The 132,528-nt window shown below is 47.0% G+C and overlaps 4 protein-coding genes and 2 non-coding genes across 6 annotated transcripts in view; 3 read left to right on the forward strand and 3 right to left on the reverse strand.

Annotated features, from left to right (window-relative positions):
• The window catches only part of ZBTB8B (zinc finger and BTB domain containing 8B), a 14,061-nt gene extending 9,849 nt beyond the window's left edge, over positions 1 to 4,212 (reverse strand). Inside the window, exon 1 of the mRNA XM_049774793.1 lies at positions 3,184 to 4,212. Coding sequence (XP_049630750.1) covers positions 3,184 to 4,171 — 988 coding nt within the window. The 5' untranslated portion in view covers positions 4,172 to 4,212. The remainder of the gene's footprint in view (positions 1 to 3,183) is intronic.
• A 17,615-nt stretch (positions 4,213 to 21,827) lies between these two features.
• On the forward strand, positions 21,828 to 21,934 carry LOC126012888 (U6 spliceosomal RNA). Its single transcript, XR_007497234.1, has one exon. It is a non-coding gene; the product is annotated as a U6 spliceosomal RNA (small nuclear RNA).
• Positions 21,935 to 54,806: 32,872 nt separating this feature from the next.
• Positions 54,807 to 98,750, forward strand: BSDC1 (BSD domain containing 1). Its single transcript, XM_049775538.1, has 11 exons — positions 54,807 to 54,817; positions 55,088 to 55,181; positions 60,561 to 60,677; positions 70,399 to 70,566; positions 73,182 to 73,236; positions 74,817 to 74,932; positions 75,331 to 75,399; positions 75,572 to 75,650; positions 76,770 to 77,252; positions 94,024 to 94,127; positions 96,023 to 98,750. The coding sequence occupies exons 1-11, from the start codon at positions 54,807 to 54,809 to the stop codon at positions 96,053 to 96,055; spliced, it is 1,329 nt and encodes a 442-aa protein (XP_049631495.1). The 3' UTR covers positions 96,056 to 98,750.
• Positions 88,301 to 88,407, reverse strand: LOC126012847 (U6 spliceosomal RNA). The gene has a single exon (XR_007497201.1). It is a non-coding gene; the product is annotated as a U6 spliceosomal RNA (small nuclear RNA).
• Positions 98,049 to 100,143, reverse strand: TSSK3 (testis specific serine kinase 3). Its single transcript, XM_049775201.1, has 2 exons — positions 99,999 to 100,143; positions 98,049 to 98,710 (listed from the first exon to the last, which is right to left on the reverse strand). Exons 1-2 carry the CDS (start codon positions 100,141 to 100,143, stop codon positions 98,049 to 98,051), a joined length of 807 nt encoding a protein of 268 aa, XP_049631158.1.
• A 483-nt stretch (positions 100,144 to 100,626) lies between these two features.
• Positions 100,627 to 101,397, forward strand: FAM229A (family with sequence similarity 229 member A). Its single transcript, XM_049775108.1, has 3 exons — positions 100,627 to 100,816; positions 100,902 to 101,054; positions 101,158 to 101,397. Exons 1-3 carry the CDS (start codon positions 100,650 to 100,652, stop codon positions 101,258 to 101,260), a joined length of 423 nt encoding a protein of 140 aa, XP_049631065.1. The 5' UTR covers positions 100,627 to 100,649; the 3' UTR covers positions 101,261 to 101,397.
• The last annotated feature ends 31,131 nt before the right edge of the window (positions 101,398 to 132,528 follow it).

The following is a 132,528-nucleotide window of genomic DNA, read 5'->3' on the forward strand; positions in this document are numbered from 1 at the left end:
CGAAAAATGAGTGGACAGAGGTCACAACCATAAATAGTCATAGCATCTGAAGCCAAAGAAGAAAGAATTTTTTTTTGGGGGGTGGGGGGGTGTTGGGTCACACCTGGTGGCGCTCAGAGTTTACTCCTGCTCTGTGTTCAGAAATCACTCCTGGCAGGCTCGGGCACTATATGGGATGCTGGGAAATCAAACCGTGTTCTTCCTGAGCTGACCACATGGAAGGCAAACTAGATGTGGTCTAGCAACATCCGAGAATCTTTCAATCAACTAAACTCAAGACAGTGGTTTTAGAATGTAAAGAGACAGAAACCCAACCTCAACAGGCTGAGAAAAATGTAGAAGTGAAAGCACAGGGTGGAAGTGAACACAGCCATGCCCTAGAGTACTATCATTCCAGTCCAAGTTCTTAAAGTCCTAGTTTTAGTCAGACATTCAGAGCATTCTTACAAAAAAAAAAAAAAAAAGGAAGAGAGGGAGGGAGGGATTGAGGGTTTGAGAGGACAGAGAAAAGAAGGAACAGAGGAAGGAAGAAAGGATGGAAAGGAGGAAAAAGGGGAAGGAGGAAAGAGGTCTCTAGAGCCCACCAGGAGTGAATTCTGAAGGCAGAGGCAAAAATCAGCCCTGAGCACAGCCAGGTGTGGACCAAAACCCCAAAATCAAACAAATAAATAAAAAAAAAACCAAGTTAACCAAATTAGCTGATATTCCAGAATCACCACTAAATTATCTTACAACACAAATACCAGAGAAATAGTACAAGGGTCAAGGTGCTTTTATATTCTATGTGTCCAGGCAACTCCTAGGGTCCCCTTAGCCAGTACTCAGGGGTCATTCATGAGCAAAAATCAAGGAATAGTCCTACTAAATAATAAAAATAAATTGAATTTTATTTTATTTTGGGTTTTTGGCCACACCCAGTGATGCTCAGAAATCACTCCTGGCTTGGGGGACTATATGGGACGCCAGGGGATCAAACTGCGGTCCATCCTAGGCTAGAGCCAGCAAGGCAGATGCCTTACCACTCCATGCCACTGCTCTGGCCCTTAAATTGCATTTTTAAATAAAAATAAATACAAAATACCTAACAAAACACATAAGAAATTTACTCATGTGAGGCTACATGCTGATTATAAGTAGATAGTGCCATCAAACAAGACATGTTAAAATGGCCAATATTGGGGCTAGAGCCATTTGCCTTGCATATAGGCAACCAGGATTAGATGCCGGGCATCCCATCTGGTTCCCCAAGCACTGTCAGGAGGAATTCCTGAGTGCAGAGCCAAGAGTAACCCCTGAGCGCCACAAGGTGTGACCCAACATTCCCCCACCCCTAAAAAAACAAACATGGGGTGCCGAAGAGATAGCATGGAGGTAAGGTGTTTGCCTTTCATGCAGGAGGTCATCGGTTCGAATCCCGGCATCCCATATGGTCCCCCATGCCTGCCAGGAGCAATTTTTGAGCCTGGAGCCAGGAATAACCCCTGAGCACTGCTGGGTGTGACCCAAAAACCACACACACACACACAAAAAAAAAACATGGCCAATATGCTCAACACAAAGAAGTATATATATATTTTGGGCCACACCCGGCAATGCTCAGGGGTTACTCCTGGCTGTCTGCTCAGAAATAGCTCCTGGCAGGCATGGGGGACCATATGGGACACCGGGATTTGAACCAACCACCTTTGGTCCTGGATCAGCTGCTTGCAAGGCAAATGCCGTTGTGCTATCTCTCCGGGCCCGAAGTATATATTTCTTACCATCTAGAATGCATTACCATATGTGAGAAAAAGGTCTAAAATTTTCCTATTTTTACCCATAAAGCTGAGACAAATATAAGGTGGGAATGATTATCTACTGAATAAACAGGCTCAAAGAGAAATTTGGGGGTGGGGGGTTGGGTCACACCTGGCATTGCTCAGAGGTTACTCCTAGCTCTATGCTCAGAAATCGCTCCTGGCAGGTTCAGGGGACCATATGGGATGCCGGGATTCGAACGACCGTCCTTCTGTATGTAAGGCAAATGCCCTACCTCCATGCTATCTCTCTGTCCCCACAAAGAAATTTATTTTTGCCAATGATTATATTTAGGGAAATATGATAAAGAGATATTAAATATTTTAACCAGGGGTCAGAGAAATAGTACAGCAGATAAGGTGCTTGCCTTAAAAGGGCTAACCCAGGTTCGATTCTCAACACCACATAAGATCCCCCAATATTGCCAGGAGTGACCCCTGAGTACAGAGTCAGGAATAAAACCTGAGCACAGCAAGATGTGATCCAAAAACAAAGACAAAAACAAAAATCTAAATTAAACCAGAGGTTTCTTTCCATGTCTAGAAACTGCCCTCAGTTTATTTATATGGACTTTACCTTGCTAGCTGAAACTAGAATATTTCTTTTTTTTTTTTTTTTTTTGGTTTTTGGGCCACACCCAGTGTTGCTCAGGGGTTACTCCTGACTGTCTGCTCAGAAATAGCTCCTGGCAGGCACAGGGGACCATATGGGACACCGGGATTCGAACCAACCACCTTTGGTCCTGGATTGGCTGCTTCCAAGGCAAACGCCGCTGTGCTATCTCTACGGGCCCGAAACTAGAATATTTCTATTTATTTATTTATTTATTTTCCCTCCCTCCCTCTTAGAATATTTGATAAACTATTGATTTGGGAATGTTGTTACCATTACTTTATATGGAAAAATTTCTAGCATTTACAGACCACCAAGGTGACCTTTGAAATAATGGCATTCTACTTCGAAATAGGGAAATCTGGACTACAGTGGTCAAGAGAAAATTCAAACGGGGATGGAGCAGTAGTACAGTGGGTAGGCACTTGCCTTCAATGTGGCAACCCCTATTCAATCCCCACCATCCCTTGAGCACCACCAGGAATGATCGCTGAGTGCACAGCTAGGAGTAACCCTTGAGCAATGCTGGGCATGGCCCCAAAACCATTTTTTTTTTAAAGGAAAATAAAATTCAAATAAGGCTGAGCAAGGGAGCAGCGTTCCAGCACCAGTGGTAAGAGTGGTGGTGATGGACAAAGCGAGAGGGCGATAACGCTATCGGGGATGACGGTGGCTGAGATGAGGGCAGCGACAAGGACAATGAAGAGGAGACGCAGGTCCACAGACCCGTGTGCCCAGTGACCGGCAGTGACAACGCGTGCTGATGGAGCTCACCTGAGTCCTCTCCATACCAGTCAGTCTGGACTTCCATCATGGAACTCATGGCCATGCCTGCCCCCTCCGGTCTTCCCTCCAGACTCCGGGCAAAGTGATGCTCTGCGTCCTCTTTGCTCTGGACAGCGCTGTTGCGCAGGAGGGCTTCGAGGAATTGCTTCATGTGGTAGTTACTGTAAGCCAGGTCCACGGCTGGGCCACTGGGCAAGCCCTCCTCCACGTGTGCCAGGCTCAGCGGGGCCGCGTACTGTGGCAGGGGCTCGCCCACCTCCACCTCCACTTCGTCGGCGTCCAGCTCCACCTTGGGCTCCACTGGTTTGGAAAGGGCCGACAGGTCAGGGTCCGAGGAGGAACAGCCACCGCCCAGGTGGTCTTTCACCACCAGGGCCAGCGGGTGGCAGTCTCTGCAGTCCCCACAAGAGGGCTCTCGGGGACAGTGTGAACTCTCCCCCTCGGCCGAGGAGGACACCAGGCTCTTGGCATCGCAGGCGGCCCCTTCCCGGCCTGAGCTGGGGCTCCCGCCGTCCACCTGGTGAGCAGCTGCCGCCGCCGCTGCTGCCGCCGCTGCTGCTGCCACGGCCGCTGCCACCGCGGCCTCCTTCTCCATCTTTCGGCAGATATCCAGCGACGATCGGATGTAGGTCTTGCAGAAGTTCACCACGTCGTTCATCTGCAGGTAGCTGGCGGCCGACATCACTTCGATCACGTTCTCGCCACACAGGTCCAGCTTCCCGGAGTAGAGGAAGTCGAGGATGGTGGAGAAGGCCTCGGAGGTGACGATGTCCAGCGAGGCGGTGCTGTGCCGCCCGCTGTCCTGGATGTAGTGGATGAGCAGGGCTCGGAAGTAGCCGCTGTTGGCGAAGAGAATGTTCCTGTGGGCCTTGAAGATGCGCCCTTCCACGATGATGCTGCAGTCGCAGAAGAAGTCCCTCTTGCGCTGTTCGTTCAGCTCTCCCAGGAGCTTGGTGCAGTAGGATTGCATCTCCATCTCTCCGACAGCCACGGGGGCGCTGCGGGAGGCGCCTGGATCTTAGCCAAGAGAAGTTTTACAAGTTAGTCCATGAATTCCCGACCACGCAACTGATTTTTCTCTTAATTATCTCGCAAGCCGGTTCTGGAGTGGCAGTCTAGAGGAGAGAGGGCAGGGCACTAGCCTTGCACAAGGCCGACCCATAGATGTTCCCCGGGGCCAACCAGGAGTGCTCCCTGAGTGCCGAGCCAGGAGAAAGCACTGAGCAGCAACAGGCGTGGCCTAAAAACAAACCAAAAACATCATTTCACAAACATTTGTTTTTCCATCTTTATCTTCATGGTGCAGACTACTATGCAACAAAAACTAGGGGCAGGAGTGATAGAACAGCGGTAAAGGTATTTGCCTTGCATGTTGCCGACCTGAGACTGACCCAGGTTCAATTCCCGGCATCCCACATGGTTCCCAAACCTGAGGATCGATTTCTGAGCACAGAGCCAGGAGTAACCCTTGGTGCCTCGGGGTGTGCCCCCCTCAAAAAAGCAAAAAACTAGAGGGTTGTTTAAGTAGGTTAATTTAGAAATACAATAAATTGGGCCCAGAGAGATAGCACAATGGTGTTTGCCTTGCAAGCAGCCTATCCAGGACCAAAGGTGGTTGGTTCGAATCCCTGTGTCCCATATGGTTCCCCGTGCCTGCCAGGAGCTATTTCTGAGCAGACAGCCAGGAGTAACCCCTGAGCAAAGGGAAAAAAAAAAAAAAAAGAAATAGAATAAATTGCATACATGCAATGAAGTACCTGTGGGAGTGTACTTACTATTTTACATGGCTCTCTAAGAAATGTGTATAAAACCCTATGATTGGGGCCGGAAAGATAGCATAGAGGTAAGGTGTTTGCCTTATATGCAGAAAGATGGTAGTTCGAATCCCATCATCCCATATGGTCCCCCAAGCCTGCCAGAAGTGATTTCTGAGTGTAGAGCCAGGAGTAACCCCTGAGTGCTGCCGGGTGTGACCCAAAAACAAAACAAACAAAAAACCCTCTGATCTTGATATTGATATTATACTCACAATTTGTCCTAATATTACACTTACAACATTTTATGTGAATATGTACTTAGTAATATTGTACTTTTTCCTGGTAAGAAAGAAGGAAGACAGGAAAGGCCTAGAGCTAGGACAAAAAACAAGGTCTGTATCATTTTGGTTTAGTGAACACACTCAGAGTTCTACTGGTGGGACTGGGAGGAATATGGGGCCAGAGATCAAACCTGGATGGATCAAACAGTGCCTTACCAACTATACTATCATCTCCATCTTCAGTTTCCATCAAAACTAGGTCTGACCTCCTTATGTGCCAGAGGCCTCTTGGCCCGGCCTAGGGTAGGGGGGCCCGGACCTGGGTCACCCAACCCCCCTTTCCTCTTTCCTCCGGATCTCCAGGTGGGTTCCTGGGAGGACCTGATGGGGCACCCTGGGTTTTCCCCACTTCCAGGCCGGCTCCAGGAGATTGGCCTAGGGTGGGGCGTGAACTCCTGTCCTTCAGGCCTGGGAGGGCCTTCCTCCCTTCCTGAAGCAGGATTTTCAGCCGGCATGGGCTGGCCTTTGGCAGACCTCCATATGTGCCAGAGGCCTCTTGGCCCGGCCTAGGGTAGGGGGGCCCCGGACTGGGTCACCCGACCCCCCTCTTCCTCTTTCCTCCGGATCTCCAAGTGGGTTCCAGGGAGGACCTGATGGGGCACCCTGGGTTTTCCCCACTTCCAGGCCGGCTCCAGAGATTGACTTAGGGGATGGAGTTTGATCTGGGGGGTGGCAGATATCTGCTCAGCTATACTCAGGCTGTCACTGGCAATTTCATACCAGTCTACATGTTGCAAACCGCCCGTGCGAACATATAATCCTCCCAACCATCAGTACCCCAGATTTACCCTTAACTTCAGTAACACACAGTTCTAATCTCAGACCAAAGACAGTGGATCTAACAATCCCAGAACTATTTAGAAGGACATAAATTGAACACATATATCTTTTGAATATTTTATGTGTATTTTCTTTAACAGCTATAACTCTATTTATTCTTCTACCATGATGTTTCTATTCACTTTTCATCTTGTCTTTTCTTTGTAAGCTGTTCAGTTGGTGGAACTGTCCCTCAGTTTAATGCCTATGATTGAACTATGTCATGGAAATTGCTGGTCTTGTTCCTATTGCCTCCAGATGCGCTGATAATGCTACATGGCATTGATCCTTGCATAGACACATTAAAATGGGAAAACACTATACATACAGATAAGTTCTTATCTAATAGAGGTAGGAACACACAAATCTCAATACAATGTACCTTACATCCTGAACATTGATATAATGATATGGCAAAGGCCTCAGAAGAATGGGCATCCTCCATTCACGCCGGAACCAGGCAAGCTATCTACGAAACATCCAAGGTCTTTTATAGCAACAGCTGGAAGCAATCCTCTACCAGGAAAGACACTACCAAGGGTCTGACATCGACCTCCTAAAAAGAGACTTCCGTTTACACTGAGAAGACTTGACAACAACAATGACCTGCTCTACAGGACATGGTTCTCTCTACTGCCCCTTAAGTGTGAGGTGAAACGAGAGTATGCTCTGCACCATCCAGACTGCAATATGGGATATGCAGACTCCAGGATCTTTAATACAGAAGCATGATACCAACAACAGAGACTATGTGAGGAATGGAGGTGTATTGCCACTACAGACGATGATTTGGATTGGACAAACTAGTTTGCCTGGAGCCTAGAGTCGGTCCTGTGCCAGGAAACTTCAGGGGTAGGGTCTCCTTGTATTTAGGCCATAATTTTTCTTTTTTTTTTTTTTTTTGGTTTTTGGGCCACACCCGGCAGTGCTCAGGGGTTACTCCTGGCTGTCTGCTCAGAAATAGCTCCTGGCAGGCACAGGGGACCATATGGGACACCAGGATTCGAACCAACCACCTTTGGTCCTGGATCGGCTGCTTGCAAGGCAAACGCCGCTGTGCTATCTCTCCGGGCCCTAGGCCATAATTTTTCTTTCCATGTCCCTTATATTTTGGTGGGCCTATGCAAACAAATGCCACTCTAACACCGTTTTTTACTATGTTCCCTTGACTCCAATCCTTAAGAAAAACAACCCACTAAAACTTTTGAGGTTAACTTAAACTAGTAAGCATGTGCATGGAACTAGATAAATGTACTTTGCCCTCAATGTTTAAGGAGTTACATAAGTCTAATGTCTTTAAATTATATTGTGTGCTGCTAAGAAATAGTATGTACTACAACTGGGGATTTGAGGGACAAAGTAATTGTATTTTACATGGGTTCAGTTTTGTTTTTCTTAATGTTCTTTGGCTGAAAGTTCAAGGCTGGGATATCATCGATGGAACTACCGAGAATTCTGTTTATGGGTGATTGTGCTTCCACTGTAACTTTACCCTGTCCTCTTTCTTTGCATCTTTGTTGTCATAATTAAAATTAAAAAAAATTTAAAAAAAATAAATGAAAAGAAAAAAAAAAAAACTAGGTCTGAGGGCTGTAGAGATGGAATAGTGGGTAAGGAATTTTCCTTGCATGTGGCCGACCCAGGTTCAATCTCCAGTATCCCATATGTTTCCCCTACCTCATCTGAAATTATTCCTGAGAGCAGAGCCAGAAGTAACCCTAACATCTAGAAATCCAAGTGTGACCAAAAAAACATAAAACAAATTATATGTTAACCTCCAGAGTCCACACTTTTTCTTGTTGTTTTGACCACACCGGACAGTGCTCAAGGGACCATAAGGAGGATAAATCCTAGGTAGGTAGCATGCAAAATAAATGCCTTATTTGCCGTACTACCTCTCCTGCTCTTATGCACACTATACTGCTTCCTTTAAGCCTCAAATACAGATAACACACAAACTTAAGAATTGCATTTTGGGGGCTGGAGAGACAGCACAACAGTTTGGCATTTGCCTTGCAAGTGGCCAACCCAGGACCAACAGTGGTTCAAATCCCGGCATCCCATGTGGTCCCCCGTGCCTGCCAGGAGCGATTTCTGAGCACAGAGCCAGGAGTAACCTCTGTGCACTGCCGGGTGTGACCCAAAAACCAAAAAAAAAAAAAAAAAAAAAAAGAATTGCATTTTGGTCTCCAGTATTCTAAACAGAATTGAAAAGTCAACAAGTATATTCTCAGCTCATACTTATTACCATCACATTTTCACATTTGATAGATTCTTGGACTAATCTGAGCACATTCCTCATTTTATGGTATATGTTTAGGAGTGTGAGTTCTTTGTGGTGCACATGCTCCTTGATCATTAAAAAAAATTATCTTTGCTGTCTCATAACCATTTTGAGTCAGATTTATGTCATATGGTAGCTGTTGTTATTTTGGTTTTTGGGCCACACCTGGTGGCGTCCAGGGGTCACTCTGCTCTCAGAAGTCGCTCCTGGAAGGCTCAGGGGACCATAGAAGGCCAGGGATCAAACCCAGGTTTGTCCCCAGTCGGACATGTATGAGGCAAATGCCTTACCACTGTGCTATCACTCTGGCCCCCAGACCTATATCTTTTAATATAGAATGGCCACCCTGGCCTTTTTGTGGGATTTGTTTGCTTGAAGACTCATCATCTTACAACCTTTAAATTTGAGTCTCTGTTTGCTCTGACTGTTCAAATGTGTTTCTTGTAGGCAGCAGAATGTTGGGTCCCATTTTCTAAATCATCCTGTCACTGTCTTTTAATTGGTTTCCTTTTTGTTTTTGCTGGGACTACTCTCCCACCATTTATCCCCAGTGCTCCAGGTGTATAAAATGTGTATAAAACAAAGAGACCATGGGCCGGAGAAATAGCACAGCAGTAGGGCATTTGCCTTGCAAGCAGCTGATCTAGGACAGATGATAGTTTGAATCCCAGCATCCCATATGGTCCCCTGAGTCTGCCAGGAGCGATTTCTGAGCACAAAACCAGGAGTAACCCGAGCGCCGCCAGGTGTGACCCAAAAACAAAAACAAAATAATAACAGACCAAAATAATTATTCCCCACCCTTTGACCATAGTGGTTGGCTCAGAGTTGACCATGTGACTTATTCAAATCAATGAAAAGCAATGCAATATTTACTAAGAGTTACAAAAAAAAAAGAGTAGTCAGCTGTGTGGGCATGTGCATGTGGGCTGCTGCTGCCAGCCCTCAGGAGACTTGGCCTAGTAAAGACGGCCCAGTTTGGGCAGAGCAACAGAAAAGATGCATAGGAGCTCTAGCTCACCTCTTTCGAAATGACAATTAAAATTTTACTTAGCTGAGTTGGTAGGGGGTTAAGGGTTGCTGTTTATTGTTATTGTTAGCTGTAGGGGTCACAACTGGCTGGTGGTCTGGAATACAGGGGCCACTTGAGCATGCCCAACAATGCTAAGCTATGCATTGCCAGGGGTCAAACTCAGGGCATTCCACATGCAAAGCATATGGTCTACCACTTGAGTCACATTCCTAGCCTTTGAATAAAGTTTTCTATTACATGATATTCCCAACTTATTGGCTTCATTACCCTTAATTCTTTCCTTCCTATGCTTATATTTATGTTTATGTCCTAGCTTAGTCAGTGCACAGCCTTTAGAAGGCAGGATTCAGGTCTTCTGTTTTCTGGCCACAACCAATAGTGCTCAGGGGTTACTCCTGGCTCTGAGCTCAAGATGTATTCCAGGTGGTGCACCATGTGCAATGCAAGCACCCCACCTTCTATACTATCATTCTAACCTGTTTCAGGTCTTATTTCTCATGCTAGACCCCCAGCACCTGACAAAGTGCTTCTGAAAAGTAGGCTTGGTGATTACTTGCTGATTCTCTTCTTTTTAGTTTGGGCCACATCAGGTAGTGCTCAGGGCTTACTTGTGACTCTGTGCTCAAAGATAACTCCTGGCAGGGCTTTGGGGGACCATATGGTGTACAGGGGATCGAACCCAGGATGGCCACATGCAAGGCAAATGCACTACTTGCTGTACTATAACCCCAACACTTTTTTTTTTTTTGGTTTTTGGGCCACACCCTGTGACGCTCAGGGGTTACTCCTGGCTATGCGCTCAGAAGTTGCTCCTGGCTTCTTGGGGGACCATATGGGGTGCCGGGGGATCGAACCGCGGTCCGTCCTAGGCTAGCGCAGGCAAGGCAGGCACCTTACCTCCAGCGCCACCGCCCGGCCCCATTTTTGTTTTTTTTTTGGCCACACCCGGCGGTGCTCAGGGGTTACTCCTGGCTATCTGCTCAGAAATAGCTCCTGGCAGGCACGGGGACCATATGGGACACCGGGATTCGAACCAACCACCTTTGGTCCTGGATCGGCTGCTTGCAAGGCAAATTCCGCTGTGCTATCTCTCCGGGCCCAACCCCAACACTTTTTTTTGGTTTTGTTTTGTTTTGTTTTGGGGCTGCGGCACTCAGGGGTTACTTCTGGCAAACTCAGAGGACCATATGGGATGCTAGGGATTAAACCCAGGTCAGCGGAATGCAAGGCAAATGCCATACCCATTGTACTACTGCTCTGGCCTCCCAACGCCTTTCTTAAGTGCTAAGTAGGACAAAAATCAAAAAATTTTAATCTTTTTTTTTTTTTGGTTTTAGGGTCACACCTGGCAGGGCTCAGGGGTTACTCTTGGCTCTGTGCTCAGAAATCGCCCCTGGCAGGCACGAGGGACCATACAGGATGCCGGGATTCGAACCACCATCCTGCATGGAAGGTAAACACCTTAACTCCATGCTCTCTCCGGCCCCGTAAAAATCAAATTTAAGGGGCCGGAGAAATAGCACAGCGGTTGGGTGTTTGCCTTGCACGAGGCCAATTCAGTACAAATGGTGATTTGGGGCCTGGAGAGATAGCACAGCGGCGTTTGCCTTGCAAGCAGCCGATCCAGGACCAAAGGCTCAAATTGGTTCAAATCCCGGTGTCCCATATGGTTCCCCGTGCCTGCCAGGAGCTATTTCTGAGCAGACAGCCAGGAGTAAGCCCTGAGTACCGCCGGGTGTGGCCCAAAAACCAAAAAAAAAAAACAAAACAAAACAAAACAAAAAAACAAATGGTGATTTGAATCCCATCAACCCATATGGTCCCCTGAGCATGCCAGGAGCGATTTCTGAGTGAAAAGCCAGAAGTAACCCCTGAAAGTCACCAAGTGCAACCCAAAAACAAAACAAGAACAAAAAACAACAAAACAAAACAAAACAAATCAAATTTAAAATCCTTCTACTAGGGCTTCATTAAGGCACTAGCCTATGCAGCTGTGGCTGAGATAATGGTTTGAATCCCAGCACAACGTGGTCCAGAGCACAAAACCCAGCATGTGGCAATAGCACTGATGGGTGTGGCCCATAAAACAAACACAGTTTCCATCTGCTATCAAGGAAAACTGACACTAAATTAAATTCCTAAATTTTCTCCTCCATCTTTATTTTGAGGGGGGGGCCACACTCAGTGGTATTCAGGGTTACTCCTAGCTGTGCACTCAGTAATTACTCCTGGTGGGCTCGGAGGACCTTATGGGATGCTGGGGATCAAACCTGGGCTGACTGCCTGCAAGGCAAAAGCCAAATGTGCTGAGGCGGGTGAGGTGGCGCTAGAGGTAAGGTGTCTGCCTTGCAAGCACTAGCCAAGGAAAGACCACGGTTCGATCCCCCAGCATCCCATATGGTCCCCCCCAAGCCAGGCGTAATTTCTGAGCACTTAGCCAGGAGTAACCCCTGAGCATCAAACAGGTGTGACCCCCAAAACAAAAACAACACACACACACACACACACACACACAAAACCAACAAAAGCTAAATGTGCTACTGCTCTGGTCTTGAAGAGAGCTCTCTTGAGGAGAGTGAATTCTCAACATTTTTTTTGTTTTTGGGTCACACTCGGCAGCACTCAGAGGTTACTCCTGGCTCTGTGACAGAAATCACTCCTGGCAGGCTCGGGGGACCATATGAGAAAAAGAACCACTGTCTGTCCTGGGTTGGCCACGTGCAAGACAAAAGCCCTACCACTGTGCTATCTCTCGGCCCCAAGAAAGTCACTAACCTTCCCTCCTTCGTTAATTCCTTTTTTCCTTTCCTTTCTCTCTTTTCTTATTTCTCTTTCTTCTTTCTTTCTATTTCTTTCTCTTCTTTCTCTCCTTCCTTCCTTCCTTCCTTCCTTCCTTTCTTCATTTCCTTCCTTCCTTAACTCCTTCCTCCCTCCCTTCCTTCCTTCCTTATCCAGAAATGCCAGAAATGCTCCGGACATACTCCTAGCTCTGTGATCAATGATCACTCCTGGCTGTGCTTAGAACTGAACCAAAGTCAGATGCACCCAACAGAAATGTCTTACCCACTGTACTAGTGCTCCAACCCCAATCCAATTCTCCATTTTTTGCTTGTTTTTGCTTTTGAGCCAATTTGACTGTACTCAGGCCTTACTCCTATCCTAGAGGGTTCAGGGGACCATCCAAGAAGCCAGGATCAAATTCAGGTCAGCTATATACAAGGCAAGCGCCTGTCCCATTGTACATCTCAGGCCCCCTCCTGGCTCTACACTCAGGAATTACTCCTGGTAGGGCTCAGGGGTCTATAAGAGGTGCTGATGATCAAACCCAAGGTAAATGCCCTAATCACTGCTCCAGCCCCAGGGCAACTCACTTTCAAGTTTTTTCAGTTTATTTGCTCATAGAAACTCCTGGAAACTCTTCTCCATTTATCTCTCTAATATCCAAGCACAGCCAGAAATGATCCCTCAGCACTACCATATATGGCTCTAAAAAATAATAATAAAGGAGAAAGAGAAGGAGAGAGAGAGAAGGAGAGAGAGAGAAGGAGAGAGAGAGAGAGAGAGAGAGAGAGAGAGAGAGAGAGAGAGAGAGAACAGTAGGGCTAGAAAGATAGCCAGAAGGGTTAAGATGTTTGCCTTGCATGTCAGCTGCCAACCTTGGTTCCCTGAGCACTGCAAGAAGATCTCTAAGTATAAACAAATGTGACCCAACCACCAAAAAGAGGGGGGAATTAATAGTTTTTAAATAGTAAAAACTGGGAATAGAGAAACAGAGAATAGCACAAATGTTAAGGTACTTGCCTTGCATATGGCTCTCCCTAGTTGAATTTCTGTCACTGCATATAGTCCCCTGAATACCACCAGGAGTAAACTTGGAGCACAGAGCCAAGAATAGTTCCTGAGTACCACTGGGTGTGACCTAAAAAAAAAAAAAACAGAAACAAAAAACAACCTAAGGGTCAGAGAAAACTCAATTAGGCTGAGTATAGGTTTTGTATGAGGAAGGCCTGGGTTGAGTCCCAAAACTGCACAATTCCCGAGGCATCACTGCAACGAAGACTGCATCAAACCCTGCTTAGCATAAAAACAAACAAAAAATAGACATAGAAATTTTTTTTAAATATCAGCCTATGGGGCCGGAGTGGTGGTGCAAGCAGTAAGGCGTCTGTCTACCTTGCCCCCGCTAGCCTAGGACTGACCGTGGTTCAATCCCCCAGCCTCCCATATGGTCCCCCAAGCCAGAAGCAACAAATTATAGCCCAGAATCAAAGCCATTGAGGTGATTATTATCTTTTTACATTTATTTTAAGCTCAAGAAAATTATATTATAATTTCAAGAATTTTTACTTTATTCCAGTCACACCCCGCAGCGCTCAGGGGTTACTCCTGGCTCTGCATTCCGAAATTGCTCCTGGTTGGCTTGGGGAACCATATGAGATGTCATCTTGGTTCAGCTGTGTTCAAAACAAATGCCCTACCACTGTGCTACCACTCCGGCCCCACTCTTGACTGCAGAGCCAGGAGTAATCCCTGAGCACCACCAGGTGAGTCTCAAACACCCCCCCCCCAACAACAACATAACACCATTATGCTGGAAAGTAATGGGTGGGGAGATAGTTCAAGGCTAAGTACAAGATCCAGTTCAATCCACAGTACTACAAGGTCACTAGAGCAACCCAGGGAGCAGACCAAACCCTCATTCTCAGTACTGGGCCAGGAATAGATTTCTAGACATAGTGCACTGAGTGTGGCCCCAAAACCAAAAAGAGAAGAAACTGAGGGGACAGAGAAACAGACGAGCAGCATCCCATCCTCCCTCACACACTTGCAGTGAACCACCAGCCTGGTGAGCTGAGAATCACTGGTGGGGCATCTTGACTTTCTGAGCACCACTTGGGATCCAATATCCCTACTCCCCAAAAAAAGTTCTAAACAAGCCTTGACATCAGATCCTACCATGGACTCTGACAATCAGAAAGTTATTTAAGAGAAGATAGGAAAAAGATGCTATGTTCAGATACCACATGAATTCTTTCTCAGAACTAAAGGAAATCTATCATATCTGTAAAATCTTATTCTTCTGTGCAAATGTCCACTGTGGATAAACTAGTAATTTAGAGCACCCTTATAAAGATTTAGCAATATATATCAAAACTGCAAATGTTGGGGCCAGAGCAATAACACAGCAGGTAGGATGCTTGCCTTGCACATGGCCAACTGGATTCAATCCCCGGCATCCGATATGGTCCCTTGGGTTCAATCCCAGACATCCCATATGGTCCCAGAGCACTGCCAGGAGTAATTCTTGAGCACAGAGCCAGGAGTAACCCCTGAGCACCACTGGCTGTGGCCCAAAAGTAAAAAGTAAAACAAAAAAGAAACCCAACCGAAAATGCAAAGCATAAGAAAACAGAGATTTAGGTGCCTGCCTAGCATGTTGACTCTGTTTTGAATCCCCAGCTCTACAGCCTGGAGTAATCCCTGTGTACAGAACAAGGAATAAGCCCTGATCAATATGAGGAGTGACCCTATCCCACCCAAAAGCAAGAACCGGAAAATGGACAGGTTTGGCACCCAGTAGTTCTCTCTGACCATTTTTTGTCTTTTTTTGGGTCACATCCAGTGGTGCTCAGGTGTTACTCCTGGCTCTGTGCTCAGAAATTAATCCTGGCAGGCCTGGGGACCATATGGGAAGCAGGGATCAAACCTGGGTTGGCTGCATGCCAGGCAAATGCCCTACCCACTGTGCTATTGCTTTGATTCCCTGACTATTTTTTGTTTGTTTTGTTTCTGGGTCATACCTAGCAGTTCTCTCATTTTCTCTAGCTTTTTTTTCCCATATTCTCCTTAGAATTAGACCCCTCCCTCAATAAAAATAAAACTTCTTTCTTTCGGGCCCGGAGAGATAGCACAGCGGCGTTTGCCTTGCAAGCAGCCAATCCAGGACCTAAGGTGGTTGGTTCAAATCCCAGTGTCCCATATGGTCCCCCGTGCCTGCCAGGAGCTATTTCTAAGCAGACAGCTAGGAGTAACCCCTGAGCACCGCCGGGTGTGGCCCCCCCCCAAAAAAAAAAACTTCTTTCTTTCTTCTCTCTTCTCTTCTCCTCTCCTCCCCTCCCCTCCCCTCCCCTCCCTCTCTCTCTATCTCTCTCTCTCTCTTCCCCCCCTTCTTCTTCCCTCCCTCCCTCCAAAGCAGACACTATAGAAGTAAGAGGAATATGATGGGACTGTTTGTTTCTTTTCCTTTACAATCTTTCTTAGTTTTTTTTTTTTTTTTTGGTTTTTGGTTTTTGGGCCACACCCAGCGGCGCTCATGTGTTACTACTGGCTCTCTGCTCAGAAATCACTCCTGACTGACACAGGGGACCATATGGGATTCAGGGACTTGAACCAACGATGGTCCTGGGTCAGCAGCTTGCAAGACAAACGTCCTACCACTATGCTATCTCTCTGGGCCCCTACAACCTTTCTTAATGCTGGAATTTACTATGACTACATACATTTTTGTTTGTTTGTTTGTTTTTGAGCCACACCTGGTGACACTCAGGGGTTACTCCTGGCTATGCGCTCAGAAATCGCACCTGGCTCAGGAGGTCATATGGGATGCTGGGTATTGAACCCAGGTCCGTCCTGGGTCAGCCGCCTGCAAGGCTCCAGCCCCTATATACTTTTCTTTTTTAACAGAGTGTATGTGTGGGGAGAAGTGAGGGTAAGGAGTTGGCAAACCAGAACAGCAATATGGCTTGGCTTAGCCCTCGAGCACTTAACCTCTCATGTATGAGTCTCCAGGTTCTTTAGCCCCTAAAGAAGCCCCTGGGAAGCATCTATAGGGTCTCCTCCCAGGGTAGTTCCACCTCTCACAGGCAGAGGCTCCTCTTTCTCTCTGCAAATGTCCAATATTCTTGGGGCTGGAGAGATGGTATAATGGGCAGAGAAATTGCTTTGTGTGTGGCCAAGTCAGGTTTGATCCCTGGTCCCATTCCCAGTGCTACACCAAGCATGCTTTTGGGCCACACCCAGAAATGCTCAGGGATTACTCCTGGCTATACATTCAGGAATTATTCTTGGTGGTGTTAGGGAGTCCTCTGGAATGTCAGGGATAGAACCCGGGTCACCTATATGCAAGTTAAGTACCCTAACAGCTGTACTATTGCTCCAGTCCTGACAATGTAGAAATTCTTATTCACAATAATCCCACCTGTCTTCGGTGTTTTGCATACCTGGGATATATTGAGCATCATCACTGCTCCCAGAAAAGAAACTCTAAGGGTTTAAGAGCTCATCTGTAGTCTGATGAGGACCTTCTCAACCTCCCTGCTGCTCCAATGAATGTTTCAAAAACTATTGGCTACATATTCTGCTTGGCACAAGAAGAATGCCAAGGATTGGAAAAGGAACCATGTCTAGCTCCCATCCTCCAGGAGAGGGCAGATGTCAATTCTGCCACCTGCTATCAACTCCACATTAGGGTTGGGGATGTGTCAGGAATTCTAGTCAGATCACAGGCTGCTTTGTACAAGGTGGGGAGGGCACAGGGCAAAGGAGCTCTGAATCCTTACCACACCATTGATTTTTATATTTTATTTTTTTTGCTACAAGTCGCCATTCTCACCAAACAGGCAGTAAGGAAATGCTGGTCCTGGATTCTTTTCTTTCTCTTTCTCTCTTTCTCTTTCTCTCTTTCTCTCTTTCTCTCTTTCTCTCTTTCTCTCTTTCTCTCTTTCTTTCTCTCTCTCTCTCTCTCTCTCTCTCTCTCTCTCTCTCTCTCTCTCTCTCTCTCCTCTCTCTTCTCTCTCACTCTCTCTCTCTCTTCCTCTTCTCCTCCCTCACTTTCTTCTCATTGTTTGGACCACACCAGTGGTGCTCGGGGCTTACTCCTGCTCTGTGCTCAGGGATCGCTCCTGGCTGGGCCTCTGGAGACCTGCACTCTCTCTCAAACCTCCATGTACAGTACTTTTCCAAATGCTAACTAATTTTAACCTAACAATAAGCTTAGGGTGTGGATACTATCACTGCATTCTCTTTGGTACAGGAGGCTGTAAATATTTGCTGTAAATAAGGGGCCCAGGCTGTGGCTTGCAAGGGTGGGTTACACATGTGCCTTGTATGTGGAGGGCCCTTCTTCCAGAGGTACACCGAGGAGCGAATCCCAGCTTCACTGAATGAGAATAGGGGTGTAGCACAATCCTGGTTCCACAACATCATATCCACCAAAAACATACCCAGAACATGGCAGGAACACACCTCTGGACCAGTAGGCTCCAGAGCTAGCACAGTGATGCCTATCTGATGCGCAAACCTCGCAGGATGGAGTGTGAAGTGTAGAGGGTCCCAATGCACCCACATCAGAAGTGGAGGGGAAGAAAAGGGGGGAAGAGGGGTGTCCCATCAAACAGAAGGAATTTGCAGCCCTGCTTCTGATCACCTGCTTAAAGTGCTGCCAAGCTCGGGGAATCCTCCCACCCAAGCCGACGGCCCCGCAGGGACCAAGGGCCGGACAGGATCCCCACTCCCAGGCGGTGACAGCAGGCCTGGGCCCTCGCTGGCCTCCCGCGGACAGAGTGACCGCGTCGCTGCGGCGGGCGCTGTTCCAAGTCGGCCGAATCCAAGCGCTCCCGCCCCGTCCCGGGGGCCAGCGCCCCGACACGCCGCAGGACGACTCGGGGGGCTCCCGAGGCTGTGGAATGGGACATCGGAAGCCGCGCCAGCCCTCCCCACGCCCAAGGGGACCCGGGGGGTGGCTCTTCGAGCGCAAAGGGGGTGCCGGGGGGGGTTCTCTGGGCCCGGCGGTCCAAGGGAGGCCGCCGAGTCGGGACTTCTCTGACCGCGGCCTCCCATCCCAGGCTGACCTCTTGGGGTGCTTAAAATCTCCCCCACACCCCCAGGTGGATGAAAACGGCCGCGCGAACCCGCTTTGGGGCTCTCACCTTTCAGCTGGTTCCCGTCGCGCCGCCGCCGAGCTACGCACACCGACACGCCCCCTTTCATTCACCTGTCGGCCCTCCGATGACTGGCGGGGAGGCAGACCAATAGGATGGACTCAGACTCGGGAAGGCGGGGCTTTGGGCCAGCCAGTTAGCCAATGGGAGCGCCCGCTGCGAGAGTGCGCGCTGAAGACGGCGAGTCTCGCGGAGTGATGGGAATTGTAGTCTTGGCGTTCGCTCTTCGGGCCAAAGAGCTAGCAGACAGTACTACATGTCCCAAGATGCCTGAGGGAGGTGAAGACTAGGGTGTGTGCTGGCTGGAATTCGGTTGGGGCTTCAGAGTCTCTTTTGAAGTAGTAGTCTTTTCCTTTAGAAAAATAGTAGTCTCTCTTTTGGGGAGAGAGCTAAAGCACATCTGCACAGAGTAAACTTAAACCAGTGCAGCACTCTCCTTAAAAAAATAAAAATAAGGGCCCGGAGAGATAGCACAGCGGCGTTTGCCTTGCAAGCAGCCGATCCAGGACCAAAAGGTGGTTGGTTCAAATCCCGGTGTCCCATATGGTCCCCCGTGCCTGCCAGGAGCTATTTCTGAGCAGACAGCCAGGAGTAACCCCTGAGCAACGCTGGGTGTGACCCAAAAACTAAAAAAATAAAAATAAAAATAGGCTGGTCCGATGGCAGTGGTTTATCAGAACTTATTAACGTTAGTATCACAAAAGTTGATACATAACCCACTCACTGCTCAATTTGACTGTCTTAAAAAAAAAAAGAAAAGAAAAGAAAAGAAAAAATAAATTAAAACGGGCCCGGAGAGATAGCACAGCGGTGTTTGCCTTGCAAGCAGCTGATCCAGGACCAAAGGTGGTTGGTTCGAATTCCGGTGTCCCATATGGTCCCCCGTGCCCGCCAGGAGTTATTTCTGAGCAGACAGCCAGGAGTAACCCCTGAGCATCGCCGGGTGTGACCCAAAAACCAAAAAATAAATAAATAAATAAATAAATAAATAAATAAATAAATAAAAGAAATTAAAACAAAATAAAATAAAATTTAGATAGATGATTGTTAGATAGTGAAAAGTTAAAATGAATAAACGTCTGAGCTGTTTTTCTAAATAAAAAATTAAAATGAATGAAACCTAGTATGAGTTAATGGTGAACGGAGTTGTTTTCCTTTCTTTTTTTTTTTTCCCTCCGGCCACACCCGGCAGTGCTCAGGGGTTACTCCTGGCTGTCTGCTCAGAAATAGCTCCTAGCAGGCACGGGGGACCATATGGGACACCGGGATTCGGGATTCGAACCAACCACCTTTGGTCCTGGATCGGCTGCTTGCAAGGCAAACACCGCAGTGCTATCTCTCCGGGCCCCATTCTTCTAAGGCTTTACTTACGTTGTCTTTTTTTGACGAGCTAGGGCCCAGATGTAGTCTTTAACTTCCAGCGTTTTACAGCCCCTGCCCGGGCAATTCCCTTTATCTCGGTGGGAGCCCCTGGTCGGGTATGTTTTACAGCCCCTGAGCGGGCAATTCCCTTTATCAAAAAGTCGCAGGTATATTTAAATAATGCATTTCCCTTATCTTACAGCCCTTGATGTGGTCTGTATTTCCCCGCCCTTTACTGCCTGTTTCTCTTCAAAGCTTGTCTTGATCTTTAACAATTACTGACTAAGAGTGATTTTGCTTTTGCCTGAAAAGTATATAAACAGATTGGACAAAGGCTCAGGGTCTTTTGTTTCTGTCCTGTTATAGACACGCTTTAGACCCTGATCGGCCAGAAATAAAGAACTTGCTAGATCATTTGCCGGGGCGTCAGTCTCTTCATTTGTCTGCATTAGGCAGTTAGATTAGGACGTCCGGACCGATAGATGATTGATAGATAGATAGATAGATAGATAGATAGATAGATAGATAGATAGATAGATAGATAGATAGATAGATAGATAGATAGATGATAATGTTTCGCTTAGACATAAGGACTGCCAATAACAGGCTTAAGCTGCAGAGGACAAGGACTAGGCCCAGAAAAACAGCAGTTCCAGAAACTTTATGGACACATATCAGGATGGTCATAAACTAAGGAATGCAGGAAACAATCTAATGGCTTCCAGGGACTGGCAACAGGGAATCTGTGGGCACCCAAATGGAATGCAGGTGATAAATATATCTAGTGGGAAGCCTGAATTCCTACCCTACCCCTAGGCCAACATTTTGTTTACATCCTGCTTGCAACCACCGTAAAAGTCCTTATTAGGTCTGACCAATCACTTAGCACTCTATAAGCAATGATGTAATGTGTAGCCAATCCCAACAACAGTCATCTAGCCCATCTAAAATTCTCTAAACTGGGTATAAAAGTAGGAATGTAAGTTGGGTTGTGGTCGCCACCTGCAGAGAGGTGCAGGCCCAGCATGCTGGTATCCAAGAAACTTCTTTGCCTTTTTGCATTACTGACTGATCTCAAATCCAGAGCAAACAACTTCAGCAACAGTAATTAATTTCTCCTGGTTCCAGAAGTGTACAGAGAGTTTGTTTCTTCTGAGAATGGCTGGAAACCATCATTTTCATGTTCACATGGCATCTCCCGTTTAAATCTCTGTGCCCAACATTCCCTGAGCATGATTTTTTTTTTTTTTTTTTTTTTTTTTTTGCTTATGAGCCACATCGAGCAGCACACAGGAGTTACTCCTGGCTCTGTGCTCAGAAATCACTCCTGGCAGGCTCGAGGGACTATATGGGATGCCAAAAATCAAACCCAGGTCCTGTCCCAGATCAGCTGTTTTTAAGGTAAGTGCTCTACCATTGTGCTATCACTCTGGTCCCCCTGAGCATGATTTCTAATCACATTTACAATGACCTATATTTAAATAAAGGACTATTCTAAGGTGCAGGGGGTTAAGCCTTCAACACAGGAATAGGAAGGCCCACAACTCAATCCATAACTTGGGGGGATGAACATTAAATAACCAAACAACTCAAAAGTGTCCCCAGATTGATCAGCTATTAGGAACCCACAGTGCATACTCAATGAGGATGCAAGTTCAGTTCCTGATACTGTCTATATTTACCAAACATAGTCCTACAACTCTGCTGTGTGCAAGCATATGTAACTAAATCAGTGTGAGCCATCAGGAGTACAATGTCTCTAAGTATCACAATGATCCCCAGCCTACCACCACAATCATAATGTTTTTTTTGGGGGGGGGGGTTTGGGCCACACCCGGTGGTGCTCAGGGGTTACTCCTGGCTGTCTGCTCAGAAATAGCTCCTGGCAGGCACGGGGGACCATATGGGACACCGGGATTCAAACCAACCACCTTTGGTCCTGGATCGGCTGCTTGCAAGGCAAACGCCGCTGTGCTATCTCTCCGGGCCCAATCATAATGTTTTCAAGCATCACAACTAAGAGTACAATACTCTATATAAGTATATAAGTATATAAGTAAACCTCTATATAAGTACAACTTAAAAATGTGCATTATTGTGCTCACTTTGGCAGCACATATACTAAAATTGGAATGATACAGAGAAGATTAGCATGGCCCCTGCGCAAGGATGACATGCAAATTCGTGAAGCATTTCTTATTTTTTGAAAAAAAAAAAAAAGTGCATTATTGGAGGCCGGAGAGATAGCACAGCAGTAGGGCGGTTGTCTTGCACGCACAGCCCATCCAGGACGGACAGTGGTTCAAATCCCGGCATCTCATATGGTCCCCCTTGCCTGCCAGGAGCGATTTCTTTTTTTTTTTGGGGGGGTGTCACACCCGGCAGCGCTCAGTGGTTACTCCTGGCTCTACGCTAAGAAATCACTCCTGTCAGGCTCAGGGGACCATATGGGATGCCAGGGTTTGAATCACCATCCTTCTGCATGCAAGGCAAATGCCTACCTCCATGCTATCTCTCCGGCCCACCAGGAGCGATTTCTGAGTGCATAGCCAGGAGTAACCCCTGTGCACCACCGGGTGTGACTCAAAAACAAAAAAAAAAATGTGCTTTACTGGGGTGGTGCAGGAGCACTTGCCTTGCCTTGGCTCACCCAGGTTTGATATCTAACGTTCGATATGGTTCTCCAAGCCCTCCCTGAGCTCAGATCCAGGAGTAAACCTTGAGCAAGGCTGGGTATAATTTCCCCCCAAATGTACACCATACCCTAGTTTTTTTTTGTTTGATCTGGGGCCACATCCAGAGATCTTCATGGCTCACTCCTGTCTCTGCATTCAGGAATCACTCTTAGTGATACTAGAGGGTGAGGAGGTGGACAAAGGCTCTACTTGTTGATTCAGCCCACCATAGCCTAGTTTGTGAAGGGAAGGGGAGGGGAGGGGAGGGAAGGGGAGGGGAGGGAAGGGGCCGGAGAGATAGCATGGAGATAAGGCATTTGCCTTGCATGCAGAAGGACGGTGGTTCGAATCCCAGCATCCCATATGGTCTCCCGAGCCTGCCAGGAGTGATTTCTGAGTGTAGAGCCAGGAGTAACCCCTGAGCGCTGCCGGGTGTGACCCAAAAATAAATAAATAAATAAAAGGAAAAAAGTAAACAAAGGGAGGGAAGTGTTGTGTATTTTTTGTAATATTGTTTTTGCCTGTCATCCCACCTGGATCTTCCAGGTGGGGGCGATTAAGGAAAGAATAAAATAGCTTATTGGGGAGGCGTAAGGGGCTTTTTGCCAGAGCTGATGGCTTGTTCGGTTTGCTTTTTGGAGCTGGCTGCAACTGACAAAAAAAACTATTTTTGCTGAACCTTTGGTCCTCTAATCTTTTGCCTTTGTTGATTATTTACTCCAGATATTATTACCAAGGTCTCCCCCAAAAGGGGATGGAAGAATGGAATTTAATTTATCTTTCTGGGAGTTATTTTTGGACTCACAGACCATCAGCAAGGGGTTCGACCTCCCCTCACATTTTTTATTTGTATTTTTAAAGCATCTTTGAGCTTAGCTACAAATTCTACATAAGGCTCCTGGGGACCTTGGATGATTCTTAAAAAGGTTCCCTCACCAGTACTGTTAGTATCAGTTCTTTCCCATGCAGATAATGCAATGTAATTATTTTTGAGATTTCCTTTGGTAAAGCCACTTGTGTCTGTACATCTGAATATTGATTTTCTCCCATTAATAATTCATACAAGAGATTAACCCCTGCCACTCGTTTTTTTTGTTGTTGTTGTTCCATCCGGACCATATAGTTTGGATTTCACACCCTCTGCATAGAACATTTCCCATTCGGTTCGCTGTTTAGATGGCAGGCATATGTTAGCAAGTTTTTTAAAGTCATACAGAGTCCAAATTGATTTTTGACACCAAATTCTTAGTGACAATATGGAGAGGTTGCCCCAAAATCTTTACATGCTTTTTTTATAATTATCTTTTTTATAATTATCTTTATTTAAACACCGTGATTACAAACATGATTATAGTTGTATGATTACAGTCATGTAAAGAAAACCCCCCTTCACCAGTGCAACATTCCCACCAGCAATTTCCCAGATCTCCCTCCTCCCCACCCCCCTACACCTGTACTTGAGACAGGCTTTCTACTTCCCTCATTTATTCACATTGTTATGATAGTTTTCAGTGTAGTCATCTCTCCAACTGCACTCATCACTCTATGTGATGAGTTTCATGTCATGAGCTGCACCTACCAGCCCTCATCTCTCTTGTCTCTGAGATACTGTTAAAAATGTCTTTCATTTTTCTTAAAACCCATAGATGAGTGAAACCATTCTGCATCTTTCTCCCTCTGACTTACTTCACTCAGCATAATAGATTCCATGTACATCCATGTATAGGAAAATTTCATGACTTCATCTCTCCTGATGGCTGCATAGTATTCTATTGTGTATATGTACCACAGTTTCTTTAGCCACTCATCTGTTAAAGGGCATCTTGATTTCCAGAGTCTGGCTATTGTAAACAGCGCTGCAATAAATATAGGTGTAAGGAAGGGATTTTTGTATTGTATTTTTGTGTTCCTCAGGTATATTCCTAGGAGTGGTATAGCTGGATTGTATGGAAGCTCAATGTCCAGTTTGTGAAGAAATCTCCATATCACTTTCCATAAAGGTTGTACTAGACGGCATTCCCACCAGCAGTGAAAAAGTGTTCCTTTCTCTCCACATTCCCGCCAGCACTGCTTGTTTTCCTTTTTTGTGATGTGTGCCAATCTCAGTGGCATGAGGTGGTACCTCATAGTAGTTTTGATTTGCATCTCCCTGACCATTACTGATGTTGAGCATCTTTTCATGTGCCTTTTGGCCATTTGCCTTTCCTCTTTTTCAAAGTGTCTGTTCATTTGTTCTCCCCATTTTTTGATGGGGTTTGATGTTTTTTTTCTTGTATAGTTCTGTCAGTACCTTGTAAATTTTGGATATTAGTCCTTTATTTGATGAGTATTGGATGAATAATTTCTCCCACTCAGTGGGTGGCCTTTGTATTCTTGGCACTATCTCCTTTGAGATGCAGAAGCTTCTCAGCTTAATATAGTCCCATCTGTTTATCTCTGCTTCCACTTGTTTGTAGAGTGCTGTCTCCTCCTTAAAGATGCCTTTAGTCTCAATGTCCTGGAGTGTTTCACCTACATGTTGTTCTATATACCTTATAGTTTCAGATCTGATATCAAGGTCTTTAATCCATTTGGATTTTACCTTTGTACATAGTGTTAGCTGGGGGTCTGAGTTCACTTTTTTGTAAGTGGCTAACCAGTTGTGCCAACACCACTTGTTGAATAGGCTTTCCTTGCTCCATTTCGGATTTCTTGCTCCTTTATCAAAAACTAGGTGGTTATATGTCTGAGGAACATTCTCTGAGTACTCAAGCCTATTCCACTGATCTGAGGGTCTGACTTTATTCCAATACCATGCTGTTTTTATAACTATTGCTTTGTAATACAGCTTAAAATTGAGGAAAGTAATGTCTCCCATATTCCTTTTCCCAAAGAGTGCTTTAGCTATTCGAGGTTGTTCATTGTTCCAAATGAGTTTCAGAAGTGTTTGATCCACTTCTTTGAAGAATGTCATGGGTATCTTTAGAGGAATCGCGTTAAATCTGTACAATGCTTTTGGAAGTATTGCCATTTTAATGATGTTGATCCTGCCAATCCATGAGCAGGGTATTTACATGCTTTTTTAAACCATTCCACACCCTCCATTTCGAGAGGTTGATAAGTTGAAACATATACTGACTGCAATGGAGTTGAGGCCAGATTAGCAGAAGTACCCTGCACAGGGCTCTGATGCCTGAGGTGTGGAGTACTAGAATATGGTTCATTGTCTGAGTTGGCACTAACATGTGAGTCCATACTGTGAACAGAATCAGGACTCCCTTGTGAACTTAGCACTGGAGGCTGGTCATCAGTGTCAAGATTTTGATTTGGATTGTGAGTATCTAAATTACGTGTCCAGGTTGATTTTTTTACCGGCAAAAATGCCTATACTCTTGATGCCAGAGTTAAATTTATCAGCCTGTATCTTAGTCTGAATTTTCGTAGGATAAATTTTTTTATTATCCATACTGGTCATCACTTTACAATTTCCACATTGTCTATTTCCTAACCACCAGCCAATGCCTATGCATATGATAGTCACATTAGCCAACACAGAAATTCCACAAACTATGACTAATGGAGACCACTCAAGCGATGCAAATATTGGAGTAGAAATTTTCGATTGAATTGTAAACAGCAACCATCCAACGACAATGATATTTACAAGTGTCAAACCAAGTGGTTTATATCCAAACAGAATAATGCACTTGAGTAATGCTGAACCGATGTATTTAATAACAGATGGCATAGTGAGCGTGAGTATCCATAATAACCAGCCAAGGACCTCCAGAGGCAATTTCCAATAAAACATGTCACTTACAGTTCCAGAGGGTCCAGATTCACCTGTTCTGGGCGCCAAATGTGAGGGGAGGTCGAACCCCTTGCTGATGATCTGCGAGTCCAAAAATAACTCCCAGAAAGATAAATTAAATCCCATTCTTCCATCCCTCCTTTTGGGGGAGACCTTGGTAATAATATCCAGAGTATTTAATTAACAAAGGCAAAAGATTAGGGGACCAAAAGTTCAGCAAAAAGAGTTTTTTGTGGGGCCGGAGAGATAGCATGGAGGTAAGGCGTTTGCCTTTCATGCAGAAGGTCATCAGTTCAAATCCCAGCGTCCCATATGGTCCCCTGTGCCTGCCAGGAGCAATTTCTGAGCCTGGAGCCAGGAATAACCCCTGAGCACTGCCGGGTGTGACCCAAACCACCCCCCAAAAAAAGTTTTTTGTCAGTTGCAGCCAGCTCCAAAAAGCAAACCGAACAAGCCATCAGCTCCGGCAAAAAGCCTCTTACACCTCCCAACAATCTATTTTATTCTTTCCTTAATCGCCCCCACCTGGAAGATCCAGGTGGGACGACAGGCAAAAACAATATTACAAAAAATACACAACAGGGAAGGAGAGGAAACTTAGGTAATAGGATATGTTTGGCAAAGAATTAAAACAAAGGGTTGATGCAATCTAGACTGATTTATTGGGCCCAAGAGATAGCACAGCAGTTAGGGCCTTTGCCTTCCACACAGCCAAAGTGCATTCAGTCCCTGACATCCTATATGGTCCTGAGCACTGTCAGAACTGATTTCTGAGTGTAGAGCTAGGAATAACTCCTGAGCATTACTGGATTTTGCCTAAAAATGAAAAATAAGGGCCCGGAGAGATAGTACAGCGGCGTTTGCCTTGCAAGCAGCCGATCCAGGACCAAAGGTGGTTGGTTCGAATCCCGGTATCCCATATGGTCCCCCGTACCTGCCAGGAGCTATTTCTGAGCAGACAGCCAGGAGGAACCCCTGAGCAGCGCCGGGTGTGGCCCAAAAACCAAAAAAAAAAAGAAAAAGAAAAAGAAAAGTAATTTATTGGTTGTTAGGTTGGGTGAGGTGATGACAAAGAAAGAACCCTGCTGAAACATGAGGATTTCAGGAGATACAATACAAAGGCTCTATAACAGACTGATGCATGTTTCAGAAACAGAAGAAGAGCCACAGCAGTTAGGAGGTGGATGACAGATAGACCAGTATCATACAGGGCCTCATGCTCAGAAAATCCAGTGATTGAGTTAAATGTTCTGCTGTTGTTTTCTTGTCATTCTCTCTTTCTCCCACACCGTCTTCCCTTCTCTCTCATTTCCCCTCTCTCTCTTCTCCATCTTTCCCCCTCTCCTCTCTTTCTCTCTCTCTCTCTCTCTCTCACACACACACACACACACACACACGCGCGCGCGCGCGCGCACGTGTGTGTGTGTGTGTGTGTGTGTGTGCTGGAGATTGAACCTAGAATCTGATCCATCTCATAATTTCTTTGTTCAGTTTTCTTTTCTGGGGTCACACATGCCAGAGCTCGGGGATTACTCCTGGCTCTGCACTCTGGGATCACTCCTGGTGGGTTCATCATTCCTGGTGGGTTCAGAGGACCATTTGGGATGCTGGGGGTTGAACCCAAGTTAAGCGTTTTACAAAGCAAATGCCCTACCACCTGTACTATTGCTCAGATCCCAACTCACTAATAATTCTTAATAATTTTTCAACAGTCTTCATTTTTTAAATTTTGAGATCACACCAACAGCTCAGGCCTTAATCCTTTCTCACTCCTGGGGGGACTTTTCTTTTCTTTTTTTTTTTTTTGGTTTTTGGGTCACTCCCAGCAGAGCTCAGGGGTCACAACCAGCAGAGCCCAGGGGTCTGTCTCTACACTCAGAAATCGCTCCTGTCAAGCTCGGAGGACCATATGGGATGTCAAGATTCGAACCACGTCCTTCTGCATGAAAGGCAAACGCCCTACCTCCATGCTACCTCTCCGGCCCCTCCTGGGAAAACTTGGGGGATTATATGTGATGCCAGAAATCAAACCCAGATCAGCTGCATGTAAGGCAAGCACCTTTTTTTTATCTCTCAGGTCTTGATTTTTATTTTGTATCAGATTCTCTATGATTCCAGGCATTTTTAGGGAAGTTTGATTTTTTTTTGGGGGGTGGGTCACACCCAGCAGCGCTCAGGGGTTATTTTTATTTTGTATCAGATTCTCTATGATTCCAGGCATTTTTAGGGAAGTTTGATTTTTTTTGGGGGGGTGGGTCACACCCAGCAGCGCTCAGGGGTTATTCCTGGCTCTGTGCTCAGAAATTGCCCCTGGCAGGCACGGGGACCTTATGGGATGCCGGGATTCGAACCACTGTCCTTCTGCATGAAAGGCAAACGCCTGGGGCCGGGCGGTGGCGCTGGAGGTAAGGTGCCTGCCTTGCCTGCGCTAGCCTAGGACGGACCGCGGTTCGATCCCCCGGCGTCCCATATGGTCCCCCAAGAAGCCAGGAGCAACTTCTGAGCGCATAGCCAGGAGTAACCCCTGAGCGTCACAGGGTGTGGCCCAAACACAAAAAAAAAAAAAAAAAAAAAATTAAAAAAAAAAAAGAAAGGCAAACGCCTTACCTCCATGCTATCTCTCGGGCCCCTAATTTTTTTTTTCCAAGTGTAATGAGATAGCTTTTATGGCAGTTGAAAGAAGACAGTTGGAGAGAATCAGTTGGCAATTGGAAGAAATATGGCAGTTGGGCTTGGACACGCCCCTGGACTAGTCCCTTGAGCACGCCCCCTTGTCGTGCTGGTAAGAAGGGAGGCCCAGAATAGTGACAGAGCAGTGCCTGCTGCTGGGGTACGGTGGGGGTTGGGGTTCCAGAGATAAAGCATTTGAGAAATGCTGCCTGCTTTACATCTATTAGCCTCTTTTTTTGTTTGTTTGTTTTGTTTTGGTTTTTGTTTTTGGGTCACACCCGGCAGTGCTCAGGGGTTACTCCTGGCTCTATGCTCAGAAATCGCCCCTGGCAGGCACGGGGGACCATATGGGATGCCGAAATTCGAACCGAACCGCCGTCCTTCTACATGAAAGGCAAACGCCTTACCTCCATGCTCTCTCTCCGGCCTCGATTCTCTTTTATATCTTCTTTGAACCCGGGCTTACCCTATGGCTGGTGAATTTCCATCTAACTCTCCCTCTCCCTGGAACCCCTGGGCAGTAGCGGCGTAGCAGCAGGTCTCAGACATCAAGAGGAATAAAACGTATAAGTAGTTTTCTTTTGGGGCCAGAGAGATAGCATGGAAGTAAGGCGTTTGCCTTTCATACAGAAGGTCATCGGTTCGAATCCTGGCATCCCATATGGTCCCCCGAGCCTTCCAGGAGTAATCCCTGAACGTTGCCGGGTGTGACCCAAAAACCAAAAAAAAAAAAAAGTAGTTTTTCTTTTTTGGTTTTTTTGGGCTACACCCGTTTGATGCTCAGGGGTTACTCCTGGCTATGCGCTCAGAAATAGCCCTTGGCTTGGGGGAACCATATGGGACGCCAGGGGATCGAACCACGGTCCTTCCTTGGCTAGCGCTTGCAAGGCAGACACCTTACCTCTAGCGCCACTTCACTGGCCCTCTTCTGTTTCTTTCTTTCTTTCTTTCTTTCTTTCTTCTTTCTTTCTTTCTTTCTTTCTTTCTTCTCTCCTTTTTTTCTTTCTTCTTTCTTTCTTTCTTTCTTTCTTTCTTTCTTTCTTCCTTCCTTCCTTCCTTCCTTCCTTCCTTCCTTCCTTCCTTCCTTCCTTCCTTCCTTCCTTCCTTCCTTCCTTCCTTTCTTTCTTTCTTTTGGGGGGTTGGGTCACACCCAGTAGCGCTCAGGGGTTCTCCTAACTCTGCGCTCAGAAATCGCTCCTGGCTGGGGGGACCATATGGGATTCTGGGGATTGAATCCACATTATCCTGGGTCAGCCACGTGCAAGGCAAATGCCCTACTGCTGTGCTACCACTCAGACCCTTCTTTTCTCTTTTTATTTTTTGTTTGTTTTGGGTCACACCCGGCATTGCTCAGGGGTTACTCCTGGCTCTGTGCTCAGAAGTTGCTCCTGGCAGGCTGGGGATTGGGGGGAAACCCATATGGGATGCCGGGATTCGAACCAATGTATGTCCTGGAGAGGCTGCATGCAATGCTAACGCCCTATGGCTGTGCTATCTCTGACTTCTTTCTTTTTCTCTTTTATTTTCTTTCTTACTTTCTTCTTCTTTCTCTCTCTTTTCTTTTTTTTTTTTTTTTGGTTTTTGGTTTTTGGGCCACACCCGGTAACGCTCAGGGGTTACTCCTGGCTATGTGCTCAGAAGTTGCTCCTGGTTTGGGGGACCATATGGGACACCGGGGGATCGAACCGTGGTCCATCCAAGGCTAGCGCAGGCAAGGCAGGCACCTTACCTTTAGCGCCACCGCCCGGCCCCTTTCTCTCCTTTTTATCCTTCCTTCTTCCTTTCTTTCTCTTTTCTTTCTGGTTTTTGGGCCACACCTGGTGGTGCTTAGGGGTTCTCTGGCAAGCTCAGAGGACTATATGGGATGCCAGGAATCAAACCTGGGTCTGTTCCGGGTTGGCCTCATACAAGTCAAATACCCTACAGCTGTGCTGTCACTTTGACCCCCGAAACTTGAGGATCTTAAGTAGGAAAAAGAGATGGTATGATAGTGGTGATTCCAGTGAAAGATGCCAATTGTTGAAGTTATGGTAGAAGTAGTATGGGGCCGGTTGGTGGCGCAAGAGGTAAGGTGCCTGCCTTGCCTGCGCTAGCCTTGGACGAACCGCGGTTCGATCCCCCAGTGTCCCATATGGTCCCCCAAGCCAGGAGCGACTTCTGAGCGCATAGCCAGGAGTAACCCCTGAGCGTTACCGGGTGTGGCCCAAAAACCAAAAACCAAAAACCAAAAAAAAAAAAAAAAAAAAAAGAAGTGGTAGAAGTGGAGGTAATTGGTTTAGAATAGATTTTAGAGCATGCCAAAGACAAAACAGTTCACCTTAAAGATAGTTATACACGGGCCCGGAGAGATAGCACAGCGGCATTTGCCTTGCAAGCAGCCGATCCAGACCAAAGGTGGTTGGTTCGAATCCCGGTGTCCCATATGGTCCCCCGTGCCTGCCAGGAGCTATTTCTGAGCAGACAGCCAGGAGTAACTCCTGAGCAACGCCGGGTGTGGCCCAAAAACAAAAACAAAAAAATAAGATAGTTATACTGTTTTAAAAACTGCCACCACAACCAGATATGCTGGAGGCTACTCTGAATTTATTGCTCAAGTCTCCTGGTAATGCTCACATAAGCATACTCAGGGTTGCTTCCCACAACGGTCAAGTAAAAGTATGTGCCCTGCCCTTATGATGTTGGAAAGACAGTAGAGGACTTAACACACATGCCTGGTATGCTGCCAACCCTGCTTTTCTTATGTTTGTTTTTGGGCCACACCTGTTTGCGCTCAGGTGTTACTCCTGGTTCTGCACTCAGAAATTACTCCTGGCAGGCTCAGGGAACCCTCTGGGATGCCAGGGATGGAACCCAAGTTGGTCCTGAGTCAGTCGCATGCAAGGCAAACACCCTACCTGCTATGCTATTGATCCAGCCCCCCAACCCTGGTTTGATTGCTGGCACCACGTATATTTCCCAAGTATGTACCTACAGGAATAACCCCAGAGAACAAAGTCAGTAGTAAACCCTGAGTGGTGCTAAGTATAGCCCAATTCCCCTCCCACATACACACCCACAAAATGTACTTTAAAAGACAAAATACCAATCAGACAACACTGAACTTCCATCAAGGAAAAGCAGATTACTTGTCTCTTGCAAACCAGATACCTGGAGAGGTCAGGAGTAACTGCACCTTGATCCAGTACAGCTCTGCTTGCTACCAGTCCCTGGCCAGCTCAGGCCACAGCAGTGTTTTAGTTTCATGGCAGCGAAGTATTCATCAGAAGGGAAGAGCACCAGTCCTCTCTGGGCTTGACCTTTCCTATTTTCTAACCTGGAAATCATGCCACTGGACCCTTAATTTTCTAACAGTACATGGAACTCACCATGTGCAACTAATCCCATCTTTCTTTTTTTTCTTTTCTCTCCTCCTCCTCCTCCTCCTCCTTTTCCTCCTCCTCCTTCTCCTTCTCCTCCTCCTTCTCCTCCTCTTCCTCTATCTCCTCTTTCTCCTCCTCCTCCCTCCTCCTCTTTCTCCTCCTCCTCCCTCCTCCTCTTTCTCCTCCTCCTCCCTCCTCCTCTTTCTCCTCCTCCTCCCTCCTCCTCTTTCTCCTCCTCCTCCCTCCTCCTCTTTCTCCTCCTCCTCCTCCCTCCTTCTCCTCCTTCCTCCCTCCTCCTCTTCCTCCCTCCTCTTCCTCCCTCCTCCACTTCCTCCCTCCTCCACTTCCTCCCTCCTCCTCTTCCTCCCTCCTCCACTTCCTCCCTCCTCCTCTTCCTCCCTCCTCCTCCTCCTCCTCCTCCTCCTCCTCCTCCTCCTCCTCCTCCTCCTCCTCCTCCTCCTCTTCTTCTTCTTCTTCTTCTTCTTCTTCTTCTTCTTCTTCTTCTTCTTCTTCTTCTTCTTTCTTCTTTCTTCTTTCTTCTTTCTTCTTTTGGTTTTTGGGTCCCACCTGGCTGTGCTCTTAGCTCTGCACTCAGAAATTGCTCCTGGCAGGCTAGGGAAATTATAAGAGATAATGCCGGGATTCGAACCACCATCCAACCTGGATCGGCCGCGTGCTTGGCAAATGCCCTACTGCTGTGTTATTTTTCCGGCCCGCATCCTTTCTTTATTCTGCCTTTTTCTTTTCTTTTCTTTTTTTTTTTTTTTTTTTTTGTGGTTTTTGGGTCACACCCGGCAGTGCTCAGGGGTTATTCCTGGCTCCATGCTCAGAAATCGCTCCTGGCAGGCACCGGGGACCATCTGGGATGCCGGGATTCGAACTGATGACCTCCTGCATGAAAGGCAAACGCCTTACCTCCATGCTATCTCTCCGGCCCCTTCTTTTTTTTTTTTTTTTGAGGGGGGGGTCACACCCAGCAGCGCTCAGGGGTTACTCCTGACTCTACAATCAGAAATCGCTCCTGGCAGGCTCAGGGACCATATGGGATCCGGGATTAGAACCACTGTCCTTCTGCGTCTAAGGCAAACACCCTACCGCTGTGCTATCTCTCCAGCCCCCTCTGCTTTTCTCTGGAAAAAAAAAATTGAGGGGCCGGAAAGGTGGTGCTTAGAGGTAAGGCATCTGTCTTGCTAGCACTAGCCTAGGATGAACCGAGGTTGGATCCCCAGACGTCCTATATGGTCCCCCCAAGCCAGGGCGATTTCTGAGCACATAGCCATGAGTAACCCTTGAGTGTCAAACAGGTTTGATCCCCCCAACTCCCCCAAAAAACAACAAAAAATTAATTGAATTACCATGAATTACAGAGTTACAAAATTATTAGTGATTGAGTTTCAGATATACAATCTCTTAATATATATTATATATAATTCCTTCGCTGGTATAATTCCTTTTTGAATTTTTTTTTTTATTTAGGGCCATACATGGAGACACTCAAGGGTTACTCCTGGCTCTTCGCTCAGAAATTATTCCTGGCAGGCTCAGGGGACCATATGGGATGCTGGGAATCAAAACCATGTCGATCACATGCAAGGGAAATGCTCTCCCCGCTGTGCTATCACTCCAGCCCCTTCATGCTTCTTGTATCTATCCAAATATTTTAAGAATAGAAACATTTATTTTTTTGGTTTTTGGGTCACACCCGGCAGCGTTCAGGGGCTACTCCTGGCTCTATGCTCAGAAATGGCCCCTGGCAGGCATGGGGACCATATGAAATGCCGGAATTTGAACCACTGTCCTATTGCATGCAAGGCAAATGCCTTACCGCTGTGTTATCTCTCTGGCCCCAATAGATCCAAATCTAAGTTATAACATTTTATGGCTGGAGCACATGCTCTGTGCCAGAAAATTTGATTATGCTTCAGACTATTAACATAAAGGTACTTTTTAGGATAGCCTGAATATGTAATATCCTATGATCTAGGCTTTGGGGATATTCTTATGATCCCTACATTTTATTTGGTAGGTTCTGGTCCTCTTTTTTTTTATTCTCATTGCCAGTTTAGTATTTAAATAATGCCCTGAACTTGGATCTAGAGTGATAGCACAGCTGGTAGGGTGTTTGTCTTGCTTGTGGCTGGCCTGGACTCAATTCCCAGCATCCCATATGGTCCCATGAGCCTGCCAGGAATAATTTTTGAGCGCGGAGCCAGAAGTAACCCTTGAACACTGCCAGGTGTGGCCCCAAAACCCCAAAATTATAAAAGCTCTAAATGTAGTAAACCACTTATCATAATCATGGGTGTAGGGTTTAAGTCATTGTTAGGCTTTCAGACTGCCAAGGGCTGTGTGGTAATGAGTCCTTGACAGGCAAAATAATGGGTCCTTGGAGACAGACCTTGGTAAGACCAAGACAAACAGTATGACCTTGTATACTCATATATGACGACTACCTGTAGGTTTGCAGGAAGGAAGGCCCTTGGTATTCTACCAGTTTTGTTCCCCTCCTGAGTACTGAGTTGAGGGGCACCAGACATAGACATAGGTGGAGTGGGGAAGGAGTAGGGGCAGAGGAGCAGCTTTTGAGGGAACAGAAGCCAGACAGCCAGGACTGTCATTTCCAGAACGACTGCTACTTAGACAAGCAGGCTGGCGAGGGCTAAGAAATGGTGGCCAGCTAAGAAGGATAGGGTGCTAGGAGCCAGGAGAGAGGAGAGAGGGGAGAGAGGGAGGAGGGAGGGGGACGGATGGAGGGAAGGAGGAAGGGAGGGAGAGAGAGAGAGAGAGACAGAGAGACAGAGAGAGACAGAGACAGAGATAGAGACAGAGATGGTGAGGGGCTAAAGAGTTAGTGCAAGGATGAAGGTGTTAGCCCCTTGCCACGAGGACGACAATCCAGGTTCCATCTCCAGAACAACATATGATCCCCCAAATCCCTGCAAAAATGATTCCAGAGCACGAAGTAAGGAATAAATCCTGAACACAGCTGGAAATGATGCATGGCCTCCGGGGCGGGAGGGGGGAGGGAATACTGCTACTGAGAAAAGCTGCTGCAGGTCCCAGACCCCAAAGGGACCAGGGTGGAGTACAGAGAAACCTGAGAGGCCGGCGAGGACAGAGGAGTGGCTGCTGCCCCAACGGGGGCAAGAACCCTAAGACTCTGGAGAGAGGCCGGGGAGGCCTGGCACAGCCAGAAGGGGAGTAGCCGGCCCGGCGCAGGCGCAGGCGCAGCCTTCGGGCCCGTTAGCTCCGCCCCCTCCCTAGCATCTTTCCCTGCCCGCTGCTTTGGCTCCCGGGTACGGACGCTTGAATGAACCAGCTGCTCCTCCACCCTCACCCCTGCCCCAGACAGCGGGTTAGCACGGCTGCCTACCCGTCTCAGAAATCGAACAGGACACATCTGTAATATCTGGCAGGCGCTCCTGGATGTATTCCTGCCGGAATGACAACAGCCTTCCCATAACACATGCAGGACATGCACAGGGCAAAGGGCCATCCGTGTACTTTAGCCAGGATGCCAAGCCAGGAGCGGCAGACTCTCTCTCCCCTGTTTGAACCGACTTTCCCAGTAATGAATGAATGTGCTTTGCATGAAAACAGAGAGAGAGAAATGAGGCCTCTTTTCCTACCTGTGAGTTTTTCTCAGACAGTGAATGTCTAGCTAGGAATTGTCAGTTGACTTAAAATAGTGTTTTTCTACCGTGGGTGGTCCAGCCACTCTGGTGGTTTTTGTTTGTTTTTAAATTTAAAGAGGGACCAGAGCAATAGCACAGCGGGGAGAGCATTTTTCCTTGCACGCTGCAAACCGGATTCAGGTTCCATCTCTGGCATCCCATATGGTTCCCCAGCACTGCCAGGAATAACGCCTGAGCACAGAGCTAGGAGTAACCCTGAGCACCACAGGGTTGGCCTAAAAATATAAATAATAAAAAAAAATAACAAAAAAATATATAAATAATAATAAAAAGAGAGGGGCCGGAGTGGTGGCGCTAGCGGTAAGGTGTTTGCCTTACCGGCAACATAAAGGTTGCATTTTTGGACTGGATAGATAGGACAGGAATAAAGTAAGTCTATGTACAGCTGCCCTCAATTTGATCCCCAGCACTGCATATGGCCTCCAGAACACATTAGAAGTAGTCTCTAAGAACCGCTAAGTTTAGCCCTACTTCCCCTATTTTTACGTTCAGTTTTTGGGTCCCATTCGGGGGTGGTCAGGGGATACTTCTGGCTCTGCATTCAGGAATCACCCCTGGTGGGCTGGGGGATCATATGGGATTCTGGGGTTTGAATCCCAATGGCTGCTTGCCAGGGAATCATCCTATCTGCAGTATTATTACTCTGGCCCCCATCCTTATTTATTTATTTGTTTGTTTGTTTGTTTGGTTGGTTGGTTGGTTTTTGGATCACACCCGGCAGCGCTCAGGGGTTACTCCTGGCTCTACGCTCAGAAATTGCCCCTGGCAGGCACAGGGGACCATATGGAATGCTGGGCTTCGAAGCACCGTCCTTCTGCATGAAAGGCAAATGTCCTACCTCCGTGCTATCTCTCCAGCCCCTAGATGATGGATTTTTAAAAGATGTTCAACTTGGGACCGGAGAGATAGCACAGAGGTAGGGCGTTTGTCTTTCATGCAGAAGTACGGTGCTTCGAAGCCCGGCATCCCATATGGTCCCCTGTGCCTGCCAGAGATGACTTCTGAGCATAGAGCCAGGAGTAACCCTTGAGCGCTGCCGGTGTGACCCAAAAACCAAAAAAAAAAAAGATGTTCAACTTCCCAATGAGATGTGATATGGATTGTGGATGAAGTAACACAGATTTTGGACACAATGAAGTTGTTGAACAAGTAGTCACAGCAGTATAGACTTTCCTCAGATTAGATGAAGAGTGACAACTATGGAGATGGTTCCAGTGGTTGAATACATGCCTGACATGTGTAAGGAAGATTCTCAGTTGGATCTGGACATCTCATGTCTAGCACCCAGCATGGTCTTTCCAACCCCCAAAACTCTATGGTTATTTACAATTATTTACAGGCAGAAAGTCCAGGTACATCCTGTTAAAAATAATTCATAGTTAAAGATATTCTGTTAGGGAATACTGTTAACTTGTTTACCAAGAGCATGGATTATTTGTATTTTATACTAGAATTGACCAGGGACATTTATTTTTCTCCAGATCCCAGGAGAGAGAGGTAATGGGTTTCAGGCTTGAGGTTGACTCTTTCCTTCCCACTAGGGCATTTCCTTAATCCATAAAGGAAATTTACAACACATATAGTCTGGATATTAAAATCTTTCATGATAGGGGCTGTAGCGATAGCGTGGGTAGGGTATTTGCCTTGCACACAGCCAACTGAGGTTCAATCCTCAACATTCCATATGGTCCTCAGAGCCCACCAAGAGTGATTCCTGAGTGCAAAGTCAGGAGTAATGCCTGAGTACTGCCAGCTGTGGCCTAAAAACAAACCATCCAAAAATAAAAAACTTTCCATGATAGGGGAAGAGTGACAGCATAGCAGGTAGGTGTGTGGCCTAACCCTCCTCCAAAAAAAGAAAAAAAACTTTTCATAATAAATTAAACAAAAACAAAACAACAAAGCTAAAGCACTCATACCAGAGGACCAGACCACTGTGCAAAATATCTTTGCAAAATATCTTCAGATATTTTGCATAGCCACAGAGCCTGCCACAGTGCAAAAATATCTGAAGCATTCTTTAGGAGGTCAAGATTAAAACCAGACATAAAATATGGATTGGGGGGAGGGCTGGAGAAATAGCACAGTGGTAGGGCATTTGGCTTGCATGTGGCCAACCCAGGATGGACCTGAATTTGATTCCCAGCATCCCATATGGTCCCCTGAGGCTGCCAGGAGCGATTTCTAAGCGCAGAGCCAGGAGTAACCCCTGGGCACAGTTGGGTGTGATCCCCCCCAAAAAAAAAACAAACAAAAGGATTGAGGAGGCCATTCTAGAGAATGGATCCAGGAGTGTGGCCCAGGATAGAGTGTAGGCCTTGGGTGCATGGGGCTATGAACCTGTTTTCTCTTTATACCTTGCATTGTCAACATGACCCATCACACTGCTGTTATGATCCCAATACCACTACAATGTGTTATGAGTACAGCCACCACATGTTTGACATCCAAATATACCCCAAAACACTGCAATATTGATTAGGACAACAACAAAGGGAAAGAGGAAAGTATTCACTAGAGAATAAGGCTATTCCCACATTGCAAAGCCAAGTCAGAGTTGCCCTTATGCTAAATAACTATGTATATTTTAGAACAAATAAACACAAACTTTACTTTCACAGAAAAGCAACTTATTTGGTCACAATTCCCCCAACAAGAAAAGAAATAAGGATCTAGAATTTAGAGATGCAGAGCAGATGGCATATCAGAGGGTGGCTTTGCCCCTGGCATCAGAGGCAGTGGTTGGGAGGAAGTAGGGTACACTTTTCTCAGACTTCAAGCTGTTGGGGCTCCAATTTATGGCCCTGATAAATAGGACAGCCCAAAACAGAAGTGCTGCTTCTGTTCTTGTGTTCTGTTAGGACTTTTTCAGCTAGTCCTGATTTGACCCCACATCTACACCTTTGGACCCTCCAACTATTCAATTCCCAAAAGATGAATAGTCTGTGGCACTCTAACAGTCCTGTGTTGAATACCAACTCATTGTTTCAGGGATTCCTCACTGGTAGCCCCTGAAACACAGATAGTAGCAATGGCTGGGCACAGTCTACATGAAGAATATCCTGAAAAGATACTGTTGATAGAAGTGTTTGCTCTGGACTTGAGATCCTTCCCACAAAGACCAGAAGAGATGAGTTAGCAATGCAAAAAAGTATAGGAGTTTCTTGGATACCAGCATGCTGGGGCCATGTACACTTCTTGTAGGTGGCAACCACAACCCAATTTACATTCATACTTTTATACCCAGTTTAGAGAATTGTAGAATAGGCTAGGTGATCATTGTGGGGATTGGCTACACATTACATCATTGCTTATAGAGTGCTAGGTGATTGGTCTGAACTAATAAGGACTTTTATGGTGGTTGCAAGTAGGATGTAAACAAAATGTTGGCCTAGGGGTAGGAATTCAGGCTCCCACTAGATAGATTTATCACCTGCATTTCATTTGGGTGCCCAAAGATTCCCTGGTGCCAGTCCCTGGGAGCAAGTAGATTGTTTCCTGCATTCCTTAGTTTATGACCATCCTGGTATGTGTCCATAAAGTTTCTGGAACTGGCTGTTTTTCTGGGCCTAGTCCTTGTCCTCTGCAGCTTAAGCCTGTCATGGCAGTCCTTATGTCTAAGCAAAACAGCAGTTAATTCTAAACTTACATTTTAATATTTCCTTCTTTTTATTTTATTAATTTATTTTTTTTTTGTTTTTGGGCCACACCCGTTTAACGCTCAGGGGTTACTCCTGGCTATGCGCTCAGAAATCGCCCCTGGCTTGGGGGGACCATATGGGACACCAGGGGATCCAACCACGGTCCGTCCTACGCTAGCGCTTGCAAGGCAGACACCTTACCTCTAGTGCCACCTTCCCGGCCCCCTAATATTTCCTTCTAACAGAGGAATTGCATTCAACCCTGTCACAGCTAGGGGACCATCTTCTCATAAATGGTCGCTATAACAGGCCAAATGTGTTCTAAATCCTGGGGCCATGGTTGTGGGGTTCCCAGTGAGTATCTTTCATTTTTGCTTATTGCCACAGATGCTTGAATGCTGACTTGGAGAAATCCAGCAGTATCCAGAGTATCCTCTGTGATGTTTCAGGCTCAATACAGATGTGGTGTATTTGCAATTCTTCAAAATTGTCTGGGAATAATCTTTTCTGCTCTGGGGAGAAGTAAAGAGAGTCTTGGTGAAGGGGTATTGTCTCTTCCAATGTTCTCAAAGTGAAAATCAAATATAGTTATGAGTGAGGAAGAGAGAACTCAGATGGCTTAGTACAAGCCTTGCATGTAGGAGGATTGACCCCAAGTACCACATGGTCCCTCAAGTACTGCCAAAAATGGTAAAGGAAAAAAAACATGTAATAAAACAAAACTGTAATAAAACAAAACAAGCACAGCTGAGGCCAGAGTTATAGTACAGTGGGTAGGGCATTTGCCTTGCACATGAGTGACTTGAATCCAATCCCAACATTCTATATGGTCCCCTGACCCCTTAGGAGTGATTCCTGAATGCAGAGCCATAAATAAGTCCTGAGCACCACTGGGTGTGGGTCCCAAACAATAATAACAATAAAAGCATGACCTTAGAGTTTATTTATTAATAGGGACTGTGGCAAATCAGAATATGAGAGATGGAACATCAGCTTTTTCTTTTGTTTTATTTTATTTATTTATTTATTTATTTATTTTTGGTTTTTGGGCCACACCTGGCAGTGCTCAGGGGCTACTCCTGGCTGTCTGCTCAAAAATAGCTCCTGGCAGGCACGGGGGACCATATGGGACACCGGGATTCGAACCAACCACCTTTGGTCCTGGATCAGCTACTTGCAGCAAACGCCGCTGTACTATCTCTCAGGGCCCGGAACATCAGCTTTTTAATAAATCTTATATAAGATGGATGGGACTGGAGCCATAGTACAGTTGGTAGGGTATTTGCCTTGCATGCGGCCAATTTGTGTTCTATCCCAGTATCCCATATGGTCCTCTGTAGATAAACACATTAAGCACACACCCTGTTTAAACACGAAGAGCACACACCCTGTTTTCCCTAATCCCCTAACCATAGAAGCTCACACCTATTTTAATCCCTTCTCACACCCTACTTGATTGGCTGACACAGTTCACATTCTACTTTCCCCTAATATAAATATCCTTTTTCCACCTGAAATATAGTGAGTTATTCCCCAAAAGTGGCTTTTGGATGCTTTCTGAGCACTTCACTTGCCTGGGACCCAACCTCACCAGCAACAAAAGCAGTCCTCTGTGCATTATTAGAAGTGATCTCTGAGCATGAAACCAAGAGTAAGCCTTGAGCATCAGAGGGTGTGGCCCAAATATCCAGGGGAATAAAAGATGGAAATGTTCCATAACTAAAATAATCCCTTCATAAAAGCAGTAACACCCTAGTCATCACTCAGAACAAACCTTACCTGTTAAATCAGAAACTAAAGCACAGGAGCCAGAGCAGTAAGCAGTAAGATTTTTGCCTTGCACATGGCCAATACAGGATGGACCCCAGTTTGAATCCAGGCGACATCCCATATGGTCCCCCAAGCCTGCCAGGAGTGACTTCTGAGCACAGAGCCAAAAGTAACCCCTGAGCGCCACTGAGTGTGACAAAACAAACAAAAACAACTAAAAGACATCTGGAGATGAGGAAAAAGGATACACTATAGGGGCCGGAGAGATAGCATGGAGGTAAGGCGTTTGCCTCTCATGCAGGAGGTCATCGGTTCGAATCCCGGCGTCCCATATATGGTCCTCCCGTGCCTGCCAGGAGCAATTTCTGAGCCTGGAGCCAGGAATAACCCCTGAGCACTGCCGGGTGTGACCCAAAAACCACAAAAAAAAAAAAAAAAAAAAAAAAAAGGATACACTATAAATAGGAAGCTATTAGACAGGCTTCTAATAGAAGAGATTTAAGGGTTAGTGGTTCTGCCCTCAGAAATCTCTCCTGGCAGGATCAGGGGTCCATCTGGGATGCTATCCTGGGTCAACCACATGCAAGGCAAACACCCTATCTGCTGTGCCTTCACTCTGGCCCTCTCAATTAAAATTAGAGTGGCCAGACAGGAGAGATAGCATGGAGGTAAGGCGTTTGCTTTACATGCAGAAGGACAGTGGTTCAAATCCCGGCATCCCAAATGGTCCCCCGAGCCTGCCAGAGCGATTTCTGAGCATAGAGCCAGAAGTAACCCCTGAGCGTTCCGGATGTGACCCAACCCCCCCCCAATAAAAAACAAAAACAAAACGAAACAGAAATCACTTCTGGCAGGGGCCAGAGCAATAGTATAGCAGAGAGGGTACTTGCCTTACATATGGCCTGAGTTCAATCCCCGCTGAGTCTGTCAGAAGTAAGCCCTGAGCATCACCAGGTATGGCCCCAAAGCCAAAATTTAAACAACTAAAATTATAAAAGAAACATTTCTGACCTCTTCCCTATCATCTACTACCCCAATAAGAGCAGTAATTAACTTTAGAAGTTAACTTTCTTTCTTTTTTTTTTTGGTTTTTGGGCCACACCCGGTAATGCTCAGGGGTTACTACTGGCTATGCGCTCAGAAGTCGCTCCTGGCTCGGGGGACCATATGGGACGCCAAGGGATCGAACCGCGATCCGCTCTAGGCTAGTGCTGGCAAGGCAGACACCTTACCTCTAGTGCACCACGCCGGCCCCTAGAAGTTAACTTTTATGGTAATAATTCCCTTTTGATTCAATAACACCTGCAGCACTATTTATAAAGCCAAGACAAGCATAAATAGATGTAGTAAGTAGAAGATACAGCTTAAGTGGTACAGTACACCCAGCAGGTGTACTTAACTCAGTCCCTAGTACCACTTAGCACCCTAAACACCAACAGGAGTGCTTGTAATACACTTTGGGCACTGCTGGACCAAAGAACAAACCTGCTAGGTCCAGGCACTGAACTGTCAGTCCCAAGATACAGAACTGAGAATCACCAAGAAAAATTTCAGGACTCTAAAAAAAAAAATAAAAGAATTTCAGGACTCTGCTCTTAACACTGCATCCTGTACACTCCCAACATCCTGTGAAAACAAGTGTTCTGTATATGTTAGCTCTGGACTCAAGATTTGATCCACGAAAGACTGAGGAGGTAGTCAGCAATGCAAAATGAAAGGAGTTTATTTGAGATACCAGCTTTCTGGGGCTGCACCTCTCCCAGGTGGCAACAGTTCATGAGCTTGCAAGCCCTTTTTATATAGGGAGTGCAAGGGAAAAGGAACGGCATGGGTATAGGGAATGCAGGAGTTTGAGTACCTGCTAGATAAATTTATTGCCCACATTCTATTTGGGTATGTGTAGGTCCCCAAGTGCAATTAGTCCCCGGATGCGATTAGATAAATTCCTGCATTACCTAGTTTCTGACCTTTGTGGTATTTCTTGGAGTGCACCTTTATGCTCCAGGAACTATTTGTTTGCTGGGGAGCCCAGTTCCCTTTTGTCAGGACGAGCCTATCATGGCAGTACTCATGCTCACACAGCAAAGCACAAAGCAGAGTTACGGAAGCTAAGTGGCAATGAACAAGTAAAAAGATTTGTTTTTCTTTTTTTTCTTTTTTTTTTTTTTTTTTTTTTTTCTTTTTTTTTTCTTTTTTCTTTTTTCATTTAAAGATTTGTTTTTCACATTCCATCTTTTACACGTATAAGTCATGCAGTACTTAACTACGCAAAACACTTAGAAAAGAAGCTTATTTAGGCAACTGTCATTGTGTGAAAGTCATAGTGTGTGTGTGTGTGTGTGTTTGTGTGTGTGTGTGTCTAAATAATCTCATTGAACACCTAGGGCATAAGCAGGAGCCATCACTGTATATGCAGCCTGATAATGACCTTTACTATGGGGTGCTGGACTATACACAAATGATGTATGAAACTTCAGGGGGAGAGCTTTATGACAACTGGTTTCTCTTAGGGATCTATCATTAGGCAGATAATGAGGTTTGAGAAAGCTTCTCCCTGAATAGGTTGTTTCTCAAATGCCTTCATTTTAAAGTAATGAACAAAAAGACCATATTTTGGGTTAGCATTTGATAAATCAAAGCATCCAAAGTCAGTCTCCCTTTTGGCAGTTGTCACTGTTATCAAAGTGAGAAGAAAAGAAAACAGTTCTATACTTCTACAGAATCAGTTCACTCCGGGCCCCTATCCCTGTTCTTATATAACTTAATTATAAGTTTATAGATATTCATTTGGGACACAGGAAATTTAGGGACACATCTTGTGCCTCTCAGAATTATTCTTTGCTATACCAAGAAGTTCTCATGGTTTATTTCTGGCAATGCTTAGGAACCATCAATGCCAGGGAGTGAGTCTTCCTACAACACAAGCCCCTTAATCCCTGTGCTATCTCATCCTATGTTTTAATTTTTGTTTATAGAATTCAACAACAATGCATACATTTATTTATTTATTTATTTGGTTTTTAGGTCTCACCCAGCAATGCTCAGGAGTTACTCCTGGCTCTATGCTCAGAAATCGCTCCTGGCAGGCTCAGGGGACCATATGGGATGCCGGGATTCGAACCACCATTCTTCTGCAAGTAAGGCAAATGTCCTATCTCCAAGCTATCTCTTAGGATCCCCCCCCTTTTTTTTTTTTTTTTTTTGGTTTTTGGGTCATACCCGGTGATGCTCAGGGGTTACTCCTCCTGGCTATGCACTCAGAAATCACCCCTGGCTTGGGGGACCATATAGGACTCCGGGGATCAACTGAGGTCTGTCCTGGGTCAGCCACATGCAAGGCAAAAGCCCTACCACTTTGCTATTGCTCCAGTCCCACAATGCATACATTTCTAACTTTTTTTTTTTTTTTTGGTTTTTGGGCCACATCCGGCGGTGCTCAGGGCTTACTCCTGGCTGTCTTCTCAGAAATAGCTCCTGGCAGGCACGGGGGACCATATGGGACACCGGGATTTGAACCAACCACCTTTGGTCTTGGATCGGCTGTTTGCAAGGCAAACGCCGCTGTGCTATCTCTCCGGGCCCAATTTCTAACTTCTTGTTTTGAGTTTTTTGGGTTTTTTTTTTTAGCCACATATGGCAGTACTCAGGGCTTACTCCTGGCTTTGCAATGAGGATCACTTTTTTGGGAGGGGCCACACCCAGTAGTGCTCACGAGTTACACCTGGCTCTGCACTCAGAAATTGCTCCTGGGGGGCCAGAGCAATAGCACAGCGGTAAGGCGTTTGCCTTGCACGCAACTAACACAGGAAAGACAGCAGTTCGAATCCCGGCATCCCATATGGTTCCTCGAGCCTACCAGGAGTGAATTCTGAGCACAGAACTAGGAGTAACCCCTGAGCTGAGTGATGCCAGGTGTGACCCAAAAACAAACAAACAAACAAAAAAGAAATTGCTCCTGGCTCAGGGGATATATGGGATGTCGGATGTCAAACCAATGTCCATCCTGGGTCAGCCGCATGCTAGGCAAATGCCCTACTACTTTGCTACCACCCCTGCCCCAAGAATCTCTTCTGGTGGGGGATTAGGGACTCATATATGATACTGGGCATTGAATCCAGATCAGCCGTATGCAAGGCAAGCACTCTACCCACTGTACTATCTCTCAGCCAGATTGCTAACATTTTATTTATTACTTATTTTTAAAATTATTTATTTGCTTTTTTATTTTTTGTATTACACCCAGCAATAATCAGGGATTACTCCTGGGGCCGGGTAGGTGGCGCTGGAGGTAAGGTGTCTGCCTTGCAAGCGCTAGCCAAGGAAGGACCGCGGTTCGATCCCCTGGCGTCCCATATGGTCCCCCCAAGCCAGGGGCGATTTCTGAGCACATAGCCAGGAGTAACCCCTGAGTGTCAAACGGGTGTGGCCCCAAAAAAAAAAAAAAAAAACCAGGGATTACTCCTGGGTCTGCACTTAACAATCAACTCTGGCAATGCTCGAGGTCCATAAAGGATGCCAGAGATTGAACATGTGTACATTGCATGCAAGGAAAACTCCTTACCCACTGTCCTATCTCTCTGGCCCCTTGTTGTTTTTTTTTTGTTTGTTTGTTTTGGCTTTGGGCCACACCTATTTGACGCTCTGGGGTTACTCCTGGCTATGCGCTCAGAAATTGCCCCTGGCTTGTGGGGAACCAAATGGGACACCCGGAATCTAACCGAGGTCTGTCCTAGGCTAGTGCTTGCAAGGCAGACGCCTTACCTCTAGCGCCACCTCTCCAGCCCCTCTGATCTCTAGTGTTTTTTTTTTTTTTTTTTGGTTTGGTTTTGGTTTGTTTGTTTGTTTTTTCCATTTGCTTGTTTGAGTTGATTTGGTTTTGGGCCACACCTGGAAATGATCAGTAGTTACTCCTGGCTCTACACTCAGGAATTACTTCTGGTGGGGCTCGGGGGGCTATAGGGAAAGTAGGTTCTACATTTTAATAGTTCAAGTAGTTGAACTAGGGCCATTCTGCTACTTTTAGACAAGTCTTGTACTCCCTGTAGAGCAACATAGGCGTTTTCTTCTTGATCTGAATCCCACAAATTATGTGGCTGTTCTTGCTTCCAACTTTATGCAGGAATCCCACAGCGGAACAAACAGCAGGTTTGGCATGTGGAAACTTCACCTCCCGAATCCTCCTAGCCCTAGCTGCTGGTGGAAGTCTGAATTCTCCAGAAGGGCCAAGAAGTCTTTATCCTGGAAACATTCACATCAGTTCAAGGAACTAGAACCTAGATCAGCTTCAGGAAAATGGTTCCACAGCACCCTCTGCTGGTACCCCTGGTTTTAAGGACTCCCTGGGAGCCTATGCAAAGAGGAGTTATTTTTTTGTTTTTGGTTTTGTTTTGCCACACCAGGCCTCGCTCAGGGATCACTCTTGGCTCTGCACTCACAAATTACACCTGGAGGGGCCGGAGAGATAGCATGGAGGTAGGGCATTTGCCTTGCAAGCCGAAGGATGGTGGTTCGAATCCCGGCATCCCATGTGATCCCATGTGATCCCTTGAGCCTGCCAGGAGCGATTTCTGAGCATGCCGGGTATGGCCCAAAAATTTAAAAAGAAAAGAAAAGAAAAGAAAGAAAAGAAATTACACCTGGAAGGCTCTGGGGACCATATCAGATGCCGGGGAATGCCATATTGGAGTGTGCGAGGCACACACCCTTCCGCTGTGCTATCGCTCCTGCCCCCAGTTTCACTTATTTAATTTAATCATTCAAGAACCAGGAGTAGTGTATGCTTTTCACTTTTCATCGATTGGGTTATCTATCTTTGAGGTACCTCCCCTTTTTAGGGGGTTGGGCCACACCTGGTGGCGACCAGGGATTACTACAGGCTCTGCACTTAGAAATTGTTCTTGGGCGGGACTAGAGAGATAGCATGGAGGTAGGGCGTTTGCCTTGCATGCAGAAGGACGGTGGTTCGAATTCCGGCATCCCATATGGTCCCCAAGCCTGCCAGGAGCAATCTCTGAGTGTAGAGTCAGGAGTAACACCCTAAGCGCTGCAGAGTGTGACAAAAAAAAAATTGTTCCTGGAAGGCTCAGGGGGACCATTTGGGATGCCAAGGATCAAACCCTGGTTGTGTTCTGGGTTGGCCATGTGCAAGGCAAATGCCCTACCACTATGCTATTGCTCTGACCCTTTCCCCAACAGTTCTGATGATCTACAAGGCTATACTGAATGATCTGCAGGAGATCAAGAAGTATCAGGGATTGAACCCAGAGCCCTGAGCTTGACAGATTTGTACTGAGCCATCTCCCAGCTCAGTGTCCAATTTTATTTATTTTACATATTTATTTATTTGGGGCCTGGAGAAATAACATAGAGATAAGGCATTTGCCTTGCATGCAGAAGGACAGTGTTTCAAATCTCAGCATCCCATATGGTCCCCCTAGCCAGCTAAGAGCGATTTCTGAGTGTAGAGCCCAGAGTAACCCCTGAGCACTGCTGGGTGTGACCTAAAAACAAAAACAAAAAAACATATTTATTTATTTATTTATTTATTTATTTATTTATTTATTTATTTATTTATTTATTTATTTATTTTAGTTTGAGGGCCAAACCCAGCAGTGTTCAGGGCTTATTCCTGTCTCTGTGTTCAGGGATCACTCCTAGTAGGCTTGGGTTATCCAATAGGATGCCAGAGATTGAAAATGAACTCAGGGGGGCCGGGCGGTGGCGCTGGAGGTAAGGTGCCTGCCTTACCTGCGCTAGCCTAGGAGACGGACCGCGGTTCGATCCCCCGGCGTCCCATATGGTCCCCCAAGCCAGGAGCGACTTCTGAGCGCATAGCCAGGAGTAACCCCTGAGCGTCACCGGGTGTGGCCCAAAAACCAAAAAAAAAAAAAAAAAAAAAGAAAATGAACTCAGGTAGGCATATGCAAGGCAAGTGCCTCATCTACTTGTATTATCTATCATTCTGGCCCTCAGTAGCTCCATTTTAGGGGTTCAATGTGTTACCCATGGGCTGGATCGAGATAGCACAGCAGTAGGGCATTTGCTTTGCAAGCGGCTGACCCAGAACAGACCTGAGTCAATTCCCAATATCCCATTGGTTCCCCGAGCCTGCCAGGAGCGATTTCTGAGTGCAGAGCCAGGAGTAACCCCTGAGCGCCGCCGGGTGTGGCCCCAAAACCAAAAACTAAATAAATAAATAAATAAAATAAAATAAACAATGTGCTACTCATTGCACGATAGAACCTGATGGAGTATACTCATTTTAATGATCATTAAATGAATCCATTTTGGATCTGGATCTGGATGATACAGCTCATAGGTCAAGTACTGAATGTGTGAGGAGGATTCAATCCTCAGCACAGGGAAAAAAAAAAAAAACCTAAAATAGAAAAAATTAACTTGCCCAAGACTTCATTGCTGAAAAGTGACTAAGCTGGAATTTTTTTGTGTATGTGCCAGAGATCAAACCTAGGATTTCACACAGATGAGGCCCCAGCTGGGATTTGAATCTAGGCAGTGAGGGGAGTCAAGGTCAAAGTGTGGCAATGAACAGATGTAGGAAATGAACAAAATCCAAAACCCAGACAGAGGGAGGCTCCCACTCAGTCCACACACACCCGGAAGACCTCCTGGACCAAGCAGTGTACTACGTGGCAGGAGGAAGTATGTGATACAGGCCTTTCTGTTTGCTGCTGGTCCTTGGGTGAGGAGGCAAAAGGAAAGCCTGGGCAAAATGAAGGCATAAAATATGTGACATCTAGAAGCTTACTTTATTCAAGTTATTTTTTGTTTTGTTTTGTTTTGTTTTGTTTGCCTTTGGGAGCATACCTGGATTTGTGCTCAGGGATCACGGTACACTCCTGGATGGCTCAGGGTATCACCATATGTGATATATCACCATATCACCATATGATATATCACCATATGCGATGCCAGGGATCCAATTCAAGTCAGCCATGTACAAGGAAAGTGCCCTACCCATTCTTTTTATTTGTTTTGGGCCACACCTGGCTCTGCATTTAGTGATCATTCCTGGCAGAAATAGAGAGATCATGTGGGATGCTAGGGTTCAAACCCAGGTCAGCCTCGTGCAAGGCAAATTCCCTACACACTGTACTATCACTACAGCCCATCAAAATTCTTTTGGGGAGGGGCTAGAGGTACATTGCATACCCAGAAATGCTCAGAGCTTACTTATGCTCTGAACTCAGGAATTACTCTTAGGAGAGCTCAGGGGACTTATATGGGATGCTGGGGACCAAAGCTAGGTCAGATGCATGCAAGGCAAATGCCTTCCCTACTGTACTATCACTCAAACCCCCCCCATTAAAATCTTTATTAAGTGTCAACATCCAAGTGTCAACATTGGATATTTAGTCACATTACAACTCAATTCATCTCTGTATTCAAAAATCTTTGGGAATTGTTAAGATAGAACAGAGACTATGGCACTTGCTGTACTTGCAGCCAACCCTGGTTCGATTTCTGGCACTACAAATAGTCCTTGAGCAGTGATCACTAGTCCCCACCTCCAATAAATAAAATAGGGACCGATATATAACATAGTTTTGTACAGTCAACTTACTTCAATTCCTGGCAGCAAATGCCCCCTCAAACATGACTGCTGGGTGCAACCCTGGAGGCACCTGAGAACTGGTTAGGTGTTCCTGGAGAGCCACAGGGTGTCCCAGATAATTGTACTACAGGAATAGGGCAGCACCCCATCTTAAATGTTTGGCCAAGAATCACATAGGGCCCTCAGGTCTGTCTCCTGAGTACCATTTAGGAACAGCTCCAAATAAATGAAACCAAATGTAGTTTGTCAGATGTGATGAGGAGTGTGGAAAAAGATACTAAACAAGAGTGAGGCATAGGAACACAGGGATGTAAGCTGGAATTTAAAGCATGGGGTCACGGAGCAGGGGGTGTGGCTATGTAGGCCCTGGGTTCATCTCCTGAATCCAATAAAGAAAGAGCAAAATAATGTGGTCAGAGCACGTAAGAAGACGACTTTTGAAGGAGTGAAGATTTGAGGCACAGTTATACCTGGGATAAGATTATCCTTAGCAGTGGGAGCAAATTCAAGACTGATTCAGGGAGGACAGGGACCTTCCAGGCAACATCCAAGTGGCCAAAGTCACAGAAGCAGAGGGAGCAAAGAGGTCAATAGTTCCAAAGCAGATAAACTGTGTAGGGTCCTGAAGTTTGAAGATTTCTTTAACTTTTCTTTCAAATGATAAGTCACTAGAAAACATTGCTTTGTTTATATTGATTTGGGGGGTTTTGTGGGGTTAGTCCTCCTGTTTCAGTGTTCATGGGCTATTCCTGATGGTGGTGCTCTGGGCTCTATAGTGTATCAGGGATGAAGGCTAAAGTTGTTGTGAGCAAAGCATGCACTTCAGTAGGTTTTTTTGTTTTTTTGTTTTTGTTTTTGTTTTTTTTTTAGTTTTTGGGTCACACCCGGCAGTGCTCAGGGGTTACTCCTGGCTCTACGCTCAGAAATCGCTCCTGGCAGGCTCAGGGGACCATATGGGATGCTGGGATTCGAACCACCAACCTTCTACATGCAAGGCAAATGCCCTACCTCCATGCTATCTCTCTGGCCCCCCGCACTTCAGTTTTTAATTCACTGTTAGTGAACTTTGAACAGAGGAGGGTTGTGATTCGACATATTTATTGTGATAAAAGATGTGGATCTGGAGCCAGAGCAATAGTACAATGATTAGGAATCTTGCCTTGCACACAGCTGACCTGGGTTTAAGCATCGGCATCCTATATGGTCCCCTAGCACACCAGTAATTCCTTAGTGTAGAGCCAGGAGTAATTCCTGAGAATCATTGGATGTGTCAAAATATATATATATTTATATATATATTTATATTTATATATATTGGGGGGGCGGAGAGATAGCATGGAGGTTGGGCGTTTGCCTTTCATGCAGAAGAATGATGGTTTGAATCCTGGCATCCCATATGGTCCCCCGAGCCTGCCAGGGGCGAGTTCTGAGCGTAGAGCCAGGAGTAACCCCTGAGCACTGCTGGCTGTGACCCAAAAACTAAAAACCTATATATATATATATATATAAAACCAAAAACCAAATATATATATACATATATATATATATTTTAGTTATGGGGTCACACCTGGCAGCGCTCAGGGGTTACTCCTGGCTCCATGCTCAGAAATCACCCCTGGCAGGCTCAGGGGACCATATGGGATGCGGAATTCGAACCAATGACCTACTGCTGCATGAAAGGCAAACTTTGAACAGAGGAGGGTTGTGATTCGACATATTTATTGTTGCCTTACCTCCATGCTATCTCTCCGACCCCTGTCAAAAAAAATTTTTTTGGGGTCACACCTGGCAGCACTCAGGGGTTCCTCCTGGCTCTACGCTCAGAAATCGCTCTGGCAGGCTCGGGGGACCATATGGGATGCATATCCCATATGCATAACCTTAATAGGCTGAGGCATGCATAAAGCATGGGCTTGATTTCTAGAACCTTATGGTTCTCAGGTACCACCTAGTAAACTCTGTGCACAAAGCTAGGAGTAGCCCTAGTACTACTAGGTGAGAACCCCCCAAAATTAGTTAAATATGTATAATATAAAAGTTACCATTTAAGCTGCATTTTTGCCATAGGAATACCATTGGGATAGACCACACCCCAGTGATACTCCTGGCTTGCGCTAAGGAATCACTCCTAGGAGTACTGAGAGGATCATATGGGATGCTGAGAGTTGAACCCAGGTCAGCCTGCCAGGAGTGATTTCTGAGGCAGAGCCAGGAGTAAAACCCTGAGCACCACTGGGTATAACTCAAAATCAAAAAAAAAAAAAAAAAAAGAGCAACTCCTGAACATCATTGGATGTGCCCCTCCCAATAAACTTTAATAAAGCAAAAATTATAAAAAAGAATACTTGGCAGATGAATTAAGACTAGACTCAAGGGGCCAGAGAGATAGCACATCAGTAGCATGTTTTGGCTTGCAAGCTGCCGACCCAGGACTGATGTTGGTTCGAATCCCGACATCCCATATGGTTCTCCATGCTTGCCAGGAGTGATTTCTGAGCAACGAGCCAGGAGTAACCCCTGAGGGCCACCAGGTGTGGCCCCAAAACCAAAACAAACAAAAAAACCTAGACTACAGGAAGACAAAAGTGGATGCAAAAATACCAATAAGAGGATTTTGAATTTATAAAAATTTTGAACCAGGGCCCGGAGAGATAGCACAGCGGCATTTGCCTTGCAAACGGCTGATCCAGGACCAAAGGTGGTTGGTTCGAATCCCGGTGTCCCATATGGTTCCCCGTGCCTGCCAGGAGCTATTTCTGAGCAGACAGCCAGGAGTAACCCCTGAGCAATGCCGGGTGTGACCCAAAAACCAAAAAATAAATAAAATAAAATAAAATCCTTCTCATTTAAAAAAAAAAAATTTGAACCAGTACTGGAGAATGACTGAATACAGTATTTTTGTTTTTGTTTTTGTCATATCAGTGGTGCTTAGGAGTTACTCCTGGCTCTGTGCTCAGGGATAACTTCTAGAAGTACTAGGGGATTATATGAGATGCAAGCAATAGAACCCAGTTGGCCACATGCAAATGCCCTGAGTTATGTTTTAAAGGTAAAGCCAAATAGACTTGCTGCGAAGCTAACTGGAGTATACAAGAAAGTTAGGGGGATCTTGGCTGACTCAGTGGAAAAAAGCACTTATAGTGTAATCATGAGGCCCCAACTTGGATCCCTGGTGTCATCCACATGTTCCAAACATAGTTCTGGTAAACCTGTCATTTGAGACCAACATCACAACAGTCTGTGAACTCAGGCACACAGCCAGATGTGTGTGAATACAGCTAAACCATGTGAATCCTGGTAAGGACTGCAACTAAAAAAAGTTGAGGAAGCGTCAAGGCCAGGTGTGCAACCCTTAGTGAGCATATGTGAAAACACAAGGACCCCTGGCCAATACCTAGCAATCTTCCAATCATCAATAGAGATGGGGTAGGAGAGGAGAATTGAGCCAGGGGACCTTGTAGCAACAAGAAAGAAGTTATTGAGAAGAGAGAATAGTAACACAGAAAAGGAAATACCAGTAAAGTAAGAGGAAAATGCTGGGTGTCCTGAAGTGAAAAAAAGCAAGGAGGGAAGAGATCAATTCCCTTAAATAAGAAACTAATTGATAGATAAGAATTAAAAGTCCTTTGAAATAGTCAAAAAATTATTATGGACACTGTTTTGTGCTCCTTACTGAGAATTATTTCACAGGACTATGGGGAAGGAAAAAACTGAAGAGAGTGTCAGAGAGGGTATTTGTAAAAAGTACTATAGAAAAACTTTGTAGTAAAGAGCTCTTTAGTAAAGGAGAGAAGCGCAATAATGCAAAATCAAGAAGTCTGGGTTTGGGGCCGGGCGGTGGCGCTGGAGGTAAGGTGCCTGCCTTATCTGCGCTAGCCTAGGAGACGGACCGCGGTTCGATCCCCCGGCGTCCCATATGGTCCCCCAAGCCAGGAGCGACTTCTGAGCGCATAGCCAGGAGTAACCCCTGAGCGTTACCGGGTGTGGCCCAAAAACCAAAAAAAAAAAAAAAAAAGAAGTCTGGGTTTTGTTTGCTTTTAAAATGGGATAATCATGAAACGAGGGGGAAAATGGGTGCTAGAGACATAGTGCAGGGAGTAGGCCCTTGCCTTGCACCCATCACACGTTAAATTGGATCCTGACATCCCAGGATGTGGCCCAAAAATTATTTAAAAAAAAAAGGGGGGGTGTTACAGACGGGGAGTGGGGGATAGCTACCAAGCAGAGGCTGGAATAAGGGAACCTCCCCCAGAAAGAAAACGCAACCCCACCTTCTCCTGACAAGCTTTGAATTTATTCACGTAGGTCTCACATAGTTTTGATCTGGACCCTAAGACTAAGTGTGTCGGTCTCCCCAATATCCTGAGAACTTCATCAGAGGCAGAAAAGGAAATTTCGAGTTTTTCTATGCACATGTCCAAATCCTATCCCTGAGCCCTTCAGAAGGAATCTATTAAATCAGGCCTCCCAAACAGCTGCTACGTGGCTGGATTCATAAAGGGGGGCGGTCCTAACTCTGCGATCCAAAATCCAGACGTTCGAATTCCAGCCTTTTCCACTCAGTTCTCCTCAATCAGCCTCTCGCGGCCACCGTACCGGACTGGGTGAGCTCAACTAGACTTCGAGACTCGTTTACTGGCCGTGCAAACCCCGAAGGGTGGGCCTACGGAGAGAACTGAATGACGATTGGTTAGACGTTTAAATGGGCAGGGGCTTCAGGGCAAATTCTGGACAGCTACTGGATAGAGCTCAAGGAGGCGTGGTCTAACGCTGAAGTCCGATTGGGTGAAGACACTTCCGGCACACAAGGATTGGGCCGAGAGATTAGGGCGGTGCCTGAGGGGGCGGTGCCGTGTCGGAAGTCAAAGGTCAGTAAATAGTGGTGATGTCATGCGGGCAAGATGGCGGAAGGGTGAGCTGCCTGCCAGCTCTGGGTGTTGGGGTCCGAAATCTCCCAGGGTTGGGGTGCTGGGTTAGGGTTTTGGTGGATAACAGGAGCCCAGCGCGGCCAGGGATCGGGCTGAAAGGGCAGAGCAGAAGCCTCCATGTCAGGGATGGGGGAGACGGTGTGCGAAGCCTCCACCCGACTAGGCCACCTCTGATGGGGGAAGCTGGGATTCGATCGTTGGGAGAGGATCACAAGTGTGTGTGTGTGTGTGTGTGTGTGTGTGTGTGTGTGTGTGTGTGTGTGTGTGTGTGTGTGTGTCTTCCACAGGGAGGACGTGGGATGGTGGCGGAGTTGGCTGCAGCAGAGCTACCAGACCGTCAAGGAGAAGGTAAGCCAAAGCCGGCGCCACCTTTCTGCTCACCCGGTCTCCAGAGGCCTTTGCTGAGCACCGAGACAGACCTGAGGCCTTCCCGGCGGTTGCTATCCAGGGAAGGGAGGCCAGACAGACCTCAGAGGCAGCAGGCAGACGATGCGCCTTCAACGTTTGTTTATTTCAGCTGTTGATTCCCATCCGTGGAATGACAGCTTCGCAAAAGCATGTCTGAGCGAGGCTTTGAAGACAGGTGGGAGTGGGAAGAGAAATAGCACTTGACACTTTTCTTTGGGAGCCCCTCAGTGTTAGTATGTGCCACAGCCAGCACTTGGACAACTCCCACTGTGCAGGTGCTCCCTACACCGACGCGATGCCCGAGTCTGGTGGGAGCGAGTGTGCCTGCGTGGCTGGTTTGTTTCCTTCCACGCTGGTGAGTCCAAACCAGCCCTGCTCAATTTTTGGGTACAGTTAATTACTGTTTACTCTAGCAATTCGAGTGAGTCCTTCCCCAGGGCTTCTGGCTTGGGTTCAATCTGCCTTCAATGTTCTTAGGCTCAAATGTTCAATCTGCCCTTAATGTTCTAGAGCCTATTGGGCTTCTCCCTGTGTCTATAGATTGACTGCACATCAGCCTATCGGTTCCAGTCAGCAAATCTGGAAATGCCAGGAATTGTCAGTATTGGGAGAACTGAAAGCGAGAATTTAATATCCGGGACCTCCAAAGTCACTTTTTTCTTTTCTTTTTTTTGTTTTTTTGTTTGTTTTGTTTTTTGTTTTTGGGCCACACCCGGCGGTGCTCAGGGGTTCCTCCTGGCTGTCTGCTCAGAAATAGCTCTTGGCAGGCACGGGGGACCATATGGGACACCGGGATTCGAACCAACCACCTTTGGTCCTGGATCGGCTGCTTGCAAGGCAAACGCCGCTGTGCTATCTCTCGGGCCCCAAAGTCACTTTTTTCTATGAGGCTGCCCGCTGCCAGTCACTGGAGTATGAGTGCTGTTCCCTGATGAAGCTGATGTATACTAGATATGGCTCTATTTTGTTGTGAAAACATTAACTCTCAGGTGAAGCAGGAGGGACAGGGGGTGATTTATGTTTTGGAGTCTTCTGGCTGAGTTCAGGACTGGTTTTTCACCTTTGACGATTCCTCATTCAGAAATAAAAGACTTTAGTTTCCCCTCTTGGCTATCTAAGCATCTACCAATCTGGACAAGTTCTTTAATTTCCTCCCTAGTGCTCGGTTTCTCAAATGTAAGATAGAAAGCCACCTAATAGTATTGCTGGAAGGGTCAAATGATAAAATGTGGGGGCCAGAGAGATAGCATGGAGGTAAAGCGTTTGCCTTGCATGCAGGAGGTCGGTGGTTCGAATCCCGGCATCTCATATGGGCCCCGAGTCTGCCAGGAGCGATTTTTGAGCGTAGAGCCAGGAATAACTCCTGAGCGCTGCCAGGTGTGACCCAAAAAACAACAACAACAAAAAAAAAGATAAAATGTGTAGAGCAATAAGAACAGTACCTAGCACATGGTAAGTACTTTGAAATGTTAGCTGGGTTTTTTTTTATTGTTTTTTTTTGTTTGTTTATGTTTTTTGGGGGGTCACACCCGATAGCACTCAGGGGTTACTCTTGGCTCTACACTCAAAACTCGCTCCTGCAGGCTCAGGGGACCATATGGAATGCTGGGATTCGAACCACCATCCTTCTGCATGCAAGGCAAACACCCTACCTCCATGCTATCTCTCCAGTCCCGTGTTAACTGTTTTTTATTAAGTACTGAAAGTGAATGAATTTTGAGTCCAATTTTCTTTCCATTTTTTTCTTGATCTTTCAGTACTCTCCTGTTTTGTTTTGTTTTGGTTTTGGTTTTTTGGGCCACACCCGATGACACTCAGGGGTTACTCCTGACTATGTGCTCAGAAATCGCTCCTGTCTTAGGGGACCATATAAGGGATCTAATCGCAGTCTGTCCTAGGCTGACTCATGCAAGGCAGACGCCCTACTGTTTGCACTCCTTTCCTGGCCTCTTCTGAACTGCACAATGTACAGCATCTTCATTTGTTGTCCTGCTTTTAGTATACATTGTCCTAAGGACTCAATCTCCTAGAATTTGTTGTCATTCTCCAGCTCTTTATAGCCCTGTGTGTGAGTATGTATATATACATAGATGCATGCACATACTGCTCTTAGCCACAGTTACCAAACCACATCTGGCTGTGAGCACCTCCCCACAAGCTTTTTTTGGCAACAGATTTTCTTCCCTGCCTTCAGAAACTTTCCACAAATCTGACTCGTCCCTCAAAGCACTGTTTACAGGACTTTCTCTTTGACTTCTAGGAAGCGTCTAATTTCTGAAATTTAAGATCAACAACTTTTTATCACTTGCTTTCCTTGCTCCCCCTGGAGCTGCCACATACAGCTTTATCTATATTCACACTCAGCTTAACCTACTTCTTACCAGATCCTTAGGGTGGTTTTCAGGCTTTATCTTCCTGGACCTGTCAGCTGCACTTGGCACTGTTGATCACTCTTTTTAGAAGTTCTGTTCTTGGCTTCTGTGACAAGGTACTCTCTCATTCACATACTTTCCAGATTGTGAATTCTTCATCTTCTACTTGGTCTTTAAAGGTGGGTATATTTTCTTCAGCTCACTATTGTTTCCTCTATACAGAGGCTCATTCTGGATAATCCCCATTTTCTTGTTAGGGTGATTTCTAGTCTTCTCCCTCATGTCTGAGAGGAGCCCCAGACAGTATTCCAGAATCATCACAGATTTGTTCATGGCCAAAGTCGTCATCGCCATATTCTGTAGCATGGCAGCTCTACAACTGTTTTAGCAATCAGTAGTTCTTCCTTGATTCTTTTTGCTCTGTCATCACATTCTTTTGATCATAATATCAACCTTTTTTGCCTTATCTATCTTTCTTTCTTTTTTTTCTTCCTCTTAAACTTTTGGCCCATACCCACTAGAGCTCAGAGCTTTTTTCTGGCTCTGCTCTCAACCATCAATCCTGATGGACTCAAAACCATATGGGATGTCAGGCATGGAAACCAAGTCAGCTTTGTGCAGGGCAAGCCTCCTACCTGCTATACTGTTTCTCCTGTATATCTGATATATGGATTTTTTTTTTAATTTGTATTTGATTTTGGTTGTTTTGGGGCCACACCCAGTGGCATGCGGGTTACTCCCAGCTCTGCACTCAGAAATCGCTCCTGGTAGGCTCAGGGACCATTTAGGATGCTGGATATTGAATTCTGGTCAACTCTATGCAAGACAAATGCCCTGCTCACTGTGCATCACTTCATCCCCTGATATTCCTTTTTTTTTTTTTTTTTTTTTTTTTTGGTTTTTGGGTCACGGGGTGACTCCTGGCTCTCTGCTCAGAAATAGCTCCTGGCAGGCACGGGGGACCATATGGGACACAGGGATTCGAACCAACCACCTTAGGTCCTGGATCGGCTGCTTGCAAGGCAAACGCCGCTGTGCTATCTCTCCAGGCTCCTCCTTTTTTTTTTTTTTTTTTTTCTGATATTTCTTTTCCCTCTTTGTTGTTGTTTTTTGTTTTGTTTTATTTTGTTTTGTTTTGGAGCCACATCCAGCCACGCTCAGGAGTTACTTCTGGCTCTGCACTCAGAAATTGCTACTGGGGTGGGGGTGGGGGGCAAAGAGATAGCACAGGGCTGCCAGGAGCAATTCCTTTTGTTTGTTTGGTTTTGGTTTTTGGCCACACCCAGCGGCACTCAGAAGTTATTCTTGGCTTTACGCTCAGAAATCAGCCCTGGCAGGCTGAGGGGACCATATGCAATGCCTGGATTCGAACCAGTGTCCATCCTGTATTGGCCACATGCAAGGCAAACGTCCTTCAGCTCTGCTATCACTTCGGTCCCCTAAAATCACCTTTTAACTGATATTAAATTGTCACAAATAACTCATGAAAAAAATTTTAATCTATTGCTGTTACTAATATAACATGTTTCTCTTTTTTTTTATTTTGTTTTTTGTTTTTGTTTTTGGGTCACACCGGCAGCACTCAGGGTTTACTCCTGGCTCTATGCTCAGAAATTGCCCCTGGCAGGCTCAGGGGACCATATGCGATGCCGGGATTCGAACCACAGACCTTCTGCATGTTTCTAAACCTCTCAGATATAAAATTTCAGATACTCCCTCCACTGCATTTCTCTGTAACTAAACAAATAAAAATAAAAATATTTCTCTCTGATGAAAATTGAATACCTTTTTTAAAATGTCGTTTGATAATTAAAACAAATATTATGACTTATGTATATCAAAGTCTTTTTGTTGTTGTTGTTTTTGTTTTGAGGCCACACCCTGTGATTCTCAGGGGTTGCTCCAGGCTTTGTGCTCAGAAATTGCTCCTGACTCGGGGGACCATATGGGACTCCGGTGGATAGAACCAAGGTCTGTCCTAGGTCAGCTGCATGCAAGGCAAATGCCCTACTGCTGTGCCACCTGTTGTTGTTTTTTGAGTCATACCCACCAGTGCTCAGGGATTATTCCTGGCTCTTCTCTCAGAAATACTACTGGTGGTGCTCAGGGAGATGGGGTTTCGAGATATGGGATGCTAAGAATCAAATCTGGGTTGGCCCTGTGCAAGGCAAATACCCTGTCCACTGTACTATTGCTCTGGCTCCAAAGCCTTTTGTTTTGTTTTGTTTTGTTTTTTGGGTCACACCCAGCAGCGCTCAGGGGTTACTCCTGGCTCTACACTCAGAACTCGCCCCTGGCAGGCTCAGGGGACCATATGGGATGCCAGGACTCAAAACACTGTCCTTCTGCATGAAAGGCAAACGCCTTACCTCATTGCTATCTCTTCGGCCCCAAGCCTTTTGTTTTTAAACCATGTATGCCCCCTTCTTTAGTCTGCTATTGAGGACTGTTCAACACCAGCTCCCTCGTTTATTGAAGTTGATGAGAGCTACTCACTGGTCACTAGTTTATAAATGTTTGTTTGGGCTGAAACTTGCTTCTTTTTGGCCATAACAGCAAGGACTTCCTTTGTTCTCTCTACTGTCAGGTCAATCAGGTTGAAGAATTGAGGCACATTGTTTCTGATCCCAACCTCCCTCTGTCACTTGAATTTTCCATGTGGTTGGTGCTGAAGAAGCATAGAAACTAAGAAGAGTTGTGGAGGGGCTGGAGCTGTGGCTCAGTGGTAGGGCATTTGCCTTGCACGCGGCTAACCTAGGACAGATAGTGGCTCAATATCCTGTATGGTCCCCCAAGCCAGGAGCGATTTCTGAGTGCATAGCCAGGAGTAGCCCTTGAGCATCACTGGGTGTGGCCCAAAAACTAACTAAATAAATAAACAAATAAACAAATAAAGAAGAAGCATTGTGGAACCTGATGATTGTCTTCTCTATCTGTCTTTCCACAGTCCTCTGAAGCCTTGGAGTTTATGAAGAGGGACTTGACAGAGTTTACCCAAGTAGTACAGCATGACACAGCCTGCACCATCGCAGCCACAGCCAGTGTGGTTAAGGAGAAACTGGCTGTGAGTACTACCTCCACCCTCTACCTGACTTTACCTCTTAGCTGAACCTGCTATTCCCTGGGGAATTCCCACACTTTCTACCATTAGATTGTTATTTTCATAAGTTCATATTTGAAAAGAATTGTATCTATCAGCAAACACAGAATATACACTAAACAATAAACTTGTCCTTCCTTTCTGCATTGCTTTATCAATTTTTTGGCCACACCCTGTGATGCTCAGGGGTTACTCCTGCCTGTGTGCTCAGAAATTGCTCCTGGCTTGGGGGACCATATGGGATGCTGGGGATCGAACCAAGGTCCGTCCTAGGTCAGACACGTGCAAGGCAAATGCCTTACTGCTGCACCACCGCTCTGGCCCTACTTTATCAAATTTTTAATCATGGGCTGGAGAGACAGTAAACTTTGGCCCTGAGCACTGTTGGGTATATTCCTTAAACTAGAAAAAAACCAAAAAGCCAAAATATGGAACTTTTAGGAGGGGCAAATGGAACACCAAATTTCAGTTATAATGACAAACTGCCTTTATGCAAGCAGGAATAGAATGCTTAGCCATAAGGCCAGGTTCTTTTTTTTTTTTTTTTTTTGGTTTTTGGGCCACACCCGGCAATGCTCAGGGGTTACTCCTGGCTGTCTGCTCAGAAATAGCTCCTGGCAGGCACGGGGGACCATATGGGACACCGGGATTTGAACCAATCACCTTTGGTCCTGGATCGGCTGCTTGCAAGGCAAACGCCGCTGTGCTATCTCTCCGGGCCCAAGGCCAGGTTCTAAGAACCTCAAGTAATATTTATTCTTGGTATATCTAGGTATGTATTAAAGCCCCAAATGCATATTTTACATCCTGAATCTGAGAATGAAATTATAATATTACAATAAGGCTGTTTATTAAATGATTGCAGTGTGCCAGATATTTCACATTACTTATCTCTTTAATCTCCAAATTAATCCTATGAAGTATATTAGATGAAGGTGAGACTCAGTGTTGGGGCCAGACAGATCATATATCAGGTAAGGTGCTTTCCTTGCACGTTGCTAACCTGATTAGATCCTGGCACCCTATATGGTCCCCTGAGCCTTGCCAGGAGTGATCCCTGAGCATAGAGCCAGGAAGAAGCCCTGAGCACTGATGGGTATGACTCAAAAAGAAAATAAAAGAAGTAATAGGACTGAGATTCACATTCAAGTTTGTCTCCAAAACTAGTACTTTCCACCATTTTTACCACAGGTGCTCTTCCCTTATGAAAGTCTATGACATGTGGGGCTGGAGAGATAGCATGGAGGTAGGACATTTGCATTGCATGCAGAAGGATGATGGTTCGAATTCCAGCATCCCATATGCTCCCCCTAGCCTGCCAGGAGCGATTGCTGAGAGTAGAGCCAGGAGTAACTTCTTTTTTTTTTTTTTTTTTTTTAATTTTTTTTTTATTTAAACACCTTGATTACATACATGATTGTGTTTGGGTTTCAGTCATAAAAGGAACACCACCCATCACCAGTGCAACATTCCCATCACCCAAGTCCCAAATCACCCTCCTCCCCACCCAACCCCCGCCTGTACCCTAAACAGGCTCTACTTTTCCCTCATACATTCTCAATATTAGGACAGTTCAAAATGTAGTTATTTCTCTAACTAAACTCATCACTCTTTGTGGTGAGCTTCCTGAGGTGAGCTGGAACTTCCAGCTCTTTTCTCTTTTGTGTCTGAAAATTATTATTACAAGGGTGTCTTTCATTTTTCTTAAAACCCATAGATGAGTGAGACCATTCTGCGTTTTTCTCTCTCTCTCTGACTTATTTCACTCAGCATAATAGATTCCATGTACATCCCTGTATAGGAAAATTTCATGACTTCATCTCTCCTGACAGCTGCATAATATTCCATTGTGTATATGTACCACAGTTTCTTTAGCCATTCATCTGTTGAAGGGCATCTTGGTTGTTTCCAGAGTCTTGCTATGGTAAATAGAGCTGCAATGAATATAGGTGTAAGGAAGGGGTTTTTGTATTGTATTTTTGTGTTCCTAGGGTATATTCCTAGGAGTGGTATAGCTGGATCGTATGGGAGCTCGATTTCCAGTTTTTGGAGGAATCTCCATATCGCTTTCCATAAAGGTTGAACTAGACAGCATTCCCACCAGCAGTGGAATCCACATCCCCGCCAACACTGTTTATTCTCATTCTTTGTGATGTGTGCCATTCTCTGGGGTGTGAGGTGGTATCTCATCGTTGTTTTGATTTGCATCTCCCTGATGATTAGTGATGTGGAACATTTTTTCATGTGTCTTTTGGCCATGCGTATTTCTTCTTTGTCAAAGTGTCTGTTCATTTCTTCTCCCCATTTTTTGATGGGGTTAGATGTTTTTTTCTTGTAAAGTTCTGTCAGTGCCTTGTATATTTTGGAGATTAGCCCCTTATCTGATGGGTATTGGGTGAATAGTTTCTCCCACTCAGTGGGTGGCTCTTGTATCCTGGGCACTATTTCCTTTGAGGTGCAGAAGCTTCTCAGCTTAATATATTCCCATCTGTTAATCTCTGCTTTCACTTGCTTGGAGAGTGCAGTTTCCTCCTTGAAGATGCCTGTAATGTCCTGTAGTGTTTTGCCTATGTGCTGTTCTATATATCTTATGGTTTTGGGGCTGATATCGAGGTCTTTAATCCATTTGGATTTTACCTTTGTACATGATGTTAGCTGGGGGTCTAAGTTTAATTTTTTGCAAGTGGCTATCCAATTGTGCCAACACCACTTGTTGAAGAGGCTTTCCCTGCTCCATTTAGGATTTCCTGCTCCTTTATCAAAAATTAGATGGTTGTATCTCTGGGGAACATTTTCTGAGTATTCAAGCCTATTCCACTGATCTGAGGACCTATCCTTATTCCAATACCATGCTGTTTTGATAACTGTTGCTTTGTAGTACAGTTTAAAGTTGGGAAAAGTAATTCCTCCCATATTCTTTTTCCCAATGATTGCTTTAGCTATTCGAGGGTGTTTATTGTTCCAAATGAATTTCAAAAGTGTCTGATCCACTTCTTTGAAGAATGTCATGGGTATCTTTAGAGGGATGGCATTAAATCTGTATAATGCCTTGGGGAGTATTGACATTTTGATGATGTTAATCCTGCCAATCCATGAGCAGGGTATGTGTTTCCATTTCCGTGTGTCCTCTCTTATTTCTTGGAGCAGAGTTTTATAGTTTTCTTTGTATAGGTCCTTCACATATTTAGTCAAGTTGATTCCAAGATATTTGAGTTTGTGTGGTACTATTGTGAATGGGGTTGTTTTCTTAATGTCCATTTCTTCTTTATTACTGTTGGTGTATAGAAAGGCCATTGATTTTTGTGTGTTAATTTTGTAGCCTGCCACCTTGCTATATGAGTCTATTGTTTCTAGAAGCTTTTTGATAGAGTCTTTAGGGTTTTCTAAGTAGAGTATCATGTCATCTGCAAACAGTGAGAGCTTGACTTCTTCCTTTCCTATCTGGATTCCCTTGATATCCTTTTCTTGCCTAATCGCTATAGCAAGTACTTCCAGTGCTATGTTGAATAGGAGTGGTGAGAGAGGACAGCCTTGTCTTGTGCCAGAATTTAGAGGGAAGGCTTTCAGTTTTTCTCCATTGAGGATAATATTTGCCACTGGCTTGTGGTAGATGGCCTTCACTATATTGAGAAAGGTTCCCTCCATTCCCATCTTGCTGAGAGTTTTGATCAAGAATGGGTGTTGGACCTTATCAAATGCTTTCTCTGCATCTATTGATATGATCATGTGGTTTTTATTTTTCTTGTTATTGATGTTGTGTATTATGTTGATAGATTTACGGATGTTAAACCAGCCTTGCATTCCTGGGATGAAACCTACTTGATCGTAGTGGATGATCTTCTTAATGAGGCATTGAATCCTATTTGCCAGGATTTTGTTGAGGATCTTTGCATCTGCATTCATCAGTGATATTGGTCTGTAATTTTCTTTTTTGGTAGCGTCTCTGTCTGGTTTAGGTATCAAGGTGATGTTGGCTTCATAAAAGCTATTTGGAAGTGTTTCTGTTTGTTCAATTTCATGAAAGAGTCTTGCCAAGATTGGCAGTAGTTCCTCTTGGAAAGTTTGATAGAATTCATTAGTGAATCCATCTGGACCTGGGCTTTTGTTTTTCGGCAGACATTTGATTACTGTTTTAATTTCATCAATGGTGATGGGGGTGTTTAGATATGCTACATCCTCTTCCTTCAACCGTGGAAGATTATAAGAGTCCAAGAATTTATCCATTTCTTCCAGGTTCTCATTTTTAGTGGCGTAGAGTTTTTCAAAGTAGTTTCTGATTACCCTTTGAATCTCTGTCATATCAGTAGTGATCTCTCCTTTTTCATTCCTGATACGAGTTATCAAGTTTCTCTCTCTCTCTTTCTTTGTTAGGTTTGCCAGTGGTCTATCAATCTTGTTTATTTTTTCAAAGAACCAACTTCTGCTTTCGTTGATCTTTCGGATTGTTTTTTGAGTTTCCACTTCGTTGATTTCTGCTCTCAGCTTTGTTATTTCCTTCTGTCTTCCTGTTCTTGGGTCCTTTTGTTGAGCATTTTCTAGTTCTATTAGCTGTGTCATTAAGCTACTCAGGTAAGCTCCTTCTTCCTTCCTGATGTGTGCTTGCAAAGCTATAAATTTTCCTCTCAGTACTGCTTTTGCTGTGTCCCATAAGTTCTGAGAGTTTGTGTCTTTATTGTCATTTGTTTCCAGGAACCTTTTTATTTCCTCCTTGATTTCATCTCGGACCCACTGGTTATTGAGCATGAGGCTGTTTAACTTCCAGGTGTTAAAGTGTTTCTTCTGAGTCCCTTTGGAGTTCACAAATAATTTCAGAGCCTTGTGGTCAGCGAAGGTAGTCTGCAAAATTTCTATCCTCTTGATCTTATGGAGGTATGTTTTATGTGCCAGCATGTAGTCTATCCTGGAGAATGTCCCATGTACATTGGAGAAGAATGTGTATCCAGGTTTCTGGGGATGGAGTGTCCTATATATATCCACTAGGCCTCTTTCTTCCATTTCTCTCCTCAGGTCTAGTATATTCTTGTTGGGTTTCAGTCTGGTTGACCTGTCCAGTGTTGACAAAGCCGTGTTTAGGTCCCCCACAATTATTGTGTTGTTGTTGATATTATTTTTCAGATTTGTCAGCAGTTGTATTAAATATTTTGCTGGCCCCTCATTCGGTGCATATATGTTTAGGAGAGTGAATTCTTCCTGCTCTACGTACCCCTTGATTAATATAAAATGTCCGTCTTTGTCCCTTACAACCTTCCTGAGTATAAAGTTTGCATTATCTGATATTAGTATGGCCACTCCAGCTTTTTTATGGGTGTTGTTTGCTTGGATAACTTTTCTCCAGCCTTTTATTTTGAGTCTATGTTTGTTCTGACTATTCAGGTGCGTTTCTTGTAGGCAGCAGAAGGTTGGATTGAGTTTTTTGATCCATTTAGCCACTCTGTGTCTCTTAACTGGTGCATTTAGTCCATTGACGTTGAGAGAAAGAATTGTCCTGGGATTTAACGCCATCTTTATTTCAAAATTTGGTGTGTCTTTTGGGTAGTCTTGTCTTAGATTAGGTCTTTCAGTTTTTCTCTTAAGACTGGTTTTGTGTCTGTGAAGTTTCTGAGCTGTTTTTTGTCTGTGAAACCATGTATTCTTCCATCAAACCGGAAAGTGAGTTTTGCTGGGTATAGTATTCTGGGTGAAGCATTCATTTCATTCAGTCTTGTCACAATATCCCACCACTGCTTTCTGGCATTGAGCGTTTCTGGTGACAGGTCTGCTGTAAATCTCAGGGAAGCTTGCTTGAACATGATTTCCCCTTTTGATCTTGCTGTTTTCAGAATTCTGTCTCTATCTGTGGGATTTGTCATTGTGACTAGGATGTGTCTTGGGGTGGTTTTTCTGGGGTCTCTTTTGGTTGGTACTCTTCGGGCATGCAGGATTTGATCACATATATTCTTTAGCTCTGGAAGTTTCTCTTTAATGATGTTCTTGACCATTGATTCTTCCTGGAAATTTTCTTCCTGGGTCTCTGGGACTCCAATGATTCTTAAGTTGTTTCTGTTGATCTTATCATAGACTTCTATTTTCGTCTGTTCCCATTCTTTGACTAATTTTTCCATTGTCTGCTCATTTGCTTTAAGTTTTTTGTCCAATCTCTCCTGCTGTATGGAATTGTTATGTATCTCATCTTCCACAGCACCAAGTCTATTCTCAGCTTCTGATACCCTGTCCCAGAGCTTATCCATTTTGTCATTCACTTCGTTTACTGAGTTTTTCAGGCCTGTTAGTTGACATGTTATTTCAGTTTGGAGTTTTGTCATTTCTGCCTTCATATTTTCTTGGTTCTTATTAGTGTTCTGTTCAACTCGATCCATGGTTTCTTGGAGTCTGTTGAGCACCTTCCATATTGCTAGTCTAAAGTCCTTATCTGAGAGGTTGATTAGTTGTTCAGTCATTATCTGGTCCTCAGAATTGTCATCTTCATTCTCTATGTCTGATGCTGGCCTGCGCTGTTTCCCCATTGTCACATTTGTATTGTGGGTTTTTCTACGTGTTGTAGTGGTATTCATTGTCTATATGATGTAGGCAGCACACTCCTCTGGCTCCTCCCTTTCTGGATGGGCTGACTTGCCTCTAAGGGAGGGGAGTCCTCCGTGGATGAAGCCGCACACTGGGTCAAATCTTAGGCCCGAGCATGTAACAGAGAAGACAGTCCAGAGAGAAATGTTTGCTTCTGTGATATAGCGCCGTTCTTAGTGTGATTTTTCCTTCTTGTTGCAATGGAGTTCTTTCCTTAGAAAGAGTGCACGGCCGCGTAGCGAAGCGGACAGACATAGACAGGTCACACTCACAGTCTTTCACAGCTGAGCCCCACTGGGCCGGTGTACTTTCGCGGATTTTCCCCGCCTGGTGTCACACACAGGGAGCCAGCTTTTGCAAAGGATAGCCGGTTTTTATGCTCTGAAGTCCCTCCCTGAAAATGGCGTCTGGGCGAGCGAGGTTTCTGGAGGCTCTTTTTGCCCCACTCGCAAGAGTTTCACGCAAGAGGACAGTAGACAGACATAGACAGGTCACACTCACAGTCTTTCACAGCTGAGCCCCACTGGGCCGGTGTACTTTCGCGGATTTTCCCCGCCTGGTGTCACACACAGGGAGCCAGCTTTTGCCAGGAGTAACTTCTGAGCTGCCGGGTGTGACCCAAAAATCAAAAAAAAAAAAAAAAAATAGAAGAAAGTCTATGGCATGTACTCATTTAATTTTTTGTTTTTGTTGTTGTTTGGGGAGAAGGAGTTGGGTCAGGCTGCAATTAGCAGTGATCAGAGGCTACTCTATTATTACTCTACTTTTTATTGCTGGTAGTGCTTCAGGAACCTTGTAATGCTCACAGGAATTGAACTGGGCCTTCTAAATGGAAAAAAAAAAGTTTATTTAGCCCTTTGAGTTCTCTCTTTTTTTTTTTTGTTTTTGTTTTTGTTTTTGGGCCACTCCCAGCATTGCTCAGGGGTTATTCCTGGCTCTGCACTCAGAAATTGCTCCTGGCAGACTCGGGGGACCATATGAGGTGCCAGGGATCGAACCTAGGTCCATCCAGGGTAGGCAGCGTGCAAGGCAAATGCCCTACCGCTGTACTATTGTTCTGGCCCTGGTGATATTTCTTTATTCCCCTTTATGAATTTTTTTTGTTTGCTTGTCTTTTTGCTTGCTCAGGGCTCACTCATGGCTCTATACTCAGGAATCACTCTTGGCAGTGTTTGAGAGACCAAATGGGAAAATGCCATATCTCTCTATACTATTCTAACCAATGTACTATCTCTCTGGCCTCTGCTCTGTGAATTTTTTTTTTTTTTTTTTTTTTTTTTTTTTTTTTTTTTTTTTTTTTGGTTTTTGGGCCACACCCGGTAACGCTCAGGGGTTATTCCTGGCTATGCGCTCAGAAGTTGCTCCTGGCTTGGGGGACCATATGGGACACCGGGGGATCGAACCGCGGTCCGTCCAAGGATAGCGCAGGCAAGGCAGGCACCTTACCTTTAGCGCCACCGCCCGGCCCCTGCTCTGTGAATTTTTATTTGTTTGTTTTTTGTTTTGTTTTGAGGCCACACCCATTTGATTTAACCATTTGAGTTACTCCTGGCTATATGCTCCTGGCTTGGTGGGGCCATATGGGATGCCTGGGAATTGAACGGTTGGTCTGTCCTAGGCTAGCGCTTGCAAGGCAGACACCTTACTTGTAGCGCCACTGCTCCAACCTCTGCTCTGTGAATTTTTTGTTTGTTTTTCGGTCATACCTGGTTGGGCTCAGGTTGCTTCTGGCTCTACACTTAGAAATTATTCCTGTGGCCGGAGAGATAGCATGGAGGTAAGGTGTTTTCCTTGCATGCAGAAGGTTGGTGGTTCGAATCTCGGCATCCCATATGGTCCCCTGAGCCTAGAGCCAGGAGTAACCCCTGAGCGCTGCCGGGTGTGACCCAAAAACCGGAAAAAAAAAAGAAAAGAAATTATTCCTGGCAGGCTTGGGAGCTGTCAGGGATCGAATTTGGGTTGGTCATGTGCAAGGCAAATGCCTTACTTGCTGTATTATCTCTCTGGTCCTCCTCTGTTAATTTTTTTTTTCTTTCAGTTTTTGGGTCACACCCGGCAGTGCTCAGGAGTTACTCCTGGCTCTACGCTCAGAAATCGCTCCTGGCAGGCTCGGGGAACCATATGGGATGCCGGGATTCAAAACACCATCCATCTGCATGCAAGACAAATGCCCTATTTCCATGCTATCTCTCCAGCCTCCCTCCTCTATTAATTTTGATCAGGAAGGCTGGCCTTGAAATTTTGATGAAGTCAAAATTCTCAGCCTTTTGACTAAGATCAAGTGTGAAATTTTGATGAAGTCAGTAAAGGTCTCTTTTCTCACCTGCACAGACCTTTTCAACCCTGTTCCATACCCTTTCATGGGATCAGGACCCTGACTGCCTTTTTCTTCTGCCTGATGGTGAAAGGTCCTGAGCACTTTTCTGGCCCCCATACATATATGTCATTATTTTGCCCCTGGTTCTGTATCTTTTCAGTTTCTGGGAGGTTGTTAGTTTGTTTGGTTGATTGGTGGTTTTTCAGAACACACCTGCTCAGGGGTTACTCCTGGTGTTGCATTCAGAAATTACTCCTGGTGGGGCCAGAAAGAGAACATGGAGGTAGAGCGTTTGCCTTGCATGCAGAGGGATGGTGGTTTGAGTCCCGGCATCCCATGTGGTCCCCCGAGCCTGCCAGGAGCAATTTCTGAGCGTATAGCCAGGGGTAACCCCTGAGCACTGCTGTGTGTGACCCAAAAACAAGAAAAAGAAAGAAATTACTCCTGGGGGCCTGAGCAGTGGTACAAGCAGTAGGGTGTGTGCCTTGCATGCACTGACCTAGGATGGACAGTGGTTTGATCGCCCAGCGTTTCATATGGTCCCCCAAGCGTGGAGCGATTTCTGAGTGCATAATTAGGCGTAACCTCTGAGCGTCACTGGGTGTGGTCCAAAAAAACGAAAGGAAAGAAAAAAGAAAATACTCCTAGAGGATATAGGATCATTTGAGATACTGCGTATAAAACCCGAGTGGTTGCATGCAAGGCAAACCCGATCAGTTATATTATCACTCCAGCTCCCTCTGTACCCTTTCATACCTCAAATTACAGCCTGGGTCCCTTACTTCCTTTTCTGGTTTCTTTCTGCAGACTGAAGGCACCTCCGGAGCAACAGAGAAAATGAAGAAGGGACTGTCTGACTTCCTAGGGGTGATCTCTGACACCTTTGCTCCCTCACCAGACAAAACTATTGACTGTGATGTCATTACCCTGATGGGTACACCTTCTGGCACAGCTGAACCCTATGATGGCACCAAGGTACTCACTATTTACCAGATCTGCAGATACTAACAATACTAGCTTTAGTTTTGACCTGTACTCAAAAGCAGTACATGTTCAGGCTAAATGTAAATATATGTATAACAGTCCTCACCTTATCTTGTTATTGTTGTTTTTTGTTTGTTTCATTATTTTGTTTTTTGTTTGTTTGTTTTTTGGACCACACCCAGCAGTGCTCAGAGGTTCCTCCTGGCTCTGTGCTCAGAAGTTACTCCTGGCAGGCTCAGGGACCATATGGGACGTCAGGAATTGAATCTGGGTCAGCCACATGCCAGGCAAATGTGCCCTAACTGCTGGGCAAGGCAAATAACTTACTGTGAAATCGCTCTGATCTCTGAATATGATTTTCTCTTTTTTTTTTCTTTTTTGGTTTTTGTTTTGGGCCACACCCAGTAACACTCAGGGATTATTCCTGGCTCTGCACTCAGAAATCATTCCTGGCAGGCTCAGGGACCATATAAGATGCTAGGCATCAATCCAACCTGGATCAGCCACATGTAAGGCAAAAATGCCCTACCTGCTGTGCTCTCATTCTGGCTCCATGAATATGTTTTTTTCTTTCCTTTTTTTTTAGGACGCATCAACTTTATTCATGCCCTGTCCTCCACAGGTGTCGCCTATATCATAACCTTTTAAGCATTTGCTATTCTTAGCTAGCCCTGCATCTTAACTCCTTTCAGCCATCTTCCCTTTGACCTCCATGCTGGCCAAAGACCAAAAGGGCAAAGACCAATATGTTTTTTTCTAATTACATATTCCTGTAGGGAAAATATTCATATTTTTCAATAGATATACACACATGCCTATGATATAGTTTAGTTTATAAGTAAAATATAGGGGCTGGAATGATGATGTAGTGGTAGGGTGTTTGCCTTGCACGTGTTAACCTTGGACGGACTGCAGTTAGATCCCCCAGTGTCCCATGTGGTTCCCCAAGCCAGGAGAGATTTTTGAGTGCATAGCCGGGAGTAACCCCTGAATATCACCAGGTGTATGCACCACCACCACCACCCTCCAAAAAAAAAAAAGAAATCACTCCTGATAGACTCAGGGGTCACATGGGATAACAGAGGTCAAACTCGGGCCAGTTTCATACAAGGCAAATACTCTGTTCTCTGTGCTATCATTCGAGACCCTATTTGCCACCATTTTAAGTGTCTTTATAATTTTTGTTTTTGTGGTTTGGCCACCTTTACTCCAGGGTTACTCCTGGTTCATTGCTTAGAAATTATTCCTGGTCCCCCAAGCCAGGAGCAACTTCTGAGCGCATAGCCAGGAGTAACCCCTGGGCGTTACACGGTGTGGCCCAAAAACCAAAAAAAAAAAAAAAAAGAAAGAAAGAAAGAAATTATTCACTGTTCTATCATTCTAGCCCCTATAATTTGAATTTTTTGGGCCACTCTTGGCAGTGCTCAAGGGACCATATGGAATGCCTAGGATCAATCCCTGGTGAGCCACATAGAAGGCAAATGCCCTACCTGCCATATTATTGCTCTGGCCCCTCTTTTTGTTTGTTTGTTTTTGTTTTTGGGCCACACCCAGTGACTCTCAGGTTACTCCTGGCTATGTGCTCATAAATCGCTCCTGGCTTTGGGGAACCATATGGAATGCCAGGGATTAAACTGAGATCCGACCTGGGCAGCCATGTACAAGGCAAACACATCCTATCACTGTGCTATCACTCGGACCCAATCTGGCCTCATTTTTAATGGTTTTTAAATTCTTGCTAGTGAATGTAATATATTTATCAGTTATTTTTTTTGCTTTCAGATTGTAATTCTCTCAAATTTTAGTTATAAAGGATGCTATCAGGTCTGTCCCGGGTCGGCTGTGTGCAAAGCAAATGCCCTACTGCTGTGCTATTGCTCCAACCCATTTATTTATTTATTTATTTATTTATTTATTTATTTTATGAGGGCTGGAGGGGGAGATTTGGGTCATACCTGGTGGTGTTCAAGGATTACTCTTGGTTATGCACTCAGGAATTACACCTGGCAGTGCCCAAGGAACCACATAGGATTTTTGGAGAAAGGGTCCATACCAAGAAGTGTTCAAGGTTTCCTCCTGCCTCTGCTTAGGAGTCATTCCAGGCTTTATAACTCAGTGGTCACTTCTACTTGCAGAGCAGACACTTTAGCTTCTGAGGTATCTTCCAGTTTCCAAAATTATTTTTGTTTTGTTTTGGTTTTTGGGGCCACTTTGGTCACTGGTCAGAGCTTATTCCTGACTTTGTGCTTTGAGATTACACCTGGTGGGTGTTGGCAGTCTGTATGTAATGTTGTGGATCAAATCTGAGTTGGCCGAATGCGAGGCAAGTGCCTTAGTCATTGTACCTGAAATTCAAGAGCATTATAGACATTTAACATTGTAGTCTTGCTTATGCTGTATTTTTCTTAATTTCTGGCAAAAGATCATTTTTCTGAGTCCCGTTTCTCAGTTCCTACCTGGTGCACTAATCCATAATCCTGGTCTTAACTGGCCAGCAGTGTACAGTATATTAAGGAAGCAGCTGTGTTCTGAATTATTGAATACTCTGACATAACGTATATGTGCCTAGCACACTACAATTCTATTCTCTTCTCTGTTTCTTATAGGCTCGCCTCTATAGCCTGCAGTCTGACCCGGCAACCTACTGCAATGAACCAGATGGTGAGGGGATCGTGAGAGTGGGGGGCTTAAAGGGCAGCTGAACCCTAGGTGCCCTGTTCGCCTGTGTGCCCTGTTTGTCTCTGGTCACATAAGTTAGTTACCTATCAGAGACCAAAGTGGGACTTGTTTGTACTTGTTTGTACCTGAAACAAGTAGTGGTTGATGATCCCATTTTCCCCTGGACTTTTTTATTTAATCCCTGTCTACAGAGGCTTTCCTGCTCTGCTTCAACCCTGCTCAGTACCTCCTTCTGGGGATAGGGACCAGGGCCCCGTACTTTCATCTCAACCTTCCTTTCAACCTTACTCCTCTGCCTTTTTCCCTTCCACTCATTTGCTGAGCAAGTGAATCAAACCCTCTCTCCAGTCCACTTGCTAGGAGGAGAGAAGTGGAAAAGCAGTGAGATAAGCAGAGAGTAGATTGCTTTCACAGGATGGAGAGTCTACAGGGAGCAGAGGGCTGGACCTGGCTTAGGATAGAGAACTGAAGATGTGACAACTGAATAGTTTTGAAGAATGAATTAGAAGTCAACGTAATTTTACTTTTACAAGTGAAAGAAGACTGTTCAAACAAGGCAGTGGGCCCTTGGAATACCTAGAAAAACCAAGAAATATCTAACTATTTGGCAGATTAGGTTTAGGTGTGCATGTGAGAGTTTAAGGGCAGTAAGAACTGCTGATGTGAACCAGTATGGAAGGACATTTGCTCAACACTTTGAATTTTGTCCTGAAAGAATCAAGGTATCTTTTAGTTACAAAATCCTTTGTTTTTCATTTTTTCTTTTGGTGGTGGTGGGAGTTTAGGACCATACCTGGTGGTGCTCAGGGCTCTGAACTGGCTGTGAGTTCAGGGTTCATTCCTGGCAGTGCTTGGGGAACCATATGGGGTGGTGGTGATCAAACCTGGGTCATCCAGGTATGGGGCAAATGCCCTACCTTCTGTGCCATTGCTCTGGCCCAATAGTTACAAAAAAACATTTAAAATCTGTTGAAAATGACAAGTCTCCACACAAAAAAAAAAATTGGGGTGGTCTTTTTACTTGCTTTTCATTTGAGGGCCACATGCAGCAATGCTAGGGAGCTACCACTGGTACTGTGCTGGGGGATCTCTCCTGGAAGTACTCAGGGGACTATATCTTATACCAGGGTTTGAAATGAGGTTGGCCTTGTTCAAAGCATGTGCCTAAACCCCCATAATCCCTTTTATCTCAGTCCTGCATTTATTTTTTTTTTTGGTGGGAGTACCGGAGAGTACATGATTAAGGCACTTGCCTTGTATATGGCTGACTCCAGTTCAGTAACTCTCCAGCCCAGAGAGCAATAGCACAGTGGGTAGGGCATTTGCCTTGCACATAGCTGACCTACAGTCAACTCAGGGCTGACCAGGGTTCAATCCCTGGCATCCCATATGGTCCCCCAATCTGCCATGAGCTATTTCTGAGCACAGAGCCAGGAGTAATCCCTGAGTGCTGCCATGATTGGCCCAAAAACAAACAAAACAACCCCTCTCCCTGCATTATGGTTCCCCAAATCGTGTTCTTTTCCAGAGTTGGGAAACTATTAATATTTGTCATTCTACAGGGCCCCCGGAATTATTTGATGCCTGGCTTTCCCAGTTCTGCTTGGAGGAGAAGAAGGGGGAGATCTCAGAGCTCCTTGTAGAAAGCCCCTCCATCCGGGCCCTCTACACCAAGATGGTGAGAGCTCAATCAGCTCAGGCTTGAGATTCAGGGAGGTGGGAGGGACGTGTCCAGAGTCATAAAGAGACATTCGCCCAGTGAACTGTAGGAGACTCTGTAGCACAAGATCAGCCATATTCTGAGTCAAGAATCCATGTGGAAGAAGTTGATCACCAGGCTTCTAGAAGTCATAGTGAGGCATGGGAGTCCTGTAAACTGGAATGCTCTGCTTTGCTCTGCTTGGCCAGGCATGGCCAGGAAGGTGGGTCTACTGGGTAGTGGCTGTGCCTTGAGAATCACTGCTCAGCCATCCATACTTTTGAAGTCCAGAGCATCTAGTAGCATCCAGATGATCCAGAGGGTGTAGCCACACGATAGCCTATGCTGAATTCACCTCCACCATCCTTTCCCTTCAGGTCCCAGCAGCTGTCTCCCACTTCGAATTCTGGCATCGGTATTTCTATAAAGTCCATCAGCTGGAACAGGTATATTGGCCTAGCCTGGGGTCCTGGGGTCCTGTTCCACTCAGCCCTGAAGAATTAGGCTGGATTTCATTGAGGGAAGAACACAGGGTATTAAGTTCTGGGGTCAGTACCAGAGTCAGAGAGCAGACCCTGGCAGTCTGACTGCCCTTATCTATCTGCTTCTCATTCTTAGGAACAAGCACGGAGGGAGGCCCTGAAACAGCGGGCAGAACAAAGCGTCTCTGAAGAACCTGGCTGGGAGGAAGAGGAAGGTAAGAGGTTTTGAAAGGTGCCAGGCAGCTCGTAGGTATTGCTTTTGGGGGACTCGGAGGATTCTTAGGACTGTTCTCTGAGGAGTGGAGCTGCTCAACTCTTAAGGGAAGAGCAGGAAATAATTGCAAGGTTTTTTTGTTTGGGCCACACCCAGTGGCACTCAGGGATTACTCCTGGCTCTGGACTCAAGAATCACCTCTGACAGGCTCAGGGGACTATATGGAATATTGGGGATCAAACCCAAGTTAGCAATGTGCAAGGCAAATGTCCTACAGGCTGAGTTAATGAAGGTGTTCCAAGGCTAGTGGAACCTTAGGTTTAGCTGTAGAAAGCATATGTATAAGATGCTCTGGAATCCTCTTGCCAGTTCATGGTCCATCTAGTTCTGAGCAACCTTGAAATGTTCTTCTCACCTTCAAAATAAGACTCTGGGGATGTGGTTAGACTTATATGCTTGTATTTTTGTTTTTGTTTTACAGTCCCGGAGACTGAACCCAGGACTTCAAACCTGCAAGGCAAGTGCTCCACTCTGCGACATCCCCAGTTCCCCAAACTTGTATGTTTCAAGCACCCCAGGTTATGTTAATGCCCCACAAGATTTGGGAATGCTGGCTAGGGGAGGAAGCTGAGCACCTGGAGTACAGGGTTTTGGAGTTACCTGCATGAACTAATATTAATATTACACTAAGCACTTACATACCCAATCTGTACCAAGAGCTTTCTGTATCCTTATCACATGCACCACACACCAGCCTTCTACTACCCTTATATGGGTAAGACAAATGAGTTAAAGCCAAGTCAAGAGCCTTGTCCAACCGGCGTAGGATGTCGCAGAGTCTGACCTGAACTCAACTCACTTGCTTTCAAGTTTTGACTTTCTAGTCTCATATTTGGGTCGCAGCGCTATAAAGCCAGTACCTGCCAGACATGTGCTCAGGCCTGCAGGTAGGAAAAACTCCATTGGAGGGAGTATCTGCAGTGCACTTGATGACGAAGGGGTTCGAAACTGTCAGACATCACTTGACAGGAATCTGAGGCCTCTCTTCCAAGAGCTTCACAATTATCTCAGGAGTGACTGGGATTATTGCCCTCTTTCCCCTGCCTTTCTCTTTCTACAGAGGAGCCTGTGGGCATGTCCCCCACATCTCCAAAAGAAGCAAAAGTTCCTAGTACCAGGACTCCCTCATTCCTCAAAGGAGAAGGACCTGGTTCCCAGAGCCCCTGTGAGGAAACACTGGTGCGCTCAGGTGAGCCTCCAGCAGAGGTGACTCCTTCAGAGAGCAGCGAGAGTGTCTCCCTCGTGACGCAGGTGGCCAATCCTCCCCCTGCCCCTGAGGTGCCAGTGCTACCCAAGGACCTGTCCCAAAAACTTCTGGAGGCGTCTTTGGAAGAACAGAGCCTGCCTGTGGATGTAGGCGAGACTGGACCCCCACCCTCTGCTCAGCCGAAGCCTCATGCCCCTGCTGGTCGCTTCAGTGGTGCAGAACCCAGGCCTGCAGCCAGAGTAGAGACTCTGAAGGAGGAGGTGCTCTCAGACTTACGGGTGTTCGAGCTGAACTCAGACAGCGGGAAGTCTACCCCATCCAACAATGGAAAGAAAGGTGAGTCTGGGAGCTGCAGCACTGGCAAGGAATGTATAGGAGATGCCACTCTGTGAGGCACATTGTCTCCGTGTAAGGATTTTAGGAGCAGGTATCTGTCACTTGTAATGATAATAGCAGCTGTCAACTTTCCTGTCTGTAAACCTAAATCTATAAATCTCTCTCCCTTAAGCTGGGCAAATCTCAGGGGGCTAGTCCCATTGTTGTTCAGAGGACCACACAATATCAGGGATCAATCCAGGGATTTTGCAAACAAATCATGTGCCCATTACACCATCTCCCACTATGCATATCCCCATCCTTATTTTTTGGAGGAAAAGATCAAACTCAGGGTGTGCGCACATGTGTGTGTATGTGTTCCTCACCCCATCTACGCCCCCATTCTGCTTTTGGTTCACACCCAGTGATGGTCAGGGTTTCTCCTTGCTCTATGTAAGGTTGTGCTAAGAGAACTAAAGTGGGTGCTAAGAATCGAATGTGGTTTGGCCACATGCAAGAAAGCACCCAGCCACTGTACTATCTCTCCAGCCCTCCAGTGTGTGTGTGTTTTGGTTTGTTTTGGGCCAAACCCCACAGTTCTCAGGGGTTACTTTTGGTTCTGTGCTCAGAAGTTACTTCTGGCAGCGTGGGGTCCATATAGGATGCTGGGAATCAGACCTGGGTCGGCCATGTGCAAAGTAAACATCGTACTCGTGTTGTTGCTCCCGTTCCCAAATCCCATCTTTTCCTTTATTTTATGGTTTTTTGGGTCCACCCAAAACTCTTAGTTCTGTGCTCAGAAATTACTCCTGGCCGACCAGGTGACATATCAGATGCCAAGTTGGAATCAAACCTGGTCAGCCACTTGCAAATTAAATGCACTGCCCACTGTGCTATTATTCTGGTCCCACCCCCTATATAGTCTTTTTTTTTTTTTTTTTTGGTTTTTGGGCCACACCCGGTAACGCTCAGGGGTTACTCCTGGCTATGTGCTCAGAAGTTGCTCCTGGCTTGGGGGACCATATGGGACACCGGGGGTCCGTCCAAGGCTAGCGCAGGCAAGGCAGGCACCTTACCTTTAGGGCCACCGCCCGGCCCCCCTATATAGTCTTAATTATTATATCTAAGATGTACATATTCTCTGAAATAGGGATGCATCTGAAAATATCTTTTTTGGGAGGGAGCCAAACTCAGTGGTGCTTAGTGGTTATTTCTTATCCTGCATTCAGGAATCACTCCTGGTGGCTCAGGAGACTGTTTAGGATTCCAGGGACGAACCTATGTTGGCTGCATGAGAGGCAAATACCCACCCACTCTATTCTATTGCTCTAGCTTTATTCAAATTCTTTGAGGTGTTAGAAGGTGTTAGAATTTATAGAATAAGTTTATGCTAGGCCCTATACTGTGTATGTTTAGTCTGTCTTATCTCACAATTCAGTGAGGTCAGCATTACTGCACTCATTTAATAGGTTAAAAGGGTGCCACCTGAAATGAATTTGCTTAACTTTATGGCAGGAACTGACAGGACCAAATTCAGATCCAGGTGTCTTGCTTGAAACCCATCTGCTGCCTACCATCATCCAGTTTATATCTACTTGAATCTCTGTTTCATTGATTTACTTTATTTCTATTTTGCCATGCAGGATTCACACTTGTATATTCAGGGCAAGTACTCTGCCACTGAGTCACATCTCCTACCTCTTTTAACAGTGATTGAAGTCAAGGGCTTCTCTAACTGACCTCAGGACAGTCCTTTATTTGGCTTCCTCAATTTCCATGAGTATTATCATGAAACATGAAATTCACATATAAAGATTTTGATTTTAGGGGGCTGGATAGTACAGTGGTGTTTGCCTTGCAAGCAGCCAACCGAGGACCTAAAGTGGTTGGTTCGAATCCCGGCGTCCCATATGGTCCCCTGTGCCTGCCAGGAGCTATTTCTGAGCAGATAGCCAGGAGTAACCCCTGAACACCGCTGGGTGTGGCCCAAAAACCAAAAAAAAAAAAAAAAAAAAAAAAGATTTTGAATTTGGGTTTTCTGTTGTTAGTTGTGGTGACAATATGTTCCAGAGGATCCACATACAATGCTAGGTATCAAAACCAGGGCCTTGCATTACTCTATCATATGGGCTACATCCCTTTGCTTCATACAGTCTAAAGAATAAGACTAGATGAGTCTGGAGTCATAGCACAGAGGGTAGGACATTTGCTTTGTACATTATTTGTAAAATGTACATTTGTACATTTGTTTGATCCCTGGCATCCCATATGGTTTCCCAAGCCTGCCAGGGGTGATTTCTGAGCACAGAGCCAGGAGTAATTCTGAGTGCCAGGTATGCCCCCACCATCAAAAAAAGAGTAAGGCCTGTGTACATGCATTGCTCACAGGAGGCCTGTTGTCCCTTGAGCACTGCCTAGCCCTAGAACAACCGTGAACATTGTTGGACATGCCCCTCTCCCCAAAAAAAATTAAAAAAGAAAGCAAACACTGATGAACTTGTTGATTGTGATTCAGCTTGAGTAATTGTTTTAGTTTCTTATCTGTGAAAAGGAGTTTTACAATGGAGACTCTGACTTTCTTTAATTCCTGGAATTCGAAAACAACACTGGCTCTATGTCAGCTTCATTGCCCCATTCAGGTCCTTGCCTCCATAGATACTGAAGACAGCTGGTTGTCAGAAAGCCCTCCCCTCACCGCTTGGCACACACAGAGCCTGCTCTTCGTTAACACCCAGTACCAGTCAGCCACAAAGTTTGCCCAGCAGGGGACGTGGTCTGCCAGCACTGTCGGGGACTGGTAGCTGCAGGGAATGGGAAATGGACCCCACCCCACTCTCCCCACCCTTTCTCTCCTCACAGATACTTCTAGGTTTCCAGTTCCCAGAATAGTCTTTTCCTTCAGACTCTGATTCAGTGAGGTCATCATTGAGCTTCCACCTACTCTTTATGAGACACTGAGGAGGGAGGGGCAAAGGCTACAGTCTTTATGATGAAGCTCGAAGCCCTCTGGAACAGGCCTGGTACCACAGGGATTTGGAGAAAGAAGGAATTCGTGGGCATCAGCGGGAGTCTCATCAAGGAGACAGGCATTGTACTGAGAACTGAAGAGTTCATGGGAGTGATAGTTCCCAGTGAGGGGGCCTACCCAGTTCATATGGCAGGATGTGTGGGGCCAAAAGGGTGGTGTCAAAGGTTACTTATCTGTGTTGTCTCTCAGGAAAAGAAAGAACAAAGTAGATAGAGTGGCTCAAAATAATAGTGGACTAGGACCTTATCTTCAATCTTTCCAATAATTTTAGGTTGTGGACATAGTTCCACAAAGCAGTAAGGTGATCACTGAGACTCTGGTGTAGGGATTATGTTGGGTTCAAATGCAAACTTTATCTAGATGCCGTGTTAACGTCAGAAAAGCTACCGATTGGGGACAGAGCAATAGCACAGCAGTAGGGTATTTGCCTTGCATGCAGCTGACCCAGGACAGACCTACGTTCATTCCCGGTTTCCATATGGTCCCCCCTCACCAGGAGCGATTTCTGAGTGCATAGCCAGGAGTAACTCCTGAGCATCACTGGATATGGCCCAAAAACCAAAAATAAAAAGAAAAGCTACTGATCTCTTAGCTTCCAATTACTCTAAATGGATGGTAATTGTTTCACTACAGGTGAAAGGGAATCAGGAATGAAATTTGAATAAAAGCCAGAGAGATAGAGCTTAACAGGCAGTTGTATGCAGGAGGCCCAGGTTTAATTCTGAGCACAGCACTACCTAATTTCCCAAACACTGCCAGGAGTCTTCTCTAAACACTAACTACTAGGTGTAGCCCGACAACAATAAAAAAAAATTTTTGGGGGGCCACACCCGGCGGTGCTCAGGGGTTACTCCTGGCTGTCTGCTCAGAAATAGCTCCTGGCAGGCACGGGGGACCATATGGGACACCGGGATTCGAACCAACCACCTTTGGCCCTGGATCGGCTGCTTGCAAGGCAAACACCGCTGTGCTATCTCTCCGGGCCCCAAAATAAAAATTTTTGAGTAAAGCCCTGTTTTGAGGAAATGAATGGTAAGAGAAAGGGTCCCATTCTCTGGGCATATACTATATGTATCAGTGTGCTGAGCACTGTGACGCAGATATCAGTCCAACAGAAATTCTTTGAGAGCTACAGGATCTTTCCCATTTTACAGAAGGTCAGAAACTTAGATCACTCCAATAAGTATTTAAAAAAGAGAATAAGGTGATCAGTGGGTGTTAGCAAAGGATGAGCTACTCACTTCACCCTTTGAGGTGATGTGCATGGTTTGTTCAAGGAGTATCACCGGGTGTGGCCCAAAAACCGAAAGAAAAAAAAAAAGTCTTTGGGGTGACCAGACCATAGGGTATCAAGCACTGTTTCCTGCCTGCATTTTTTACCTAAGATGCATTTCATCTCAGAAACTAGACTTTGCGTTGTGGGGCCCCCTTAGCAGAGAAACAGGAAGGAAGGTATAGGTGAGACTGGACTAGCTGGAGCCTTTGCCTGTCAAATCCCCTCACCTCTTGGAACTAGCTTTGACTTTCATTTATTTTCTCAACTTGAAGCGGAGACCGGAACAATAAATAGAGTGGAATTGCTGTGGGTGACAGTGCTATGGGGTTTCTGGTCCCTGTGAGGGGAAGCCTCCACCATGAAGCCTTCCATTCTTGTTGCAATGAATGACTTGTGTCACACATGAGGAGGCAAGAAACCTTTATTTCTTCACTGTAAATTAGGGTTGCAGATCTCTACCCAGAGGATACTTATGCTAGTGACACTTTTTTTCCTTTATTTCTTTGATTTTGGGGGAAGGGGGAAGGATGGAGCCACATTCAGCAGTGTTTAGGGGTCACTCCTGGCAGTTCTTGAGAGGAATCATATGCAGTACTAGGGTTTGAAACTATTTTCTCTCTCTCGGTCCCTGATACTCCCATTTTCTATTCCTGAAAAGATTACTCTCACACTTGAATGAAGAATCATTTCTGCTCCCTAGAGGGAAAGCTGGCCACAGCGACAGCTGAGTGGAGAATCCACTGGGAAGTTGGCTTCTAGCTCACAGGAACCTTGTCCTGACAAGCAGGGAGGCTCAGATGCCAAGTCAGAATTGAATCTGGGATGCACATTTGGCCCCAGCATCTGGAACCATGTGCAGAATTACCAAGGATGGGGCCGGCAAGGTGGCGATAGAGGTAAGGTGTCTGCCTTGCCAGCGCTAGCCTAGGACGGACCTCGGTTCGATCCCTCGGCGTCCCATATGGTCTCCCAAGCCAGGAGCGACTTCTGAGCGCTTAGCCAGGAGTAACCCCTGAGCATCAAATGGGTGTGACCCGGAAAAAAAAAAAAAAAAAAAAAAGAATTAACCAAGGATACCTCTAGAAAAGCATTTCTCAACTGGGAGCCATGTGGCTCTTTGGCCCCCAGGATATTTCAGGAGATTCTCCACAGGTAAAAATCATGTGAGGGACCATAGTAGAAGACTGAGCAGCCAACAGATATAAAGAGGGTGGGAGGGCACAGGAAGGGAACAAGATTGGGGGAAAGTTGAGATACTGACTAGAAAAAAACACAACTTCATTTGTTACTACTACAGTGTATTACAAGAGCTTGACATTGGGGGCCGGGCGGTGGCGCTGGAGGTAAGGTGCCTGCCTTACCTGCGCTAGCCTAGGAGACGGACCGCGGTTCGATCCCCCGGCGTCCCATATGGTCCCCCAAGCCAGGAGCGACTTCTGAGCGCATAGCCAGGAGTAACCCCTGAGCGTCACCGGGTGTGGCCCAAAAACCAAAAAAAAAAAAAAAAAAAAAAGAGCTTGACATTGGTAACTACTGGTCTTTATTTTGGTTTGGGGACATAACCTGGCCATTCACAGGACCTCCTCCAGCTCGGTGCTTGGGAGACCATGCAGTACAGGGAATTAAACCTACACTCCTGTATACAGACCATGACCTTAGGGGCCGGAGAGATAGCATGGAGGTAAGGTGTTTTTGCCTTGCTTGCAGAAGGCCGGTGGTTCAAATCCCGGCACCCCATATGGTCCCCCGAGCCTGCCAGGAGCATGATTTCTGAGCACAGAGCCAGAAGTCACACACTGCTGGGTGTGACCCAAAAACAAAAACAAAAACACACACACAAAAAAAAAGACCTTCAGCCCTTTTTATCTCCCTGACTGCAATGAACAGATTTTTTTAATTAAAATTTTTATTATTGGGCCCGGAGAGATAGCACAGTGGCGTTTGCCTTGCAAGCAGCCGATCCAGAACCAAAGGTGGTTGGTTCAAATCCCGGTGTCCTATATGGTCCCCCGTGCCTGCCAGGAGCTATTTCTGAGCAGAAAGCCAGGAGTAACCCCTGAGCACCGCCGGGTGTGACCCAAAAACTAAAAAAAAAAAAAAAATTTTTATTATTGGGGCCGGAGAGGTGACGCAGCGGTAGGCCGTTTGCCTTGCAACCGGCTGACCTAGGATGCACTGTGGTTCGACTTCCCGGAGTCCCATATGGTCCCCAAGCCAGGAGCGACTTCTGAGCCCAGGGCCAGTCACAGGGTGTGGCCCAAAAAACAAAAAAACAAAAAAACAAAAACAAAAAACAAAAAAAAAAAAGACCATTGCTGGAGCAATAGCACAGTAATAGGGCATTTGTTTTGCATACAGCCAACCTCAGTTTGATTCCCTGCATCCCATAATGGTCCCCTGACCCTATTGGGCAATTTCTGAGTACAGAGCCAATAGTAACACCTGAGCATTGTTAGGTGTGGCAAAAAAAGAAAAGTTATTTCATTATTACATGTGATTTGCTAAGTTGTTCATAATACAGGCATTAACTGTTCAAACACCAACCACAGCACTACCAGTGTGACCTTCCCTGTACCACTCCCCAATTTCCTACCCACCACTATAAACCTGCTCCTTGCAGACAGAAATTTACACCATACTGTTTGTTACAACACAAAGGCAAATGGAATTATCTAAACTTAGATCAACAAGGGTCATTTTGAAATAATTGTTACCTTTCTCCATGGTGTTACTAAGCTCAGTGTCTAAGGATTTACTGGGCTGTGGTTGGTGCTTCTCTGTTACTCTTTAGGCTCACTGAGCTTGAGTAACTTCTATGTAATTTCTTTTGTTTGTTTGTTTGTTTTTGGGGGCCACACCCATTTGATGCTCAGGGGTTACTCCTGGCTAAGCACTCAGAAATTGCCCCTGGCTTGGGGGGACCATATGAGATGCCAGGGCCAGGGGATCAAACCTCGGTCTTTCCTTGGCTAGCGCTTGCAAGGCAGACATCTTACCTCTAGCACCACCTCACCGGCCCCACTTCTATGTAATTTCTATGTAACTTTCCTATAAGGTTTCCTCTGATATTACTGGACTGACAAAGCAGCTGCATGGTCTAAAATCTCTAGATCTGAAACAAATTGGTGGCTTGGCAATTTGATAAGGTTAAGTTGTACAGCTGAGCTGTTTGTTTTGGAGGGTTTTGTGTATGCCGCTGGGTTGCTGTGGTTCATGCCAAAAGTGGAAGCTGAAGGGCCAGGAGAGATAGCACAGCGGCGTTTGCCTCGCAAGCAGCCGATCCAGGACCAAAGGTGGTTGGTTCGAATCCCGGTGTCCCATATGTTCCCCCGTGCCTGCCAGGAGCTATTTCTGAGCAGACAGCCAGAAGTAACCCCTGAGCAACGCCGGGTATGACCCAAAAACAAACAAACAAAAAAAAAAGTGGAAGCTGAAGCATTCTTTTTTGTTTGGGGTTTTTTTGGGAGGGGGGTCATACCCAGCATCACTCAGGGGTTACTGTTGGCTCTATGCTCAGAAATCAGTCCTTGGGGCCGGAGAGATAGCATGGAGGTAAGGTGTTTGCCTTTCATGCAGGAGGTCATCTGTTCGAATCCCGGCATCCCATATGGTCCCCCGTGCCTGCCAGGAGTAACCCCTGAGCACTGCCAGGTGTGACCCAAAAACCACCAAAAAAAAATCACTCCTGGGGCCGGTGAGGTGGCACTAGAGGTAAAGTGTCTGCCTTGCAAGCGCTAGCCAAGGAAGGACCGCGGTTCAATCCCCCGGCGTCCCATATGGTCCCCCCAAGCCAGGGGCGATTTCTGAGCGCTTAGCCAGGAGTAACCCCTGAGCATCAAACGGGTGTGGCCCAAAAAAAGCCAAAAAAAAAAAAATCACTCCTGGCAGGCTGGGGATGCCAGGAATTGAACAACCGTCCTTCTGCATGCAAGGCAAATGCCCTACCTCCATGCTATCTCTCTGGCCCGAAGCATTCTTTTTTTGAAGGGGGTTGGGTTTTTGGGTCCACTCGGCAGCACTTGTGTTACTCCTGGCTCCATACTCAGAAATCGCACCTGGCAGGTTCAGGGGACCATATGGGATGCCGGGATTCGCACCACTGTCCTTCTGCATACAAGGCAAACGTCCTACCTCTGCTATCTCTATACAGATGCTTAAGGTTCCCCTAAACCCCTGAGGTCCTGATAGAGTTAGTCTAACATGTAGTCCCGGCATCAGTCTTCTACTCTCTCCCCCTGCTCCTTTTGCTGTGCTGAGCAAGAGACATCTGGTCAGTGCTAGCTGGACATCATGCATGAAGGCTATGTTTGAATACCAGGCTGCATTGCTTGTTGAGATTTGTGCTCCTTTATTGCCTGCCTGCTCACAGGGAGTCAGTCTGTTTGTAGCTTTCACAGTCTGGTGTAGACCTCACTCGGGGGTCAGTCATACTCCCCAACTGTGGTGCTGGCACATCTTGCTTGCAGTGACCAGCAGGAGGTTTACACCTTAGTAGTGGCGCTGGCACACACCTCCCTAACTGCGGTGCAGCTCAGAATCACTCAAAGCACCGGGGATTGAAGCGGTGACCATATGCTTACAAGGCTTGTGTTTAACATACTGAACTATTCTTTTGGGCCACACTCAGTGCTGCTCAGGGCTTACTCCTGGTTCTATGCTCAGGAGTCATTCCTGGCATTTCTCGGGACCATATGTGATGCTGGGGATTGAATCCTGGTCAGCCATATTCAAGGCAATTATCTTAACCCCTGTAGAACTCTCTTTTTAATGGAATTATATTGTTTGTTTTTGTTTTGGGGCCACACCCAGTGGTACTCAGGGGTTACTCCTGGGTATGTGCTCAGAAATTGCTCTTGGCTTGGGGGACCATATGGGATGCCGGGGATCGACCGGGGGTCTGTCCTACCACTGTGTTATCTCTCCAGCCCCATGCTTCCATCTTGGCCCTCACTTTGGGGGCACATTTGGCAATGCTCCAGGGACACTCGGGAATCATTCCTGATAGTACTTGGGGCACCAAGCACTGCCTAGGATTGAACTCAGGCTTCCTACGTGCAAAGCACAGATTTCAGCCCTTTAACTATTCCATCCATACATCTATATATTTGGAGGGGTGTTGGGGGAGTGCCACAACAGCCATGCTCAGGGGTAACTTCTAGCAAGATCGGAACTGAATCCAGGTCTGCCACTGCAAGGCAAATGCTCTATCCACTTTACTGTCTCTTTGGCCCCTGCATGCATTTTTTGGGGGGGTATCACTCCCTGACTGCTTGGGTTACTCCTGGCTCTGCACTCAGAAATTGCCCCAGCAGGCTCAGGGGACCAAATGGGATGCCAGGAATTGAACCAGAATCTGTCGGGAATGGTACATGCAAGGTAAATGCCCTACCACTGTGCTATCACTCTGGCCCCCTTTTATTTTTTTTAATTGAGACCATTGTGAATCACAAGTCCTTCATACTTAGTTGTATTTCAGGTATACAGTGACAATGAATTAGGTACATTCCCAGCACCAATGTTAACCTCCCTCCACCAAAGTTTCCAGCATGCATCCCATAGCTCCACCCTTAGCCTCCTGGCCTACCAGTGTAACAGGTCCATTTTAAGATTGTTATAGTTTGTATCTCTTTGTTTGGTTCGTTTTGTTTTTGGGTCACACCCAGCGGCTCTGGGTTACTCCTGGCTCTGTGCTCAGAACTCACTCCTGGCAGGCTCAAGGGACCATATGGGATGCCAGGGATCGTACATGGGTCTGTCCTGGGTTGTCCACGAGCAAGGCAAATGTTCTACCGCTGTGCTATCTCCGGCCCTTAGTTTGTATCTCTTGATTCTATTATCGTTGACTTTGGCTTGGGTATTTAGTTCTGAGGTTTTTTTTTGTTTGTTTGTTTTTTGTGGTTTTTGGGTCACACCCAGCAGCGCTCAGGGGTTATTCCTGGCTCCACGCTCAGAAATTGTTCCTGGTAGGCATGGAGGACCATATGGGACGCCGGGATTCGAACCGATGACCTTCTGCATGAAAGGCAAACACCTTACCTTCATGCTATCTCTCCAGCCCCTGACCTTTTTTTTTCTACCAGTGGGCCTGAGACCACTTGGCCCTTGGCCCCATCCACTTTTTTTCTTTTCTCAATTTGTAAAAAGACGCAGAAATCTGAGGTAAAACAAAGTAATTTATGTCCCAAGGTTCTATGAAAAAGGCTGGGAGCCTCTATCCAGAAGATACAAATAAAATTATTTTAAAGACGGGGTACCAGGATTTCTTGTTATTGATTTTTATGAATTTATTTATTTTTTTTTGTTTTTGGGTCACACCCGGCAGCGCTCAGGGGTTACTCTTGGCTCTACGCTCAGAAATCGCTCCTGGCAGGCTCAGGGGCCCATATGGGATGCCGGGATTTGAACCACTGTCCTTCTGCATGCCAGGCAAACGCCCTACCTCCATGTTATCTCTAGCTCCAGGTTTTTTGTTTTTGTTTTTGCATAAGTCATTTGAGATGCATACACTATTTTTAGGGAATTATTTTTGCAGTTTTCTTAATTTTTTTTGTTTGTTTTGGCTTATGCGTCACACTCTACAGCGCTCAGGGATTACTCCTGGCTCTACGCTCAGAAATCGGTCCTGGCAGGCTCGGGGGACCATATGGGATGCTGGGATTCAAACCACCATCCTTCTGCATGCAAGGCAAATGCCTTACCTCCATGCTATCTCTCCAGCCCCTTAATTTTTTTCTTTTTCTTTTTTTTTTTTAAAGTTTTTATCTTAAAAATATGGAACACTTCACGAATTTGCGTGTCATCCTTGCGCAGGGGCCATGCTAATCTTCTCTGTATCATTCCAATTTTAGTATATGTGCTGCCAAAGCGAGCACCCTTAATTTTTTTCTAATAATGACTGTAAGAAGGGCTTAAGAGATAGTGCAAAGTTGGAGGCACTTGCATAGCACGTGGCTGCAGTTTCCACAACCCTAATTCTAAACCTTGCACTGCATATGATCTTCAGAGCAGAGTTAGCTCGTATCCTGAGCATCATTGGGTATGACCCCAAAACCAGGAGAGAAAAAAATCTAATAATGATTATAAATATCATTCAGATTTGACTCAGAACAGTAGTAAGGAGCTTGCCCTGCATGCCAGTGACCTGAGTCAGATCCCCACATCCCATACAGTTCCCTAAGCACCACCAGAAGTAATTCCTGAGTAAGATTCCAGAAGTAACCCCTGAGCTGCCTCAGAGGATAGCCTCAAAACAAAACATAGCAAAACTAAAAGATCACACTCAGACCTGAATATTTGAGAAGTTGTCAGAAGCAAAGAGTGTGATTGTGCGTGTCTGTGTGTGTATGTGTGTGTCTCTGTGTGTGTGCGCGCACGCGCATGTGTCCGTCTGTCTTTCTTTGGACCACCCCCAGTGGTTCCTACTGCAGGAATAACTGAAAAATTCCTGAATTACTCCTAGTAGTGCTTGGGGATCAAGCCCAGGTAGGTTGTGTGCAAGGCAAATACCCTACCCACTGTACCATTGCACTTCAATCCTGTATTCCGAATTTTTTGTTTTTGTTTTTGTTTTTTCGTCATACCTGGCAGCACTCAGGGGTTTCTCCTGGCTCTGTGCTCAGAAATCACTCCTTGCAGGCATGGGGGACCATATGGGATGCCGAGATTTGAACCACCGTCCATCCTGGATTGGCTGCTTGCAAGGCAAACACCCTACCTCAGTGCTATCTCTTCGGCCCCATGTGTTCCAAATTCTTTTTTGGTTTTTTTTTGTTTGTTTGTTTTGTTTTTGGGCCACACCTGGTGATGCTCAGGGGGTACTCCTGGCTATGCGCTCAGAAGTCGCTCTTGGCTTGGGAGACCATATGGGATGCCGGGGGAATCGAACCACGGTCCATCCAAGGCTAGCGCAGGCAAGGCAGGCACCTTACCTCTAGCGCCACCGCCCGGCCTCTCTTTTTTGGTTTTTGGTCACATCCAGCAGTGCTCAGGGTTTACTCCTGGCTCTATGCTCAGAAATCGTTCCTGGCAGGCTCAGGGGACTATATGGGATGCCGGGATTCGAACCACCGTCCTTCTGCACACAAGGCAAACGCCCTACCTCCATGCTATCTCTCCAGCCTCAAATGAGGAAGATCAGCATCATTTTTTGTTTGTTTTTGTTTTTGTTTTTGGGCCACACCCAGCAGCACTCAGGTTACTCCTGGCTCTATGCTCAGAAATCACTCCTGGCAAGCCCAGAAGACCATATGGGATGCCGGGATTTGAACTACCGTCCTTCCGCATGCAAGGCAAATGCCCCACCTCCATGCCGTCTCTTCAGCCCCTCCAAATTCTTATATCTAAAAAATAATAGGCTGGATTAAGTACATGGGCCATAGTTTTCCAGTTCTGGTCTTAAATACCGTATTTTCTGGCGTATAAGACGATCCCCTAATTTTGCAGTTAAAACATAGGTTTACGCCTATATTCACTGTATCAGACAGAACAGTTCCTGTGCTGCAACTGTATGCACCACAGTGAGCCCATCACAACAAGCAAAGGTTCAAAGGTTATACTGTAATAGACTTCCTCTCTGACTCTGGCCAATCTGAGCAGGCTTTTTACAGTATAGATTCAGGTCCAGAAATTGTCTAATTTGCATGCATCAAAAGCCTGCTTGGTTTGGCTGAGTTAGAGAGGCGGTTCGAGCAGGTTGGCAGTGATTGGTCCCTTATCATAGGCACCTTTTCTGGCAATTCCCTGGTGGCATCAGTTAATCTCCCCCACTACATGAACCAAGCAACACCCCATCCTCGGACCCTAGCACTGAACCACCAACACGGTTAGCTGGGTTTTGCCAGAAGTGGCCCCCAGATCTCCTGAGTACTGTTCGGGAGCCCCCAAGAAAGAGATTTGGAAACTCTGTGCCTGATTTTTTTTGTTGTTGTTGTTTCATTTAGCGGCATATTGAAACATTTTTCGGGATATACTCGGCATATAAGACGACCCCCGATTTTTGGTTGACTTTTTTTGTTTCAAAAGTCGTCTTATATGCTGGAAAATGCGGTATTTATTTAGATGAACTCTATGTCCTAAGCTTTTGTTTAAATTTATTTGGGGGTCCATATCTGCTGGTGCTCAGAAATCTCCCCCAGCAGACGCTGGGGACCATATGGAATGCTGGGAATTGAACCCGGCTTTATCCCAGGTTGGCCATGTGCAAGGCAAACACCCTACTGCTGTGCTATCTCTTCAGCCCATGTTTAAATTTCTTGGGGCCAGAGAAATAGTACAGCAGGTGGGGGGACTAGCCTAATATGCTGCTGACCCTGGTTAGATCCCCAGCATTCCATGTGGTTCACCAAACCTTCCAGGAGTGATTCATTGGTTGTAACCCCAAACCAAAAAAAAAAAAAAAAAAAAAAATCCCTGTTGTCAGTTCACCTTCTAGCTTCTCTAATTGAACAATAAGTATATTAAATACAATTATGTGATATACTGAAAACTGATGAATACAATAGAAAAATGAACTAGAAGAAGTGGAGAAAATGGATTAAAATTTAAACTTGTGGGGCCGGAGCAGTGGTGCAGGGCATAAGGTGTCTGTCTTGTGTGCGCTAGCTAGCCTAGGACAGATGTGGTTCGATCCCCCAGCATTTCATATGGTCCCCCAAGTCAGGGATGATTTTTGAGCACATAGCTAGGAGTAACCCCTGAGCGTCACTGGGTGTGGCCCAAAAACAAAACAAAAAAATAAAATAAATATAATTTAAACTTGCAAAGTCAGTACTAAAAACAAATAGTACAGGGGTTAAAGTACTTACTTTATACCCCATTAACCTGATTCAAATCCCGGTACCACATATAGTCCCCCAAGTACTACAAGAGGTTCACTCCTGAACACAACAGGCTGAGGCCAAAAAAAAAAAAAAAAAAAAAAAAAAAAACCAGGGCCGGAGAGATAGCATGGTTGCCTTGCATGCAGAAGGTCAATGGTTCGAATCCCGGCATTCCATATGGTCCCCCGTGCCTGCCAGGAGCGATTTCTGAGCGGAGAGCCAGGAGTAACCCCTGAGCGCTGCCGGGTGTGACCCAAAAACAAACAAAAAAAAAACCCCAAAAATTAAATTGGCAAGTTGGGACCAGAGAGGTAGCTTAAAAGTGATAGTATGCAGGAGAGCTTGAGTTCAATTACTGGTTGAGATCAGTTACTGGAAATCAATTTTGATCTTGCTCACAGCTTACTTCTGGGCTCTGCTTAGGAACCACTTTTGGAGGGGTTCTGGGACCTTATAGAATACTGGGGATTAAGGCTGAATTAGTGACATGCATGGTACAAAAGCTTCGAGCTGGTGAAGAAGTTGCCTGTGAATATCTGAGAAATAGAGTCACACACACAGGGAATAGCTGCACACAGGCCCGAGATACAGGCAGGCCTGATGTTTCAGAAGTAGCAATGTTTCATTGTTTTTTTGTTTGTTTTGGGTTTTGTTTGTTTATGGGCCACACCCTGCAGTACTCATATTACTCCTGGCTCTGCGCTCAGAAATCACTCCTGGCAGGTTTGAGAGACCATATGGGATGCCAGAGATCGAACCTGGGTCAGCCATGTGCAAGGCAAACGCCCTACCGCTGTGCTATTGCTCTGGACCCATCATTGTTTATTTCTTTTGGAAAATGTATATGACTACTACGTAAGAGATGGTATAGGAAATAGATGGTGCTTGCCTGGCTTCCAACTCCAACACTATATAGACCTCCAGGATGGGCAGACATTGTTCCTGAACACAGAACTGGGAATAGCCCCGAGCACTACCAGATGTAGCCCAAAAACAGACTTAAGACTTCTGGAGCCTCTAGACAAGGGCTTCTCTGCTGTTGAGTAATTTTTATTCTCATTTCATACTTTAAGACTGTTTTGCCAAGTACTTTTACAATCTTCATAACAGTCATCTTGTTACTACACCATGTAATTGTTGTTGTTGGGGTTTTGGACCACACTCTGAAATGTTTGACCCTGTATTTGGATGGCTCCTGGTGGTGCATGGGGAACAGTGTGATGCCAAAAACTGAACCTAGTATCATAACATGATGTCAGCCTCAGCCCGTTAAACTTTCTCACCAGACCATTCATTTTTATTATTCACTGTAGTAACACTCCAGTGCAACACTCTTGTATTTGTGTGTGTGTGTTAACCACAATTTTTGTGATGTTTGGAACTTTAAATACCAGGATTTAAAAAGTTCACATTGGTGGCAGGAAATGTGCACTGGTGAAGGGTGGTGTACCATTCTATAATTGAAACTCAATCATGAACAATTTTGTATCGACGATGTTTAAATAATAATGAAAGGGATGGGGGCAGAGAGATAACATAGAAGTAGAGTGTTGCCTTGAATGCAGAAGGACGGTGGTTCAAACCCCAGCATCCCATATGGTCCCTCGAGCCTGCCAGGAGTAATTTCTGAGCTTAGAGCCAGGAGTAACCCTGAGCGCTGCTGAGTGTGACCCAAAAACCAAAAAAAAAAAAAAAAAAGAAAGAAAGAAAAAGTTCCAACTAGCCATTTAAGGTATTCAGTGTTCCAACATTAATCTCATCACCAGTGTGACCTTCCTTCCATCAGTGTCCCCAACCCCCAAGCATGCCCCCTTAGCAGGCACAAAATACTTTTTGTTTGGTTAGTTTTTTTTGTGTAATTCCTGGAAATGCTCAGGAGTTACTCCTGGCTCTACACTCAGGAATTAATCTTGGTGGTTCTTGGAGGATCATACAGGATGCCAGGGATTGCAACTAAATTGGCAGCATGCAAAGCAAGTGCTATCTACTGTACTTACTGTTCTGGCCCTGGCAAAAAAATAATCTAATGTTGCTTGTTACAACATAGATCTCATTATGATGTTACTAAAGTCATTGTCTGAGGACATACTGTTATTAGGTGCTTATCGAGTGCTTATCTGTGCTATTCTTTTTGTTCATTGAAGTTAGTGGGTTTGGATACAATTTGCCCATCTAATTTTCTGTGCTGCTATTGGCCTCTCTGTTAAGCTCCCTTGGGCCCAATATTTTTGTTTTGTTTTGGGGCCACACCTGGCGATGCTCAGGGATTACTGCTGGCTCTGCACTCAGAAATCACTCCTAGCAGGCACGGGGAACCATATGGGAACCGTATGAACCTAGGTTTGTCCCAGATTGGTCACATGCAAAGCAAACACCCTACTGCCATGCTATCACTCCAGCTATTTTAGCTAATTTTTGCTTTTGTTTTTGGGCTTCACTCTGTGGTGCTCAGGATTTACTCCTGGCTTTGTGCTTAGCGATTACTTCTAGCGGATTCAGGGATGCCAGGGATCAGACCCAAGTTGGTGACATGCAAGGCAAACACCCTACCTGCTGTACTCTTTCTCTGGCCCCACTACCAGGTACTTTTGAAGGGGGCCAGTAACCCCACTATAACCTCATAACATACCGCTTCCTACCTTTCATACCTTGGACCGTGTTTGGTTTTAGGCTCAAGCACAGATATCAGTGAGGACTGGGAGAAGGACTTTGACTTGGACATGACTGAAGAAGAAGTACAGATGGTACTTTCCAACATGGATGCCTCAGGGGAGGTAAGTGGGGTTGGTTGGTCACAGGGAAGCATAGAGATCTGAGGGTCTGAGAACTCTTCTACCAAGCCCGCTGTTCCCATGGGTGGTCCAGGCTCCTCTCTGGTGGCAGGCCACAGGAAGGGAGATGGGCCTCCCAGGCAGGTTCTAAATAGCCTATTCATAGCTTGTGTCCCCTTATTGTCGGTGGGTACATGGGAGAGTTCTTGACATTAGCTCTGTAACATAATCACCTTAGGAACTATTGAAAATAAATGTCAAACCCTGTCCATTAATGAGTCCCAGGTATGGTACCTGAGCAGATTTCTTGCCTTCAAGACACTGTGTTCTTAGATAAGTCATTTGAGCCTCTGTTTTCCCCATCTAAAGCATAGAATTGATCACTGTCCACTTGTATGCCATAATAGATGAAGATAGATGAAGATACTAGAGAGGGGCCGGAACGGTAGCACAAGTGATAGGGCGTTTGCCTTGCACACGCTAACCTATGACGAACCTCGGTTCAATCCCCTGGCGTCCCACATGGTCCCCCAAGCCAGGGGCGATTTCTGAGTGCATAGCCAAGAGTAACCCCTGAGCATCACCCGTGTGGCCCAAAAACCAAAAATAAAAAAAAAAAAAAAAAGAAGAAGAAGAAGAAGAAGATACTAGAGAAGGTAGTGTGCCCAGAACCTGGGAGCAGAGATAGATGTTACTGATACACTACAAAAACCAATAAGCCCAGCTATTTGACCAGAGGTCTTATTACTTTGGTTCTTTTCTCCTTCTAAATCAAGCGTGGGCTAGCTTTAATTGAGGCTGCTCTCCCAGCTAGCAAAAGGGGACTAGGGCTCCAATGTAGATATCAAACTCATCAGCGTACTTCCACTGTAATGCAGGAACCACAATTCCTTCATGTTAGAGGTAGGAAGGGCCTTGATTTTTGTTTTAGAAAACTGAGGGGGGTGTTCTGTTTATGACTGAAACCCAACTACAATCATGTAATCATGTTTGTAATCATGGTGCTTAAATAATTTATATTAAAAAAAAAGAAAGGAAACGGAATCTTTTGGCAGGGGGAGCACAGAGAGGAGTAGGAGTGTCTTGGACCTGTGAGCCCATTATACTCAGGACAGAACAGAGTCATGTGCTATAAGGGACTTGATGCATGTTTTTCTTAACTGCCTTTTTGTTTTTGTGCCATACTCGACAGTACTCAGGGGTTACTCCTGGCTCTGCACTCGAAATCACTCCTGGCAGGCTCGGGGGACTATATGGGATGCCGAGGATCAAACCCAGATCCATCCCAGGTCTGCTACATGCAAGGCAGACGCCGTATCCATTGTGCTATCTCTCTGGCCCCTTAGCTCCTCTTTTAAACCTGACATGCAGGTGCTGTGATAAGGCTCAGTGTACCTGACACGTGTGAGACTTGGGATTTGACCCCCAACATCACACACAAAAAGGACATACAATGTACCAAAGAATTTTTCTACAACTCATCCTTTCTGTAGGACTAGAGCAAGTTGACTGGGAGGCTTTAGTGAGGGCTTGGGATTCTAGAGCCCCTGTGAGAACCCCATGATCTCTCTAATCCATTTGCCTTCTCGTTTGCAATCTTAGTGCTCTGTTCTTGGCTACTTAGCCAAGAATAGGGACTAACTTTGCTTCTATAGGCAGGTATTCCCTTGAATTCAATGTTGATTGATAGAAGCATTTCCTTTGCTCCCGTAGCAGTTGTCAGCAAGGCTGGCTGCTCTACCCTAGTGGTTTAGTTTGATAGGGGGCAGATATGCCCTGGGTGCAGGGCCTGCAGGACAGCTGTCTGGGACATGGAAGCAGTGAGGGAAGATTGGGTGTGGGCTTGACCCCAAGCACTAAATGTCTGTCTGTGCTCCCCATTTCCCTTCCATTTGCAGCTGGAAGATGCCGAGTGGGAGGACTGGGAATGAGGGAAGCCAAACTGCTCCCTCCTACCCACAGCACCTCCCACCATCCTCACTCGTCTCAGACCAGCCCTGGAAGACACTGAGAATGTTCCCCAAATGGCCTCAACCACAGCTCTGGTCCCCATTCCTGGGTTGATTCTGGATTGTCACAATTTCTGGCCTCTGCTCACATCTGTAAATGGACTCACTAAATCCAGACCAGAAACCCTGACTTGTGCCAACCATAAGATACTGAAGGGGAGAATATGTGCCCTTTCACCAGAAGAGCCTGCTGAATACCCATTGTTCTTGGAACATTTTCTGGAAGTCCCAAAGGAATAACTCTAGCCCTCTGCCTGTGTAGACTAAACCACCAGTGTCCTGAGAAAACCAAGAGATGCACTGTCCATCTATGAGCAGACAAGGAGGGCATGTCATTTCCCCTTGGCTAGAGAGATGGCAAGCTCATCTCACCTTATCCCTTCTGCGGGGTAAGAGGCACTCAGCGCTGGGTATCCTCCCTTCCCTCCCAGCTATTTTCCATTCCTGGTAGGGTTTCTTATGATACAGACTCTAGAGACCAAACCCTGAGTTCCCACACCTTTCCAGCCCAGGCTTGTATATTCCCTATACTTCCTAGGGCTTCTTCGTGTCAGACACACCCAAGTCCTTAGCCCAGCTGTGCCACCTGCAAGAGATTGCTCTTGTATTTCCTTCCCTCCCCACACAGGGAGGAGGCCACTTCTGGCCTTTCTGTGCATTGCCCAGTAGGATTCTTTGTCCAACCAGCTACCACCTCAACTCCCCTGTAGCCTAGGACACAAGCCGGCTTGAAGCGGTACAGAGCAGTGATCAAAGCCGAGCTCTTACAGCTCTGGTAACCCCACCTTCTCCCTCCGCCTCAGCCTTTCTACTTTCCGAAGGGACCCAGAAGTGGGGGAGCTTCCTAAGACTGGTCTGCAAAAGCTCTTCCTCCTGAAGACAGAGCAGCCTGTGGCTCTTGCACCCTCAGCTCTGGTAAAACTGCACCTCTCTGGGGGACTGAGGGGCTGCAGAGACCCTGGAGACCCTGGTGCTTCTGATGCTGCTCTGGTGATTCTTGTATATAATCTGGTGTGTTCCCATGAGTTAAAGGGATGCTGAGAGAGGCAGTCATTTCCATGGCAGACCTTCAGTAAGGGCTGAGATGGAAAAATGCTGAATCTTTTTTTTTTTTTTTTTTGATGGGATGGGTTTTTCCTCTTTATAATTATTTCTTTGGTTTAATCTTTTGGTTGTTTGTGCAATATTATATATTTTAAATTATAATGCATCTTCCCAGAGTATTTTGTAGCCAGGAAAAGAAAAAAAAAGGAAAAATTCTAACAGCTGTTAGTTTTGTAATTAAAAAAGAAAAAAGAACTTTGTCCTGAACCTTTTCCAGATTTGCCATTAACAGCATTAAAGAAATTCAAAAGAAGCTAGAAGGTGTCTGGGGGTCTTTTCTTGTGCTCTGTGCAGCAGGGGCCCTGGAGGCAGGACTGGGCACTCTTGCTGGCACCTGAGACCCCAGGAAGGGACAGTCTGGATTCTGAGTATAACCCCTTGCCCTTTTTACTGGCTTCTCTTTTTGGGATAAGGGACAGGGCCCCAATAGGCCTCTTACTGAGACAATGAGTCAGGAGCTTCTGCTTTTATTTGGAAAGGAAGTTGCAGCAAAAGTGTGGGTTTCAGTTGCTCTGTCATTTTTCTGCTCTCCTTGCCTCTCCTTCCCGTGTTTGATTCTGGGGTCCAGTTTTAATTAGCTTTAGTTAAGCACCAGTATGAAAATCACCTGTCAGGGCTCATAAAAATGAAATCTGAGACCCTTTGGTCCATGGATCTTTTTAAGGGAAAGAGGAGCAAGGCTAGAAAAGGTATAAATCAGCTTTTGGATAAGTAAACTGAAAGTGTAAAATATATATCACCATTTTAGAAGCAAGTTTTTGGATTTGCTTTCTCCCCTTGCTTTATTGGGGAGGACTTGCCATTGCATTTATCAAGTGCTTGCTAGCCATGGATGCCAACTAACTTCTTCAATTGAAGGCCGGAGGATCATGTCTGGTTCCAGGAGTCGCTTGAGCAGGTCCTGGCATTCGGCCGAGATACCAAGATGAGTAGGGAAGGACACCCCCCTCTGCTGCTGCCACAGCATCTTGGGAATGTCTGTGTCGTCAAAAGGTAGGCTGGCACAGAGCATGACGTACAGGACCACGCCCATGCTCCACACGTCGCCCTTCTTGCTATCGTGAGGAATCCCCTGCAGCACCTCAGGGGCGGCGTAGGCTGTGCTGCCGCAGAAGGTCTGGCTCAACTCTCTGCGTGACTTGGGCAACACCTTGGCGAAGCCAAAGTCAGTCAGCTTCAGGTTGAAGCCCTGCAACAAAGCGTTCTCACACTTGAGGTCCCGGTGGGCCACACCACAGCTGTGGCAGTAGCGAATGGCCTCAACCATCTGGCGGAAGAGGGCCTTGGCCCGGCTCTCAGGCAGCGGCCCTTCATTCAGCACGCAGTCAAAAACATCCCCTCCCTCTGCCAGCTCCATCACCAGGTAGATTTTCCCATCAGAAGATTCCAGCATCTCGTACACCTGAATGATGTTCTTATGGTTCAGGGTACGGACAATCTGGAGTTCCCGAGGCAGAAATCTCTGGATAAACTCTGAGAAAATAAGGGAAAAGAAAGGGTCTCAAATCGAGAACTAGCATCATGTTTCCTACTTTCTTTTTTGTTTGTTTGTTTTGGGGGCCACACCCGGCATCACTCAGGGATTACTCCTGGCTATTTGCTCAGAAATAGCTCCTGGCAGGCACGGGGGACCATATGGGACACCGGGATTCGAACCAACCACCTTAGGTCCTAGATCGGCTGCTTGCAAGGCAAAAGCCGCTGTGCTATCTCTCTGGGCCCTTGTTTCCTACTTTCTGTCTCTGTACCCACCAGGTCTGGTTCTTGGGTTATGGTTTCCTTTTGAGAGGGCTGAGCCATACCAATGATGCTCAGGGGTTACTCTTGGCTCTGCACTCAGGAATTTCTCCTAGCAGTGCTTAGGGATCATATGAGATGCAGGTGATCAAGCCGAGGGCAGCAGCAGATCTGCTGCGACTTGCAAGTGCCTGACTTGCTGTGCCATCTCCAACCCCAGTGGTACCCTTGTAAATATCTACCTGTTTGAGATACTCACCTTGCAAATGTTCATCTCTATTCTTTCTGGAGTTAATGCATTATTCAAAAGAACTACCTGCTCACCTCAGGGACTGTTGTCAGCAGCCTATGAGATCATGGGTATCAAAATGCTTTGGGGATTTTCAGACAAAGTCATTGACTCAGGTCAGGAAGCATGATTAAGCTAGTGAGGTGTGCCAACTCCTTCCTCCCCTCCTGGACCCACACACCTTTCTTGAGGCCTGTTTTTTTTCCCATCTCTGCCTACTTTGACATAGCTCCTGTCCCCTGCTCTGCTAGCTTGGCCCTCACCTCTGGAAAAGGACTTTTGTTTGTTTTTTGTTGATTTTGGGATCACACCTGGCAGTGTCAGGGGTTACTCCTGGCTCTATGCTCAGAAATCACTCCTGACAAGCTCAGGAAACCATATGGGATGCCAGGATTCGAACCACCGACCTTCTACATGCAAGGCAAACGCCTTACCTCCATGCTATCTCTCTGGCCCCAAGGAAAGGCCTCTTAATGAAATGCAGGCCCCCATTTGCAAGGCAAACTTTCTACCTCTGCACCACGGATCCTGCCCCTCCAGCCCCACTTCTAATCCTGGTTTCAGGTGGTGGTGTGAACCTGGACTCCCAGCCTCCCGTTCCCATTGACCTACCCCAGAGCCAAAGCCTCACTTTCCATGTGGTTCCAGTTTAAGGCGTGCGGCCAAGGACCCTTCTGCTGGCGCCACATCCGCCCACCTCAACTGCCCCCCACTTCCCAAGAGGACCCAGCTCACCTTCTGGCCCTCCCATCTTGTCTATAATTTTAATTGCCACTTTTCTTTGTTGTTTTTTGGAAAATGCTTCTTTGACTTTTGAATAGGTCCCTTCCCCAATGGTCTTGCCCAGCTGGTACCCATTGGAGAGTAGAAAGTCCTCCATGCTGTCCTGCGCCTCCTTCCTTCCTGTCACCCTCTCAGCTCATGCTGCCTCTGAGAGGCAGCTCTACTCCACCATCGCCCTTGGCCTGCTCCTTTTCCCCCCAAGGACTTCATCCGCAGCTGCCCCAGCGCTAGAACATTCTCCGTCTCCACACAGCAGCCGCGGGGTGGTGGGCAGGGAGAGGGAGACATTTTTTAAACTGCCCAATTATGATGTAAATGCTGTGTGACCCTTAGCCAAAATGGGCCGTGCCCCTGCCCGCCCTCACTGCTATCTGCACCAAACCCAGAGCCGGCCGGACGCCGGGGTGTCCGTCCCTCCCCGCCCATAGCGGGTTCCTTCTGGGTGGACGCTTTGCCCTGAGCCCCTGTCCCCATCGGGCCGCTGCTGGGGGGTGTGCGTGGCCCAGTCGCACGGAGCCATGGCTACGGGCCTCCCGCTCCGGGCTTGCACCCGTGGCTGGCGCCTTGTCCACCGCGGGTTCCCCGTCGGAAGGAACGGGCTCTATGAGGTCAGCGCGCCCCGAGCCGGTCACAATGCGACGCTTCTACTGGACGGTCGCACCCGGGCGCCCCGCAGACACCTGCCCGGCTCCGCCTGGACCGGAGCGTCCTCGCGCGGCCAGGGCTCAGGCAGCTGCTTCCAGCCTGGGACCGGCTACGGCCTCCGTCAGGTGAGCGGCGGGCCCGGGGAGCGGGCGCGGGAGGGAAGGGGACACCAGCGTCCCGGGAGCCCCCTGATCGCCACTCCCCGCGCAGAGCGCCCCGGGGCCTGGACATGAGTGCCCAGGAAGCCCCTCAAGGTCGGAGATTCCCCATTGAAGCCGGAGACTCCCCTGGCCTTGCCGCCGCCGCCGCCCCAGAATCCCAGGACAGCCCGGAGCCGGTGGCTACGGAGCACAACCCGGTCAGGTGAGGCCGCCCCGGGAGGGCTGGAGCCGAGTGCGGGGGGGCCCCCAGCCGCTCTCCCCGGCGCCTCCCCGCACCCTCTGAAGTGCCCGTTTCTCTCCCCCAGGCCGCTTCGACGCTGCCCCGGCTGCCACTGCCTGACGTTGCCGTACGTGCCCATCGACGTCTACCTGGCTATGGGCGGGAGCCCCCGGGCCCGCGCCACCTGACTGCCTGCAAAGGGAACGAGGCCACGCGGGCCACCACGCTGAGGTCGCGCGCACCGAGCACGAGACGAATGATGCACATTTTAAAATAAAGGAATGATGCACATTTTAATAAAGCACAGCATAAACTGTTCTTTCCACTCCTGAGGCTGGCCGTGTCTGTCTGTTTGTCTGTCTAGCCATCGGGCCGGCCCATCCAACAGCTGGAGGTCTTGCCTCCAGACCTCTCTTCCTCCTCCCCATCGTCCCAGCATCCTACTTCTCGCTTGTCGTGACCCCTGCCTGTCCAGCCTTTTCCCCTGTCAACCCATCCAGACTCCTCCCCATTCCTCTTTCTCGGTCTCCCACCTAAATTTGTCTAGTGTGTTCTACTCTATAGGATCCAGAGAAAACTCAGAACTGGATGGGGTGAACGGTCAACCGAGAATGAGGAAAATGGCCTCTACACTAGGCCCGTTTAATTCTAAAATGGAATTGCTTTGACCACCTCGGTTTTTTATTCTAGAAACTTCTGGCTCTGTTGAAAGGGTTAAAGCTGCCCTATCCATCCTAAACTATTTCAAGGATTAAGAGGATCACAATGGGGGCCGGGCGGTGGCGCTAGAGGTAAGGTGCCTGCCTTGCCTGCGCTAGCCTAGGATGGACCGCGGTTCGATCCCCGGCATCCCATATGGTCCCCCAAGCCAGGAGTGACTTCTGAGTGCATAGCCAGGAGTAACCCCTGAGCGTCACCGGGTGTGGCCCAAAAAACCAAAAAAAAAAAAAAAAAAGAGGATCACAATGGGACCGGAAAGGTAGCATGGAGGTAGGGTGTTTGCCTTGCATGCAGAAGGACAGTGGTTTGAATCCCGTCATCCCATATGGTCTCCTGAGCCTGCCAGGAGCGATTTCTGAGCGTAGGGCCAGGAGTAAACCCTGAGCATGGCCGGGTGTGACCCAAAAACAAAAAACAAAAAAAAAAAAAGGAGGGAGCCAATCAAAAACTGATTTCTCTTTGTCCTTGACAACCCATACAGCCCTCTGAGCCCCTTTCCCCTCTCTGTATTCCCAGGACTGATCTCTGAGCACAGTCAGGAGTAAGACCTGACCCAAAGAACAAAACCAATTTTAGGGGCAGGCACAGCGGTAGGGCATTTGTCTTGCAAGTTGCCGACCCATGACCAACGGTGGTTGGATTCCCAGCATCCCATATGGTCCCCCATGACTGCCAGGAGCAATATCTGAACAGAGAGCCAGGAGTAACAACTGAGTGTCACCAAGTGTGGCCCAAAAAACAAACAAACAAACAAACAAAAATCAGTTTTAGTATCTTATTTCCCCCACACCCAGCACTCAGGGTTAGACCTGTTACTCCTGGCTCTGTGCTCAGAAATCACCCCTGGCAGGTTCGGGTAGCCATATGGGATGCCAGGGATTGAATTCAGGTCTGTCCTAGGTCAATGGTGTGCAAGGTGCAAAGGTGCCCAACTGCTGTGCTATTGCTCCAGTCACTCTTGTTTCTAGTTTTGTTGTTGTTTTTGTTTTTGGGTCACACCCGGCAGCGCTCAGGAGCTACTCCTGACTCTACACTCAGAAATCGCTCCTGGCCGGCTCGGGGGACCATATGGGATGCCGGGATTCAAACCACTGTCCTGCATGCAAGGCAAATGCCCTACCTCCATGCTATCTCTCCAGTCCTTGTTTCTGTTTTTAAGTAAAGGAACTGCATTGACAGACCTGCCCTGTATCCTTCAAATGATTAATTCCAGCAAACTCCTCAGTAACCTCAGACTTAAAGCCTTCAAGTACATCCTTTGGGGTGAAATGAGATTGGGGCAGACTCGAAGAGAACTTTCACAGAATGCCCATTGCCTATTATCCAGGTTCACATTAACAAATCTTTTTTTTTTTTTTTTTGGTTTTTGGGTCACACCCGGCCATGCTCAGAGGTTATTCTGGTTCTGCATTCAGAAATCGCTCCTGGCAGGCAGGGGTGGGGGGTGGGGGACCATATGGGATGCCGAGATTTGAACCACAATCCTCCTGCATGCAAGGCAAACGCCCTACCTTCATGTTATCTCAGCCCCAGTATATTTTTGGGGGTCCACATCCGGTGATGCTCAGGGGTTACTCTGGCTATGCGCTCAGAAATCACCCCTGGCTTGGGGGACCAAATGGATGCCAGGGAACTGAATTGCGGTCCATCCTAGGCTAGCAAGAATAAGGCAGATACTGCCCTACGCCATCACTCTGGCCCCTAATCTATTTCTAACGTTGGAAAGTAAGTTGGAGCTGAAGCAATAGTACAGTGGATAAGGCAATTGCCTTGAATGTAGCAGACCTGAGCTTGATCCTCAGCATCCCATATGATTCCTTTTGCACAGCCAGGAGTAACTCCTAAACACAGCTGGGTGTGGCCCAAAAAGCAAAAATCAATAACCCAGAGTATTCCATCTTCTGCCCTGATATTTTAGCAAATTGACCCAACAGCCCCACCTGGATATGAGAGAGAGAAGAGAGAGAGAGAGAGAGAGAGAGAGAGAGAGAGAGAGAGAGAGAGAGAGAGAATAGGGGTTAATGTGCTTGCCTTGTCTAAATGCCAATGAGGTTCAATCCCTGCAACCCCTGAAAGCAACCCCTGACTACCACTAGGTGTGGACCCAGAAGCAAAGTCGACTAGTCCCTTCCTAGTCACTTGATCTTTCATCCCAAGGTCGACAGCACTGCAGAACCTAAGGTCATCATGGCCTTAATGCCATACAAAACTCTCTAAGCAGCCCCATTGATGGTATGGAGTGAATGTTTATTAAAAAGAGTTTACTTTGAAGTGAGGACTTTATTTGGAACTGGGACCGGAGAGATAGCACAGTGGCGTTTGCCTTGCAAGCAGCCGATCCAGGACCAAAGGTAGTTGGTTCGAATCCCGGTGTCCCATATGGTCCCCCGTGCCTGCCAGGAGCTATTTCTGAGCAGACAGCCAGGAGTAACCCCTGAGCACCGCCGGGTGTGACCAAAAAAAAAAAAAAAAACACAACAACAAAAAAAGAAGTTTGGAACCACACTCAGAACTATTCCTGGCTTGGTGCTCAGGACTAGGATCAACTGTGTGAGCTGTGTGCAAAGCAAGTACAGTAACCCCCATACCATCTTTCCAAGCCCTGAAGTGTCAACTTTTCAATTCTCCTTCACCCCATCCCATCCCATCCCATCCTTACCTAGAGAATCCCAGGGACTCTCAGGAAGAGGAAGCTGCTTCCATCCCCAAACTACATGCACAACCTGCTCAGCCTAAGCACTAAGCATCCAGTTCTGCAGATAAATGGTCTCCCACCCTGGAAACAGTTTTCACACTTCAGAAAATCATTGACATTTTAGAAAGAGAATATATATATTTGGCTTTTAGGCCATGCTCAGCTGTACTCAGGACTTGTTCCTGGCTCTGTACTCAGAGATCAGTCCTGGAAGGATCTCAGGGACCATATGGGGTGCCAGGGATAAAACCCTGGAAGGTTGTGTGCTGGTCAAGGGCACTGCCTGATAATTCCAGGCCTTTCTTTTTCCCAGACTCTGAAAAAAATTGACCTCTGTATTTAGCAAGCAAAAATCAATTATTGGCTGTAACAATAGTACAGTGGGTGGGGCCAGAGAGATAGCTTGGAGGTAAGGTGTTTGCCTTGCAATCAGTAGGACGGTGGTTCGAATCCCGACATCCCATATGGTCCCCCAAGCCTGCCAGGAGTGATTTCTGAGCATAGAGCAAGGAGTAACCCCTGAGCACTGTCAGGTGTGACCCAAAAAACAAACAAACAAACAAACAAAAAGCAATAGTACAGTGGGTAGAGCACTTGCCTTCCATGGCTAACCAGGTTTATTCTTCAACAATCCACACCTAAACCCTTCAAGAAGTGATCCCTAAGCATAGAGCCAGGAGTAAACCCTGAACACTGCCAGGTATGCCCTCACCAGCCCCCCAAAAAGACACGGATTATTTCCAGTCACTGGGAAGGATACCTTAAGTATAACGACCAGGGCATTTACTAGGCTGAAACCAACCCTACCAACATGATTTCTGGTTGTTTTTTTTGTTTGTTTGTTTGGGTTTTTTGTTTGTTTGTTTTGTTTTTGTTTTTGTTTTTGCTTTTTTTGGCCAACACCCTGTGATACTCAGAGGTTACTCCTAGCTATGCGCTCAGAAATCGCCCCTGGCTTGGGGGACCATATGGGATGCCGAGGGATTGAACCTCGGTTTGTCCTAGGTTAGTGCATGCAAGGCAGACGCTTTACAGCTTGCGCCACTGCTCCGGCCCTTACCAACGTGATATTTTTTTGGGGGGGGCTTTTGGGTCACACCCGGCAACGCTCAGGGGTTACTCCTGGCTCCAGGCTCAGAAATCGCTCCTGGCAGGCTCAGGGAACCATATGGGATGCCGGGATTTGAACCAATGACCTGCATGAAAGGCAAACACCTTACCTCCATGCTATCTCTCCAGCCCCACCAACGTGATTTTTTGTATTTTTCTCATTCCTGATTCTCTTTTGAGCACAGAACATGGCAGAAGCAGTTTAGAAATCCAAGTGCTGGAGCCAGAGAGATAGCTTAGAGGTAGGGTGTTTACCTTGCCTGCAGAAGGAATCCCAGCATCCCATATGGTCCTCCAAGCCTGCCAGGAGTGATTTCTGAGGAGTAACCCCTGAGTGCTGATGGTGTGACCCAAAAACAAAACAAAAAAAGGAAAAAATGGGCCCGGAGAGATAGTACAGCGGCATTTGCCTTGCAAGCAGCCGATCCAGAACCAAAGGTGGTTGGTTCGAATCCTGGTGTCCCATATGGTCCCCCGAGCCTGCCAGGAGCTATTTCTGAGCAGACAGCCAGGAGTAACCCTTGAGCAACGCCAGGTGTGGCCCAAAAACCAAAAAAAAAAAAGGAAAAAGGAAAAAATAAATCTAAGTGCTGCTGTCTCAAAGATTCAGCACATCTCCTGGGAATGGTCGGGATCAGCCCTTACAAGCAGCATGCATACTTTCACACAGGTCAATTATTCCTGTGTGGGAGGTAGCAGACTAGCATTGAACAGATTGAGCAGAGGTGAGCATTCTCTGGAGACTCAGCTCATTCAGGTCATTGACAGGATCACTAGAAAATAATGGCAGATATGAAGAAAACCATTCAGGGACAGGCTGTGGTGACTAGAAGTCAAGCTCTGTTCATAGGCAATAAAGAGCTTGAACTGTGTGACCAGAAGTCAAGTCAGGGGTTCCAATTTCAACCTTGACCCTGGATCATTCACACAAATGGACAGAAAAGACATGTAAAGGCATGTTGATTCAGTTTCAAGTGAATTTGATAGCTATAAGCTTTGGACCTCATGGAACTCACATAGTCTAGCACTCCCTTCTGGAAGGTCTCACATAGTCATTTCCCTTTCCTTGGGATGGATCCATTTATTCAATGAAATATAATTTAAAAGCACCAGAAAGTCTCTATGGACCTTGTCAAAGTAGCAAATCCTTCCCTTTTTCAATTCTCTTTTATCTTCCTCATTTTCTTCTTCCTATCTTCTTTTTTTGTTTGTTTGTTTGTTTTGTTTGTTTTTGTTTTTGGGCCACACCCGGCGATGCTCAGGGGTTACTCCTGTCTGTCTGCTCAGAAATAGCTCCTGGCAGGCACGGGGGACCATATGGGACACCGGGATTCGAACCAACCACCTTTGGTCCTGGATCGGCTGCTTGCAAGGCAAATGCTGCTGTGCTATCTCTCCGGGCCCTTCTTCCTATCTTTTTAACCCTCCTTTAAAATATGTTTGGGCTGACAAGATAGTACAGTGGATAGGGCACTTATCTTGTATATAGCTGACCATGTTCAATCTCCAGTGTCCTATTTGAATCCATGAGACTGCTAGGAGTAATCTCTTAGTGCAGAAGATTACTCCCCCACCCCCAAAAGAAACCATTTAGCCAACTCTCACATCTATCAGAGACTGGGAACCAGGTCCAGATCCAGAGTTCAGAATTTAGGGTTCTGGGGCCAGAGCTGTGGCAATAGCGGTAAGGAATCTGCCTAGGATGGATCGCGATGGACTTAGGTTCGATCCCCTGGAGTCTCATATGGTCCCCCGAACCAGGAGCAATTTCTGAGTGCATAGCCAGGAGTAACCCCTGAGCGTCACTGGGTGTGGCCCAAAAGAAAACGGGGGGAAAAAAGGAATTTTGGGTCTGAATAGAAAAGAAATCAGAGAAATTACTGAGGTAAAGCCCTTGCATTACATGTGCAAGATCCTGAATTCAGACCCTCAGAATGCAAACTAAAGCTGCAGCAGCTGGATCAAGGAGGCCTCAAGCTTGAACTTGGATCTGCCAGTGACTGGATGACAAACTCCATCCTTCTCTACTCTATCTCCTTTCTTTCTGTTTCCTTTTTTTTTTTTTTTTTTTTTTTGGGCCACACCCGGTAAGCTCAGGGGTTACTCCTGGCTATGTGCTCAGAAGTTGCTCCTGGCTTGGGGGACCATATGAGACACCGGGGGATCGAACCGCAGTCCGTCCAAGACTAGCGCAGGCAAGGCAGGCACCTTACCTTTAGCGCCACGGCCCGGCCCTCTTTCTGTTTCTTCTTCCTTTTTCCCTCTGGGAAACTGAGTCTGAATCGTGAGTTCTCCATGGACAAGTGGAGTTACCTGGGACTAGTGACTTAGCATCTCTGAGGCTCTATTTCTCACAGTAGAATGGGGTTAATTATGCCTGCTGGCATGTTTCAGTCAAATTGCACATGCATGTAGCACCAGGCTGCCCTCTCTGGCACAGCTGCCCCTTCATGACTAAGAGACAGTCCCTCTGCTGCTGACTTATGTCCAGCCTCAGGAACTCCTTGCCTTTCTCTGCAACTTCTGCTCAGGGGCCCCAATTTGGTGGGGAAAGTATTGCTAGAGGAATTCCTAGGTGGGAATGGCAGTGCTGCTTCCTCATCCTAGAGGGTAAAGCGGTTCCCAGACTCCAAAGCAGGACCCCCGGATTCTAGCCTTCTTCGGGGCCTGTGGATGGGGAGGGGCCATAGAAAGGGGGTGCTCAAATCCTTACCTTTTAGACTTCTCTCTCAGACATCTTATTAGCCAGCCCCTCCCTAAGGGACCCCATTTAGAAGAAGGGGGCGAAGTACAGATGGACCCCCAGGTTTCCATGGAGACGGCAGGGAAAGGGTTGCTGTGTCACCATGGCAACAATTGACGTCAGTGCTACTCTTTCCCACTGCTTGAAAGGAGAGGGGGGGCAGCCTCCCCAACCACAAGCAAATTTCCCACAAAGCCTCCTCCCCTCACTGAGCCAACCAACCAGGGGGTCTACGGGCTTAATATAGCACAGGAGCTGAGCACACAGACTGATGTCAGGCGGACCTTGATTCAAATCCTCACTTGGCTGCATTTCATCAAGTTTCTTCATCCCCAGCAGTCTCAAGTGTCCCCTGGAAAAAGAGCAAGAGGCTCTGCTCCAAGAAGTACACTCAGACCTTAGGAGTACCTAAACCTGGGTTTCTGAATTTGACTCCCAGAATCTGGGGGTCTCAGGGTAGATCCAGAAACAGTGGAATTTCCAGACTCTGAAATGGCCCATTATGGGAAACTCCAGTACATTCGGACTCAGCTCTACTTCTCCTTTTCCCCACAACCCCTCCAGAGCATCCTCTTGGGTCTCCTATTGTTCTGGACAAAAATACAGCAGGGGAGACCCTGACCCTAAGGTGGATTTGTGGGCTGAACCCCACCAGTAGTGGCTTGTCCATACATCCATACATCCTTTGAAACAAGAACACCAGAATTAATCTCATTCCCTTTCTCCCCTCTAACCTCAGTCCCCAAACCTCTAACCATCACATTTCTGTTCTGTTTGTTTTTTGGTTTGGGCCTTAATTGCTCAGACTTTACTCCTAACTATGTGTTAATGAATCACTCCTGGCAGAGTTCAGGAGGTGATCTGGGGTATCAGAGATTAAACCCAAGTGGCCACATGGAAGGCAAGCAGCCTACCCATGGTACTATTCCTCTAGTCCCTCATTCTCATCATTAAGACTCTTGTTATGGGCCGGGCGGTGGCGCTAAAGGTAAGGTGCCTGCCTTGCCTGCGCTAGCCTTGGACGGACCGAGGTTCAATCCCCCGGTGTTCCATATGGTCCCCCAAGCCAGGAGCAACTTCTGAGCACATAGCCAGGAGTAACCCCTGAGCTTACCAGGTGTGGCCCAAAAAAAAAAAAAAAAAAAAAAAGACTCTTGTTACTTCTCACCTGGATTACACCAGTAGCCCCTCAGCTAGCCTCCTTGCTTCCTTCCTTATTCAGCTTAACGATTTATAAAGTCCTCAAGCCCAGATTTTCATTCCCACTTAGGTCTTGTCAAGGGAGTCTTCCTTCTCCCTGTCCAGACATACTAGACACCTGCAGCTCATTATCAACACATCCTCAACATTCACTCCTGGTGGTTCTCAGGGGAACTTATATGGTGCCAGGGACCAAACCAGAATCAGCTTTGTGCAAGCAAGTACCCCACTGCCCTGTCTCTACTCTCTCTGCCTCTCACTTAGGCTTCCTGGCCACCTGCTCCTTCTGCCCACAGGTCTACTGGCACCACTGGCTCAGGTTCATTTCTAGACCCTGTGACAGGGCGACTCACTAAGGCCGAGCCACAGTTTCCTGACTTCCCTGGGCCTAGGTTTCTGTCTTCCCTGAGTGACAGGGTGCAGGAATGTGAAAACTGCAGACTTGGGTGAATGCCTGTTTGAGAAGTCTAAAGAGGAGAGGAGAAAACAAGACAGAACATTCCAGGCCAGCTCTCCAAGGGTCTGGCCCTGGATGGAAGAACAAAAAACCAATGTATGGAAAAATCTGGGGTAGGAACTGTCCTTGGCACTGAGATAAGTAGATGCCAGAACAGTCTTGAAGATACTGGATAGAGGGACAGGGAGGGAGGGCCAGAGTGATAGCACAGCGGTAGGTCATTGGCCTTGTACATGGCCAACACAGGATGGACACTGGTTTGATTCCTGGCATCCCACATGGCCACTCCGAGCCTACCAGAAGCAATTTCTGACCGTAGAGCCAGGAGTAACCCCTGAGCGCAGCCGGGTGTGACCCAAAAAGAAGAAGAGGAACAGGGAGGGAAAGACAGTTTTAGGTGCTCTCTGGGAGCAGGCAAGAAGAAACTAAGTGAGAATGGGGTGAGGAGGACCAGAGCGATCACAGAATGTGTAGTGCATTTGCCTTGCATGTAGTAAGTAGACCCATGTTTGATCCCTGGCATCCCAGGTGGTCTCCCAAGTCTGCCAGGAGTGATTCCTGAGTGCAGAGCCAGAGTAATCACCTGGGCAGCATCGAGTGTGACCCCTCAAAAAAAAAAAAAAAAAACACTGGGGAGCATAGCAATTCCTAAAAGAATAGGAGAGTTCTGTCCACATCCAGCAATGCTCATGGTCTATTCCTTCCTTTGTGCTCAAGGATCACTCCTCGAAGTGCTCCAGGTATCAGGAATCAAATCGTGTTCAGCTATGTGCAAGACAAGTGCCTTAATCTCTGTACTATATCTCTCCAGTCTAAGTCTTTTGTTTTGTTTTGTTTTGTTTTTGGGCCACACCTGGTGATGCTCAGGGGTTACTCCTGCTATTCACTCAGAAACCACTCCTGGAAGGCTATGGGGACCATACAGGATGCCAGGGGATCGAACCGCGCTTCATTCTAGATTAGCACGTGCAAGGCAGACACCCTACCACTTGAGCCACCACTCCAGCCCCAAGTCTAGGTCTTTTAATTTGAAGCCTCCCAAACAGTGTTCAGGGGGTCTAGAGTCACTCTCAGTGATATTCAGGAAACCAGGACAGATAATTCAATGGTTGGAACAGAAGTGCTGGTGGGACCACACCCAGTGGGCCATGTTGTGCTGGTGATGGAATTCTGGGTTTTGTACATGCTATTTTGGCAGGCACCCCTGATCCCTGAGTTGTCTCCCCAGCCCCCAAAGAGAAGAATTTTAAGTATGTTGGAAAAGACAGGATTTCACAGCTGTGTGAACAGGAAAAGGGAGTTTGTGTGTGTGTGTGTGTGTGTGTGTGTGTGTGTGTGTGCGCGCGTGCGTGCGTGGCGCGAGAGAGAGAGAGAGAGAGAGAGAGAGAGAGAGAGAGAGAGAGAGAGAGAGAGAGAGAGAGAGAGAGAGAGAGAAACTTGAATCAAGCCCAGATTTCTAGGACAAGAAACTGAGAAAACAGCCAAGCTTGGAGCCATAGGGGGAGGGGCAAGCCTGGGCATGTTTCCTGTGAAGTGAGCATGGGGAGTCCAGGGGATCTGTGGGGCCGGGAAGGGAGGATGACAATCAATGAGTGGGATGTGCTGGACACCGGGCACACAGGGTGATAGGGAAAACTGAGCAATCCCCAGAGGACCATGCACAGCATCCATGATTGGGCAACGAGCAATGAATGAGAAACTTACCAGGAGGTAGCAGCCCCTAAAATAGCAAGAAAATGAAAAGTGCACAGTGACCAGAAGAACAAGGGGATGTGGGCATTTCTAGTAGGAGTGGGCATTGACCTGACATGAAAGTCAGCTCCCACTGAGAGCTGGAGTCAGATAAAAACTCCCTGGATGGCACAACAAAGAGGTCAACTTGGCCTTGAGGAAGTGCTTCTGAGGCATGGAGGGGAGGAGGGGAGCCAGCTAGTCCTGTGAGTGAGAAAGAGGGAGCAATGGGTGAGGTGGGACAACTCTATCCAGAGCTGTGAAGAGGAGCTGGAGCAGGACATGGGGTGAAGGAGGTCTTTCTTAGAGATAGAAAAAGCTTGAGCCCATTTGTTCTCAACTGAGAACTGGGAAGAAGCCATCTGGGAGAGAGGTCAGAGATAAGGAAAAGAATAAAGGGTGATGGAGGGAGAGCCCCTCGCTTGGAGTGGAGAAGAGGGAGGTGAAATTCCCAACTGGGGGGACAAGTCAGTGCCTGTGCTGTACTCTGGGGGGCTGCCTGTTCTTCCCAGCAGCCAGTGTGATTCATGGGGGGGGGAACGGCCCCAACTGGCAGTGTGGGAAAGGGATCTGAGCCAGCATGTTCCTTGGGAACCCCACAGGGCTGGAGAGCAGGGCCCAGTCTGGGCTCTGAGCCCTGTGCCCTGAACCTCATGTTCTGGGCAGGACAAGCACACAGCGAAATTTCCCCCTACCCCCACCCCAGAAGGGGCAGGGTAATAGAAAGCTGGGATTTCCCTTTCAGCTTCCCTCTGTCCCTTTGGAGCCTGTTTCCCTTTCTGCAAAAAGTGAAAGTTTGGGGCTGAAGCAATAACACATCAGTAAGGCCTTTGCCTTGCATGCGGCCAACCAGGAATGGGAATAATCCCTGACACTGTCAGGTGTGGCCCAAAAACAAACCAAAAAAATGTGAAAGTTTGGGGCTGGAAAGGTGGTGCTATAGGTAAGGCATCTATCTGCCTTGCAAGCTTGGGGGACCATATGGGACACTGGGGGATCAAACCATGGTCCGTTCTAGGCTAGCGCCAGCAAGGCAGATACCTTACCACTTTGTGCCATTGTTCCAGCCCCAGAGATGCTTCTTTAAGAGTATTTTGAAAAAAAGAGTATTTTGCAGAGGGCCAAAGAGATAGCATGGAAATAGGGTGTTTGCCTGGCATGCAGAAGGACAGTGGTTTGAATCCTGGCATCCCATATAGTCCTCTGAGCCTGCTAGGAGAGATTACTGAGCACAGAGCCAGGAGTAACCCCTGAGCACTGCTGGGTGTGACCCAAAAACCAAAAAAAATTAATTAGGGCCGGGCGGTGGTGCTAAAGGTAAGGTGCACCTGCCTTGCCTGCGCTAGCCTTGGAGGAATCTCGGTTCGATCCCCCGGTGTCCCATATGGTCCCCCAAGCCAGGAGCAACTTCTGAGCGCATAGCCAGGAGTAACCCCTGAGTGTTACCGGGTGTGGCCCAAAAACCAAAAAAAAAAAAAAAATTAATTAATTGATTTTAAAAATAAATAAATAAATAAAGAGTATTATGCAGAGCTGGGATGAAAGCTCCAAGGGTTTAAACACATGGGTGAAGTTCCAGGTTAGTCTCTGGTCCCCACACCACCCTATTCCTCAACACCAAGAGAACACACACCTGAGCACCGCTCAATATACTTTGAAAGAAGTGGGGGGGGGCCGGGCGGTGGCGCTAGAGGTAAGGTGCCTGCCTTGCCTGCGCTAGCCTAGGACGGACTGCGGTTCGATCCCCCGGCGTCCCATATGGTCCCCCAAGCCAGGAGCGACTTCTGAGCGCACAGCCAGGAGTAACCCCTGAGCGTCAAATGGGTGTGGCCCAAAAACCAAAAAAAAAAAAAAAAAAAAAGAAGTGGGGGGCACAGTGGTAGGGCATTTGCACGCAGCTGACCTAGGACGGACCATGGTTTGGCTCCCCCAAGCTAGGAACGATTTCTGAGCGCATAGCCAGGAGTAACCCCTGAGCATCACAGGGTGTGGCCAAAACAAACAAACAAAAAAAAAGGAAAAAAAAAAAAAAGAAAGAAAGAAAGAAATGGAGCCCATGGGTACCGGACAAATAATTCAGTGAGCAGAGCACTTGCCTTGCAGGCACCTGGCTGAGCTTCCATACCTCAGAGCCCTTCCAGGAGTGATCCCTGAGAGCAGAGTAAACCCTGAACACCACTGGGTGTGCCAAAATAAGAAAAATAATCAAAAGGAAAAAATGGGGTGGAGAGATTACACAACAGGCAGGTTGAGCCTGCTGAATCCGGAGTTGACCAGGATTCTATTTTCTGAATCCTTCCAGAAGTGATCCCTGAGTATCGCCAGATGTGATCCACTCATTGTCCCCCCAAAAGAATCCCACACTTTTAAAAAAGTATGTACTTTTTATATACTTTTTGGGGGGAGGGTGCACAACTGGGAATTGAACAAACCCTAGTCCTCTGCATGTAAGGCAAGTACCTAACCTATTGTATGACTCTCCAGCCCCATTTAGAAAATGTATATATCAGGTTCGGAGCGATAGCACAGCAGTAGGGTGTTTGCCTTGCACACAGCTGACTAGAAACGGATCCGGGTTCAATTCCCATCCCCATGTGGTCCCCCGAGACTGCCAGGAGAGATTTCTGAGTGCAGAGCCAGGAGTAACCCCTGAGTATGGCCTAAAAACAAAAACAAAATAAAATTAATATCTATTTAGTCTGTCTACTCTATCATCTATCTTTTTATCTATCTATCTATCTATCTACCATCCATCTATCATCTTACCTACCTACCTACCTACCTACCTACCTACCTACCTACCTACCTATCTATCTATCTATCTATCTATCTATCTATCTATCTATCTATCTATCTATCTATCTATCTATCTATCATCTACTCTGGAACAAAGAAAGGCTCTCCAAGGAGCAGAAGGGGGCAAGAACATTAGGCTTCTTCCTTGCACCCCATGAGAGGCTGGAGGATCCAGGTGAATGAGGAAGGGTTTACTCAACAGACCCCTAACCTCCCTGTCTCTCTGCCTCTGTGCTCGCCCAATCCTCGGTTTTAGGGGTACAGTAACAACGGGATCCTTGGAATCTGGCATCAGCTCCCTCCCACTGAAGAAGCTCAACCTGTTAGAGGGGTTGACAGGTCTGTACCTCTTTACCTGCTTCGGCCTCTCTGCTTGCTGACGCCTGCTAACAGCAGCAGGATTGGGGGGATTGCGGGCTCTCAGGCTGCATCTCCACCCACAGGAGAGTATTAAAGAGGTCAGAGTGAGGCTGGGCGGGCTGGACACCATGATCCACATCGAGACTGACCTTTCGTGCTGAATTTTCCTCTACCCCGGTTCGAGGGTTGAGGAGAGCTCTTACTGGAAAGGGGCAGCTGCGGTGAGGGGTTAGAGAGAGGTGCCCAGATACTCATGAAGGCCCGACGGGGATTGTGGGGGCCTCTAAAACCAGCAGCCAGGAAGGGCTGGAAGCTAATGCTTTTTGCACAAGGGAATTGCTGCTCCATTCCCGCGACTGCAAGGCTCCCGAGCACCCAGAGAGCACAGTCCCTGAGAGCCTTCAGTGTGGCCCCAAAAAGGAGGGTGGGGTGGGGCGTCTCTCAGGACTGACCCTGGTCCTAGCCCCAGCCTCTTCTCCGCCTCCAGCACCAAGAAGGTGGCAGTGGCTGCCGGACCCCGCCTGACATCGAGGCCCAGTCTGGCTGCCCAGCTGCTGAGGCGCATGTCCCATGGTGGGTGGGTGTGTGTGTGGGGAGCCCAGAGTCGAAGCCCAATCAGGGTTGGAGAAACTGGGTCTGACGGGCCTGGAAGCGAGCTGGCAAGGACCAGCGTGAGGCCTCTGCCTTGCCCGTGCTAGCCTAGGACGGACATGGTTCAATCCCCTGGCGTCCCATATCGTCCCCCAAGCCAGGAGCGACTTCTGATTTCTGAGTGTGTAGCCAGGAGTAACCCCTGAGCGTCACCATCACCGGGTGTGGCCCCAAAACAAAACAAAACAAAACAAAACAAAACCAATGATAACAAGAGGCAAATCAACAGGCTGGGTGCATGCTTTACAATCTGTGGCACTTGACTAAATGATCCCTCCCTTTCTCTGCCTCTTCCTGTCATAACCAAACTGAATGGCTTAAGGGGCAGGAAAGAGCACAGTCATCGGTTTGCAGATTATTTCAGGTTTTATTTTATTTTTTAGGCTATATCCAGCAGTGCTCAGGATTTACTCTTTTTTTGGGGGAAGGGGCCCCACACCTGGTGATGCTCAGGAGTTACTCCTGGCTCTGCGCTCAGAAATCACTCCTGGCTTCGGGGACCATATGGGATGCAGGGGAATTGAAACCGAGGTCCATCCTAACTCAGCTGCATGCAAGGCAAATGTCCTTCCGCTGCACCATCGCTCTGGCCCCAGGACTTATTCTTTCTTCTTCTTCTTTTTTTTTTCTGGTTTTTGAGTCACACCCGGCAGCCCTCAGAGGTTACTCCTGGCTCTATGCTCAGAAATCGCCCCTGGCAGGCACAGGGGACCATATGGGATGCCGAGATTCGATTCACTGTCTTACTTCCATGCTATCTCTCCACCCCACCCCTCATAACTCAATGCTCCAGGGTCATTCCTGGTATGCTTGGGGAACCATATGGATTTCTGAGGATTGCACCTGGATCTTCTGCATACACAGCAAGAGCCCTACCTGTTGCACTATCTCTTTAGCCCCTGCATCACATTTTTGTGCTTCTGACCAGTTGTCCTCTTGAGTCCGCTCTGTGTCTCTGTATGTCCATTTCTCCTTACTCTGTATCCATTTAGTTACTAAAAACAGACACTGGTCAGGGGCCTGTTTGGGGCTTGTGCTAGGTTTATACTCTGAATCAGTCTCAAGGTTCACAGGGTGATTGTTTCCACATGTAGCAGTAGGGTCAGAGAAACTGATAGTGAAAGAGATGGTGTGCTCTGCTTGAGAAGGACAAGGCCGCCTGGGTTGCTCCTGCATATTGAGTATTGAGTGCTCAGGGATTTTGTCTTCTTCTCCCCACACCATTGTCAGGTCTTTATCCTAGCTTTGTGCTCAGGGATCACTCCTAATATTGCTCAGGGGGCCACATTTGGTGCCTAGGATAGAATATGGGTAAGCTGTGTGCAAGGGAGTGCCCTACCCGCTGTACTATGGTTCCCATCCCTAGAGGATTTGGTCTGGCTCACTGGGCCTGACATGTAAGGAAGTCTAAGTAATTATTGGGATTGTTTTTTTGTGTGTGTTTTTGTTGTTGTTGTTGTTATTGTTGTTGTTTTTGTGTCACACCCGGCAGCGCTCAGGGCTTACTCCTGGCTCTACGCTCAGAAATCACTCCTGGCAGGCTCGGGGGACCATATGGGATGCTGGGATTTGAACCACCGTCCTTCTGCATGCAAAGCAAACGCCTTATCTCCATGCTATCTTTCCAGCCCAAACTATTGTTTTTTGTTTTGTTTTGTTTTTGTTTTTGTTTTTCAGTCACAACCGGCAGCCCTCAGGGGTGACTCCTGGCAGGCTCAAGGAACCATATGGGATGCCAGGATTTGAACCACCGTCCTCTGCATGCAAGGCAAATGCTTTACCTCCATGCTATCACTCCAGCCCCAATTATTGGGTTTTTGTTTTTAGACCACATCTACCAGGTCTTACTCCTGGCTCTGTACTCAGATATCACTCTTGATGGACTTGGGGACCATATAAAATACCCAATCAGGTCAGCCATATGCAAGACGAGCATCTGTCTGATGTACTATCTCTCCAACTTGGACTCAATGATTATTGAATGAATCTGTGACTTGACAAGAAGTCCTGTCTAAAGAGGTAACTCTCAGTCAAGGCTTGCAGGATAACAGCTCGGCACTCCGACCTGGAAAGAGGTCAGCATGACAGGAACAACCTGTCTCCGGAGCTTGCTCATGGCTCCTGCTGACCAGCCGGCACATCCGTACTCTTGTTGTTTTTTTATTCCTGTCAATTTGTCTCTGCTGGTCGGTGTTGAATCAGGTTTAAACAGGCAGTTTTAAATGGAGCCCCTCCACAGGTCTCTGGACGTGAGACCACTCCAGAGTAATCACCCTATAAGTGACCCTCCTGCCACCAAAGTCCCCTGACCTCTGGCTCTTTCCCAGTATAGCACCCCCACAAGCCAGAAGGAAGTCCTTAGCGGTCTTTAACCATAGTCCCTGCTGAGGCCACAGATTTCCTTTCCTGCCTGGTGGGCTGAAACAGCAGGACCTGCCTGGACAGAGAGTCCAGTAAGGAACTGACAATGAGTCCCAGGGGCAAAAAGGCCTTCTTACAAGCCTCTGCCATATGCATTGCTAACTTCATCTTTCAGCATCCCAAAAATACAGTGGACACTTAAGCAGGCTGAGGCCGAGAGAGGAAAACATGACAGAACAGAGACTAGAACTCAAGTCTCTTGACTGATTAAAAAAAAAAAAAAAAGTGGGCCCGGAGAGATAGTACAGTGGCGTTTGCCTTGCAAGCAGCCGATCCAGGACCAACGGTGGTTGGTTCGAATCCTGGTGTCCCATATGGTCCCCCGTGCCTGCCAGGAGCTATTTCTGAGCAGACAGCCAGGAGTAACCCCTGAGCACCGCCGGGTGTGGCCCAAAAACCAAAAAAAAAAAAAAAAAAAAAAAGTAATCATGAAGGGCGGAGTAATAGCACAGTGGTAGGGCATTTGCCTTGCATGCTGCTGAGCTAGGATGGAACCACGTTTGATCCCTGGCATATGGTTTTCCGACCCTGCCAGGAGAGATTTCTGTGTGCAGAGCTAGGAGAAACCCCCCAGTGCACCGAGTGTGACTCAAAAACAAAACAAAACAAAGTATGGTAATCACGGAGCCAGAATAGTTCCCATAACCAGGTAAGGCCTTTGCTCTGTATGTGCTGACCCCGGATTTGATTCCCAGCATCCCATATAGTACATTGACCCCTACACACACCCCTGCAGGAGTGATTTCTTGTTTTGTTTTGCTTTGCTTTTCAGCCACACCCAGTGAAGCTCAGGGGTTACTCCTGGTTATGCACTCAAAAATCAGCCCCGGCTTGGGGGACCATATGGGTCGCCAGAGGATAGAACCATGGTCCGTCCTAGGCTTGCGCACACAAAGCAGACGCCTTATGCCCCGTGCCTCCGATCCAACCCCTGCAGGAGTGATTTCTGAGCACAGAGCCAGGAGTAATCCCTGTGCATAGTAGAGTGTGGCCCAAAAGCAAAAACAAATCAGGTTCTGAAAGATAGCTGGAGCACAGGTTCTGTGTGCACATGAAACCTGGATTAGGTCCTCAGGCTGCTGGGAGCAACCCCAAATACTACCCCAAGCTAGAGTAGCTACTGAACATATCTGGGCCAGGCCTGAAAAATAAAATATCATGGGGCCGGAGAGATAGCACAGTGGTAAGGCGTTTGCCTTAGACGCAGAAGGACAATGGTTAGAATCCCGGCATCCCATATGGTCCCCCGAGCCTGCCAGGAGCGATTTCTGAGCATAGAGCCAGGAGTAATCCCTGAGTGCTGCGGGTGTGAACTAAAAAACAAAATAAATAAATAAAATTTCATATTGCATCTACTCTGCCAAATTTAAACTTTGCATGATTTTCTTATTATTGTTAAATTGATCTATTCACTTTGTTTTTGGTTTGGGGGAGCCATACCCAGCAGTGCTCAGGGATTACTCTTGGCTCTGCATTCAGGAATCACTCCTGGAGGGCTCTGGTGCCCATAGGGACATCAAAAATCCAAGTTGGGGGCCCGGAGAGATAGCACAGTGGTGTTTGCTTTGCAAACAGCCGATCCAGGACCAAAGGTGGTTGGTTCGAATCCCGGTGTCCCATATGGTCCCCTGTGCCTGCCAGGAACTATTTCTGAGCAGACAGCCAGGAGTAACCCCTGAGCATTGCCGGGTGTGGCCCAAAAACCAAAAAAAAAAAAAAAAAATCCAAGTTGGGGGGCCGATGAGGTGGCGCTAGAGGTAAGGTGTCTGCCTTGCAAGCGTTAGCCAAGGAAGGACCGAGGTTCGATCCCCGATGTCCCATATGGTCCCCCCTAGCCAGGGGCGATTTCTGAGTGCTTAGCCAGGAGTAACCCCTGAGCATCAAACGGGTGTGGCCCAAAAAACAAAAACAAAAAAAAAAAAAGAAAAGAAAAATCCAAGTTGGATCGGCACATGCAAGGCAAGCACCCTACCTGCTGGATTCTCAGTCTGGCCCCTAATCTTAATTTTGATGTAAGGGATCAAACCAGGACTCAAGGGGCTGAAGCAATAACACAGCGGTAGGGCGTTTCCTTATATGTGGCCAACACAGGACAGACAGTGGTTTGAATCCCAGCATTCCATCTGGTCCCTCGTGCCTGCCAGAGTGCTGCTGAGTGTGACCCAAAAACTAAAACAACAACAAACATAAAAAAAGAAAAACCAGAATTTAGGCATACAGAACACATTTTACCTCTGAGCCACATTCCTGACTCTGTGGTTTCTTTGGATTGTTTGGGTGGCCCACACCCAGCAGAGCTCTGGGGTTACTTTCAGAAGAGCTAGGAGATCACATGATGTTGAGGACCAAGGCCCAGGCTTCTATGTGAGCATGTGCTCAGTCCCTTGAACCACCCCTGGCCCCTGCATTTTATTTTTCAAGCTTCATCAGTCCTGGGAGATAGGCACTACTTCACTTTACTTTCTCCCCTGATGAGAAAATAGAGGCTGAATGCCATCAAGGGTTTTGCCCACTGAGCTGGCACATTCATGGCAGGGCCACATGTAAACTGGTGCAGTGAGAAGCTCATCCACACCCGTGCCTGGGACCTGGGTGTCACGGGGGCAGTTTTCCAGTGAATAGGGGACACTGGCTTCAGGTTCATTGCAGGATGATCCTCAGATCATCCTCAGATGGAGTGTGGCCAGCAGGAGAGTGGCCTAAGAATACCCAGAAGCCTGTGATCCTCCCCCCAGGAGGGTAGTTGCCCTCCTTTGCTCTCTCACCAGCACCTGCATTTCTGTCTTAACAAAACAGCCTTTTCCCTCTGGTTTGCTCCATTTTGGAGGGTGATAGTCTCTGTTCCCCACATTTGCCCACACTCAGACTGGAACCACGGGTCAGGGATGATCTCTGCTGTTACCCTCTGACTCGCTGCACCCAATCCCTTCTTGATGAGGAAGATAGTGAACTGCCCTGTCTCCTGCCCCAGAGAGAGAAAGGCAAAGCCAGGAACCAGCTGGGGGAAGGACTGTGGGAAAGACTGTATCTGAACACCATGTCTGGGATCTTCAGGGGGTCCTGATAGTTTCTGGAGGACTGTAGAGATCCCTATAGTCTCCCGTATACTTAAGGTTGTTTTGGTTTTTTTTTGTTTTGTTTTTTTTTGCCACACCTGGTGATGCTCAGGGGTTACTCCTGGCTATGCACTCAGAAATCGTTCCTGGTTTGGGGGACCATATGGGATGCTGGGGGATCGAATCATGGTTCATCCTAGGCTAGTGCTTGCAAGGCAGACTCCTTATGCTAGTACCACTGCTCCAGCTCCATCCCTCCCCTATTCTTTGGAGTCTCCCCTAAACTCTATATTACTGGCACTCCAGGTAGAAGGGTTGCCTGACTGGAAGGGCACCCACAGAAGGTCCCTTTTGACTGGCGGTCAAATGCAGTCTGCCTATAAAGCTGGGTTGGGGTTTTAGGACTTTGAAGTCCAGATCAGGCATTCACCATTCCCAAGAAGAAGAGACAGCCTAGACAGGTTGAAAGCAGCTGAGGAGTGTAGTTGCACCCTGGAATCTGCAGGTCTTGCATGCTCCTGGTCTAAGGTGTCAGAGGCCCATGTTTGTGCTCTCTGTACTATTTCCGCAGCCTCCACCTTCTTGGATCAGAGCTGGGCATGGATGCAGGGAACCAATAGCTGGGCCACCTAGGGTGGCCACTCCAATATGGCCACCCAAAGTCATTCTTTCTATGGCCTATAGCAATGCTATCTTCCCTTCAAGACCTCTGATGGGGACGAGGTAGAGATCGAGCATAGCATAGCCCCTCCACTCTGCCAGTGTGGCCTTGGGGTTCCCCAGTATCACTAGATTCCAACTTTGAATTCCACCAGACCCTTTTCTGACCCAGGCCAGCCCTTTGTGAGGTCTCTGTCACATATACAGGAAATGCTGCTTCCCTCTCACCTCCAGCTGCTTCTGCCTCCACCTGGAAGTCTGTCTGGCCCTGTACTTCCCTCCTCCACCTTCTGGCCCCTGCTTCAGTCCCCAGCACTGTGTCTGGACCAGTCCTGCTGACCCTTTCCTGACTTGCCTCCAGCACTGGCCTCTATCCAAAACTGACTTTTCTGTGTCCCTGAAGTTTGGTGCCCCCTTCCACTTGCTCATATCAGGCCCTCACTCCTTCCTCCTTGCACCCGGCAGCCTTATTTCTTCCCTATATTCTGTGTCTTAAAACCACCACCCCCGCTTCCTCCATCTTTCAACAGCATTTTGACATACAGATCATTCCTTCCTTCCAGAAACAATTTCCTCCCTTCTGCTCGCCCTCCCCTCCATTCTCACTGGCCTCTGGGCTCCTGCTGGGTTCCCTACAGATCTTAAAAGTCAGCAAGCTGGGTCCTGAGAGATAGCATGGAGGTAAGGCATGCAGAAAGTCGGTGGTTCAAATCCTGGCATCCCATATGGTCCCCTGATCCTGCCAGGGGTGATTTCTGAGTGTAGCACCAGGAGAAACCCCTGAGCGCTGCTGGGTGTGACCCCCCCCCCAAAAAAAAAAAAAAGTTGGCAAGCTCTATGTTTTACAGTGACTCTTGTCTGATTTTGTGGTTTTAGGATCACACCACACTTTCCACCTTCCAGAATTTTCCATTTTAGTCTAGGCTCACAGAGCCATAAAGTGCTAGTCTGATGTCCCCAGAATGACTCTCATCAATATCTCATACTCAATCCCCAGCTGTAAGAACAGGCCCAGCTCAGGACAGGACCAAGGTTTGCTCACATCTCTAACTGCAGGCTTTTGGTTTCAACAGCAAGCCTACAGGACAAGAAAGGAGGGTCTGGGGTTGGAGAGATAGCAAAGAGATAAGGCGTTTGCAGAAGGACAGTGGTTCGAATCTCGGCATCCCATATGGTCCCCAGAGCCTGCCAGTAGCGATATCTGAGCGTAGAGTCAGGAGTAATCCCTGAGCGCTGCCCACCCCACCCCACCCCCCAAAAAAAAGAAAGGAGGGTCCAATGCAGGCTAAGGGACTGCCTGTCTGGAAGCCTGCCTGAGTAAAAGTTGGGGGTTGGCAGGAAGCCCGGACCATGTGGGATCAGCCAGTGACAACCTTAATGGAAGGTACACATGTGTCCTCAGGCAGTAGGGAACCAACTGCAGTTTAAAGGGAGCAGGATAGACCACAGATAGCTCAGTGGGGTGAATCAATCCCTGTCACATACAAGCCTCGAGTTTTATCTCCTAAACCACATCCCCTTCTCCCCAGGCATATCAGAGTGGCCCTTGTGGCCCCCTGTACTGCTGACTTTGAATAGCACATCACTGCCAGGCAAAGCACTGGCCACCAAACCACCAGCAGAGTATGATCAGGGTGGCCCCCAGGCATTCAAGGGCCACTAGGAGGATCTAGTTGTTGCAAGCACAACTAGAGGCCATGAGCTCTGGCAAGAATGTGTGCAGACTAAACAGCCAACTGTGTGAGTCCCCAGTTATCACAGGTACAAGGAAGGCCAGGTAGGAAATTTAAGAAAATAAGGCAACAATAAATAAATAAATAAATAAATAAATAAATAAATAAATAAATAAATAAATAAATAAAAGCAGCAAGAGCCAGAAAGAGAGAAAGAGTCAAATGGATTGAGAGCATGTAGGAGGCCCCAACACACCATGATCACTGCTAGGAATGACCCTAAAGCAGAGTCAGGAGAACTGCTGCATGTGGCTCTACAAAACAAAATTAAATAACAATAAACATGTGTTTGTCCTACATTATGCCACTCCTTCCTTCCCGCATCTTTCTTCACCAGTCAACAACCATTGTGGGGAAAAAAAAACACCTTGAGATGGGGGCCAGTATCTGCCTTGCCCGCTCTAGTGTAGGAAGGACAGTGGTTCGATCCCCCAACATCCCATATGGACCCCAAACCAGGAACGATTTCTGAGCACATAGCCAGGAGTAACTCCTGAGCGTCATCGGGTGTGGCCCAAAAACTAAAAACAAACAAACAAACAAAAAACTGAGATAATGGAGATTGTGTTGGGATGGACTCAGGGCAGCCATAAGGGAGGAGGCCCCCTTAAGAGTGCAGTGGGAGGCCTAAGGGTACTGAATGAGGAGGGAGTGTTCGGATACTGTCTAGATTGCTGGCTCATGCTTCTTTTCCTGGTTTTTGTTTGGGGGCCACACCTGGTGATGCTCAGGGCTTACTCCTAACTGTGCTCAGGGATCATTCCTGGTAGTGCTGCTAGGAATCATATGAAGTGCTTTGACAAAGCTTTATTGTTGTATCACTCAGGCCCCTGCATTGTTTTTCTGTTTGTTTGTTTTTGTTTTGTTTGTTTTTGTTTTTGGGTCACACCTGGCAGAGCCCAGGGGTTACTCCTGGCTCTCCACTCAGAAGTCACTCCTGGCAGGCTTGGGGGACCATATGAAATGCCGGGATTCGAACCACCATCCTTCTGCATGCAAGGCAAATGCCCTACCTCCATGGTATCTCTCCAGTCGGTCCCTGCAATGGGGTTTTAAGAGAGGAGTAAAACCCAGCATGTGGAAAGGGGAGAGGCTGTCTAGACTGAGGCAGAGTATGTCCAAGGGCTCTGGGATACAAGGATTTTAGACCTCTGAGGATCTAAGGTCCAGTTCCTGGGAGCTCAGTGGGCCAAAGAGGGCAAGGGAAGTAAGACTGGACTGGACTGGACTCCATCTCCTCAGGTTTTCCAGGAACTTTGTGTGGGGTTGGGGAGAGGGGAGATCACCTCTCTGCATGCAGCAAGGGGCATATAAGGAGGAAGGCCTGGAGAGGACAGATATATGAAGTGTACGTCAGAGGGGCTCCAGAATCTTTCTGGAAACAGTCACTGACAGTCTCTGGCTATTGACCTGACTGTAAACATACAGCAGGGTTCTCATCCCATTAAGACTTTTTCTGGTGCAAGAGGAGAGGGAGAGACTCACTGGGGTTTAGGGGGAGGCATATTTCTTTAGCATTGAAGAAGGAATTGGCTGACCCAAATAAATCTCACCCCAAACAGCTGAGCTCCCTTAGTACCTTTAGTCACCTTCCCTAGAAGAGAGTGGCCAGAGGGACCACACAGTTATCTTAGACGTTTCTGGAACCCACTCACTGTGCTCTGTTGGAAAAAGAGGGAAGGGAGGGAAGTGAAGGGTAGAAAGAAGGGGAAGGGGAAGAACTGGGTGAGGGGCAGGAAAGTAAGAGAAGGGGAGGTATGGAAGAGGAATAAGAAAAAGGGAGGGGAGAGAAGGGTGGAAGAGAAAGGGAAGAAGGGGGAGGAGATGGGAGGAAAGGAAGGGGAAAAGAGTAAAGAGGTGAAGATGGGGAGGGAGAGGCACAGAGCTGAGTGTCACATTTGCTCAGCATCATATAGTCATTTCTAGGAACACTGCAGATGTTCCTGGAGACTGCTCTAAAGGCTTTCCTGATTGGCATTGACTTGCCACCCTATAACCCCAAGCAATAGGTGCTAGCATCATCCTACTTTATAGATGAGGGTATTGAGGCTCGAGAGGCCTGAAGTGTACAGCTTGAATCTGATGAAGCCAGATCTTCAAGGCTACAATGGCCTTGAATTGGCTGGAGTGGGACACAAGGGCCTTAGTTTATACACTATGCAGGATGGGACTATGCCAGGGGAAGGGAGTTGCCCAAAGCCACAAAGCAGCAAAGAGGCAGAAGTTTGGGTCCAGATCACAGTAGGGGGATGGACTTAATGAGAGATGAATAGACACCTGTGAGAAGTGGAGTTGGGTACAGGTGTAGGACAGAAATTGGGTTTCTATCTACCTACCTACCTACCTACCTACCTACCTACCTACCTACCTATCTATCTATCATCTATCTATCTATCTATCTATCTATCTATCTATCTATCTATCTATCATCTACCTACCTATATCTATCATCTATATCTATCTATCTATGAGTTCTATCGATCTATCTGCCTGCCTGCCTGTGTCTGTCTGTCTATCATCTCCCTGCTCATTCATTTATTTTTGCCACACCGGAAATTACACCTTGGGGGATTTACCCATGCAAGGCACATACTTTACCACTCAGCCTTGACCCCACTCTTCAGTTTCCCTTTTAAAGGGACTTCCCCTAAGTGGGGGATTTCGGTTGGAAAGTTGCAAGCAATCCACTTCGTATTGCAATTCACATTCTCTTCCCAGGATCAGAAAAGAAACTGAAAGTTGGCAGGAGAGGAGGGAAGGGGGAAGGGAGAGGCTGAGAACTGATGAATTGGGTTGAATTTCTGGTGACCTCATCAAGCCTAGGGGACAGAGGCAGAGAGCTGGGATTACATGCCTCTTTCTATTGGTGCAATTGAGCCCCAGAGTGAGTGAGAGAGAGAGAACTCAGTTAGATAGGGACTTTGCAATTTATTCCACCACTCCCACTGTCCCCACAGATGCACACACCCTCACCCACATTCGCTCACCCTCACACAGAAATCTCACATTTTTGTTTTGGGGCCACACCCACTGGCACTCTGGCCTTACTCCTGACTCTGCACTCAGAAATCACTCCTGGTGGGCCCGGAGAGATAGCACAGTGGCGTTTGCCTTGCAAGCAGCCGATCCAGGACCAAAGGTGGTTGGTTCAAATCCTGGTGTCCCATATGGTCCCCCGTGCCTGCCAGGAGCTATTTCTGAGCAGATAGCCAGGAGTAACCCCTTGAGCACCGCCGGGTGTGACCCAAAAACAAAAACAAAAACAACAACAACAACAACAACAAAGAAATCACTCCTGGCAGGCTCAGGGGACCATATAGGAATCTGGGAATCGACCCAGTTCATTCCAGGTCAGCTGTGTGCAAGGCAAATGCCCTACTGCTGTGCTATCGCTTCGGTCCCAGACAACTCAAATTATGAAAAGAAACTTTTAGAGGATCAGGAGCTAACAGCGAGTAAGGTTTACATGCAGCCAACCAGGGCTCAATCTCTGGCACCCGATATGGTGCCAAGCACTGCCATAAGTGACCCTGAGTGATCCCTGAGTGCAGAGCCAGGATTGAGTGAGCCTTGAACACTGCTGGGTATGGCCCTCCCAAACGAACACACGGAGTAAAAACAAATAAAGCGAAGTGATAGCACAGCGATAAGGCGTTTTTGCCTTACACACTGCCGACCTGGGACAGGCCCGGTTTCAATCCCCGGCATCCCATATGTTTCCCCAAGCCTGCCAGGAGTGATTTCTGAGTGCAGAGCCAAAAATAACCCCTGAGAGCCACCACAGAGTGTGGCCCAAAACCAAACCAAAACAAAACAAAAAATACTTTTAGAATCCTAGTTTTTTTTTTTCCCCTTTATGGTAACAGGGATCAAATCCAGGGTTTCACACATGGAAGGCAAGTGCTCTACTGCGGAATCACCTCCTCAGCCCTGACCCCTGTCCCATGATTTGGCAGTTGTTTGGATGGTAGGTCTCAGTGCCCCAGAATTCAGGGTTCAAAGCCACTCTCTCCCCAAGGTCCTTAACTGCTTCTCCTAAATCAGAAGCAGCGGAACCCTCTGAGGCCAACCCAACGTCATGTTTCTAAGACTCAGAGACAAGCTCTTGCTGTTTATGCTGATTTGCTGTTGCTCACAAGGAAGTTTCACCCCTCTGTGTTTCCTTCTCTAGAAACAGGAACAATGACACACATCATATGATGCCTGAGCGCAGTCATGGAAAGAAATTGGCACAGGGTTGCCTTACAATAAGTAGGTAGGGGCCAGAGAAAGCTCAGTGTGCTTTACATTCAAGTTGACCCCGGGTTAATCCCCAGCACCACATAGGGGTCCCTGAGCTGAACCAGTAGTGATCCCTGAGTGAAGAAAGAAAGAGGGCCAGAGTGATAACACAGCAGCTAGGGCATTTGCCTTGTATGCAGCTGACCCGGGTTCAATCCCCCAGCATCCCATATGGTCCTTTGAACCTGCCAGGAGTGATTCTGAGCACAGAGCGAGGAAGTAACCTATGAGCAGTGCCTGGTGTGGCCCAAAAGACCAAATTTAACCCCCCCCCCAAAAAAAAAGGAAGGAAGGAAATCTTGCACCTTAGCATCCCCTACATCATTTGGGCACCCTCCTCTGGGTATTATCCTCCTCTTTAGGAACCATTGTCCTGAATTTCTCTAGCCATCCAGTCCCCAGACCTCCTCTTTCTTTCCTTCCCACCTTATACAAAGATTGTGCTGCTTCATCCAGGCACCCCTGCAAGCCCCTCCTCTATGAAGCCCACCGGACTCTGCCTGACCCAGCTCTAAGTTTCTTTCTCCCACAAGAACTGCCCATTTCTTCTCTTGCATGGGAACCCCCGAGGGTCTGGGCCTGGGGTGACTCACCTTTCCTCTGTGAGTAGAAGGAGGAACTCCAGTCTGGAAGCATGAATCATGGTGCTTCACTTGTGACCCTGCAATGAGCCAACTGAGACCCAAGCAGAAGAGGAGAGAGGTCGGTCCTCAGGGAGAGCAGCCTTGGGACTCATAGGCCTCTGGAAGAGCAGCATTTTAGGGATGCTCTGAGGAGATGAGGACCTGGATTGGGGTGTGCCACTGCCCTGTCCACTCCCCCATTCTGCCACTAGGGGGGCCCACCTCCATCTTCGACTAAAGTGTCCCCTTTCACCTCCCCTGGCATCTACTTTGCTCCTCCCACTGAGACATCTCAGCCTCCTTCAAGGCCATGGCCATGTTTGCTGAGGCCTGCTGCTATCTCTGTCATGCCCTGTCCCCTCTGACATGCTGAGGACAAAGAAACTCATTCCCTTGCCCTCCATGGTCCATGGTCAGCCAGGGCCAGGGCCTAAGACACTATAGGAGAGGTGGTACCATGTGGACCATGCGGTTCCTTTCCCTGCTGCTCTGTTCTATCAAAAACACACACTTCAAAATTCCCAACCACGAGAGCCTGGGAGTCAGTACTGAGGCTCGACCTGGTTTGGTGGTGATGGGGGAGAAAGGTTGTTGCTTTCTGTTTTTGTTCATTTGTTTGGGGCCACATTTAGTAGTGCTCAGGGCTTATTTCTGGTTCTTTTCTCAGGAATCACTCTTGCTAGGATTCAGGGAGCCTTATGTGGTGATGAGGATCACACCAAGTTGGCCACATGCAGGAAAAGCGCTCCTCTCCAGTCCCCCAATCTTGATTGTCTCCTCCTCTTAGTTCCCTGAAAATCTCTAGCTCTTACCCTGCTGGGTGGTCCCAGTGGTTCTTTGCACTGTAGGGCCCAAGCTTTACCTTAGCCTCCCTGAACCCAATATCAAACTATCCAGAATCACCTGGAGTAAACTCTGGGTCATCTGTGGCCCCAGAACACAGCTTGTGATGTCCACTCACCACCAGAAGAAGTTTTCTTTTTTTTTTTTTTTTTGGTTTTTGGGTCACACCTGGCAGCGCTCAAGGGTTACTCCTGGCTCCAGGTTCAGAAATCGCTCCTACCAGGCTTGGGATTTGAACCAATGACCTTCTGCATGAAAGGCAAATGCTCTACCTCCATGCTATCTCTCCGGCCCCCAGAAATTTTTATACCATAGCCTCAGAGACCCACCAAGGCACTCAGCTTCTCACAGGATCCCCCACACAAACCAGCCACCCTTGTTCACTCTGAGACATTTTCCCTCAGAACCATACACTCAGTCGTCAGCCTGTCACAGATAGAAGCAGTCACCAGCGCAGTTTCAGACAGCACACACCCAGAAAGTCTTCGAGTCACCAGGAGTCACCGAGCCTTCTCACCTTAGATACACAGACCCAAACCAAGATCCAGAATATAGCACTGGGACACACCTGCCACGCACACCCCAAGTCACAAAATCATACATGCAGATGGACACAGAGTAATAGAGTCACACAGAGAGAAACAGCCGCACACAGTTGCACGCAGGCCCCTGGAGACTGGAACAATGGGCACATTGTCTGAGCTGGCAGCAGCTGGGGAGGAAGGAGCTCAGTGTGGACAGAGGAGGCCGTGGGGGATGCCCACCCCATGGCCCTCCACCCCAAGTCTCTTAAGCCTTTCCCTCTTCCAGAACCCAGATTCTGCCGGGACCTGGTTTTGTTAAGGGATTGGACTCCAGGCAGTCCCTCTGCAGAGAATGACTGATGGGATGCAGGGGCTCCCCTGAAGGCTAGGCTTCTTCTGGGCACTCTGATACTCGGGGTTCTGTAATGGGGCAGAGCCTCGGCTCATCCAGACTCATTGGTTCCAAGACATCTGGAGTTTGGAACTCTTAACCTCTAACCCTGCTTTCCCCGGGATTCATGCTTCAGCCATCTAAGCCCTGCAGCCAGCAGTTCTGTGGGTTTTCTATTGTGATCAAGACAGATGTATAGTCACGAGACTGTCTCTTAAGGGCAGCAGGTGAAGTCACTGTCCTGTTAGTGAGCTGCAGTGGATCATGGTACAGGTTCCTGTCCCAAAGGGAACTCTTCTTGTTAGCCACTTGTAAGCAAGCAGTCCAGAACTTTTTTTTCCTTCTTTCCTTCCTTCCTTCCTTCCTTCCTTCCTTCCTTCCTTCCTTCCTTCCTTCCTTCCTTCCTTCCTTCCTTCTTTCCCTTTTTTTTTGTTTGTTTATTTTGGGGCCACACCTGGTGACACTCAGGAGTTACTCCTGGCTATGTGCTCAGAAATCACTCCTGGCTTGGGGGACCATATGGGATGCTGGGGGATCGAACCATTGTCCTTCCTAAACTAGCGTGGGCAAGGCAAGCACCTTACCACTTGTGCCACCACTCCAGCCCCTTGTGTGTGTGTGTTTTTTTTTTCTTCCTTGGATTGAACCCAGAGCCACACACATACAAGACCTATACTGTATCACTGAGCCACATCCCTGGCCCTAATCTTTTAATGGTTGGGGTTGGTTTTGTTTGGGGACCATACCTGCTATTAACCCTTCATTCTCTTTCTCTAAATAATCAAAAACAATTTCAGGAGGTTCCTTATAACCTCTGACAATTTTAGAGGGGCTACACCTGACTGTGCTCAGGAATCACTCTGTACTTAGGGAATCACTTCTGATAGGCTTAGGGGACCAGTTGAGGTGCAGGGCATGAAACCTGGGTCAGCCACATGTAAAGCAAGCACCTAATCTGCTGTACTATCTCTTCAGACCCCCAGACCATTTTAGAAGGTCCATGTAATTTCCTTTTGTTTGTTTGTTTGTTTGTTTTTGGCCACACCCAGTAGTGCTCAGGGGTTACTCTGTGCTCAGAAATCGCTCGATCTTATGGGAAGCCGGGGATCAAACCTGGGTTGACCATGTGCAAGGCAAATGCCCTACCTGTTGTGCTATTGCTCAGACCTCATTTCCCTTTCTGAACCGGGGAGTCCCAGACTGGCAATGAGTGGGAGGCTGTGTGGGAAGCAATCTGGAGGTGGGAAGGTGAAGTAGATATAGGAGTAGGTGCTAAAAACAAACCCATCAACCCTCCCTCACCCTCAATGCTAGGTCTTTAGAAAGTTCCTGATTTCTCAGACCTTGGAGTGTCTCCACACCTCTCAGTAGGAGGGAGGGACAGAGAGACAGAGGTACAGGCTGATCTGTCTAAGACATAGCCTCATTTTTGTAACATTTTGCTTCCTCCAACCCACATCTCCTTCCTCTTGGAGACTCAGGGCTGTGGCAGGCATATATATTGGGGGGGGGGCAACCAGGACTTTGGGATTCTCACAGGTCTGTAGATGGGGACCAGAACCTGAGTTACCTGTCACCCCTTATTTTTTTTTTGTTTGTTTTTTGTTTTTTGAGCCACACCCTGCGGTGCTCAGGGGTTACTCCTGGCTGTCTGCTCAGAAATAGCTCCTGGCAGGCACGGGGGACCATATGGGACACCGGGATTCGAACCAACCACCTTTGGTCCTGGATCGGCTGCTTGCAAGGCAAATGCCGCTGTGCTATCTCTCCGGGCCCGTCACCCCCCCCCTTTTTTTTTTTTTTTTTTTTTTTGGTTTTTGGGCCACACCCGGCGGTGCTCAGGGGTTACTCCTGGCTGTCTGCTCAGAAAAAGCTCCTGGCAGGCACGGGGGCCATATGGGACACCGGGATTCGAACCAACCACCTTAGGTCCTGGATTGGCTGCTTGCAAGGCAAACGCCGCTGTGCTATCTCTCCGGGCCCACCCCTTATTTTTATATCCATCATCCCTCCCTGTTAGACTGAGTTAGAGGCTGGGCAGCCTTGGGGGGCCATGCTCATGAGTCTCTTAGGTGAGAGGCACCTTGCAGAGGCCCCAACTCTACCCTTCAGTAAATGGAGTGCTTTCAGATAATTCTCTGTTCTCCTGAGGCTCCTTGCCTGGTTGGAGAACCTGGTGCAGGGGAAGAGCCTAAGAACTCAGATTGTGCAACTCTGCTTCCAAAGTGAGGCCTTTAGGGACCACCCGGGAGTGACGGGGCTGAAGGGGCTGAAGGTGGAATTGTCTGCGAAGGGTTTGTGTGACAGACCACCAAGGAACTGAAGATAAGTCTTTTTTGGTTTTGGGGTCACTCCTGGCTCTACGCTCAGAAATAGCCCCTGACAGACTTGGGGGACCATGTAAGATGCCGGGATTCGAACCATCGTCCTTCTGCATGCAAGGCAAACACCTTAACTCCAT

Source organism: Suncus etruscus, chromosome 6, assembly GCF_024139225.1.
Source record: "Suncus etruscus isolate mSunEtr1 chromosome 6, mSunEtr1.pri.cur, whole genome shotgun sequence".
Lineage (NCBI taxonomy): Eukaryota > Metazoa > Chordata > Mammalia > Eulipotyphla > Soricidae > Suncus > Suncus etruscus.

Bases quoted from the DNA above. Each gene is read 5' to 3' on its own strand.
- BSDC1 (XM_049775538.1), top strand. The intron at 55,182-60,560 runs GTAAGCCAAAGC...GTCTTTCCACAG, and splicing joins ACCAGACCGTCAAGGAGAAG to TCCTCTGAAGCCTTGGAGTT. The intron at 77,253-94,023 runs GTGAGTCTGGGA...GTTTGGTTTTAG, and splicing joins ATCCAACAATGGAAAGAAAG to GCTCAAGCACAGATATCAGT.
- TSSK3 (XM_049775201.1), bottom strand. From the start codon at position 100,143: ATGGAGGACTTTCTACTCTCCAATGGGTACCAGCTGGGCAAGACCATT. The intron at 98,711-99,998 runs GTGAGCTGGGTC...TTATTTTCTCAG, and splicing joins CAAGATGGGAGGGCCAGAAG to AGTTTATCCAGAGATTTCTG.
- FAM229A (XM_049775108.1), top strand. From the start codon at position 100,650: ATGAGGTCAGCGCGCCCCGAGCCGGTCACAATGCGACGCTTCTACTGG. The intron at 100,817-100,901 runs GTGAGCGGCGGG...CTCCCCGCGCAG, and splicing joins CCGGCTACGGCCTCCGTCAG to AGCGCCCCGGGGCCTGGACA. The intron at 101,055-101,157 runs GTGAGGCCGCCC...TCTCTCCCCCAG, and splicing joins ACGGAGCACAACCCGGTCAG to GCCGCTTCGACGCTGCCCCG.